The sequence below is a fragment of the Garra rufa genome, chromosome 6 (genome assembly GCF_049309525.1).
Source record: "Garra rufa chromosome 6, GarRuf1.0, whole genome shotgun sequence".
Lineage (NCBI taxonomy): Eukaryota > Metazoa > Chordata > Actinopteri > Cypriniformes > Cyprinidae > Garra > Garra rufa.
In genome coordinates this window covers 16064940-16209118 of record NC_133366.1, presented here as the reverse complement: position 1 = coordinate 16209118, position 144179 = coordinate 16064940, and the positions used below count along the sequence as shown (strand labels likewise).

At 35.8% G+C, this 144179-nt stretch overlaps 2 protein-coding genes across 3 annotated transcripts; one reads left to right on the top strand and one right to left on the bottom strand.

Annotated features, from left to right (window-relative positions):
- Positions 1-8074: 8074 nt before the first annotated feature.
- rnf24 (ring finger protein 24) lies at positions 8075-51767 on the top strand. 2 transcript variants are annotated; one of them, XM_073842482.1, is made up of 7 exons: positions 8075-8406; positions 12616-12669; positions 29523-29672; positions 37403-37445; positions 37644-37685; positions 48021-48100; positions 50589-51767. In XM_073842482.1, the coding sequence occupies exons 2-7, from the start codon at positions 12653-12655 to the stop codon at positions 50728-50730; spliced, it is 474 nt and encodes a 157-aa protein (XP_073698583.1). In that variant the 5' UTR covers positions 8075-8406; positions 12616-12652; the 3' UTR covers positions 50731-51767. The 2 variants fall into 2 exon arrangements, with proteins under 2 accessions (XP_073698583.1, XP_073698584.1); XM_073842483.1 differs by lacking the exon at positions 12616-12669.
- Positions 51768-60418: 8651 nt separating this feature from the next.
- Positions 60419-122877, bottom strand: fbxo41 (F-box protein 41). Its single transcript, XM_073843206.1, has 13 exons — positions 122810-122877; positions 108228-109215; positions 94163-94370; positions 88833-88906; positions 77550-77917; positions 74442-74677; positions 72177-72292; positions 71480-71632; positions 70667-70762; positions 69407-69525; positions 67187-67345; positions 66918-67033; positions 60419-64394 (listed from the first exon to the last, which is right to left on the bottom strand). The coding sequence occupies exons 2-13, from the start codon at positions 108944-108946 to the stop codon at positions 64332-64334; spliced, it is 2427 nt and encodes an 808-aa protein (XP_073699307.1). The 5' UTR covers positions 108947-109215; positions 122810-122877; the 3' UTR covers positions 60419-64331.
- Between the last annotated feature and the right edge of the window lie 21302 nt (positions 122878-144179).

Genomic DNA, 144179 nt, shown 5'->3' with positions numbered 1-144179 from the left:
CTTTGCATGCATTGCACAGGCTGTTCTCTAGCATTGCCTGGAATGATCTTTTTCAATATCTCTGACTTAGTGATGTGAAAATGACAGCTGTCACTGCACCTGTTTAACCACAACGACTAGTTCTTATTCTAATCAGTTCTTAAGAATCGCATTTTTCAGGTAGCAACATTCATTGTTTTGAAAACAAACAAACATTAATACAGATTATGTTTGAAGCATCAGAAACAAACAAAAAAAAAAAACTCCTCTACTCATTCAAACATGAAGACATCTGCTGTCTGTGATTGCCTGTGCAGCAACATGAATCTCTGTGTTTTATGCTCTACAGAAACCATGGAAACTTCATACATCATCTCTAGCTACTGAAAGGGGGAATCTGTGATTCACACATCCTCTGATGTATCATAACCATTAGTGCAACTTCAAATGAGGGGATAAAAGGACAAGCAGAGTGTGCAGTTTCTAGCGCTGTGGAGACATTAAAAGAGGTACAGTAAAACACTACCCACATATATCAAGTAATGCTTTTCATATGCTCCCATCTTGTATAAAATGCATAATCTTAATCAGGCCATGGATGCTATTTTGCTGCCACCTAGAGGATACATAGATGTAGAACAGAAAAGAGAAAATGTGTTATGGAAACACTTTTTATTGATATACTGTACAGAATCTGCAAAATGTGGATTATTTTACCATAATAAGAGGGATCATAAAGAATGAATTTATAAAAATGACCCCTTTCAAAGGTGTACATACACTTAATTTTTAATTCTGTGTTGTTACCTGAATGATCCACAGCTGTTTTGTGTGTGTGTGTGTGTGTGTGTGTGTGTGTGTGTGTGTGTGTGTGTGTGTGTGTGTGTGTGTGTGTGTGTGTGTGTGTGTGTGTGTGTGTGTGTGTGTGTGTGTGTTTTAGTGATAGTTTTTCATGAGTTTCTTGTTTGTCCTGAGCAGTTAAACTGGCCGCTGTTTTTCAGACAAATCCTTCAGGTCCCACAGATTCTTTTTTTTTTTTTTAGCATTTTTGTGTATTTGAACCCTTTCCAACAATGAGGGACTCATATGCAACTATTACAGAAGGTTAACAAACAATCACTGATGCCTCAGAGAGAAACACAATGCATTACGAGCCAGGGGTGAAAACTGAAAACTTTTAGAATTTGAAGATCAGGGTAAATTTAACTTATTTTGTCTTCTGTGAAACATGTAAGTATCTTCTGTAGCTTTTAAAGGGTAGTACTAAATGAAAAAAAAAAAGGCAAAATAAGAAAAATGTGCACATTCTCATTCCATTCAAACGTTTACACCCCTGGCTCTTAAAGCATTGTTTTTCCCGTTTTGGACCTTCTGTAATAGTTGCATGAGTCCCTCAGTTGTCCTTAGTGTGAAAAGAAGGATCTCAAAATCATACAATCATTGTTTGAAGGGCTTCAAATATAAAAAAAAATGCAGAAAAAAAAAATCTGTGAGACCTGAAGGACTTTTCTGAAGAACAGCGGGCAGTTTAACTGTTCACGACTAACAAGGAACTTATGAACAACAACAAAGAAAAAAAAAACACAGCTGTGGATCTTTCAGGTAACAACAGTATTAAGAATCAAGTGTATGTAAACTTTTGAATATAGTTATTTTTATACATTTAACTATTATTTTCTCGTGTGTGTTATGTGTTATTTTCTCTATATGCAAACATCTTTTATGTGAAATATCAGGTCAACACTAAATAAAAAATAACATGCGTTTATATGATTCTTCTTATTTTGGTTAAATAATTAACATTTTGCAGATTCTCCAAGGAGTATGTAAACTTTTGATGATTTACTGTAGGATATACAGGTCTTTTATCACAATGAAGGAGTTTATTGTACCCTAAAGGGCTACATTAATTAACTCACTTTTACTTACTTTTTAGTATTGATTTGAAATGATCAGAGTTTGGACCTCATATTGTTCTCAATCTGCAACAGATAACTCATAACTCAAGATGAACTCCTTTTAACACATTTTCTTACCACTAATATTCAAACAACACCAGGTGTGAGGATTTCTATATCCCTCTCTGATAAATCAAAGTGAATGTTGGACCCTCAAGCTTCATCTTGACATGACAGAGCTCCACTTCCTCCCAGCTATGACCTCTGTCAAGCCTGTCTTTATTTTGGTTAAAGGTCAGTTGTTGCCTACAGGTGTGTAGTAAACAACATTCCCAATAACTGTTAGAACAGCTGATGCTCCTCCAACCACATTACATAACAATAACAAACAAAAACCTTTACACTGCCCTGTAGGGTGTGTTTGTTATGCCAACTTACCCTTAGAGAATCATATGTAGCAAATAAAGAAAGTGTGCATATATACAGTAGCACACTAGATTTGCATTTATTTGCATTTTGTGCATTTCATATGATGTAAATGTATTCTCAAAAGATGACTGAAATATGATAAATGAATACTTTTGTTTAGTAAGAATGCATCAAATTGATGAAATGTGACAGTAAAGACATTTATAATGATAATATAAAATTAAAAGCAGTTCTTTAACGTCTGTTCATTAAAGAGTCATGGAAAAATGTATCACAGTTTCCACAAAAAAAAATATTAAGCAGCACAACTGTTTTCAATATGGATAATATTAAGAAATGCTACATGAGCACCAACACAACACATTAGAATTATTCTTAAAGGATCATGTGACACTGAAGACTGGAGTATTGGCTGTTGGAAATTCAGATTTACCATCACAGAATTAAATTACCCTTTAAAATATATCAAAATAGAAAAAGGGTATTACAATTGTAATTATTACAATATTAAATTGTTACATTTTACAAGCTTACAGTTTTTTTCTGTATTTGTAATTAAATAAATCTTGTCAGCATGAGATTTTTTTTCTCAAAAAATAAAAAAATAAATAAAAAAAGAAAAGAAAAGAAAAAAATCTTACTTTTGAACACTAATATGTGACCCTGGACCACAAAACCAACAATACACTGTATGAGTCAAACTTATCGATTTTTCTTTTATGCCAGAATTCATTAGGATATTAAATAAAGATCATGTTCCATTAAGACCTTTTGTAAATTTTCTACCATTAATATAGCAAATCGTAATTTTTGATTAGTAATATGCATTGCTAAGAACTTCATTTGGACAACTTTTAAGACAATTTTTTCAAATTTTTTATTTTATTTTTTATTCTTTGCAACTTCAGATTCCAGATAATCAAATAGTTGTATCTCGGCCAAATGTTGTCTTAAACATCAAACCATAAAGCAATATTTATTCAGTTTTCAGATGATGTATATATTTCATTTTTTGTTTTTTAAATTTACTTATGGTCCAGGGTCACATATATCACCAAAAAAAAAACAAAAAAAAACATCAAACCTATAGGCAGATAATACACCATTTTGTTTCTGAAGTGTGTGTGATGTGCAAAATAGCAAAGGACATTTAGCTCTAAATCTGAATGCTATAATAATAGCTGTGGCAGATATTATTTTATCTAAATCCGACCCCTTTTATAAAGTATGGAAGCCCGTTTCCACCACTGAATAAGAAATAAAAAAAAAAAATTCTCAGAACTGTGAGATATAAACGCACAATTGCGAGTTATAAAGTCAGAATTGCAGGATATAAACTCGCAATTGTGACTTTTTCTCGCAATTGCGAGTTTGTATCTCGCAATTCTGACTTTTTTTCTCAGAATTGTGAGACATAAACTCTCAATTTCGAGTTATAAAGTCCTGCTCTGAGGAGAGAAAAAAAAGACTATTATGTTCACAGAATTGTGAGTTTATATCTTGGAATTCTGACGTTATAACTCGCAATTGCGAGTTAATATCTTCTTTTTTTCAGAATTTCGAGTTTATATCTTAGAATTCTGACTTTAAATATCACGCAATTGCGGCTATCAGAATTACGAGTTTATATCTCACAATTCTGATTCCTCTCAGAATTGCGAGTTTGTATCACATAATTCTGAGGGAAGAAAAAGTCAGAATTGTGAGATGTCGCAATAACGTTTTTTTTTAATTCAGTGGCGGAAACGGGCTTCCATAAAAAAGTCAAGACAAAGTGGCTTTGATTTTTTTTTCTACTGCAATGCAAATCCCAAATGTATTAGCAATCTGCAAACACTAGAGGGCGAGAAAACCCTTCACATACGAATCAAAATAGCAAATTGCAATTGCAAAGTAGGCCTGCATTAAGATCTGAACTTTTGATTTCAGCTTTTATGGTGACCATGGAGATAGACTATGGATAGAGCTCCCCTGTTGTCTGACAATTTCCTGTCCTCTTTTTCCAGTTGTTTAAAAATGATTCATAGAACTACCTACACATCCGTTTTATAAAAAAAGTCAAGAGGAAGCCTTTATCACAGTGCTGTCTTTACATGATTCAGCTTCACATGTATATTTCACAGAAATTCAGAAGATTCACCAGGGTCAATGGATCTTCTTTCTGTAATATCTACTATTCTGTGGGCTGTATTTCATATCACAAGCTAGAAAAAAAAGAAAGTCACAGCTAAGTGCTTAGACAGTTTTTTAATTTGAATTGCATTGTGAAATCAGCACTTATGTATCTATAAGAGCATAAGCCATCTTGGCTTTATGAACTAAATGTCTGCAGTGAATATAGATGTTAATTAACAGATAAAGATTATGAAAATTCATGTATATTTTGCGTTCTTCTAGGTAGATTCAAAACAATTGAATAACCTCAGTGGAAAGATAAACACTGAGAAAAAAAATAATAGAGTTCATCACTCACTAAACCTCATACTTAAATTTGCCTCAAAGCTTTTATTAACAAAGCCTGATTTAGGCCATGTTTGCACTGATCAACATCAAAAAAAATTTGTGAATGACTAGGATCACAAAGACAGTTAAAGGAATAGTTTACACAAACATCTATTATCATTTACTCACCCTCAAGTTGTTTCAAACCTGTTTGAGTTTTTTTGTTCTGTTGAATATTTTAAAGAATGTGGGTACCTACTGACTTCCATAATATTCTCTAATGTGTACGCTAATGACATTATAGCTGTTTTGAGTACTGAATATGAGGGCAGAAAGATGTTTGTTGTGACTGACAAATGTTGAGATCGCTTTAACTGACATTCTACAAGTTTATATACAGTACAATGTATAGAGTAATACTCTATTCTACTTCATCGGATTGTACGAGGGATTATGCTTCCTGCCTCCTTGCACTCTTTATACCCCACATGTCACTTGATTCAGTGCCAGTCTAGTGCCCGGTGTGTCGGCCTCAATAGGGCTTTGTAAGCGCTGCCATCCTGGTCTCCCGATCCACCCCCAGGCAGCTATTCATGGGTTCCCATGATTCCGCCCAGTTGGCTCTGGTACAATATGTGTCTGTCAGTGGCACCTCATTGGCATGCACTGGGACACGCGCACAGGCTCTGTCTCAACCAAGTGTGCCCACTCACTGTGCTTTCCAGACACAGTTGAAACCAAAATGGTTTGCACTGGGCACCGATTCCAACTTTCTAAGACTGCCCTAGATTCAATATAGAATATGCTTATATACTGTATAAATGCAATTTTTTAAATGATATTTATAGATAAAGAAGAGTGAAAAAAACATGAAATTATTCTCCAAACCACTTATCCCATTTAAGGTGTTCAGTGTATTGTATTATATTATATTATATTATATTATAATATAATATAATATAATTCTTCAAACCACTAATCCCATGTAAGATTGCAGGTGTTTAATATATTATTTTATTTTATTTTATATTATATTATATTATATTATATTATATTATATTATATTATATTATATTATATTATATTATATTATATTATATTATATCATTCTCCAAACCACTTATCGCATATAAGGTTGCAGGTGTTATATTATATTATATTATATTATATTATATTATATTATATTATATTATATTATATTATATTATATTATATTATATTATATTATATTATATTATATTATATTATATCAGGGGTGCCCACACTTTTTTGGCTTGTGAGCTACTTATAAAATGACGAAGTCAAAGATGATCTACCTACTATAAAAATGCAAAACATATATTTATTTATGAATATATTGAGAATTCTTTATATGTTGGTGTAGCTTGCATAACTACATGAACCCATATTGCACAATACAACTACATACAAGTACATTTTTTTGTCATTACTTTACTTTACTTTACTCTGATGACTTGCACTGAATGGAATCAGCCACTTGGCGCTGCTGTATGCATGTTCATGCGCGGTGATTCGTGTCATAAAAGGACAGATGTTAGACTGGCTGCCTTGTACGTCAATCAAGTGACAAAATTGATAGTGAGGACGGATGATTGGCTGACTACATTGGCTGATCGTCTACTTTATTTGACGTCTAATTAATGCCGTGCGATCTACCCACACCACCTTTGCGATCGACCGGTAGATCGCGATCGACGTATTGGGCACCCCTGTATTATATTATATTATATCATTCTCAAAACCACTTATTACATATAAGGTTGCAGGTGTTATATTAAATAATATTATATTATATGCTTAATTGTTATATATATTATATTACATTTATTATATCCAAATCATGTTCCCTAAAGATATTTTGTAAATTTCCTACCGTAAATATATCAAAACGGAATTTTTGATTAGTAATAAGAACTTCATTTGGACAATTTTAAAGGTAATTTTCTCAATTTTTTTGCACCCTTAGATTCCAGATTTTCAAATAGTTGTATCTCAGCCAAATATTGTCATATCCTAACAATTAAATATTGTCCTATCCATACATGAATGGAAAGCTCATTTATTCAGCTTTCAGACCATGTATAAATCTCACTTTTGAAAAATTGACACTTATGACTGGTTTTGTGGTCCAGGGTCACATATTATATTATAATTCTCCAAACCACTTATCCCATTTAAGGTTGCCGGTGTTTTATTTAGTATTATATTATATTATATAAGGAGTAGTTCACTTTCAGAACAAAAATGTACAGATAATGTACATCTTGTCATCCAAGATGTTCATGTCTTTCTTTCTTCAGTCGTAGGAAATTATATTTTTTGAAGAAAACATTTCAGGATTTCTCTCCATATAATGCACTTCTATGGTGCCCCTGAGATTGAACTTCAAAAATGCAGCTTCAAAGGGCTTTAAACGATCACAGCCGAGGAAAGAAGTGTCTTATCTAGCAAAACGATTAATTATTTTCCCCAAAAAATTACAATTTATATACTTTTTAACCTCAAATGCTCGTCTTGCCTAGCTCTGTGTGTACTCTGTGTATAAATTAAAAAAGCATATAAATTGAAAATGTTTTTAAAAAATAACCGATCATTTCACTAGATAAGACCCTCTTCCTCGGCTGGGATCACTTAGAGCCCTTAGAAGCTGCATTTAAACTGCATTTTGGAAGTTCAAATTTGGGGGCACCATAGAAGTCCATTATATGGAGAGAAATCCTGAAATGTTTTCCTCAAAAAACATAATTTCTTTACTACTGAAGAAAAAAAGACATGAACATCTTGGATGACATGGGGGTGAGTACATTATCTGTACATTTTTGTTCTGAAAGTGAACTACCCCTTTAATACATGTAAATACGTTATTTTTAAAATACATACTGTATGTGTGTGTATATAATAAATATATACAGTATACACACAAATATTATGTAAACAAAAACTTTCATTTTGGATGCAATTAATCGCGATTAATCTTTTGACAGCACTATTTTCTTTAATCATTCTCCAAATCACTTTGAAATTAGAATTTCAAGTGTTACAAAATATGTACATTGCACTGGGGGGAAAGAGGTATTGTTAGATCTCAGGAGGATATAATGTCCATACAGTCTATGTAAGGAGATTCAGCAGGGGCTACGTATGATCTGCCCCTCCTTCTGTGAAAGCATCCGCATCCATTCCCTCCCCACACGCACAGACTCAACTCCCCTCTCTCTATCTCTCTCTCCCTCTCTCTCTCTCTTTCTGTGATGAAGGAGGAGGGACCTGCTCGTGTCGTGAGCTACGTGCAGAGTTCACATCTACCACCAAAAATCTCAATCGACCATCCCATGAAGACGTATATCAGGGGTGCGCACTTCTCACTACAGTCTCAAGCGATCTGGAGAGCGAATTTAGTTTCGGTTTTACGAGCATCCGTGAACTTATAGCATGAGATGCTTGTGTTTACACGATTATTGATTTGTTAATAATGCGCACGGATTTATGCATAGCTAAAGCCGTGATTGAATTATTTTTGGTCGGTTGTTAGAAGAAGGTAGAAGGTGAATTATATTGCGGAGGCGCTGAATTTGAGCTCTTTCATCTGTTTGGGTTTGTGGTCGAGCAGGAGGGAGGAGTGGCGGAGAAGCGGCTGGTAAGTCCATAATACTACACCTACACATGAGCAATAAATACATACAGTCATGTGGTTGTTGCAATATCATAAACAGACATTCTTCCTTGGACATGTTTATTTCTCGAGTGCACTATTAAAGCGCAACCCATAAACCGAAGATTAAAAGACATAAACTGATGTCTTGTAACGTTAGAGACCCCGTTAGCCCGCTGGTTAGCGTGTCCGATTCGTGAACGAATCATTAATTTGAGTCGGTTCTCTGTATGTTTCGGTTCACGAGTCGCTCCGTACAGTTCGTGATTCAATATATCATTCAACTCATTAAGCGAGAACCACTTCTTCTTCTTCTTCTTTTTTTTTTTTTTTTTTAGAATAAGTCCGATTCATAATCTTTAAAATAATTTAGATTTAACCATAGATTTCAATGATAGGACGAAAACTATAAGTTAGTCTAAAAGCCGATACATATTACATATTGGAAATATTTGACTAATTTGTTGACTGCTATATCAACAAACCTTGGCTTTAATAAATATTCATTTAATAAGAATTGTATCTAAGCGTGAGTAAACTTTTCAGATAAGAGTAGAAAAGAGTAGAATTAGTAGTTGAATGTAAATGCAAATTACATTTAAATTCTAAATAAAATCTGTGTTACTATGAAACCCTGGATTGTATTACAATAATATAGTATTATTAGTAATAATACAATGTAATATGCAGCAATATGTGCTTAAATAAGAGTACTGAAGCTACATCCATCAGCGGAATGTTGTGGGACGACGCAAGGACGTCATGACGTAAAAGAACGTTGAATCTTTTTTAAATGATTGTTCGAACGAATCGATTCGCAGAAATGAGTCGGATCTCCCTAATCTGTTTTAGATAGCAGAACGGCTACTGAGCTAATGTAAGTCTAAGTGTTTAGTGTCGCTAATATGCATATAATGTTTGTGTTATTTACAATTAGACATATTTGCTTCTGCTTTTACAAGCAGAGAGCATATTTCTCTGTATAGACGGTAGAGACACCGCCTACTATCAGCCCAATACAAATATAACCGGAGTATTGTATTCTGAAATGGTTTAACTGATTGACTGGAACTCAAACGGGGTTGCCTTTTAAGATGAACAATATTAACGCCTTTTATTTGCTGGGTCTGACTCTGCGACAGGAGTTTTTAGCTGAATGCTCGTTCATTCACGTGTGGTGTCAAACTTCTCGGCGTCAGAGTGATAATAAAACGAAGGCGAAGCGCGAAAGCAGAATGTTCGAGGCGCGTGCTGGCCTGACCCCAGCTGTTTATGTTTACCACGTGCTTCTCTTACACAAAGTAAACACAATAGTAACCTGTGCACTTCATTATGAACTAGAGCGCTGGGGAATGTTTAGTTATGGTACACGACACTTGAGATATTTGACATAATTCTTAATACTTTAATTATGTGTATCCCTTACGTTTATTAAACTTAGTTTAAGTCATGATTTTCATGGATGATTTACCTAATTTGGTGACAGTGTAAGTAAAAGATGCATTTGTGCCAAACTACAGAGTTTCACTGACTGCTTTGCTGCCCCAGTTATGCACAATTATATTATGCTATTGTTTGCATTTAACATTATTTTACTTAAAGGAGTAGTTCACGTCCAGAACAAAAATGTACAGATAATGTACTCACCCCCTTGTCATCCAAGATGTTCATGTCTTTCTTTCTTCAGTCTTAAAGAAATTATGTTTTTTGAAGGAAACATTTGAGGTTTTCTTTCCATATAATGGACTTCTATGGTGCCCCCGAGTTTGAACTTCCAAAATGCAGCTTCAAAGGGCTTTAAACCATCACAGCCAAGGAAAGAAGGGTCTTGTCTAGCAACACGATTGGTTATTTAAAAAAAAAAATACAATTTATGTACATTTTAACCTCAAATGCTTGTCTTGTCTAGCTCTGCGTGTATTCCGGTTCATGACAGTTAGGGTATATCGGAAAACTCCCGTCTCATTTTCTCCTCCAACTTCAAAATCCTCATACATCGCTGTTTTACCTTTTTTTTTTTTTGAAAAGGGTGTTTGATCTAATTTGCACATTCACTTTGTAAACACTGGGTTGGTACTTCTGCAGTGATGTAGAATGATTTTGAAGTTGGAGGAGAAAATGTGACGGGAGTTTTTCAACATACCCTAACTGTCTTAAACTGGAATACACTGAGTTCACGCAGAGCTAGGCAAGACGAGTGTTTAAGATTAAAGGGATAGTTCACCCAAAAATGAAAATTTGATGTTTATCTGCTTACCCCCAGGGCATCCAAGATGTAGGTGACTTTGTTTCCTCAGCAGAACACAAACGAAGATTTTTAACGAAAACCGGTGCAGTCTGTCAGCCAAATAATATGAGTGGGTGGGCACCAAACCTTTAAAAGTAAACAAAAACATGCACAGACAAATCCAAATTACACGCTGCGACTCGTGACGATACATTGATGTCCTAAGACATGAAAAGATCGCTTTTTGCGAGAAACTGAACAGTATTTATATAATTTTTTACCTTTGATACACAGCCACGTCCATCTGTCCTGAGCACGAGCTTGTCATCCGGATCGTTTCATGTGAACTCGCTCTGGCGGTTGGTTTTCGTTAAAAATCTTCGTTTGTGTTCTGCTGAGGACACAAAGTCACCTACATCTTGGATGCCCTGGGGGTGAGCAGATAGACATCAAATTTTCATTTTTGGATGAACTATCCCTTTAAAAAGTATAGATTATAGATTAATAACCAATCGTTTCGCTAGATAAGACCTTTCTTTTGGGATCATTTAGAGCCATTTGAAGCTGCATTTAAACTGCATTTTGGAAGTTCAAACTCGGGGGCACCACAGAAGTCCACTATATGGAGAGAAATCCTGAAATGTTTTCCTCCAAAAAACATAATTTCTTTACGACTGAAGAAAGAAAGACACAAACATCTTTGATGACAAGGGGGTGAGTACATTATCTGTACATTTTTGTTCTGAAAGTGAACTACTCCTTTAAGAATACATATCACAGGGGTGCCCAACCCTGTTCCTGGAGATCAACCTTCCTGCAGAATTCAGCTCCAAACCGGATCAAACAAAACTGAACCAAATTATTAGGATCTGAAGGAGCACTTGATAATTATATACAGGTTTGATCATGGTTTGGATTTGAACTCCATGAACATGGTTGGGCACCCCTGCCCGTGCCATTTTGGTTCTTGGTTTACCACTGATTTAGGTCAATGTACATAAAGCACATTTTTGCGTTAACTAACCAAATATTTTTGAAGTGCACATGTAAACTTAATAACATGAAGAGATCCAAACCACAGCATTCTTCTTAATTTGTCATGAGTCATGACACAAAAATTCATTTACTTTAATTGCATCTCTCACTTCATCAAGCAGGCAGGTCTGGCCTCTGGTGTAATACATAAAGCTTGTGCATGCTGTTTTTGTAGTGTAGCTGGCTGAACGTCATGTACGGCACGTAATAAGAACTAATCAGGAACTTGTTTTTGTGCACAATGTCCAGAGATGTCAGTTTGCCTTATGCCATCCTGGCTGCTTGGTATTAGACAATGAAAATAACAGCTCCCTATGGCGTTGAGGTCAACAGTGTGACCTTATGTGGTGCAGTGCTCAAAAACTATAAACATTTGCCTGCAGTTCACTGTTGAAAGCAGTTTACTCACGGGCAACTGACCATCAAATCCATCTGTTTTCAGTATGCATTCAGATACATCCACGTTTATTTTAACATGCTAAAAGTGGTCATTTATGATGTTCATGCTTTGTAATAATGCTCAAAATGCTTGTATGATGCTGTATGCTTATGATTGACCTAAATTCAGCTTTTGCTAATATTAATATATTTTTGAGGTAACATAACATGCAAATGAGCTGTTGAACCTAGCCTGTCTTTGAATTGTGCATGGCGCTTATGAATAGTCTTAAACATGCCAGATATGACTAATGGGTCATTTGTTAAGTGTAGTCAGTTCCAATTAGTCCTAATTATTTTTTTCTTTTGATAAGACCGGAAATTGTATTCTATTATTCAGGTAGAATAAATGTGGAAACACATCCTCGACGGTGAGGCGATTCGTCATCAGCTGGATTTGCATGTTTGTTCCCCTCAATACTCTTTTGTAAAAAAAGAAAAGGATTATGTAAGTTTCAAAGACACAGATGTGAATTAGTCATCATGTTTTGCAGGCTCCTGAATTCTGAATCCTGCCTAAAATCTACAAAGATGATATATCTGCCCGTGTAAGTCTTAATATAATGCTTTACAACATATTTGATAGTTGAGTTCAAGTTGTCTGCTCATTTAAAGGAATAGTGTACCAAACAATTTACTCACCCTCAGACCATCCAACATGTAGGTTTTGATGTACAATCACATCACTTGTTCACCAGCGAATCCTCTGCAGTGATTGGGTGCCGTCAGAATGAGAGTCCAAACAGCTAATTAAAAACATTACAGAAAACAACACGACTCCAGTTAATGTCTTGTGATGTGAAAAGCTGTGTGTTTGTAAGAAACCAATCCATCATTAAGATGTTTTAACTTCAAAACTGTCACTTCTGGCCAAAGTACCAATCCATAATAAGACTTCCTCCAGTGCAAATCTCGCATTCAAATCTACTGACATATTTCTTTAAAACTGGTCTCGCTTGTAAACAGTGCTTGATGTTTAATTTAAAATGATGTTATGGACAGAGGACTGCAATGGTTTGAAGTTTAAAATGTCTTGATGTGTAATAAATAAATTCACAGCTTTTAACATCACAATGTGAATTGATGGACTGGAGTTGTGTGGATTACTTGTGGATTGTTGTGATGTTTTTACCAGCTGTTTGGACTCTTATACTGACGGCACCCATTGACTGCAGAGGATGCATTGTTGAAGTAAAGTAATGCTACATTTCTCCAAATCAGTTCAGATGAGGAGAACTCATCTACATCGTGAATGGCCTTAGGGTGAGTCAGTTTAAAGCAGTTTTCTATTTTTGGATGAACTACTCCTTTAAAGTGAATTTATTAGCAAAATGCAGTTATAGACATTCTGCATATTTTGAAAGAATAAAACTGTCCCTTGTATAATTGATCATTCAGCTGAGTTTCGCTCACCTTCATAATGTCTTGCATCCACAGCTTAAAGTCTCTTTAATGAACAGTGGCTCTGGTATTTCCGGTATCCAGAGTTTTTATAGACTCATTGAAAGAAAATGACTCTGTGCTGTTTTAGAAACACTGATTCTGTGGCAAAAGATACTTGTGTAATACTAATACAGTATTAAAGAGCTATTGTGTGCTTGTCTGTGTACAGTATATACATGGCCACATGATGAACAGAAGATGAGAAATAAGACCAAAAGAAAGACAGGCAAAAAGAAACACAAAGTTGTTTATGAGGGCGCTGTGGGAAATGTCGGCTGAGAGGGTAAATTAGGGGCAACAGCTGCTGGTGTCACTTCTACAACTTGTTTGTCCCTTCTCATGTTACTGTTTAAGCTCACAAGACAGGACACTTGCCCTCTTACGTACATTTAGGATTATAAAACCACTCATAAAAGCACCAACAGATCTGTTCTCAGATCAGTATAACAAGCCAGCTTGAACTCTCAGCACAGCAGAGCGCTGGAGAGAATTATTGCAAGATAAGCTTTTTGATAGCATGCACAGTATTCATCATTATTCTGGACCTATAAATCACATCTTCTCTCTTCCAGTGCTTAGTCTGCAGTGCGTATTCCTGTTCACCTAGAAATGAAAATTCGGTCCTCGTGCTCACAAACCCATATGACATTCTTGCTCAATAGATATAAAGTCATATGGATTTGGCTCCTCTTCTCTGTCCTGTCTATTTCCTCACCTGCAGCTCTGCTTCTTCTTAAAGTGGATTAATTAGCTGTGGGAGTAACACCGTTGCCCTGGATTGAACAGTGTATTAATCTCACTGCCCACACACTGAGCCAAGACGTTTTTTATACCAATCTTTGATGATTTAGATGATGGCTGCACTGATACAAGGTTCTTTTCTTATCAGGCACAAACGTAAAATCTGAATTAATGTGGTAAAGGTTCACTTCCCATGTGTCAGAGATGCATTAGAAGATGTAGACTACAAGATTTGCATTTGCTCAGAAAAAACAAACCATCCATCAGAATTATGACCTCTAGAACCCTTGTTTTTTATATTATGATCAATATATATTCAATGAATATTAGGGCTGGGTAAAAAATATCGGTTACTCATTTTTACGAAACAATATTGATTTTTTAATCCCAAAAGTCGATTAGACTAGCCTGTTTTCAGTGAATGGAACATTGTAGGGTGCGTCCTATCCATTAAGTCATAATAAGCTTTGTGCTTTATTTTCGATATGAAAAAAAGTCTCAGATTTATTGCAGTTTTCAAACAATAAATGCTGTAGACCCTCAGTTTAAGAGAAGCGACAGTGCGAAGTTACAGAATGAAATAAACATGAACGAACGTCCAAAGGTATGTTAAAAGAAAGAATACAAGTTACTGAAATCCATACCCTGTCTCATGTAATCACTTAATCAGTGTTTTAACCGCCGAAAGACGTCAATATAACAGCTTGCAAACAATATGTGACATAACGTCACATTTACCTCAGAAAAAAACATATTTGGTGACCATAAACTCATTAGTCAGCTAGAAAAATTAACTCTAGAGAGTTAGACAGCCACCATTTCAATGTTCATATTTCAAAAAACAGATTGGAGTAGAAAAAAAGTTATTGTAAAGTATTGTAACTTTATTATTTTAATAACTCAATTCAGTGTAATTTAAGTGTTTCCACAAATCAGTTCCAACTCATTACATATCGATTTTTGGTTAGTTTTCTTTGGCGTCACTTTTTGACACACAGGGTACCCCTTTAGCATTATTTTTCAACATGCAGGGTGCTCCATTGCTTTAAATATGAAGCCTATGCCGTCAACATGTGGAAGCGAAAGGCTTTGGATATTTTTTTCGTCAGGATTAAATTATATATTGGGTAATAATATTGCCATTATTGCATATATGTTGGGATTTTTCAATTTAAACAATCACAACAGTTTTATTTATATTACACTATTTACACATTTATGAGCACGTAACCCAACCCCTGCCCCTAAACCTACCATCTGTCAATGCAACATAGAATATAACAGGCAGACACAACTACAGTCATATTTTTTCCAAAAATATTAAAATTCCAAGTCTTTCGAGGCAAAACAATTGATTTGTGAGAGGAATAGATGCGTTCACCATCTCCATCCACCATAAAGCTCATCCTGTGTGCAGTCTGTGCACAAATTCAAAAATTGCCACCAGAAGAAGCCTTACATCCGCTTTGGTTGTGAAATGCCATTGGCTCTTGTGTCTTGTGACCGATTGTGCCATTTTCAGCATTTAAAACCTTATAATTTACTCTGTTCTTCACATAAAGATCATATTAGGTCATATGGCTTCAAAAGACTTGGAATGCAACACGTCTTGTTTGTAATACTTTTTAAACAGATTTTTTTATGATCAGTTTTTGCAATAAATACCTGTGACTGTACTTTAATTTGCCTGTTATGTGTTTTATATTGTTCAGCAGTGGGTAGGTTTAGGGTGGGGATGGGGTTATGTGCTCTAATAAAAGTATACATTTATCTAAAATTATTTCTATTTTTACAAATGCATGCAAACCATTAAAATAAGGCAAACAACTGAAAGCAAAGGAGTACCCTGCACATCGAAAAAGGTTAATTTTTACCTTCAATATTATAGTAATGTAGTACCAACTGACTCTCATGTATATTTTACAGCATTCGCTGAGATTTTTTTTTCCTTGAGAAAATTTGCCATGTACTGTTGTACCTGATATATATCATAAATAGAATTGGAATCAAATTGAATTGCAAGCTTGTGATTCCAAATCAAATCAAATTGTGAAATTAGTGTCAAAACCCAGCCCTAATAAATATGGCTTTGGTTCTGTGAAAATGCATGTAACTATGCAACTATTTATTCATCAAACTCATATAACCTTGACAGATAAGATACACTACTGTTCATAGGTTTGAGTTGGTACATTTAAAAAAGAATGTTTTTGAAGTTGGCTGTTTTGAAATGGCTTTTCCTGACCAAGGTTAAGCAAAAACAGTAAAAACAGTAATATTGTCAAATATTCTTACAATTTAAATAGTTTTGTTAAAATATAATTTATTACTGTGATGGCAAAGTTGAATTTTTAGCACTATTACTCCAGTCTTCAGTTTCACATAATCCTTCATAAATCAAACTAATATGCTGATTTGGTTTTCTTTGCTGTCAGTTTGCTGATTGTGTCCTTGCTGATATAAAAGTAAAATATAAAAATAAAAGTATGTATTATATAAAGTATAATTTCCTGACTTTTGAACGGTAGTATATATACTTATATGTTGTAACTTGTTTAACAGTTTTGACATAGCTTTCTTTTACAAGCAGTGTTTACAATAATACAATTAGTAAGCTGCATATAAATTATGTGTAGTGATCTTAATTTTTGAGATTATAGCATTTCAAGGAAACTTAATCATTCATAATGTTTATTTGTGAGTGTTCAAGTGTGATTTTTAAAGCTAAAATGTGAGTTGATTAAAACTCTGCTAGCTAGAATTTTTCAAAGAAGTGGCATCCTTTAAGATTGAAAAGTAGTGAAAGAGCGGATTTACTCATCGCACTGATAAGAAAATTGTTTGTTTATGCAGATGCTGGCAGAGTCATTGTCTGATACCATCTATTCTCTCAGCTGAAAGCCTTGAAAGCAAGCTTTGTAATAACAGTTAATTTGCAGGGCATTCTATTTATTTATTTATTTATTTTTTTTGCCATAACTATATAGGACTGCTATTGCAGTTCTGCAAGACCATCAAATCTTTTTAGGTACCATATGTAAGATGAAATAATTAACTGGTGACCGCATATTCTCACTAACCTGGCACAGGCACTGTCAGGACCCACACCACTCCCCTTACAAAGCTGGAGGGCCTCTAGTTTTGTTGTAATATTAAGTTTCAAATGTGCAACTGGGATAGCAAGGGCTCAAGGCTCAGTGGAAATTTCCACTTCAGATTCAGACAGCAGCCTTTGTTCTGGTGCAGGGGCTCGACACAAGTTGCTGGAAATTGGCTTGGGACTCTGTTGCGAAATAGTGCAAACAGACAGCTTTTTCCCGACATAAAGAATAAATAGACCAAAAATGATAATGATAAAAAACGAAAGAAAAACAAAATCAACTTCTGGTAAAGCTTGTTCCTGTTTCAAACGGCTCTAGTGAATAGAAGGATATTGAGCAATTTAACCTTTTCCAGCCTTTAATGGTCAGTTGACTACTTTTTTTGTGCATTGCTTAAAAATGCTTTGCCTTCCAACATCTAGTAATCAGATATACTAATTATTCAAACTAATATAGCCCTATTGATCATGTTTGGTGTCTAACTGGCTGTTAAAAAAGAGAACAATCAACTAACAACGTTAGGTAGGGAGTAACGTTTGCTCCTCAGTAGGGGAATGTTGACAGTAAGAACATGGTTTTACAGTTGTAAGCCTTGGGATATTGAGCTCCTCCCTTGATGGTGGGGGGTAACAACTACCCTCCCTATGATGGAAGATTACCAGAAGTACCTAGCAAGGAGTCTTCTTTCAGCTTGATAGTTCCCATAGACAAATAAGAGTTTTAACTTACAGGCAAAAGTAGGTTATAGAAGCAAGTGTGTCTTCATGAGTGTGTCATGTGGGTTTTTATGGAGGCTACACACAAGTGTTGTAGGGAGGTTGAAGGGTGGTGTCAGTATGAGTAGTAGAGTTATTTTTGTCTTGTTTTGTTGAATGGACTTTACTGTCTTAGAATGAGAAGCTGGATAAACACTTTGCGTAAGGAAAAATTATATAGTTTGTCTCTGTTCCAAAACCTAGTAATCTAATGTCTGCACAATCCAGACAAGATTTTAGATCATTATAGATAAACTCTTGTTTTGACGCAAAATGAATCACAACAGGGTATTAACTTCTCAGAGATGTAATTTTGGCAAAATCTAAAAAACACTGGGTTAAAAACAACCCAATTTGGGTTGTTTTTAACCCAAGGGCTGGATAAATATTGGACAGAACACATTTTGGGGTTAATTTTACCCTGCAAATTGGGTTATTTAACCCAGCTAATGAGTTAATTCATTTTTATTATAATATAGCTTATTTTTTACTTTATACGTGACATAATGTTTACAGATGAACATAAATCATCTAAACTTTTGTCAAATACTCAACACAAATGGTTTGCATGATAAAACGTCCTTTATTTTACTTTATTTATAGTTTACAGTATTGTTTATCGTTTAAATGTATACATATTGCCTATTTAAACTCGTTTAACAAACATTAAAAGAACAAATTAAACATTAAACAGAAGTAATTCACGTGTAGTCAACCAGTCTCTGTTATTCCGTTTTGACCATGACGGCGCTGACTCTCGTGCCCGAGCTGGAGTCGTGTTTGGTGGGGAACTGCTCACGGCTAAGACCGCCGCCCTGCATTTCAATCATAGGCGAAATATACTGCGACTGCTTTCATAATCTGCTCAACAGTAAACAGTAAACGGCTGTGAGGAACTATTCTAACATCCAAAGTATTTGTATTTTGTATCTTTATGAATAAAATCATTTCTTTTATGCAGAGTATCAGGTTTTTCCATTACGCGATTAGACTGACGTTTAGTGGTTTACAACGCATGCCAGTATGTTGCTCTGCATGCAATTAAACGGTATACAGCAATTATTTTATATAAAATAAAATGTACACAAACCTGCTTTTACTGAAGAAATGCATCAATTCGATGGCACTTAGAACTGCTCTCTCGACAAAAAAAATGCTTGGTACTCCAGGATCTGAATAATACGAAAACATAACCCAAAAAATGTACCCAAAAGGAATAACCCAGCATTTGGGTTAAAAAAATAAGAGTGTAAGATTCACATTTATCCTTTCTGAAGAAAGCAATCCCAAAATGCACTGGAAAAAAATAAGATGAGTGCAAGTTGGAAAACATTTCATGAGAAATGTTGATTATTGATATACTCTTTTCTTCTTGGTTCTACAGCTGTTCAGGTTTTATGATTATGACACCATCTTTTTTTGCATTGTATTTCTGTTGTTTGGACAATGTGTTTTTGGTTCCTATCATTCACTTTCAGTTTTTATTCAGTACTATTCTTCAGTGATGCATTTATAATTGGGAAGTCTGTTGTTCTTAAAACACCAGACAGTTGGGCTGTTATGGTTACAGACACTTCTGCTAAACAGACTCCTATGATTTGTCCTTTCTGGAAGTCTGGCAAGTTATCGATTTCACTAAGTGCTTGTAACTAACCACTGCTGAACAGAATGTATACTACACTGATATACAAATGGCAGAATATAGACAATGAAAAGATAAATAAAAGATAACCGCAATTATGCGTTTACATCATTTTGTCCAACTCTTGTATATATGTGACCCTGGCTCACAAAACCAGTCTTAAGTAGCACAGGTATATTTGTAACAATAGCCACAAATACACTGTATGGATCAAAATGATAGATTTTTCTTTCATAAAAAAATTTAGGATATTAAGTAAAGATCATGTTTCATGAAGATATTTTGTAAATTTCCTATCATACATATATCACAACTTAAATTTTGATTAGTAATATGCATTGCTAAGAACTTCATTAGGACAACTTTTAAATCTTTAAACTTTCAGATTCCAGATTTTCAAATAGTTGTATCTTGGCCAAATATTGGCTATACATCAATGAAAACGTATTTATTCAGCGTGATGTATAAATCCCAATCTAAAATTAAAACTGACCCTTGTGAGTGACGCATATTGGATTCATTATTTGGATTAAGACCGGATATTTTATTCAACATTTGACCTATTATTTTTGCTAGAGTATTTGCTAATCAACATGCTGCTGTCAGACTCTATTGCTATCCATTGTGATTTCAGTGTTTCCGGTGTACTACGTGTGAAGAGCACCATTTGTGTGATTGCCAAAGTGTGTACAGTTGTTCAGTGACTGTTTGAATGCTCTCATAGAAAGGCAACTTTAATAATGTTTGCCTGTCCATTTTAATGTCATTTATATTTAATGTGTTTGGGGCCACTCAGTGGATGTGAAATATCTATGCATTAACATATGCCACTGGGTCTTTCGCTGCCAGACAACATAAGAGAGGTCATCATAAAGGTGTGTGCTGATGGTCTGCTTCACTGAGTTTCACAACATCTTTATGCAAACACTTTAGCAATCAGGATTGCACACAGAGTGTGTAATTATAGCTCTCTTTACTGCATTAAATGCTTCCTTTTGCGTCTTTACTAAGTGTCATTACTAAGACATGACTCATGAGCGAATGTGAAAGTGACATCGAATGTTAGAAAGTTGCATATCCTTAGTGTATATGGAGAATTGTTTTGGTGGCCTAAAGATAGTGAAAGAGAAAGTATCTTATTTTTGTTTTCTGGAAAAACCAGGGTGCTTTTCTTTTAACCTCAGAACAAATTTTTTGCTCTTACAGAAATAGACATTTCAAGCTTTTATAGTCAGGATGACTTTGTATAAATTGAAGACATCTCCAGAAGACAGTAATATGATTTTTTATAATCTGAAGAACCTTCTTTCACCACAAAGAACCTTTTGAGAAACAGATAGGTTCTTTGGATGTTAAAGGTTCTTGGAACCATTTAGACAAAGAAAGGTTCTTCTATGGCATCGTGAAGCACCTTTATTTTTAAGAGTGTAGACTGGTAACTAAAAAAGGCTTTAGGTTTGAAACCTGAAAATGCCTCTGAAATATGAGTATTGTAGCTTGGATAAATAATCTGGTAAATGTCGACAATGTTTGATTTCACACTTCATTGCATATTGAAATTGTGAGAAACACAATTTATAACACAACAGAAGTGTGCATTGCATCCTCAGCTTTAGTGGGTTTTATAATGGACAAAATTGTATAAATTGTGGTCAGTAAGTTTTCTTTTTTTTTTTGCAGAGCAAGTTCAAGTTTGTTACCTATTTGTTAGCTGGCTGAATAGTTGTTATTAGGTTAACTAGCTATTTAAATAATAGGCACAGACATTTAAAGTTTCCAAATTCTCCCTGTAATTTTGAAGTTTTGCACTGCCTCAGTAATGTAATATCCAGGCCTTAAAATGGCAGTTTTCTTGGTTCATCAAAAAGCTGTATGTAAATTCTAACCCTGTGCCACATTTCAAGTTGGAGGCCTCTTCAGTTCAAAGTCTGAATCGAAACTGTAGCTTAACGCTACATTTTTCCCAGTCTGCTTGTGGTTTGTTCTCCCTTGGGAAGATCATTTGGCAGTTAATCAGGCATTTCCTCTGTCTGGTATACTGTCAGTGTTTATATTGTTCATGTCAGGGCACAGTAGGTCTAGGATTGCGATTAGAGCCTAGCTAATGCATATAAATTGGAATGTGACATTGTGCCCTATAATCTTGTTATGTAATGTAATAATGTGGATATATATAGAGAGAAAGAAAGAAAGAAATGAAGAGAGGTAGGGCATATGAAAGACAAATAAATTGCAACAGTGTGCTAAGAGCAAGTCAGTTAAAAATCGGTTAGTTACTATGGGTTTCAAGGGTTACTTTTACAGCGTTTATTTGAACAGTGTTAAAATGTTAAAAATACTTTAGTATATGTAAACATTAAGTTGTATCAGTTAAAGAACTATGAATGGTCATGAATTATTTACAGACAGTTATATATTTATAAATTAATGCTCAATTCTAAACTCACCCTCAAGCCATCCTAGGTGTATATGACTTTCTTCTTTCAGACGAATACAATCAGAGTTATATGAAAAAATGTCCTGGCTCTTCCAAGCTTTATAATGGCAGTGAATGGCTGTTGAGATTTAATAGTCTAGTTAGTGGAACTCCAATAAAGTGCATCCATCCATCACAAAAAGTACTCCTCACAGCTCCGGGGGTTAATAAAGAGCATCTGAAATTAATTGATGTGGAAAAATATATTTATTATTGGAGAGTGTGGCGTTTCAGAGGATGACGTAGGCGAACATAGGGGCGAACGTGAAAGTGCAGTGGAGAGACCAAAACAAAACACGGTCACGAATTAGAAGTACAAAATGAGAATTTGTAAAGAAAAATGTGGGAGGATTTCTATATAAGCTACGAGGAGATGTAAACAAAACTTGGTTCTCACAAGACTAGCATATTCTCACCAGAGTTTATGATACACCTACATCAGTACGTAAAACATTTAGTGGGAAAAAAAAAAAAGATTATAGTTTATAAAGTTAGGATATTAGGATAAGTATGGATATTTTTCTTACAAAAACACATCAGTTGGCTTCAGATGACCTTTATTAACCCCCCACAGCTGTGTAGCGTATTTTTTATGATGGACGGATGCACTTTAATGGACTGCAAAATCTCAACATCCATTCACTGACATTGTAAAACTTTTTTAACATAACTCCAATTGTATATGTCTGAATTTGAAAGAAGAAAGTCATATATATCTAGGATGACTTGAGGTTGAGTAAATCTTGGGGTAATTTTCTTTTTTGGGTGAACTATCCCTTCAAGCCTTTCATTTATTCCAGTGCAATTTTATTTTCAAGCACCAATCATAGATTTTTACTAGAATTGTGAGTCATCTTGTAGGAATAGATTTGTATCCTTAACAAGGATTCTGTAGGTGTTTTATTATTTTTCAAGTGCACCAATTGGGCTATTGAGACTGTTTAAAGATTTCGCACTCCTTTATTTACACTGAAATTGAGAATAGGGCAGTAGAGTAGGTTTCATTGCTTTTGTTAATAAAACCAAAAAGTACTACTGCTTAAGTGCACATGGCTTGCTGTATGTGAATCATTGTGTTTAGCCAGAAGAGTTTGCTTTTTATAACCCATCTGAGCATATTATGGATTAAAAGTAGAAAATTTTGAACAAACAAGGGCCACTCCAGAGTTACTCTACACTTCCTCTCAGTACTGAGAGTGACTCATTGCGCTATTGAAAAGCATTTCCTCCTCATTGGAGGTGAAAATACCATTTGGCAGTGTCGTTATAGCAAGCCGAGCATTGCAGAATGACCTTGTCTGGTCAGTTCGGTGACATAATGGGAAGTAGGGGCGAGAAGAGACTAGATATTGCACCCTGTGGTACGGAAGATCAAAAAAAGAAGCTTAGTTTCACTTCCCTTTATTTTGGGTGGCAGCAATGGCCTGACGGACACTTAAAAACACCTTTTGTGGTTCAGGTTGTCTTCCACAGCAGGACAGCGGCTCCGTCATACATTTGGTGTCTGAGACTCTCTTGCTTAGCACAAGCTGGTGCATGAAACTGTCACTCTGGTACACAAGGAGTTTTTATTTGTGGTGTCCCTGCTGTGACCTCTTCAGGCCTTCCCTCTTCTCCATTTTGAGAAGTTGACATGTTTTCTAAAGCCTTTAGACTATCTGACCTGCACACTATTGGAGATTCCCTGTACAGGGAAGGTTTTTGAAAGTTACATAACCATCTTACAGTCCGTCGAGAATGAGACAGGAAGGAAAGATGTCTATCGCTCGTTTAAGAAACATCATTTCAGAATCACAGGATCAGATTTGGGGAAAATCCCTAACACTGCCAAGGTGGATTTTTGTTATAATGGCATGAGTAAACAAAGGATTTTTTTCTAACAGTGCCATGAAATCATAAACCGTAATCAGTTTTATCAGGCTATATATCAGCGCTGCAGTTCTTCACATTTACGATCTGTTAAATGCTTATAAAGTCAAAATTGATAGCTGCTGTTGCCTGGAAAAAAGATTTAGATTAAGTTGTATAAAGCTATGGGAGAGAGCCAGTTTTGTTTGAATGGTTCTTTTTTCCTTTGCTGGACAAGACTCATGAGCGAAATTAGACGAGGAATTTTGCGCTGAGTTGACAATGTAAGCAGAAACAAGTTTGCACAGCAATATCACTTCACTCATTGAATTGTTTTATTAATTAAAAGATAAAACATGCAATGCAAAAATATAGCTGTGTATTTGAAATAGCAGCAGTTATATTATTTGCACCTAATGGATGAATTCAGTTTAATATTAATATCCAAAATGGAATTACAGCCCAATGCTTTAACTCATTTGTTTAGTTTTACTGTGTTTATATTAGTGTCTCAGTGATGAAATCTTTCCAATGATAGACTTTCCAAGACTATCAGATCTGTATGGTACATTTGCCAGTTCCTATATTATGATAAAGTAAAACATATTTCTGTTAATTTTCTGTTTTTGACATCAGCCCAGAAGTTCCACATCAGTGCATACTTTATGATTGTGGTGGATTTTTTTTAAACTTATGAAAACCCCTTTTGTGTTCTCAGTTTGCCCTCATTATGGTTGATAAACACAAATCTCAGTTGGAATGCTATGACTGTTAAACAGAAGTAAAAGTGATGTTGTGACAAATGCATCTAGCTTTCACAATTTGTCTTTTTGTTCTAAGCAGTTAATAAGTTTTTGCTCTATTATTATTAGTAATGAATACCTTGGCTGATACCGATAATCTTAATTTTTCAACTCAGATTTTTGTCTGTTTAGATTAGATGTCTGTTTGTTTAAATGTTTAGATATTTTGAATAAGAATTTTTAGATGTTTTGATAGAAACAAGTCAAAACTACTAAGTAAGATAAGCCTTTATTGCAGTGTGGTTGCTAAAACTTTAGCTTAAAAAGTGCCAAAGCAATCAATCAACAGAAATGACATGACATGAATTATTAATATCACTGAGGAGGGTAAATACTTGCCTGCAGCCAGTGGAGCCTCTCCCGGCCTTGAACCCATTCGGTATCTACAGTCGTGGCCAAAAGTTGAGAATGACACAAATACTAGTTTTCACAAAGTTTGCTGCTCAACTGCTTTTAGATCTTTGTTTCAGTTGTTTCTGTGATGTACTGAAATATAATTACAAGCACTTCATACATTTCAAAGGCTTTTATCGACAATTACATGACATTTATGCAAAGAGTCAGTATTTGCAGTGTTGGCCCTTCTTTTTCAGGACCTCTGCAATTCGACTGGGCATGCTCTCAATAAACTTCTGGGCCAAATCCTGACTGATAGCAACCCATTCTTTCGTAATCACTTCTTGGAGTTTGTCAGAATTAGTGGGTTTTTGTTTATCCACCCACCTCTGAGGATTGACCACAAGTTCTCAATGGGATTAAGATCTGGGGAGTTTCCAGGCCATGGACCCAAATTTTCAACGTTTTGGTCCCCGAGCCACTTAGTTATCACTTTTGCCTTATGGCACGGTGCTCCATCGTGCTGGAAAATGCATTGTTCTTCACCAAACTGTTGTTGGATTGTTGGAAGAAGTTGCTGTTGGAGGGTGTTTTGATACCATTCTTTATTCATGGCTGTGTTTTTGGGCAAAATTGTGAGTGAGCCCACTCCCTTGGATGAGACGCAACCCCACACATGAATGGTCTCAGGATGCTTTAATGTTGGCATGACACAGGACTGATGGTAGCGCTCACCTTTTCTTCTCCGGACAAGCCTTTTTCCAGATGCCCCAAACAATCGGAAAGAGCCTTCACCGGAGAATATGACTTTGCCCCAGTCCTCAGCAGTCCATTCGCCATACTTTTTGTAGAAGATCAATCTGTCCCTGATGTTTTTTTGGAGAGAAGTGGCTTCTTTGCTGCCTGCTGCAATTCCTGAGCAAGCTCTGCACTGGTGGCACTCCGATCAGGCAGCTGAATCGTCTTTAGGAGACGATCCTGGCGCTTGCTGGACTTTCTTGGATGCCCTGAAGCCTTCTTAACAAGAATTGAACCTCTTTCCTTGAAGTTCTTGATGATCCTATAAATTGTTGATTTAGGTGCAATCTTAGTAGCCACAATATCTATAAAATATAAATTTTTATGCAATGCAATAATGGCTGCAGGCGTTTCTTTGCAGTTCACCATGGTTAACAATGGAAGAACAATGATTTCAAGCATCACCCTCCTCTTAACATGTCAAGTCTGCCATTCTAACCCAATCAGCCTGACATAATGATCTCCAGCCTTGTGCTCCTCAACATTCTCACCTGAGTTAACAAGACGATTACTGAAATGATCTCAGCAGGTCCTTTAATGACAGCAATGAAATGTAGTGGAAAGTTTTTTTTGGGATTAAGTTCATTTTCATGGCAAAGAAGGACTATGCAATTCATCTGATCACTCTTCATAACATTCTGGAGTATATGCAAATTGCTATTATAAAAACTTAAGCAGCAACTTTTCCAATTTCCTATATTTATGTCATTCTCAAAGCTTTTGGCCACGACTGTAGAATGACCTACATATTAAAAACATTTTTTTAATATGTAGGTCATTCTAGATACTTTTCCATGTCTTGAACTTGAGGAATTTTCCCAAGCATGCATTTTTCTGTTTGGGGCATTAAAATGTCAGTATGTATGTTTTGGCTTTGTGACAAAAACTAGGCCATAAGAGCTCAGATGATTAATGACTGTACAGCGATATAAAGAAACGATAACTGTATTTTGTCACAGAGGCTAATAGCATTGTGAACACAACAGATTCAGACCTCTGACTGCTGTTTACTAGTACATGCTGTATCGGTAAGAATGAGAGATGCTGTTATTGATATAACGGTGTCTGTGTTTAAGGGCAGCTGGTTATTGATTTTCTGTTTGGATATTTGGATATTTACCCTCATCTGTCAGAAAGCTTTGCAATGGTTAAAGCTGTACAGACGCAAACAGAGACGGAGAGGCAAAGCAAACAATCTGTTGGAGGTCAGTAGGAATCTGGGTGAAAGTGGGAGCGTTTCCGAATGTGTCAAAGGCCCTCGCATTTAGACATGTCAAGGATGTCAGATGTTTATAGGCACAGTACAAGTATGTCTGTGAGAACAAAGTATGATGGCTGACACCCAGCTCCATGTGCTGTTACGTCACATAGTTATTCTCTACCTCCCCCTTTGTTTACACACACTGCCTCATGTGTCTCTTGTCTACTAAAGGCATGTCCTGACATGCCCGTACTGGGGGGAGTAACATCCTAAAGAATGTTCAGTGAAAACTCTCACTCTCACACACAACAAAGGCCTACACACAAACACACTCATACACATTTGTTTTTAGACTGTTGTGGGGATGTTCCACTGACTCCTTTTGTTCTTAAATTAATGTTTTATTTAGAATGTTATTGTCTATGTTTTAAAGGGGGGTTGCTACTTCCAAACACATTTTTTCTATTATAGAGGACACCTATCTTTGACTTTTGTTGTTTTTACACTGATTTAAAGATATTATCTCCTAACTTTATCCCTAAACCTTACAGAAACTCTTTGCATTTTTACATTTTAAGGCCAGACAATAGACTTCACATACAGTCAAACTAAAATGTATTCAGACACCTTCAACAATTCTCACATTATCATAGTTTATTTGATATGTAGTGGTAATAAAATATGATAAGAACTCAGTTAAACTGTGTCAGGCCAAATTAATCTTGATAATGTTAGACAACTTTGATATGTAAGTGTAAATCACTGTTCAATACTTTGTTGACCAATTACTAAGAAATGCTTAATTTAGTTTAGTCTGTGATATAAAAAGGTCGCATTAGCAATTAAAGAAAACAACACTTAAGCAAAACATGGTCGGGTCAAAGTGTCTGAATAATTTTTTGGTCCCAAATTTTTATCATTTTTATTGATAGTCCATTGCAATGTATGTAGAATTTCTGGGTATAATATGTCACAGTTTATGTTATTTTGCTATCCTCACTTACATAAATGTTGACTGTAGACACTGACTGTAGATATCACCATATTTCCCCAGCATAAATTTAAACATTGTATAAAATAGGTTCAAAATTGTTTAGTTTGGTTGAAATATTCAAGTTAAAGGTTTTTACAAAGGGGATTTTTTTTTATATTTTGGATTTTGGATATCTCTTTTAATTACTCCATAAATCAGAAAATATTGTCAACAGCCAGAAAAAAAATCACCATGTTTTTATATATATCTTAGGTGAATATTAACAAACCTCCAGAATAGTGAAAATTTGTGGAAAAGAGCATGTTCGTGCGACTGATGTTGGGATTTCTGGCTCAGTGCATGAGAAACAATTAATTTAGAGAAAACAGTCTTTAAAGGTATTGAAATACAGACACAAATAGATAATGTGTAATAAACAAACACCTAAATGTGTGTTCTGGATGTTTTCATTTCAGTATTCTGAAAGAAAAGTTATAGAAGCAAAATTGCCAAAAATCGATGACTAGTGTCTGAAAAAAACAATGGTTTTGCCTGCAGTCTCTTGCCTTAAAGACATCAATTTGTGTTTGCAATTGAATTTGTGTTGTACTATCCCATTTGAAACATTTGGCTCTGACTGTGATTTACATTTTATTAGGTATTTTGTTTTCTAAAACATTGAAATTGGAACTTTAAAGTGTTCCAAATCCTTTTCGGGGTGACTGTATACTCATGGCCTTTTGAATTAAAGTTTTGTCAGGAAAACTTTTATAGCTTCATTTTGAGTAGTTTTCCAGTCAGAAATAATCTGATATAATAAATATATAAAAAACATGCTCATAAGGGACCAAGTCAAAGCTGTGCTGACTCTCAGTAGATTAGTTAACACTAATTTCCCACAGACAGACAGTGTGGGTATTGCTTAATGGCTCCTGCAGGACCAATGTTCTCAAACTCTCTCCACTAAAATATTACATGCACTGCCCAATGCACAATTTAATGCGTTAATGAGTTTATTCATTGGTCTGTTGGGTACATAAGCAGTTGTTGTGGAAACGCTCCAGAAATCAAGCCAAGCCACATATCAAATCACAGTCATACTGACAAGAACATTCGCTTATGCGTGCATCGGCAGACAGGGTGATTATTTTCCTTTGAAACTGAGCTGACACAGCATAAATGGTTTACTACACTAATGGGCATGTGGTCTGCTCTAGCATTTAGTGTTGCAATCAATAAAACACTCACTGATGTTTCTTTGTCTCTTTTCCCCTCTCATTCTAGGTTATCCATGACCTCAGATTTACAGCATTATAGTTTCAGGATGCCGAATATAGGGTTCCAGAACCTTCCCCTCAATATCTACATTGTTGTCTTTGGGACGGCCATTTTCGTCTTCATCCTCAGCCTACTCTTCTGCTGCTATCTAATTCGGTAAGACCACCTGGCTCTTCTATGTGTGCGGTAGCAGAATGTGTTTGAACAAGCCTCAAAATGCCATACATTTGCTTATTTGTTCTCTTCAGCCAGTTACAGGGTTTAAAAGTCTAATTTAATCCCTAAACATACAAACTACAAAGAGAAATTGCTGTAATTAAATGGCTAACACACGTTTAAGTGTAATTTGGATTATGATTTGTTTGGAAATTCATGAAAAAGGAAATCCACCCAATATGGACAAGTGGGTGTAGTTGGAATGTGTGGTGTAGAGTGTTGCCAACAGGACCAATGTTCGTCATTAAAGTCACAGTTACATACAAATATTCATCGAGACAACTGTTTAATGCACCACGCTCAGGTAAAATAGCAAATGGAAAGGAGTTTAAAGGACTTCTGTGAGAGGATAGAGAAAAGCTGACAGATGGTGATGGAACGGAGAAGTTCTCTTTCATCTCCACACTGAGTTCATACCATGTGAGGCAGCTTTTATCATGCTTACTTTGAAGACTGAACCAACTCTGAATTTCACAGCCATACTTTTATTATTAGTGGCTGCCCAATAAAGAAGTAGAGGTAAATCAGCCATTTTTTATTTATTTAAACTTTGGCTAAGTACAGAGAGGTTAACACAGTTTATTTATTGTTGTTTTGTTCTAATAGAGATGTTCAGTTTTAGACTTAGAATGGGTTTCCTCTGAAATTTTTGGATTTACAAGTACAACACGGTCCCTTGTTAACTTAAATTAAAGAGACTTCTCTGTCAATTACACACAGTTATACCATAATGTGTTTTTTATTTATCCAATTCTATTTTTAAAATACACATTTAAACCAGTTCCCATTAGAGCCTGTGGCAAATTGGCCTTAAAGGTTTGTCTTGATGGCATGCCTGAACAGCTCTATTGCAATGCGGCATTTTCTTAGGCATGGTGTGTTCAGCTTGTACAGCAAATGAAGTCCTAAGCTTCTAAAATTCAGAAATTCATATTAAAATTCCGAAATAATTCCTAAACACATGATGATTAGGACAACAAGGCAATTGTATGGCATTTTGAAGGAAAATCTTTTGTCCCTGAAATGGTTTTGTTACTTTTTATAGTTGTGCGTGTGTTCGATGCACTTACAAAGCTTTTCATGAAGAGTGAGAAGGTCAAACAGCACAGTTTGGAGAAGCTAAGAAAACACTGACTTGATAATCTGAATTTGAAAATAAAAAACACAATTTCCAACTGCTTGCTTACCCCTTCTTGGATTTGGTTTATAGTTCCATGTAGATGGATATAAAGCTTCTTATTTTCACAATAACTGAACCCAAAGTAGCTTAGATGCACAATCTCAAATCAATGCATTTTTGACCTTGAGGAGACCACATTGTGTCACCAACTTCCCTTATGGATTGAGTGAACTCTACAGCAGCTGTTTCATATCTTGAAGGACATTGATTGTTTTTTTTTCCAACTTCTCAAGTGAAAATGAACCTGGCAGTGACAAAAACAACCAAACATTGATGTTTTACAGCAAAGATATAGTAATGGAAATATGTGGTCCTTCGTGAAGCTTAAGAAACAGTTTTTCCTTTAGCTACTGAGCTGCTGTCATCTAGTCAGATTTGAGCTCTGCTGCCATGTGGTCATTCCTGGCAGCAGAGATACTGAAGCTTTAATGTGCTATTGTGTAGCATCTCTTACATAAGACAGTGAGAACCAGTGGCTCTCATCCAAATTCACCCTAACCAGTGGGGAAGATGGTAAGTTCTAGTTCTGTTTTATTTGACTTTGCCTCCCCCTAAATGTATTTTCCAATGTTTACCTGTATTGGTAGCCTTTTATAGTCTTACATTAGTCATACCAGTAAAAAACACTGGATTCTTGAATGAAAAACTGTCAGATTACCAAGTCATTTATAAAACGAGTTTGTATTTAGCCCAGATTCCAGACTTCTAAAGATGCAGTCTCCCTTGCATGTAATTAGCTCACAAATATTCATGACTTCCTCATTGAATTAACCAGCAAACATTTGTCATGCCCCCATGCACAAAAAGTATTTGGACACTTCAGGCGCACTTAAAAACGTCATTGCATTAATTAACAAAATGTCAAAGTAACTGGTATTTATTTTTGCTGACTGCGCAAGAAAGCTTTTGACACACAACATTTCACAAAAATATGTTAGGGGTGGGCCACTGTGCATCTAAAATCTGGCTCTGAAATATTTATACTGTACGTGGAAATGACTACAATCGCAAATTCAGCAAGTACCAAAATAGTAGGCCACCATTCTACCTAGTTGCATTTTCCACAACATTTTTAGCTTGCTATTTTTCACCTCCACGTATACCTTCTGCATCGCTGAAACAATAGGGAAGAGCGCAGAGTGCTTATTCACAGCTTTTTACATCATTTAGCAGCTGCTTTTGACAGGGTGGAGACGTCCCTACTGAGAAGACCAGCATATGTTGTGTTTTCAATGCTGGTGACCAGCATGGGATGTCAGTGTTCTTACTAGACTAGTTAACGGAAAAATGAAAATTCTGCTATATGACCATCATGTCATTCTAAACCCATATGAATTTCTTCTGTAGAACATGAAAAGTTTATTGTTGAAGAATATCATGGCTACACTTTTCAATTCGAAAGTGAATGAGGACTGGGGCCGTCAATCCAAAATGTCAAATAATCAGACATTTCAACCTTTTTTATGCCAAACCTATTGTTTCCTCAGAAAATTTCCTCAGAAGACTTGGAATATGGTGGTGTGGACCACATCTAAGTACATTTATAGTTCTTTTGCATACATCATGAAGCTTAAACTCCAGTCACCTTTGTGACCGCATGTATATTTGTAGCAATAGCCAAAAATACATTGTATGGGTCAAAATTATAGATTTTATGCCAAAAATCATTAGGATATTAAGTAAAAATCATGACCGAAAAAATATATAAAAAAAATTCAGAAATACTGTGTTACTTTTTGTGGTAAATACATTCTCATAAATATTTTTTAAAGGAATATTTAAAAAAAAAATGTTTTAATAATATTTTTATATTTATTATTAGTAGTAACACTATTACAATAAGTAATGTGTGACCCTGGACCACAAAACCAGTCTTAAGTAGCATGGGTATATTTGTATCAACAGCCAAAAATAAATTGTATGGGTCAAAATTATCGTTTTTTCTTTTATGCCAAAAATCATTAGGATATTAGGTAAAAATCATGTTTCATAAAGATATTTAGTAAAATTCCTACCGTAAATCTATCAAAATTTAGTTCTTGGTTAGTAATATGCATTGCTAAGAACTTAATTTGGACATAAAAATTTTTTGCACCCTCAGATTACAGATTTTCAAATAGTTGCCAAATATTGTACTATCCTAACAAACTATACATCAATGGAACGCTTATTTATTCAGCTTTAAATACATTTCAGAAAATTGACCCTTATGACTGTTTTTTCTGTCCAGGGTCACATTTCATTGTGAATGCTTTGAAAAACGTGGCCAGTACATTCTGTGTTCCACAGAAGAAAGAAAGTAATGTGGGTTTTACAACATGAGGGTGAGTAAATGATGACATAATTTTCCATTTTGGCAAAACCAATCCTCCTATAACTTAACTAACTAGTTATGGCTATACTGGTCAACCAGCAAGACAAGCATGAAGCTGGTCGTTTCAGCAGGGTCTTTAATGTAAAAGATGCTTTTCTGTTGAAGTCAAGATGAAATAATCTTGACCTGTTTAGTTAAACTGCTATTTCATCAGGAAAATCACAGACCGAATAAAAGGCCATCAGATTGTAGTCGTGCGACTCTGTGGACATTCACAGTGTGAAAGACAAGAGAGTCGTGAGCTCAAGTGGACCTGTGAAGGACGTCGTGATTCAGAGCAAACACACTCAGGCGCACGTAGCGTCCATGCACCAGCTTCGACACACAAATGCAAAATGCCCCTGTGACTGGCGAACACACACTTGGAGAGAAAAAAACTGGCGGGTGGGGGAGTGTTTGTCTGGCGCGATCATCCTCATGGGAGGAAAATCGAAATTCACACACACGTTTGGGATTGAGCACTCGCTGTGACATGTTAATAGCTGTACCAGTTATTTTACAATGCAGGGAAGCGGTCATAAGGTGGCTTTCTACGTGATGAACTGTAACACTATCTTAATGGTGCGTGAGCGATCATGACTGCCTGTAGTTTGTCAAACGACAGTTTATCTTGACCTAGCCGACCTCGGGAACTAGACCAAAACACATTGTACGATTTTGGCCATGGTTATGATACATGAATATCTTGTTATTTTGTGTTCCCTTCACATTATGATTGCATTTATGCTTTGAAGAATGAATGGTCCATAACTACTTTCACCTAGAAATGACTTCAGGTGTTATTTACACAAAATCCATTTTTGCATTCCACTGCACTGCTGTTTTCTGTTGTTTTCCTTTGTAAATATGTGGTAGACTGACGTGGTTGACTGTTGCACCTGCGTCTTTTGCAGTTTCTTGCACATAACATTCTAAAAGTGTGTCGCTTTAGCTAAAAAAGTTCAGTTTTTGAACAACCCAGGCTCATTGGCAATAGATGCCTCTACATACATCTCTGCAATACCGTAATGACATACCTTACTACACGCTTTGCAGCAGTTTCAGAGTGAAATGTCTAAAGAGTGGCACTAAAATACACGTTCAATATGTGATGATGGCATGTTTTTATTATGTTAGTACAGGCACATTTTACTGCGTTTTTATTGAATTGCTTGAGGTATGTATTGCGGCTGTTCAGAATTCAAATATCTTAGAGTTGCTAAAGGTTAATGCTCTATCGTGTTGGAAATATCTACTACACCAACCTTAAACCTAACCGATAGTGTTAACAAATGCAAAAAGTGATATAAAAATGCATTTGTTAATGCAGCCATGCTTTTTGAACTTTCTTGGATTTGAGCTCTTTTGTCGAACCATAGTTTCACGGCGTTCATACCAAAGCTCTTCATCCCCAAGTGCAACGCCGTATCGCGTGAGCTACTGAGCAAACCTACTGAATTAGAACCATCTTGCATATGAAGCTCTATATGTGATGACAACATTCAAAAGTTATCAGTTTTCAAATCACGCAGGATGTTAAAATTGTTTTGAAGCCATAATATAATATTCTCTAAGTAATTGTGTGAAAATTAGGCTTTATTATTCAAAGCTCTGTGTGTAAATCGTACTTTGTTTGAAAAAAGGAATTAAAGTTTGTCAGAGTTTTACTGCCTCTAGTGTTCATTTCAACTGGAAACTGCAGTGATTCATACATAAAGAGGGTTTGCACTTATGTCACAATTTGGTCAGTTACCCAGATGTGTGTCATATTGGCGGATCATACACGGATGTAAACAACAGCATGGATTGCACGGTTAATGTACTACTGAAGACATTATTCTGCTAATTTATGCTGTTTAAACCATGGAAAAAAATGTAAGGACTTAGTTTGTGAAAATATTGCACCCTTTTCTGCTTACTAAGTTAATAGGTAGTAAAGATACATACAAGTAGTATTAATGAAGATTTTAGCTTAATATTTCACCTAGCTGACTGGAAATGATTAAAACAAACACAAATGTTGTCAGGATTCTTGCCCTGGAAATCCTGGTTTAGTTTGGCCAACCATAAACGCCTTTTGTTCCACAGACAGTTTTTTTTTACTCTTATTCTTGATTTGTTATAACTTTTGGCAGTCTGTAGTATTCCAAACATTTTCCCGGTCCGACCAATAAGTACAGCCCAAAACATGACAATAATTGACCATTTTCAGGAGCAATAATCAGGAAAATATCCAAGTTTTGTTCAGTTTGGTGCCGCTTAAATGGCTGATTAATAACTCTATAGGAATGTTTTTTCTTAGTTTTACAGAAATGTATATAGATGCACGTATTTCCATTGAGCCTATGTAGATTTTAAAAGTTTTTAAACACAAAAATACATTCTTTTGAATGGCCCTATAAATATTTACATAAGTAGCAGGGCTTTTATGGGTTTGATTGTTTATGCATGCCAATGAGTATAAACCGAGAATATCACCGAAAAGGGAGTATCTGCACCTTTACCTGCTGGTCTCTTTCAGAATGTCAGTTTCTCTCCTAGACTGTGCTGCCTGTTTTACAGGTCCCTCTCACTCTGCTGCGAGAGGTTAAGCTTACTTGTAATGGAGGTAAATTTTACAATACATGTCTCCGTTTTTCTCATATCTCTCCAACTCTTTCTTCACTTGCTAAGTCTTTCCTGAATGTATTCTGTGTTATCTTTAATCAACTATGTTAATTTCTGCTATGACTGTGATTGCAAGATCACCAGTATTGTTTATGTTCATTTCCTTCGTACAGGAAGTAATATTGGTTGAAAGTCTTATATCATATCTTTCAGAGCATCTAAATGAGAGATTCAGCAAAACAAACATTCAAAAAAGGCCAAGATAAATGTCTTGGACTAATGCTAATGTTCTAACAGCTCTACAGACATTAACAGTTCAGTGTTCACAAATTAGAGCTAAACTTAGTGTGTGAGGCGTTTGCTGGATAGCTTTAAATAGCCTTTTTCTTACACTAGAGACTCTTCAATCATGCCTGATGCATTCCGGTTATTTTCCATCGGGGTTCCTCTCTCACTTTCTCTCTCTCTGTCTGTGACACACACACTTGCTCAAGATCAAAATAGTGTTAAATGTAGACTGTCCATTGCTTGGCTGCCTCCATTTCTTGAGTTCTTGCCAAGAGTATCTGTATATAGTTCTTTTAAAGGGTCTGGCTCTGGTCTTGACAGTCACACTCCGTAAAGCATTGCAGCAGTGTGTGTAGGTAGTGCCTGGGCAGTCTTGTTCAGACAGGCTAAAAAAGTGGGGTCAAGCTTGATGAGACAATACAAGACCCAAACTAATCTAGAAAGAGAGTTTTAAAATACTGGGGCAGCTCGCAGCACTGCTAGAACTGGATGCAGCCAGTGTCATGAGGAAGTGGATGTCAATGTGTTTAAAAGTTTAATTATATGATTAAGCTCAAATGTGGTGGATATAATTTATACTGCATATGATCAGGATGACTGGAGCAATGCTTTATGGGCAGTGATGACTACAATTTGTCAAATTGTGGCTGAATAATAAGATCCAGGCATGTGTTGACCATACACAGCTGGAATATATATACAGAGGTCCAGAAGCGAGTTTTTCACACCCATGAAAACCACTACCATTTAAAATGGACTGTATTTTAGTATCATGGTTTAACTTGATGATATATATATATATATATATATATATATATATATATATATATATATATTAGGGGTGGGGGAAAAACAATTCACATATGAATCGTGATTCAGCCTTGTAGCGGTTCATTCATAAATGTAAAAAAATCTATTTAATAATTGCATGATGTTGTTGGAACAAAACACTGATTTCTTCAGTCATGTGTGTGTGTTTTGTATTAAAATATTGGTGCGAATGTCCAGTGTGCACAAATAAAAAAAAAAAAATGATGAAAACTGTGTATCATGATTGAAAATCGAAAAACCGTGAATCTATTTTTTTTTAATCGAATTGTGACCCCAAAAATCTAATTGTGACGTACCGAAAGATTCCCACCCCTAATATATGTAGTTTGGTATTATTAATGTCTCTCCAGCACAGGTTTATAAAAATGTTATGTCACTCTCTGAACTAAAACAAATATTTGTTTTGTCTAGGTTACGGCACCAGGCACACAAAGAGCTCTATGCATACAAGCAGGTAAGCTGCTAATCTATTCAAACTCTTTACTGTATTATATAAATGTACATTATTTACTGTATGATTCAATTTGAGTGTGAATGGGAGTTCACAAATATCACAATTATCAGTTTGTTTCTCAATTTTGCAATTTTTCCAAATTGCAATTAGGACTTACTGTAAATGCTTTTAAACATTGATGTTGTTTATTGTTTACAGGTTATTCAAAAGGAAAAGGTCAAAGAATTAAACTTGCATGAGGTGAGTTTTCCTTCCTTCCTTCCTTCCTTCTTTCATCCAGCTGTTAATCATTTTCTGAGATGATTACATGATATACACTACCTGTCAAAAGTTTTTGAACAGTAAGATTTTTAATCTTTTTTTTAAAGAAATCTCTTCTGCCCACCAAGCTTGCATTTATTTGATCTAAATTACAGCAAAACAGTACAATTTTGAAATATTTTCACTATTTAAAATAACTGTTTTCTATTTGAATATATTTTAAAATGTATATACACTACCAGTCAAAAGTTTTTGAACAGTAAGATTTTAATCTTTTTTTAAAGAAATCTCTTCTGCTTACCAAGCTTGCATTTATTTGATCCAAAGTACAGCAAAAACAGTACAATTTTTAAATATTTTTACTATTTAAAATAACTGTTTTCTATTTGAATATTTTTTTAAATGTAATTTTTTCCTGTGATCAAAACTAAATTTTCAGCATAATTACTCCAGTCTTCAGTGTCACATAATCCTTCAGAAATCATCACTAATATGCTGATTTACTGTTCAAGAAACATTTTTTATTATTATTATTATTATCAATATTTAAAACAGATTTTTTTTTTCATTAAAACAGGACAAATTGTTATTAGAAATGTTTGATTAATATAATCAGCATTTATCTGAAAAGGTCAGCATTTATCTGAAATATAAAAAAAATAGATTTTATTCTAAAGGATGCTTTAAATTGATCAAAAGTGATAATAAAGGCATTTAAAATGTTACAAAACATTTCTATTTAAGATAAATGCTGTTCTTCTGAACTTTCTTTTCATCAAAGAAACCTGGAAAAAAAATCTACTTAGCTGTTTTCAACAGAATAATAATAATAATAATAATTATATATATATATATATATATATAATTTTTTTTTTTTTTTTTTTTTTAAGCAGCAAATTAAAAGGATTTTGGAGGGATCATGTGACTGGAGTAATGATGCTACAAATTAAAATTTAAAATCACAGTAATAAATTACATTTTAAAATATATTCAAATAGAAAATATTTATTTTAAATAGTACCAATATTTCAAAATTTTGCTGCTTTTGCTGTACTTTGGATCAAATAAATGCTTAGTGAGCAGAAGAGACTGTTCAGAAACTTTTGACTGGTAGTGTATATTGGCCAGGAAGTGCTTTTTTGGTAATAAAAATGTATTGTAGTGTGCCAGATGGAATTTAAAGGACATCTTCCAGCAAAAATCATTATTGAAAGTAAAATAATTAACAGTAGTATAAAAAATAACAACAACAAAGAAAAACTAAAACAAATCCTAGCTAAACTGATTAGCATTTGTTTGTTTGTTTGTTTGTTTCCTATTACGTGTTTAACCTTCACAAGATGGTTTGTACATGACCGTGTTAATAGGCCACTGTCCTGACTTCATATGTGAGTGCTAATGAAATGTTAGCGCCAATGTTGAGGTGTGAGGACACCAGCGCTCTTGTTGAATGCTCAAACTCTTCTGGAATTTCTCGTGTTTCGTCACTCCCTTTCTGCATCTTCAATGATGAGGAATAGTTTCTGCTTTTAGTTTCTGGCTAAAGTTGGATATTCCCTTACAAAGAGCAGGCAGCTATTTTAACCAAGCATTAATATGTCTCTGCTGTCTGCAGATGTGCATGAATACAATGTAATCTTTACACAAAAGAATGACGGCAGTGTGTTCTGAACTGAGTTATTTTTTGTTAAACTCAGCCTTGTGTGTCGCATCTGGTTTCTTTTTCATTTGCATTTGATACATCAGCACAGCAAATGCAAAATGCATGATACAAGTTTGTTCAACAGCAACATAACCGAAACAGTATATAACATTTTATCTTCGAAAGGAACACAAAGTTCTCACAGTCGCTGTATTTTTGTCTAGTACTAGAAGTGCTAGAAGTGTCATCAATATTAACAGCACTGTGAGTGATTTTATATTAGTCATATCTTTTGAAACAGCGCCTTAAAGCTGTCAGCACTGCCCCGAAGTGCCAAGCAAATGTCAGCCACACTTGTAAACTCAGTTTTCATCGTATTCCACATGTTTTGTCGGACTTTCTGCCACAGCAGTCATGACTCTCATTTGTCAGACTCAAGGTTTTTATTTGCTATTGATTTTCTTTTCCACAAATAGCTTTGGGGAAACACTTTCGTCCATGAGCCTGATACTGGCTTTCTTTCAAAAGATGTTTTATAGTATTAACACCATTTGCAGTCTTCCAGGCTAATTTGATTATGCTTTAAGCGACCAATGAGGGTTAAGTACTCTCAGCTATTTTAACTGTATTTAAATCCATTCCACCATCAAAATTACTGCATAACATGTGCAAAAACATACATTATATTATTTATTTGTAATGTAAATGTCAGCAAATTGACACATTGTTTAGAACACTTTACAATAAGATTTATTAGTTAACATTAGTTAACTGCATTAGTTAACATGAACTAACAATGAACAATACTTCTACAGCATTTATTAATCTTACTCAATGTTAATTTTAGCATTTACTAATGCATTATTAAAATCGCAAGTTGTGTTTGTTAAGTAAGGAATAATTGACGACGGGCCGTAGAATTCTTAGAAAATAATGCACACCCGAGGTGGTGATGCGGTCACGACGCGAAGCGGAGTGGCCGTTACACCTCGGGTGTGCATTATTTTCGTAGAATTCTACGGACCGAAGTCAATTATTCCGCTTATACTACAGTTACCACACCTCAAGACATCGATCAAATGATAAATTTCAAGACATTCGTCCCGTTTTTATCCTTAAAACGCTATTGTGAGTAGGATTAATTTCTTACGCAGCTCATTCAACAGCTTCGTTGCTAGTTCCAAAACGTCATTTTAGAACTAGTAACGACGCTTGGGCTGTTAATAGCCAAATAATGCCGTTAATAATGAAGTTTAGACAGACCGACAGACAAGCAGACAGACGGAAAGAGTGAGGGAGAGAAACTAAGTGTATGACTTTACCTCTCTCACGTCTGTGTCTCTCAAAGGTGACTGGCAGCATCGTCTCTACTAACAGTTCAACTTTAAGTTCACTTTCTTCAAGACCACGCCGTTGTTACCTCGCGTGTGAGAGCTGTCATGTCGTTTTTAAGTTGTTCATCGTCAGAGCAGCGCTAACAACATTAGCGCGAATGCTAACGCGAGTGCAAACTGTAAGTTATGTGTGTGCGTCTGTGAGGTGAGTGAGAGAGGGCGAGATAAATAGTTTGTGCTTTCCGTACATAATAAAACGTAATATATTGTGGAAAAAAACATGGAAATAATCTGTCGTTTTTATCCTGATGTTTACTGTATTTATTAGTTTGGCCAGTGTCATTGTGGGTTTTAGTTATTTTGCTGTTTTGGGCTGTAAGGACCTTTGAAATAACTGAAATCGTATGGCGAAGTGATATAGACATGCACTGCGGTCTAAAGCTGCCTGGAACTACGTTCGCCGTGCGTATCCCTGAATATAATGCACACCTCTAGAACGTTCGTCAGCCAATCAGATTCAAGCATTCAACGGCCCTGTAGTATAACATTAGATAATGCACTGTGAACTAACATGAACAAACAATGAATGACTGTATTTTTATTATCTAACTTAAACAAAGATAAATAAATAGTAATATAAATTTATTGTTCATTGTTTTTTCATGTTAGTTAATACATTAAATGTTAACAAATGACACCTTATTGTAAAGTTTTACCAATTTTTTAAATCTTATTTTTTTAAATACTGTTTAAGTACGTTTAAAACATTTTTACGTTTATTTTATATATAGAAATATGTAGACAATATAAACATCATAAATATAGTCATTTAAACTCTAAATGTAAATTATTAAACTTTTTTTGGACATTTATTTTAAATAAAACAAAATAAAAAAAATATATATATATTTTAAATTCAATGCATAGAGGCATTATTTTTCAGGATAATTTATATTAATTTTAACTTTTAGTTTTATAGTTTGTGTCTGTGTGTGTATGTGTGTGTGTGTGTGTGTATAACACACACAATATGTGTGATTTAGAAATGATATCTAAAATTTTACATTGAAATACGTTTGAAATTATTTAATTAAAACTAAATTAAAACATTTTTTCTTAAAAATAAATATATAGAGGCATTATTTCTCTATAAAATTTTAGTTTAAGTTTTCAGTTTTTTTATGTTATTTAATATATATATATATACTAGTGGTGGGCCGTTATCGGCGTTAACGTGCTGCGTTAATGTGAAACTCTTATCGCGCGATAAAAAAAATATCGCCGTTAATCTATTCTCAAATTTGGGTTGGGAGCTGGGTCTAAACTACGCAAGCTATGATGACTTTCACCTTGATAGTTTAACGCGGATGTATACCGAAGACTGTAGAATATGGTCGCGCGTTTAAGTCTCCTCCGCCAAAACACAGACGGGATCGCGTCGTCCTCCATACTGAAACACACGTGACGCTCCCGGTAATTTTTGGCATTTTCATCTCACATGAACAGATAAACTCAATCTCCCAAACTGCTGTGAGAGTCACCTATACCGTTTCATTTGAGAAAACTAGCATCATATCATACTGTATGACACAGAAACGTTACGGCAACCTGTCAAAATAAAAGTACGGTGTAACATGTAATGGGCTGGGTAGGTGTTGACGTTAAAAAAAACACAATCTAATAGGTAGAAAAAATAATTTCATTGTTAGTTAGTTAGTAAACACAAGTACATCTAATTGAACATAATTTATTTTCATCAACAAATTATCATAGAACAGCTTTATGAGCTTTATGATCCATTCTCAAAGACTTTAAGTCATTATTTGGGTAGCACACATATTCTGAATGCCTTCAGCAGAATTAAAATTAGCCCTTTTAATCTAGATTAATCTAGATTAATTCCAAGATTTAATCTAGATTAATCTAGATTAAAAAAATTAATCTATGCCCACCCCTAATATATACACACACACACACACACACACACACACACACACACACACACACACACACACACACACACACACACACACACACACACACACATACACACACACACACACAAACATCATATAATAATATATAAATTATTTTAAATATAAATCAAAATTATTACTTTTTTGGACATTTATTTTAAATAAAACTAAATAGTGTGTGTTTAATACTGAATCAAATACAATATTTCATTCTTAAGCTACAATAATGTCTACTTGCTACTTTCTCATTTAACACAAAAATAGCTTTAAATAATGTTTTGTGGGTATTTTCAGTCAAATTTATATTTTTCGATTATTATGTGATTAATTCGATTAATTAATCGACTCATCATGTAATTAATTATATTACAAATTTTAATCAACTGACAGCACTTATGTATAAATATATAGACACTATAAACATCATATATTATATGTATTATTTAAAATCTAAATCATTTATTTAAAACATTTATTTTAAATAAAACTAAATAAAGACATTTTTTAAATAAAATGCATAGTGTGTGTGTGTGTGTGAGTGTGTTTATAACACACATTTGAAATGATTTAATTAAAACTAAATTAAAAAAAACATTCTTAAAAAGAAAATATATAGAGGCATTATTTGTCTATAAAATTTTTGTTTCAGTTTCAGTTTTCAGATGATTTATATATATATATATATATATATATATATATATATATATATATATTACATTTTTTGTTGAACTGTCCCTTTAAAGCTGAATTGTTCTTCACTAGATCCAGGAATTAAGGAGTGTCTGAACACAGCATGTACCCTAGGCTTTTAAGTTCAAACCCCCATGAGTTGGAAAGGTGATCTGGCTATAGTTGACTTCATGAGCAGAATTATACAGCTTCATACTGTTCTATCACCCCTATCCTTGATCTTCCATATAATACAGCTTAAGACGAGGTAATATAATCCCAGCTCTCGAAACATTAAGTACCCTTCCTAAAAGGTGATTATATACACACAGACACATTGCACAGTAGAGCTGGTGCACGGATGATTGATGTGCAAACACACTGGTGCAGAAATCTAGCATATGTGCCAGACGGTTGCCAAGATATGGATCCTCAGTTGGCAACCAGTGAGAACAGCATGGACATAAATATCACCGCATCAGTGAGTAAGATTTATTGTGTGTAATTCCACTGCAGAGAAGCAGTCGGAAATAAAACTGCACGGTTTGTGTTTTATTATACTTGCGCATAGCTGCAGCTCTCTAGGTGAGAGATCAAACAGATGAGAGTGGCGGTGTGAAATGGACTGAGCAATACTTATTTCCGTTTGGTAAAAAAAGACCCCCGGGAGTCACGATTGAACTGCAGAGGTGGTCCTTTCAATTCAGAAGACCAGCAGACAGGAGAAAAAGAGGGGGATGTTAATAAAACAGAAATGCATGATGATCCTCAGTGGAATGCCGTCATTGTTCAGGCATCACTATTTTGATTGGATTCAGTGAATCAGTGCTATTTTAGTATCATTGATATACTGTTATAGTTTTTGTTAATATTTTTATTTGTATATTTTCTGGTTTTATTTTTAGTTCAAATTTGGTAATTTTGTAGTGTGCATTTATTTATTTTAAATTTTAGTGAGTTTTATTTAGTATCTTTGATATACTATTAGTTTTTGTTCATGTTTTGAATTATATATTTTTATTTGTATATTTTCTTTACTTCTAGTTCAAATTTGGTAATGTTGTGTGCTTTTATTTATTTATTTATTTATTTTATTTTAATTACATTTTAATTAAGCTTTATTCAGTATCTTTAATATACTATTACAGTTTTTGTTAATATTTTAAATTATATATATTTTTTAACTAAAATTTGGTAATTTTGTAGTGTGCATTTATTTATCTAAAATTTTAGTGAGTTTTATTTTGTATCTTTGATATACCATTAGTTTTTGTTCATGTTTTGAATTATATATATATTTATTTTTTATTTGTATATTTTCAGTCTTTATTTTTAGTTCAAGTTGTAAATGTATTTATTTATTTATAGTTGTTATTACATTTTTATAGTTTTATTTAGTACATTTTAAAAACTATCATCGTTTTTGTTAATATTTTGAGTTATATTTTATTTTCTGTTTTTATTTTTTTTAGTTAAAGTTTGGTCATTTTTTTGCATTCTTTTATTTATTTATTTGTTTGTTTGTTTATTTATTAAATATTTGTTACATTTTATTTAGTATATTTGATATACTAATATTTTGAGTTTTATTTTATTTGTATATTTTCTGCTTTTATTTTTAGTTAAAGTTTTGTAATTTTGTTGTATGCTTTTTTTAATTAATTAATTAATTTATTTATTTTATTACATTTTAGTAAGTTTTATTTAGTAACTTTTTATATACTATTATAGACTTGTTAATGGTTTGAATTATATATTTTTTTTATTTGTATATTTTCTGTTTTTTATTTTTAGTTAAAGTTTGTTAATTTTGTTGTGTTGTTTATTTATAATTTTTAGGGTTAGGTTAGGTTTTAAAATAATTTTATTTAGTATATTTGATATGCTATTATAGTTTTTGTTAAAAAATGTTGAGTTATATTTTATTTTCTGTTTTTATTATTAAAGTTAATGTTGTTGCATTCTTTTATTTATTTATTTATTTTAATTAAATACCTGTTAAAAGTTTTTTATTTAGTATATTTGATATACTATTATAGTTTTTATTAATATTTTGAGTTATATTTTATTTGTATATTTCTTTTCTTTTTATTTTTTTGTTAAAGTTTGATAATTCTGTTTTGTGCTTTTATTTGTTTGTTTGTTTATTCATTTAATATTTTATTACATTTTTATTAAGTTTTACTTCTTATCTTTAATATGCTATTATAATTTTTGGTTAATATTTTGAATTTTATTTTATTTGTATATTTTCTGCTTTTATTTTTAGTTAAAATTTGGTAATTTTGTTGTGTGCATTTATTGATTTATTTGTTTTACATTTTAGTAAGTTTTATTTAGTATTTTTGATTTACTATTACAGTTTTTGTTAACATTTTGAATTATATTCTTTGTATATTTTCTGTTTTTATTTTTGGTTAAAGTTAGGTAATTTTGTTGTGTACTTTTATTTATTTATCTACTTAAATGTGAATGTATTTAAATATATTTAGTTATTAAGTTTTAGGTTTTTAGTTTTAGTTTTTAGTTTTGGTTATTTTAGTACTTTAACCTAACCTTTATAAAAATGAATTTATTATATTTATTTGTTTGTTTTAGTTTTAGTTTTAGTTAACAATAACCCTGATGAAGATGACACTGGTTTGGCTTGATGGTTTATTTTAACCACATTGGCCTTGCTTAGAGTATATAAAAAACAATAGTGAAGTAAAGTCACTGTCTGTTTTGTGCAGAATTCATTTACATGTTTAGTGTTATGAAGAAACACACACACACGAGTGTATTCTGTCCCCTGTTGGCCCTGTTAATGCCATTCTTTTCTCACAAAACCCAACAGTGTATATTCAGCAGACAATCTCTTGCGAGACGTGTGTTTGCAGTCTCGCTTGTCACAAACAGAGAACCATTGTGTCTCGATAATTCACCATCCACCCCCTACTCACAGTCAATGACACCTAAAGCACTCAAACTGTATTCACAACTATATCTTGTTTTATGATACACAAACAGAACAGTAAATAACTGTTGTGACAGGCACATTTGTCCCAAACCAGTGTTGTTCTCTTACACTTGGTACACTTGCATTTCCCTGCCCCCTTGTTTGCTGTCAGCAAGATTAATGAAAGATGTCCTGGAAAACATGAGCTGTAGAACGCATCAGTTTAACGTTCATTTGTATTATGCATTATGACAACATGGTATTATAATAGTATTTATATTGTGAATTAAAACTTTGCAAAGGCTATATGTGACCCTGGACCACAAAACCAGTCATAAGTGTAAATTTGTCGAAATTGAGATTCTTACATCATCTGAAAGCTGAGTAAATAAGCTTGCTATTGTTATATTGTTTGTTAAAATAGGACAATGTTTGTCTGAGATACAACTATTTGAAAACCTGGAATCTGAGGGTGCAAAAAAATCTAAATATTGAGAAAATCGCCTTAAAAGTTGTCCAAATGAAGTTCTTAGCAATGCATATTACTAATCAAAAATTAAGTTTTGATTTATTTATGATATTATTTTCATGGAACATGATCTTTACTTATTATGCTAATGATTTTTGGCATAAAAGAAAAATCGATAATTTTGACCCATACAATGTATTTTTGGCTATTGCTACAAATATACCGGTGCTACTTAAGACTGGTTTTGTGGTCCAGGGTCACATATGATTAATTCTGAATATAGACTTGTAAAAAGCCAGAATCTTTACATTTGAGGTTTTACATATTTAAATTTACTGTAGAAACATTCACTGAAATAATGTTTATTTTACTTTTTATTTGATTAATTTTATACTATATAGCCAAATGTATCATATTCTTAGAAGAAGGACCTTTTTTCAGTGACAAAATTTTGTCATATTAAAATAGTCACAACATTTCTGAAAATATATTTTGGTTGTATTGTTTTCGCATTTTTATATATGTTATCTGACTAACCGTCATACAATGTTTTGAAAAATAAAAGTCATAATTTTTAGCACTGTTTGGATCTGGTTTGCAACTGTGGTGCTGATTGGCCTTTCCTCAGATAACTTTCTCAGTTTTTTAATACATTCCTCTGAAATTTTAATGACTACTTTATTAAAGGAACTAGCTGGTAGCCCTTAGCCTTATGAGGAATAGCCAGTACCTGAGTATTTTGCCTACCTTCGGATTACATCACCATTTAATTAAGTCCAAATGTTAACAAAATTCCACTCTCTGATGTGAGACAGATTGTTAGTCAAAGCGTTTGGCTTGCCTCTTGCAGCATCGGGTCTAGACATGTTAGGCAGCCATCAGAAAATGCTGGATTTCCACTAAAGTCCATGAAAGGTTTCTATTTTTTATTTCCCTTTTTTTTCATATCATCACCCCCAACTGGTACACTTCACTGCTACATTACAAAGGAAACGTCTTGAATGTGAGCTTAAGATGGAAAAGCTTTAAAAGAAATGTTCTCAGGCATATCGATCTTACGTCTATCATAAAGTTGTAGGTTAACAGCAGAAGTCTTGTCATGAATACTGCATTACAACATATCTTCCAGTCTCAGTGATCTTTGAAGGTGATACTGTCCATTTCTAGTAATAACTTGTTGAGACAAATGTATTAAATGGAACAGGTTTCTTCTTTATAAGCAGAAGTGTTTTTATTTAAACATTTTGTCTGTGTGTTCATTGGAATACATTGTTTTTTCTCCCCAGATTTGTGCGGTGTGTTTGGAGGAATTCAAGCAGAAAGACGAGTTGGGAATCTGCCCGTGTAAACATGCCTTTCACAGAAAGTGAGTACCCTGGCATTTGTTGTTGTCTAAAAGAGGAACATTTCTGCACCGCTTTTTATTTGAACAACCCAGCTGAGCCAAAAATAACATTGGGGTTTGAGGTTGGACTACCTGTATGATGAACAATCGAAGACAGATAGTGCTGGACACTTACAAAACTGATTGATAGCCATTTTGATTCTGTTAGTGGCATAGAGTATGTAAAGTACACACTTAAAATCATAAATCAAATGCACATTTGTAGTTCAGATGTGCTGGATAACTGTGATCTGCCATTGATTTAGTTGAAAGGTGTCTGACTCACCCATTTTCTCCTTTGCCACTTTGTGAAACATTTGCACTGGGCTGTATGTCAGAGTATATGCCAAAGTAAATGTCAGAGCAATGCTTGGACACTTATCAGAGGGGCGGGGAACACTTTGTTCTTTTTAAACATTTCAACATTGTAGTTTGCTTCTATGGGAATTCAACCAGTTTTTAGCTTAAATGGATCATTGAAGTGAAGTTTTACTGGGTAAACTAGTAAAATGATATTTGATTATTTAATTATTTTGATATGTATTCTTATATATTTTTGTTATTTTAGAGTCAATGCAGTATGGCCACAATATGGCACAAGAGTGCTAGCTGATGAAAAATAGGCCCCAAATAAATCACATAAAAACATAATATAGTGCGTCACAATATAGCTTGGTGCATATTATTTGAATGTCACGCTGTATGATATGAAGAATAACGTATAAAGTCGGCAACACCAAAGCAACATCAAGAAAGTTTTATTTTTAAAAAACTATTGCACAGCGTACGCTTTGGTGTTGCTGACTTTATACTTTATTCTTCTACTTGTTGCTTTTTAATCGAGCACCCATTTGAGACTGATGTGCGTGCTTTTGTTTTGCTTGTTGACGCTGTATGATATAAAAGTCTAAAGTTTACATGCATCTTGCAGAATCTGCAAAATGGTAATTATTTTAACAAAATAAGAGGGATTATACAAAACCGAACCGTTCAGGTTCAGGTCCCACAAATGTTTGGGTTTTTCAGTATTTTGTTTATTGGAACCCTTTCCAACAATGACTGTATGATTTTGAGATCCATCTTTTCACACTGAGGACAGCTGAGGGACTCAAAATTATGAATTAAACGCAAGGGGTGAAAACTTTTGAACAGAATGAAGATGTGTACGTTTGTCTTATTTTGCCTAAATATCATTATTTTTTCATTTAATACTGCCCCTCAGAAGCTACAGAAGATACATGTTTCCCAGAAAACTAAATAAATTTAAATTTATCCAGATCTTCACATTCAAAAGTTTTCACCCCCGGTTATTAATGCATTGTGTTTCCTTCTGAAGCATCAGTGAGCATTTGAACCTTTTATAATAGTTGAATTTGAGTCCCTCAGTTGTCCTCAGTGTGAAAAGATGGATCTCAAAATTATACAGTCATTGTTGGAAAGGGTTCAAATACACAGAAATTCTGAAAAACCCCAAAATTTGTGCGAACTGAAGGATTTTTCTGAAGAACAGTGGGCAGTTCAACTGTTCAGGACAAATAAGGAACTCAAGACATGAGACTACAGGCTGAGCTTAAACCCCCCAAAACACTGAAGCAAATTTTCAAATAGACATTATCTTTATTAACAAAGTCTAAACAAGTAGAAATTATACTATAATAAACTCACTATAAATTATAAATAAAAGCTATAAATGTAAAAATTATAGTTGATTTGGGCATCCACTATGATACTGTGAGAGATATCGTGAAACCGTGAAATGGCTGGAGTTACAATATCACTAGAATATCGCAATCCTCTCAGCCAATCAGATTTGAGTACCAGAAAGAACTGTTGTATAAATACAAAAAAAAATATACAACTTATAAAATAAATGTAAAAATCATTATAAATTATAAATAAGCACTATAAATGATAAAATTATAGTGTGTTTGGGCATCCGCCATGACATTCACTGTAAGAAATACCACAAGCGGAGTGATACAAAAGGTGAAACGGTTGGAGTTCTGTTATTGCTAGAATATTGCATTCCTCTCAGCCAATCAGATACAAGGAGCAGAAAGAACTGTTGTATAAAATAAATACAGTTTCTTACAAGAACCCGAAAGGCTTCTACATCCAGACTGTGTCGGTGGTTAAATGGGGACTTCTGTAACATAGATCTGTTTATGTACCTGATGGGACCAACACGGCCTAAAATAGAACTGTGCTTACAGTGAATTATTTATCAGTGCAGAGATAGCAACATCTCACTCAGACTAACACGAGATTCAGTCTCAAATTCCACATGGGCTTCCTGCGAGGAGAAGACACACAGGCAGCCCTGAGACATCGTATGAGATCACTTTAGACTTTCTATCTGTAGCATTTTTGATAGTTTGGGTTAGCGGAGTCTCTTTGTAGTGGAATACTTTGGGTAGATTATTATCGAGTTCACCTTTCATCTTCTACATTCTCTTTGTATCTCTTTCAGGTGCCTTATTAAATGGCTGGAGGTGAGGAAGGTATGCCCGCTGTGCAACATGCCAGTCTTACAGCTGGCGCAGCAGCAGAGTATGTCCGAATCTGTGCCCCCAACGCAGCAGCCTCTGCCCGGAGTGGAGAACTTGGTGTAGCCCCTCCAGTTTCCTCTAAAAATTTGACCACCACTACCTTCACACTCCCTCCTGTACAGGTACATGCTCCTATCCAAGGACAGAGCGCAGGATTTTATGCCCGGAGCCACGGTGACCTGTGCCTTGGTGGCTTTACAAAGGATTTTTTTTTCCAAATTACATGATCTTATTTGGGTTTAGCTTTTTTTCCTGTGGGATAATGAAGAAGAATTGAGTTTACATGGCCAAGCTATGTTTATAAAAGTATCCGTTCCACACCAAAGCACTTTTTTGAGGACACCTGTGAGAGGAAAATAAAAACAAGGACTAAAAACATAACATGTTAAGAAAAACAAAAACTACTTTTTTAACAAAAGCTTTTTTTTTTTTAACAAGCACTTTACATAAAACTCAAACCTAGTTGCTTGTGATAGTAGCAAGATCTTGTTTTATATTTTATGATTTCAAACTTTTTTAGAGCCACAGAGCAAACCTTTGGTTTTATTTTCATTAGCGAGGGTTACGTTTATACTGTATATTAAAGGAACAGCAGCTCTCAAGTGTGTATATGTTTGTTTGTATGAGTGTTTACGCTTTGACGGTCAGTAGAACGGCTGTATCGGTAGATACGGTTCTCAGTGACCTTTAGCTGGTGGCCAAAACAAATGTGAATACAGAGATTGTCTTATTATGGTCAGGATGTGACCCAGCAGTATTTGATCTGTGTTCTGTGGACGTCTTTACATTTGAAAGGCTTTTTAACTGAGGGCTGTGTTAAACACACACACACACACACACACACACACACACACACACACACACACACACACACACATTGGTACCTTTGGGCTCAAGGCCATATTTGGTAAGAATTTGAACATAACCTAAAAGGCTAAAGCAAAGGAAAAAACACCAGTAGTCTGATACACATTATTGTCACTCAGACTTTATCAGATATACTAAATAAATCAGATTTTCCCAGTCTAAACAGCATGACAAATATATACACCACCGTTAAAACGTTTGGGATTAGTACGATTTTTAATGTTATTTTAAAGAAGTTTGAACTGAAAATGCTGTAATATTGTGAAATATTATTTCAATGTAAAATAACACATTTCTATGTGAATATATTTTAAAATGGAATTTATTCCTGTGATGCAAAGCTGAATTTTCAGCATCATTACTAGTCTTTAGTGTCACATGATCCTTCAGAAATCATTCTAATATGCTGATTTATTATCAATGTTAAAAACAGTTGTGCTGCTTAATATTGGATTCTTTATTAAATAAAAAGTTAAAACAACAGCATTTATTTATAATATAAATATTTTGTAACAAAACAAACTATCATTTAAAAGTTGGTGATCAGTAAATTTGTATATTAATTTAAAAAAAAAAATGAATACATTTATTCACCAAGGATGTGTTGAATTGATAAAAAAAGTGATAGCAAAGATTTTTTATTTTATATTATTTAAAAAATCTATTTTAAATAAATGATGATCTTTTCAACTTTTTATTTATCAAAGAATCCTAAAAAAAAGAATTACAGGTTTTAAAAAATATTAAGCAGCACAGCTGTTTCCGACATTGATAATAAGTAATAAATCAGCATATTAAAATGATTTCCGAAGGACACTTAAGACTGGAGTAATAGCTGATGAGAATTCAGCTTTGCATCACAGAAATAAATTCTATTTTAAAATATATTAAAATAGAAAACCATTATTTTAAACTATAATAATGTTTCACAATATTCAATTTTTTTCTGTGTTTTTGATCAAGTAAATGCATGCTTGATTATTAAAAATGAATTCTTAAAAAAAAAAAAAAAAAAATCCTACTGATCCGAAAATTTTGAATGGCAGTGTATATTTATAAAATTGAAATTTTAACCTTTAATCTTTAGATATTCTAAATTTGTACATTTTAATCTGTATATAAATATATAATTCAGATTTTTCACACCCAGTCTAAATAATATAAATATTATACATTTATAAAATAAAATATAAATAATACATTTAATTTTTAGTTGTAAAACCTATATGCCGGCCCATACTTCCCCCTTCTGTTTCCACTAAGCATTCATAGTTAAAGTATTAGTCAGTTTCTGGCTTCATTTTCATTTGTTTATCATCTGCAGACTTTTGCAAATATGTTATAGAGCAAATGGAAATAGTTACAAATTAAACGAGGGTTTAAAACAAATTTAAACCGAACAAAATGTCCCCTTATACACCTCAGGTATCATTATGCCCTAGGTACTGTTGAGGTGTATAATATTTTCCCAGTTAATACATATCTCCCATAAAGCTGTAGCTCTATGCAAAGTAGCAAATGTGTGTGTGTTTGTGTGTGTTCATGCTAGCTCTCATATTGTGCTGCATAGCTTTCTGAAAATATACTTGGCATAAAGCCCCAGATATGTCTCTGACAAATATTAATAAATGAAATGCTGCTCTAGTGAGGCAAATCAAACTAGACACGCTACAGAAACAAACTCAGATTTGACCTGAAATCACATTCACAGTCTATTCTAGTATCATTCCAGCTTCATTCAGTGAATCAGTCTAGCACAACACCGAATCCAATGACCAGCAGGTGGATTCAGTCAGCAGGATGAGCGGTTCTTTATTCTCTGTAACAGAATAGAAGCTCTGGCTCTTTCCTGTGCTATTATACAGCTATTTTGCAGGGTCATCCCCACCAACCCTCTTATAGGGTTCGGATGGGTCTCTGTGCCCTCCATGTTAGGCCAGAAATATGCCTGCCAAATGTGGAGACTTCCTTTTAGAATTGTTTATTCATAATCCAAACTAAATCAGAACTAGTTTGTTTTAAAGTGCTGTCTGGTCATGGATTGAATGATGTATTGCTCATTCATTGCCAAGCAAACTGCCCACCAAGTTCTGCAATGCATTTTTGTGTTTTTGAGAGGTTAGACTCAGATTGTGAATTAAGTTAAGCTTATTTAATGAGATTTTATTTTTACTTTTTTTCTGGTACTGTCTTAGCAAAATGTAAAAACACTGATGGTTTCTTTTTGACTTGCTTTTCCTTATCATGGACAAATGTTGTTGAGTCCTAAATTAGGATCTGTCGTTCATCTCTGTGGTGTTTGTAACACAGCAGGTCTTAAAAAGTCACTCTGATCACGGATGTATGCATATAGAGAGCTGTGGTTCAACTGTGTCAATATAATGTGAAAGTAGTTGATTGTGTTTCAAATCAAGAATTACATTACTGCACTTTTTCATACTCTTCCGTTTTGGTGGTATTGGTGCCTCTAAATTGAGGCAGAACTGAAATGGGGCAAAGAAAAGAAAAAAAAAAGTTATTTATTGTGTGCTTAAGTTTAAAACCCATAACATTTCAGTAGTGCTTTCTAACAGCTCTAAGTTAGCGCTAATGCAGATTAGGAGAAGAAAGGCTTTGTGGATATTGTTAAAAGCTATTTCGAAATCCACAATTAGTTTGAAAACAAATCTAGAAAACAGGAGGTCAAATTAATGTTTATAACCGAGGGAGAGGTTACATTTCTGCTCAATATGTTTAAACTAATGTTTTCTACTGATCATTACTGAGAGTGCCATATGTGGTTGACCAATTGTATTTTGGAAAGGCAAAATAAGGATTTAAGCAACTTTGCTTTCTATTCATTCCTAACAGGCTTTTTAGACTTTATTGTGCGGGGCGAAAAAGCTGTTGGGAAGATACTGGCAGTATTTATGTAGTAAAGTAGTAGTTATTTTATAAAACATGGTCAAAGAGTCACTAAGGCACATTTATTTTTTAGTTTGTTTTAAATACATGATTACTATCAAAACTGAACTGCCAATGTATCACTATCCCAGAGTCATTGTGAACCAGCATGACAATGCGATATTCTGAGACTTAATCTTGCTCCACCCCTTATTGTTGTGACCTCACAGATGTAAACATGAGCCCCACCCCCTTTACCACAGTCTTGTTTTAACACTGCTAATGTTTGTGAATCTCACAGACATGTTTGTAAAAGTAAGAATTCTGCAGCAGAATATTTTCTGTACAGTATTTGTAAACTATATTTTTGTATATTTAATCAACATTTTGAAGAAAAAAAAAATGCAAAGATGCTTTTTTTTTTGCTAATTTTGTGTTATATTCATTAAAATATGTTGCATGTGACTGACTTGAATTGTAAATAAAGTTGCCAAGTTTTTGAAATAAAGAATGTTTGTTGTCATTCTTAAAACTGAAAAAAAGAGAAAAAGTTCAGCATTACAAATTGCTGAACGCAGGAGGATAGTAGATTCAGAATGTACATACTTTTATTAATTGGTGATTAAAGGGTTAGTTCGCTCAAAAATGAAAATTCTGTCATTAATTACCCGCCCTCATGTCGTTCCAAATCTGTCCAAATGACCTTCGTTCATCTCTGGAACACAAATTAAAATATTTTTGATGAAATATTACTTTCTGATCCTGAATAAACAGCAACAAAACTGACATTCAAAGCCCAGAAAAGTATTAATGACTGCTAAAATAGTCCATGTCACAGTGATTCAGCCATAATGTTATGAAGTTACGAGTTCTTACATATCAAAAGATTTCTTAATTCGCAGACAAACCAGTCTTACAGGTTTGAAAAGCCTCATGTAAGTAATTAATACCAGAATTTTAATTTTGGGGGAACTATTCTAATATTGCTTTGACACCAAATTAATTTGACTTGCCATGTAGGAAAATTCACTTTTGAGGTGCTAAAAAAATAAAACACAATTATGAATCATTTAAATTGTGAATCATTTTTCTCAAGGACCTACTTGAATGGTGTATTTTGGTAGCAATTTATTTCAGTGCAACACTCTCTGAGACTCTACCTTCAGAATTTCACCACACCTGGTCTCAGATCTGTCACTATAGACCAATTTTTTGAATAGCGGTCTATGGAAGCCATGGAATAAAATAATTAAAAAAAAAATAGTATATTTTAAAATTCTGACTATATTCTTTAACTTTTGATAAGAATTAAGTCATTCTCTTTTTTCCCCTTGACTCAGAATCATAAGTTTATAGCCCACACTTTGTTCCTCAGAACTGACAAACTTGCTATTGTTGAATTAAATTGGGTTATAAAATTCGAACTAGGAGATATAAACTTGCATTTGTAGAGAGAAAAACGTTAGAATTGTGAGATAAAATAGGTAACTGTTATGTAAAATGTTATAGGTTTAAACAATATTTAATGCTTTAACTGTAATAAAATGTCTCTCATGAACCGCAGATGAGACATTTTATTACAGTTAAAGCATTAAATATTATGCCACGTTCCAGACAACCCGTTACCCGTGTTTTTTCAAAAAAACAAACAAAAAAAAAACCGAAAGGCAGTCAAACCCGTGAATTCCAAACTGGAACTCGTACTAGATCGATGTACTTCCAGTTCCGAGTTCTGATGTGACATAGCCCGCGAAACAACAATGACAGCCCCATACTGGTGCGGTGTTTATGCAAGTGGCACACAGTGGAAAAATAGAGTTTAGGACAATATAACGTTACAATCAAATTATTAATAATATAAAAATAATAAATGCGCCTTGGCCGCTACAAGTCGTGAGTCGTGGTTTAAAGTCGTGATTTACAAGCTCAAAAACCTGCCTGGAACGCAGCATTATTGTAGATAAATTGTTTAAATCAAATTTATGTTTTTAAAGTAATCTTAGTGGGTTTCATCCATAGTCTGTCCATTTAAACATCTGCCTTTAGCTTTAATGGTCGTTTTTGATGACAATATTCTATAAAAATTAGTTGCATTCCAATTCTGTCATCCAAAGGCACAACGATACATTGTTCTTCTATTCCATGGACTTTACCCATTTCCCTCCACTTGTTACCAGAGTTTTTTGTTTGTTTGTTTGTTTGTTTTGCCACCACAATGTTCGTGCAGCTGCCATGATGTAACTGTTGCTGCGTTCCAGGCAGGTTTTTGAGCCCATAAATCACGACTTCAAACCACGACTCACGACTTTGTAGCGTTCCAAGCAAGTCACGCCAGACTGCCTGAGTGCATTTATTATTATTAATTTGATTGCAACGTTATATTGTCCAAAGTCTATATTTCACGTGTATTACTTGCATAAACACCAGGGGCTGACGTTGTTTCGCGGGCTATGTAACGTCAGAACTTGGAACTGGGAGTATATTTATCTTGTACAAGTTCATGGGTAAGAAGTCATGGCAGGGCTGGACTGGTAATCTCTGGCATACCGGGCAAATGCCGGTGGGCCGACACACTTGGGGGCTGGTCGATATAATATGATTTTTTTTTTTTTTAATTGGCCAACGACCGGCCCATAAAGCAGGGACAGCGGCCCATGGGTTCATTTTCCATACTGACACTGGGCTGGCCTAATCACAGTGTTTCCCCTACCATTAGTTTAGGTGGGCGGCCGCCCCTCCTAGACCGTCAAATTCATTTAATTTTCGATATAGCGCCAGATCACAATTGAAGTCATTTAAAGTTATCTTTCCTATAGAACACGTCTATACATTGTTCTTTTATTAAATAAACTAAATTGCCTTATGTTATTTATCTTATTTACACGAAGGCATGTCATTTCTGTCTCTACATGGTCGCGCGTTTGCAGTGTCTCCTCCGCGAAAACACCGACGGATCACGGACTCCATTCATAAAAACGGAATTTACTATAGCGCGAAATGCCACGGAATTCGTTGATTTTTGGATTAATAAATCAAAAGTTGGTCTGTCACTTAATTCAAATCGCGATATGGACTAGTGTCTGTAAAAACTGAAATGCAAAAAGACTTTTAATATGAATCCTGCATGTTCCGTTTGCCTCTGTATGTATGAATGGCGGATGAATTGCGTTTTTTTTTTTTACATAAAACAATATATATGATAAAAAATTAATATTACAACAAGATGAACCACTTAATTGTAGAAAAAAAATACTACAATTATTATTTAAACGTTTTAAACTGAATATAATTTTTCTTCCATGTATTCATTTTAACAGTAAACCTCTGTTTGTTTGCCAAAAATGAAAAGGGTTTATTTTTCATTTTGATTAAAAATAAATAAATGTTTATGCTTTCATTTGATTATCAGAAAAATGAAAACACAAGAATTTCTATTAAAAAAAAAAAAAAAGCAAAAGATTGTTAAGAGTTTTGGACTTATTATTTATTTGGACTTCACTGAAATAAATGTTTTCGTTATTACACAAAGTAGGCTAAAGTACCGGGAAATATGTGCAACCATCTCTCTACATTATATATTAAAGATACTTGTATGATGATAATTTTACTCATTCAGTTATCATTCTTGTCCCTCTCTCTCTCTCCCTCTCAGCATGCCCTCACTTTGTGTAGGCCCTACTCCTCTGCCAACTTTGATCACCACCAGGGAGTAAAGAGAGAGTGAGTACACTGGCCCATGGCACTTAGTTCTCAGCTTTGTAGGGGTTTTTGGGAATGGAACAGTAGATATGCATATCTACAGGGACCGCAAGGATGGTGTACTTGTTGATTGTGTCCGACTGATTGTGGTGGGCCGGTCTGAGCAAAAATGCCAGGGCCCTTTTTTTGTCCCGGTCCACCCTGAGTCACGGGTTTGACTGCCACTCCAGTGCACTTTCACCAGTAGAATGTTGGAAAAACACCGGTAATGGGTTGCCTGGAACGCAGCATGACCTTTTTCTTCAGAGTGGGCGCGGACATTTGTAAATTTAATGTGTCCGGAGTCCAGTCTCATCGGTGTCCAGCTATTTTTAATGGTACAAAACCTCATTGGCGAGTTTTACCATATTATTTGCACACTGGTTTGTAGTGCAGACAGTTTTACAATTTACTACACGTTGTTATTGTGGACCTTCCAACTTCAGTTATAAACATTCTCAGCAGCTTTGTGTTGTCTGTTTTAGCCGCTCTCTCTGCAATGCACAAATGTAACAAAAAGTCACTAGAGGATGTACATTCTGCAAACACCTGGTAATATTCTGCATATGTAAGCTTTGTAGTAGCTTATACCTGCTCATTCTCTTGTGAATTTTATGGGGCAGAAAGAAAATAATTAAATTAGATTTTTGTATTCCCGATCCCGCTTAAATAGGCCTAATCATTTCCCAAAACGTTTTTGGGGTCGACCGTCGTGCAACGTGGTCGCAAGTTTCACACAGGTAAGTACGTCACATTTTAATCTAAAAATGTAAACATCTAGTTACCAAATCGAGTTCACTCTTTTTTGTCTGAAAGACCATTAACCCTGTGTGTATTTACTCAACCTACTGACCCACGAACTAACTCTCGCTGTGTTTCGCTTGCTAGCATGCTTTTCAACCAACGCAATTCCCTGATAAGCCAACAGGGGAGAAAGAGCATGTCTGTACTATACACAAACAAATACAGCTATCCGTTTCTTTTCTAAGAGGGAATTGCCCGTGAAAACTCTTCTATTTGTATCACACACAAAACTTCCACAGACACTAAACTCTTGCCTGATATGAGTGATAAAACAATGTTTATACGTAAACAGTTATGTATATACTTGGTGTACGTGTAACTAAAACCTAAATCATTTACTAAAGCGATTCGAAAAGACTCACTGAAGGCGCACAGGCCACGTTATTTTGCACTTGCTTACTTACACGGTGCACTACTGACCTCTGGTGGACATGCAGTTTTTATTTAGTGTTCATCAAATGAATTGTAGAAAAAAAATAAAAATCAATGTAACATGAAAATTACTTGCATTTTTACAACTAAAGACGTGTAAACACAAACAATGGACACTAAAAAATGCTTAGCCCTAGGCAAAAATACTTAGTATATTCGGCTAACTCCCACATACTTACATTTTCTAATGTTCATTAGTATGTACTGTCCCTTATTAATTAAATAAATAAATAAATAAATATGGGAACATTCTGTGTTTGCTGGAACTGTGTGAAAAATCCCTCTGCTGAAAGAAAAACAATAGAAACCATCAACTTTTAACCATTAAAAATGGTTTTCTGTAGTGTGTTTTGGGACATATTCCATTAGGATTTAGTGGTCCTAACAAGCCACCAATAAAAGGCAACCAATTACCAGTAGAAACCCACAGGGTCCATTTCAGTTTCCATTACAACCAACACATAACCAGTAAAACTATTATAAATGTTGTGATGGTGCTTTTTTCAGCAGTGCCTTTTTACTTGTTTTTCCCCTGTCTATCTTAGGAGTGACTACAAAGTGTTTAAAACCTGTGACAAATTCATGCCAAAAAATAAAATTAGTTTTCTCTTAATTCCTATACACTCCTAAATAGTTTTTTATTGGCATCCATAAAGAACCTTAAACATCCATAGAACCTTGCAAATACAGAATGTTCTTTATAGTGGAAAAGGGTTCGTTAGATTTTTAAAATGTTCTTCGAAATGGTTCATTTCAGAACTGTTCAGTGGAAGGTTCTCTGGGGAACCAAAAATGGTTCTTCTATGGCATTACTGCAAAAACACCTCTTTGGAGCCTTTATTTTTAAGAGTGTATATGCCTGAAATATGTAAAGGGACGCATTTAATACAAAATGTTTTTCTATGGATTCACCGCAAAAACACCTCTTTGGAGCCTTTATTTTTAAGAGTGTCTGTAATATGTAAGCCAAGGAAAGTATGCAATACAAAGACCTCTTCACACAATGTGAGTATATGTATCAGATTTTTATTATAACTCATAGAATATGCCTGGAACAAAATGGCATGAGATTTTGGAATGTAAACGATTCCATCACACTTTTATATTCAACTTTTCGCAAACTGGGATAACCGGTCGAACAGACAATAAGGAATGTTAATAAACAGGCCACAACAATACAACGAATGAAAAAAAAAAAAAAGGTCTGCAGTTGTTCCCACGAGCAATAAAGCGTTTAATCATAAACATTTTCCAATAAATATTAACTAACTTAAGTTAGGGTGATGAATTGCCTTTTTGTGCAATGGCAGAGAATGTGCAGGGCATTCTTTAGGCTAAATAACGGCAATGCAATCTGTTGGTATAAAAAAAGCAACACGATTCCACTTATGTTGCCAGAAGATGTTTGAGGTAATGCATGAAAGCAGTTCAGACAGGTGGGCATTAAATACAATCATTCAAACGAGAGCCAGAGGTAATGACATTGACAAGTCAAGAAGTATCTTGGCTGAAGAACACGGCACAAAGCTTAACATTGGAAAGGACTAAATAAAAATAAATTAAACGGATAAATGAAAGGCATTTAGATGTAACCGTTGTTACATAATCATTCCAGGGCTGTGGAGTTGAAAATGGCTGTTTCTATCTTACACCATGGAACAAAAAGCTGATAACACTCCACTACTAATAAATCATCTCTTTGTAGATTTGTCTTTTCGACATACTTTTAATAATAGGTCTTTGATTGGATGGTTACAATTACAGCTACACATGAATTCTCACAACATCTGGTACCTAACAATAGCTAACACCACTATAACTGATTGTTTCAAGAAGTTCTGGTTAGTGGTACAAAAACAATGGTTATGCTTATGTTAAAAGTTGTATTTACCTTTCTGAGTGCTTCAGGTCTTTTACTAAAGTGATTGTTTCCTTTTCGTCCTTCTCTTCATAATCCATTCAGATGGACTCAGTTCCAGGTTTGGGTTGTTCACATACTTTTAGTCAATTTTTAGTCAAATAAAATGTAATATTCAAAGTGCTCAGTCCACACATTATTACCCGGCACGTTACTTTCATTACCACGTTACCACTCAAAGCAAATTATGTAAAAAATACAAACATGATCAAATGTTTTAACATGACCAAGCAATTATATTTATATATTAATGTCGCTATTTATTTTTATATTGCAGGTTAATGCTATGCATCAAATAAGACCACTGGGAGGGTTTTCATAAAAAGTCACTAAAACTATCAAATGGACTGATCACGTGATAAATGGAAAGCTGATAGTCTTCCGGTGCAAAGCTTAGGAAAAGAGGAATTGCACATGAATCATACGAAACCAACCATCACAGAGCACTGGAAGCGCTCTGATAAAAAAAAGTGCATTACATATGTCAGATTCTTCAAAAAGGCTTGACGTTAAACAAAATAGAACATCAACGGCTTAATACTAAACATTAGCAGTTACTTTTTTATCATAATAATGATGCAACGGTTGCTCAGTCTAAAAATGAAAGGCAGCAAGCAGTAATCCAGAGCACTCTGATCTAATAACATCTACAGCAGAACAGTTGAAAAGGCAACATGATATATATATATATATATATAATGCTTTAGCACAAACATGCCATCATCATAGACATCTCTTTTTATAGAAATAAATAGTTGAAATAAACTGTACTCTGTTTTTAAATTATTTCCATCTCTATAGGACTCTGATACACATTCAATATAAAGCATCTATCATACACAGCATACTGCAAATTCAATACCTTTGAACTTTGAAAGTCGTCCGGTCAGCACGGCCACCACACGGGAAACCACTTGCGGACGGGTATCCGTTAAACACTTCAGGTCTTTCTGTAGGTTACATGTCAAATATTTACACCGTTTGTAATTCCCTCCTATAGAAACAACATATACATACAGTTTTGTTAAAGTCTTCAGAAGACAAGAGTGCCAGCACACTCGAAAAGTCATTGTGTGGGGTTGTGGGTAAAGTAGGTTGTCCTATCCAACGATTTCTTTCTTGAAGATTCTTTCTTGCGGCTTCCATTTTGGTCCACGTTGCCTTATTTTGAATAGCCATCCTAAAGTAAACTCAGGCAGTTTGTGTGAATACTCCTCTCATGCTAATTCAAGCCCCATAACATGTTTTAAGACAGGAAGCAGAACGTCGCACCATAGAAGTGCTCGCCTTGACTAAAGCACTTAGAGAAGAGCGTTTGGACTGTGTGATTTCAGCTCAGAGACTGGCCAAGGGGAGCAGCAATGCCTGATGGGTAAGTGGTACAGCACTGAGAAAGGTCGAAACCAGTACTTGCATCAGTATTATTGCATCGGCATGTTTTTTTTTTAAAGAAACTTGATGAGAATGGCATATTCTAGTTTCTTTGTATGACTAACCTCCAGCTAAACACATTTAAGTGCTTTAGCACTCTGTTCTAAAGTAAACTTCCTAACAATTGAGTAATATTCCAACAGAAAGCAAAGTCTACTTTAAAATGCTCTGAAATGTATATAAATATCCCTTTTCAATTTGAGAACAAAAACTGACGAAATGAGGCTATAAATCTTATGATAATTAAATCTCAGCTGTGCAAAATAATTTTTAATTTTGTAGTGTGACATGGCCTAATATGGCTATTGTTTTCAACAAAGAACCAAAGGAACCAAAGCCAAAACCGAACTCACACACTTTAGAAGTGAAGTTCTTGTAGATTCTATGAATGTAATCCTAATGTAACAACTGTATGTATTTGTTTTTATCCCTTCTATTCGATTGTGCAGTTTGTACATTCAGAACTCTCCAATCAGCGGCGTCTACCGTTACAACATCTCAACAGAGAAGATGGAAAAGTGATCGATTCAGTTGCACCAGCCCGAGTTCCACATAACAGTAAATGGTGAAAGAGATGCAGACGTTGACATCTGAGGTGAAACGTTAGGCGTACATTAGACTCACAGCACCATGACCTCGTCTCAATCCCTCACTATTCGCCCTTAAATTCCCTTTAGGTAAGTGCACACCTTGCACACCTTTTAGACTAATGGCACATTGGGTATGACCAAAATTCAACCTTGAAGACAAGATGTAGGAGCTATGGATGGCACATTATGGAGAAGGCATTGCAAATCTGTCTGGAACAACAGATCCAATGATGAGAAGTAATCCCTTTGCCAGAGTGACCCTGTTCATGGGAATACGGCTAAAGGACTGGAGGGTCTGACACGGACAGCTTGCGTTTATTGGCTTCTTCATTCGGTTTGAACTTGCGCTTACAGACACAAGATAGCTGCAAGGATTAGTAATTTCTGTGGAGACATGGCTTCACCTAAATATAGGTCTTTGTAAGCCACGTCTGAAGCTGGTGATTATGTTATGTTGATATCTGTCATAGTAATATGGCTGGCCGACGCATCCAGTTCGAAGAGTACGCAATCGCGCTGATCACACAAACACACACTCCCACATGACGAACTTACCCATGTGCATTTTAAATTTGTGCTGTTTGGATTTGACGTTGACTTAATGATTCAGGTCAATCTCGAATATGAGACTGCTCCCTCCTGCAGCTCTGTGCTCTGAAGACAGACGTCAAGTTCTCTGAGATCTTATTAAAAGTTTAGTGCGTTTGGCAAGTAGGAGAAAAATCCTTAGTCTGTAATTGGGTGACTTGGAACGGCATCCATGGCAAGTAATTATGCCTTCTCGTGGAGTTTGTTACGCATTATCTTTACAGACTCCTCTATTTGGTTGCGTCATGTCAAAGCTTACAGATGCGCCCGTCTTGGTGTGGTAGACTGGTGTGCAGAGTTTCAACTGAAGCGGAAGTGTTTGATTCTTCCTTGTTTCTTTGAGTAAAGAATGACTCGATCAGGTTGAAATATTCAGTGAACCTTTATGTGGTTCTGGACTTAACACAGCAGAGTTAGCACAAGCCATCAGCCTTCACATGGAGGATTTTGGAGAAACCAGGTCTTTTTTTGAGTGCCTGAGAGGAGAAAACAGGAAGGATATGAATGAACTGGTGTTATATTTTTGGAAATACAGTTTACACACACCTTGCAGAATTCACAAAATGTTAATTATTTTACCAAAATAAGAGGGATCATACAAAATGCTTGTTGTTTTTTATTTAGTACTGACCTGAATAAGATGTTTTATATAAAAGCCGTTTACATATAGTCTACAAAAGAAAATAATAGTTGAATTTATAAAAATGACCCTGTTCAAAAGTTTACATACACTTGGTTCTGAATACTATGTTGTTACCTAAATGATCCACAGCTGTTTTTTTTTTGTCGAGTCACTTATTTGTCCTGAACAGTTACTGCCCGCTGTTCTTCAGAAAATTCCAAATTCTTTGTTTTTTCAGCATTTTTGTGTATTTGAACCCTTTCCAACGACTGTATGATTTTGAGATCCATCTTTTTTACACTGAGAACAACTGAGGGACTCATATGCAACTATTACAGAAGGTTCAAACACTCACTGATGCTCCAGAAGGAAACACTATGCATTAAGAGCTGTGGGGTGAAAATTTGAAGATCAGGGTAAATGTAACATATTTTGTCTTCTGAGAAACATGTAAGTATCTTCTGTAGCTTCTGAAGGGGAGTACTAAATGAAAAAATATGATATTTAGGCAAAATAAAAAATGTACACATCTTCATTCCATTCAAAGGTTTACATCCCTGCCTCTTAATGCATTGTTTTTCCTTCTGAAGCATCAGTGAGCGTTTGAACCTTCTGTAATAGTTGCGTATGAGTCCCTTAGTTGTCCTTAGTGTGAAATTATGGATCTCAAAATCATACAGTCATTGTTGGAAAGGGTTCAAATACACAAAAAATGTTGAAAAACCAAAGAATTTGTGGGGCCTGAAAGATTTTTCTGAAGAACAGCAGGCAGTTTAACTGTTCAGGACAAACAAGGGAATCATGAAAAAACAGAGCTGTGGATCATTCAGGAAACAACACAATATTGTTGTTTATTGTTGTTTAGAATCAAGTGTGTTTAAACCTTTAATGAAGGTTATTTTTATAAATGAAACTATTATTTTTTTCTTGTGGATTATATGTAAACGTCTTTTATGTGAAATATCTTATTTAGGTCAGTACTAAATAAAAAATAGCATGCACTTTGTATTGGTCAAATAATTAACATTTTGTAGATTCTGCAAGGTGTACTGTATGTAAACTGTTGACTTCAACTGTATATTGTATGTACAGTTATATGTTGGGTGCATGAAATAAAATTTAAATAAAATAGAAATATTAAATTCTAAACCTAAACATATTTCTTCTTGTTACCTGGGAAGGCTACATTTTCGTTTGAGTTTTTTTTTTAACGTTAATTACTATAAAACTGAAATATAAATTTTTAAATATTTTTGAAAATGTATAAAATTGACAAAAGCGCATAGCAAAATTACTCAAACAAAGTATAAAAAACATGGAAAACATAAAATAAAGGTTGATTTATAATTATGTTATATTAGAGAGACCAACATACTGTAGTATGTCTTCAAATTTAAATTCAAATTACAACTTCTGTTGCTACATCACATGGAATTCTGGAATTCATTAATTTACTGTTTCAACTATAGCTGGCGACAGAGAGACCAACATTCCACAGTGTATCTTAAAATTCAAATTCTGTTGCTGATGCTGATTCTGATGTAGAATCTGAATTGGAATTTAAGACATAAAATTTCTAATTACGAAAATGCCTGGGAAATTCGGTTGACTTTGACTTTTTGTTATTTATTTGTAAGTATCTCCAGTTACAAAAGTGAAAAATACCAGGCACTGAGGCATTAAAGTTACATAATTTCAGATTTTAAAACATGTTTGCATAATCATAATCTGCAATTGTATTTCGATGAGTTCAACTGATCCTGTGATGTGATTAAAAGGTATTTTGCTTTTTACAAAATGAAAGAACTTTCATCTGCTGAACCACACAGAGGAGCTAAATCACTAGGATGATATAGATCTGGACATTTGAGGACACAATGAATTTGTACTGCCCACGGTTTAGTAGCAAAAATACAAAATATTTTTGAGCCTCTCATGAAAATGATATATGATGAGCAATGCGCTCTGTCATCCACAGCAGCCCATTTCAGCACAGCTTGTGTAAGACATCCTGCAAGTAAGTTTAGCTTGAGTTTTCACGTGGGTGGGTGTAACCCCACTTCCACTTCCTCTCCCAGCTTATCTAGAGTCAGAACAGAGAAGAGGCAGCTTCCTGCGTCCTCAAAGAAAGCAAATGGATAGATGAATCACTTGCATTTGACTCATGGCTCCTCAACACGGCAGCTGTGAGAGGTTCTTCTGCTTTCACTTACTCATCTTTAACGCCTTCTCAGACACAGGAAACCCCATGGCCTAAGACTTAAATTACTACAGAACAGCTTTTGCTGGTAATTTTAGTCTGGCGGTGGATAAACGGATATGGACGGGTCAAATTCTTTGATGTCTCAAAAACCTCTCTATGGCAATGATTCCATACCTGCAGCTTGTTCACCATTTCATCAAAGAGCTTTCTGGCCTCAGGACTGTTAGGGTCTTCAAAGTAATCTTCTATACCGATCTGGACTACTATAGACTTCAGGTTACGACACACACCTGTGAAAAGAGAGGAGCTGGGAATGAGTAAGAGAGTGAGGGCCGAGGGTCATTTTACAGGAAGTGTGGGTGGATTTTATGTCAATCATAGATCTAAATCTAAAGATATCACCAAATCCAATGTTTAATCTGAATCAGTGGGTGTGGACTTACTGTTGAAGTGAAGCAGGGCTTTAGGAGTAACAGGAGTGGAGGTGAGCACCAGCATCTCCAGACCCTTCAGTCCTTCTCGGCACATCTCAGCAGCCACTTCCTGATTGATCTCACTGACGTGATCCAGCTCTAGCACCTGGAGCCTCATGCAGTTCCTCGCTGAAGATATATTCACACACAATTACAGTTTTTGTGGAGAAGGCAACAAAAAAGTCTATTGGCACACCGATAGATGGCTGCATTAGTCATGCATTAGTCAAAAAAACAACAACCTGGCTCCAAAAAGCTACAAAGCACTATGAAAACATTGTGGAAGTAGTTCCTACTGAATGTGCACTATATTTAGGTGAGCACAGGAAAATAACAACTAATACACAGAACAGCTGTAGTCCTATAAAGACACTGAGGACAGTAATTGAAAATGAAGTGGAACAAAATAGCTGAAAGGATTGAGAAAAACATGTTAAAAATTTCAAAAAACAATTCTGTTTATCTTTCTGATTAGGTTTACTTAAGTGTTCTATGTATGACTCAGATGATTTGTACACAGCTAACTTTAGTCTTGTGATTCAGAAAGGTCAAAACCATTATATCTAAATGAGGATGGTACAGGAAAGTCGGTTAAATAACAAGCAGAGTAGAAAATTGCTCTTCTTCCTTTAGGAAAATGTATTTATAGTTAAACTGTATACACCATAAACAGCTTTACTCACAGCAGCATGTTAAAAGTGTTATTTCCGGTGTGTCTTTGTTACAGTTTGCAATGGGAATAACAAGTTGCCTTGCAATGCTTATCTGTGAACAGCTACATGTTTAGTGTAATAATTAGATACATCATTTTTAAGGGATGCTTGTCATAAATCAGAGCAGAAAGGGTGTCAATATCCAAAGCGTAAGAACTGTTTTTGATAGAAAAATAAAGTAAAAACTGATATTGGAATAAATATTGATACAATATAAAAGAACAGCTATTTGAAAATGTAATTTCTTTACACACACGTTCAAAAGTTTGGGATCAGTAAGATTTTTATTGTTTTTTAACAATAATTCTCTTATGCTCATCAAGGCCAAAAATACAGAAAAAACAGTAATATTGTGAAATATTATTGCAATTTCTAAAATTGGTATCCTATTTTAATATACTTTAAAATATAATTTATTTCTGTGACGCAGCACTGAATTTTCATTAGCCATTACTCTAGTCTTCAGTGTCGCATGATCCAACAGAAATCATACTAATATTATTAGAGTTGAAACTGTAATAGAACCTGTAATATTTGATTTGATTTTACTTGATTCTTTGATGAATAAAAAGTTGAAAAGAACAGCGTTTATTCAAAATAGAAATATTTTCCAATATAAGTCCTTACTGTCACTTTTTATCCATTTAACACATCCTTGCTGAATTAAAAAGTATTAACAGTTTTGAATAGTAGTATAAATTGCAACACAAAATTTATATTTTGAATAAACATTCTTTTTAACTTTTTATTTATCAAAGGATTCTGAAAAGGTATCACAAATCCTAAAAAAATGAAGCCAACATTGGCTTACCAACATCTCCAACACTGATTATAAATCAGCATTTTAGAATGATTTCTGAAGGATCATGTGGCACTGGATACTGGAGTAATGATGCTGAAAATTCAGCTTTGCTTCACAGGAATAAGTTATATTTTAAAATATATTAAAATAACTGATATTTTAAATTCCAATATTTCACAAAATTATATTTTTTCTAGATTTTGGATCAAATAGATACAGGCTTGATGAGCATAAGAAACATCTTTTAAAAACATTAAAAATCATACTGACCCCAAACTTTTGAACGGCAGTGTTTTTCATGACAAAGTTGAATTTTCAGCAAACATTACTCCAGTCTTCAGTGTTACATAATCCTTCAGAAATCATTCTAATATGCTGATTTGCTGCTCAAGAAACACATTTCTTAACATTATCATTGTTGAAAACAGTTGTGCTGCTAAACAGTTAAATGTGGAAAATATGATACATTTCTTTTTTCAGGATTTGATTAATAAAAGAAAAGCAGACGTTCAAAAGAACAGAATTTATTTGAAATATACATTTCTGAGATGTGAACAGTGTGAAAGTATTTACTGTCACTTCTGAATCTTACTAATTTATATACATACAACCATATCTAGAAATATTTAATCCTGTCATTGTTAGGTCTGTTTTCTCCATGTTGAAAGCACTCACCCAAAGAAGCCAATCCCTGTATGCCACAGCCAGCTCCACCCACACCCAGCGCTCGCAGGTGAGGCCAGCATCTGCCAATGGTCTGCAGGCACCTGTTACTGAAGCGTGCTGGCTGCTGACTGCAGAAAGACAATTTACATTTTCAATTATTTACATTAATCTTTATATATATATATATTTTTTTTTTCTTTCTATCAAAGACAAATGTTCAAAACAGAAAGATGATGTTGCATTTAACTGATACACAGTTGAGGTCAAAAGTTTACATACAACTTGCAGAACTGCCAAATGTCAATTTTACTCAAATAATTATTTTTTAATGATAGGTGTCCATGAGTTCCTTGTTTGTCCTAAACAGTTAAACTGCCTGCCGTTCTTCAGAAAAATCATTCATGTCCCACAGATTCTTTGGTTTTTCAGCATTTTAGTGTATTTTAATCTTTTTCAACTATGACGATTTTGAGATCCATCTTTTCACAGTGAGGACAACTGAGGGACTCATATGTAACTATTACAGAAGGTTCAAATCCTTCAGAAGGAAACACAATGTACTAAGAACCAGGGGTGTAAACCTTTGAGCAGAATGAAGATGTGTACATTTTTCTTATTTTGACTAAATATATATATATATATATTTTTCATTTAGTACTGCCCTTCAGAAGCTACAGAACATACATGTTTCCCAGAAGACAAAATAAGTTAAATTTACCCTGATGTAATAGTTGCATATGACTCCCTCAGTTGTCCTTAATGTGACAAGATGGATTTAAAAATCCTACAGTCATAAAACCAAAGAATTTGTGGGACCTGAAGGATTTTTCTAAAGAAGCAGTTTAACTGTTCAGGAATAACACGGGAGTCATGAACAACTATCTCTTACAAACAAACAAACAAACAAACAAACAAAAAAACACACAGGAAAAGAAAACAGGATCATTGAGGTAACAACACAGTATTAAGAATCAAGTGTATATAAACTTTTAAACAGGGTTATTTTTTATAAATTTTCTCTTGTGGACTATATGTAAACATCTTTTACGTGAAATATCTTATTCAGGTCAGTACTAAATAAAAAAATAGCATGCATTTTATATGATCCCTCTTATTTAGTTAAAATAATTAACATTTTGCAGATTCTGCAAGGTGCATGTAAACTTTTGATCTCAGCTGTAATATTTAAGCTTTCAAGCCATCGATAATCACCACATTCACAGAATGTACAACTGCCTTTTGAAGCCAATAAGTGTTTTTCAATCTTACCATGGATGCAAAGGCGCCACCTGTAGTGAGATAATGTCTCTACAACCAGCTCCCAATGCCCAGATAACCTCCTGTCCAACAGGATCTGTCGCACTCCTAAGACATAATCAAAATCAACTTAGCAAACATAAAAAAAAAATAAAGCTTTCTTGCTAATATATGTATGAATATTATTATATGTATGGCAATTGCAAAAATGATGCAGGAAGGCCAAAAGAATGTTTGCATCCTTAAAGTATACATCATCCAAATTATTACATGACTGCTTAATAATAATTAATTAAATATACATGAAAATTTAATTTGAGTTGATATTATATTCATTACAGCAATTTAGCAAATTGGTTTCCCGGCACAATGGTCATTAATACAGCACTGGAATATAGTCCCCCCCACACACACCTCAAAGAAGTTGCTTGATGAAATGCAAAAGCACTGCAATGCAAAATCTAATTATTATTTTTTCTATCAGCACATCCCTATAGGGGCTTTTCGTTAAAAAAAAAAGAAAAAAAGTCGACATCTTATTAGAGAAAACTCTTAGAAGAAAAATAAAGCATACATCATCCAATTCATTACATGATTGCTTACTGACTAAATAATTAAATAGATATGAAAAATTAATTCAAGTTATTACTTTCATTAAAGACGTACTAAATTGGTTTCCTGGGGACAGTGCTCATTAATACAGTTTAGAAGTCATTACACAAAATATCTGCCTGTAAAATTCAGAGTCAAGTATACCACAAAGGTGTGTAATAAAAGGATACATGGACAAAAAAAAGACTAAATAGTGCTCCCTTGTGGACCAACCTGTATGTGACAGCCTGTAGTGCCCTGCAATAACAGCTCGCCAACCACAGAGAGCGATCAGTCAATAGATTCGGACAATGAGACACCTTCAGGATGAGCAGATTACTGCCAGTGGCTTTCAACAAAGCCTCCAGACCCTCCTCAAGACAGCCGCTAAACACAAAAGAAAGAGAATCTATTAACATCTAACTAACATGTCATTTAATACAAAATATGTTGGGACAGCCATTTTTTTTAACAATAATTAGTCTTACCTTTATAAACAAACAAATTTAATGTCTCTGACAGGATATTTTAACATTAAAAAATTATGCACTTCCAGCTTTAAATCCACCAAATACACAATTCTCTCTGTTTGTCATGCAGGAAAAACCCCTGACGAATTGTTTCATGAGGTTTTTGACTGGCACTCTGGTTGAGGTGATTTAGCAGAGCAATTAACAGGCTGCTCTTTCTGTTCCCTGCTCACGCTGGATCTCTGAACAAGCACTTCACAAGTGTCAGACTGTGTGAGCGAGTGAGTGTGTGTCTGTTTGGTGTGAAAGAGTGATGAGAGGATCAGGGAAGAGTGCAGGAGGTAATAAAACAGCGAGGAGAAGAGAAGGAGGTGCGTGGAGCTGTGGGAAGGCAGTAGCCACACAAACAGCAGGGTCAGTATGGTACAGTAAACAGCAGGCGCAGTGGGAGACCGTGTTACCGTGTGCTCTTCAGATACTCCTCCTTTGTCTCTTTTTTGCCCCTCTGCCGGGGTTTGAGGTTCTGGAGGATGAGGGAATGCGTCTGTGTGCACCACTGAGACAGAGTGCACAGGAACTAAACAAACAGAGTGAGAGACAGAGTTAGAGAGCCTTGGCCTTTTTCAGGACTATTAGCAGTTACAAGATACGTGGGCGGCAGATAATTTATGCTAGGCCGTTTCACATCTCATTCAGATCTGTTAAATGTCTCTTGGGTCATTCCTACAGCGGAGTACATTTACATGTCCCTATCGTACATATACCTCACATATATTTAATATTCAACTGACCTAATTTTTAAAGATGGAAATCAAAATTTAAAATGATTGAAATGCTGTTGTTATGATTATTATACTTTTTTATAAAATATTGCACTGTTGAATAATGATTCATTTCACTATCTCACTGTTTTTGTATGTACTACCTTAACATGACAATTTATTAATTATTATTATACCTTATATATACTTAGGTTATTTTAGATTTCTTATGTGTTGTTTATTAGCTTTTTCTAATACGTTGTAATACTTAAACTATATACACTGCCATTAGGGATCAATAAAAGTTTTAATGTTTTTTAAAGAAATCTCTTATGCTCATCAAAATTCCATTTATTTGATTAAAAATACAGAAAAAAAGTTATATTATGGAATAATATTGCAATTTAAAATAACAGTTTTCTATTTTAACATACTTTAATTTCACATTTCTGTGATGAAAAGCTGAATTTTTATCAGCTATTACTCCAGTCTTTAGTAATATGCTCATTTATTATCAATGTTGGAAACAGTTTTGCTGTTTAATATTTTATTGGAACCTGGGATACCTTTTTCAGGATTCTTTAATAAATACAATGTCAAAAAGAACAGCGTTTATTCAAAATAGAAATATTTGCTAACACTATAAATCTTTACCTTTAAACTTATAAATCACTTTTCATCAGTTTAACAGATAGTTTCTGAAAAAAAGTATTGATTTGAAGAAAGAAAGAAATACAAAAAAATGTACTGACCCCAAACTTTACACATTAGTGTATATTGTTACAAAAGATTTCTATTTTAAATTAAAGCTGTTCTTTTTAATGTTTTATTCATCAAAGAATGCTGAAAAACGTATCACAGGTTCCAAAAGGTTTCCAACATTGATAATAAATTAGCAATTAAAATGATTTCTGAAGGATCATGTGACACTGAAGACTGGAGTAATGATGCTGAAAATTCAGCTTTGCGTCACAGGAATACATTCTATTTCAAAGCATATTAAAACAGAAAACCACTATTTTAAATTGCAATAATATTTCACAAGATTAATTTTTTGTTTTTGTATTTTTCAATTAAATAAATGCAGCCTTGATGAGCAGAAAAGCCTTCTTTAAAAAACATTAAAAATCTTACTGATCCCAAACTTTTAAACAGGAGTGTTAAAATCATATTTTAACATTTTAATTTTTAGCAACATATTTTAAACTAAATATGTTTTCCTTGTGTCTCTAACATCACTTTCTATCCTATTTTCTACTTTTACGGTTAAAAAAAGGACGAAAAAGAAAAAATTGCTAGGAAGTGTAAGAATATCATTGCATACTATTTAAAATAAAATAATTAAAAACTAATATATATATATATATATATATATATATATATATATATATATATATATATTTTTTTTTTTTTTTTAATATCACAATTAACTGAAACCAAAGCATAATTTTTATTATTATTATTTAGATGATAAGTAGCTCAAAAGGTACAGCACCGTTTTAATTTTGAGTTATTTCTAGTTTAGTAAAGGCTTAATCCAAAGGCAGTTCTGCATAGATACATTTATTTTTAACAGTAATGTTTAAAATGTGCAAGACTGACCTACCATGAGATCTGTCTCTGATTTACTAATAAGAAAATACATTGAAAATGAAAACCCAGGCTGATTTGATTTCATCATTCAAGTAAAAAAAACAACAACAAATTGAATAGTTCATGCATTTATTAGCAGTTACTCATTTAAAAATGCATTCTGAATCAAACTCAGTTATAATGCTGTTATTTATAATGGTTGATTTGAGGCTCAAGGCTTAAATATATTTACTGATGAATTTTCTGAAATAATCCTGGAGAAAATAAATGAGAAATATATTCTGAAACCCTGCTGAAAAAGTAGGCGGTCGGTTCTGAAATTGAACAGGACTATTACTGTAGGAGGAGTGTTTGTGTGAATGGTGTTAACACCTTTGAAGAGATGCGAGCGTTCTCTAGCAGCACTCTGGTCCACACCGCCGGGTGACGAGCCACAAATTTCCAATCCCGGCACACCTCGGCCGCCCGCAGAAGTGTCTTCGTATCCAGGTAGGTAAATATACAGAAGAGAGCGGCACGTATCTTCAGCACCTCAGGACTGATCACCTCGTTGATTTTAGACGGGCTCTTCTCATGGCGACAAGGCTTGTATCCACCTTCAGAACGACCTGTCAACATGAAGAATAAGAGATAAAGGAAGACGTGCTTGACAGCTGTGGTCACAGTTCTCCTGCATGTAAAAGGAAAAACCTTTAGAACATTGAACTACTGTACACAATTAACTGTACTGGCTGTATTTCTATACGTGTCCATATGGTGGCGCCTCAGTCAAGTAAAACGAAAAGCTATCAATCTTTGTTTGCTTTTCTGGCTGCCTCCTACAGATTCTGAACATCCTCCAAATCATGCAATCAGCAGGCCATTTCTATCTCACAGCTCCAGTTTGACAGACTCTAGGTCTCTTGAGTCATACACGATTTGCTGAAGATCTAATGAGATTGGGACTGAAGAAACAGGTGTTGGCAGTGTTCTCAATTTATAAGATGTAATATTTTTAAGCAAAATCTGCCAAAAGCTATGACTCAAACAGGCTCTTTAAAAAGTGAGAAGTAACAGTGATGGCAGGATGGATTGTGTATGGCTAAGGTAAAGCTATGGTAAGAAAAGCTTGGCCTTCATCTGGAAATGTGTGTTACATTTTAAATGTCAGCTGGATAAACTAGCCATGACTGCTGGTCTAGGATCAGTTTCTCCTAAAATCAAACAGTAAATAACAGTGGGATGGTAAAAGCTGACTCTGGATCAGTAGATGCAGACAATATCATCCCACATTGTTTGACCATTGAGAAAATAGTCTTGTTTTCTGAAATTATTACAAAAATAAATAAATAAATGTTTAATTAGCATACTTAAAATCAATTAAAATCAAACAAAACCACCAGAATATTAATTAATTTTCATTAAACAAAAATACACAGTTTAACTTTTGGAATAAAAAGTGTTAAATGATATTAGTATTACAAAATTAGTTTTTTCATGTGTACAAATATTTTATTAAATAATCCATCAAATAATTAAAAAAAGAAATGATAAAATCAAGAAATACATTTATATCTAGTACATAAACAATAAACAAGTTTATGAATGTATGAAAATGACAATTTTAGATGTTTAAATACAAATGAAAGAATAATAAAATGTCATGATAATAATTATTTAAATAACGCTCACTAATAATTATTTTATTAATTTATGAAATAATTATTATTTATTTACTTAACATGAAGTGTATTTTGTGAAAAAGAGATTAAAGTTCATTTAAATATATAAAAAATACTAAAAATAAAAATGTATATAAAACAATAAAAATAAAAAATTATAAAAAATACGTAAAAAATACTATAAAAACATTTATTTTTTTAAGTTGCATTTCTAACTCTTAGAATTAAGTCTGCATTAGGGCTGTGTGATATTAAATAAAAATACGATACGTGATACAGCAATAAATAATGCAATATTCAACATGTGATACGATAATGCTTAAAGTGCCACATGCTCAGATTAAACAGTTTTACGCAGCTGTTACTGTTGTATGAACTTCCATAAATATCTTGTGTCATATATATATATATATATATGATTATTTATATGTATGCATGTATGTATGTATCAATAGCTCCTGTAAAACCACAACAAATTCCTTGTGTTTGCACACACTTGGCGAATTAATCTCATTCTGATTTTGATATAACTACCATACGTTTTACTTTTTGTGAGAAGAAAGCACCCCTACAACATCTTCTGAAAGTGAGCAGTACTGTTTTACTCTAGCATAACATAAAAATGTAATTTTAACATAAGTGTAATCATTTTAACATTAGTTTAGGAACTGAATAATAAATAGGAAAAACAAAACACTGCTTAGTCTTTACTCTGATTCTTATTTAAGCATCAAACTGTTATTTAGGCAAAGGCAGTGAGTGATTTTGTCTTCGTCTTTTGTTCATGGCCCCAAATATTGCAAGCTGTAGTGATGTGCATATTGCGGTATGTACATTTGCGATATTTCGATCATTTCGAAAATAGTCTGCACTGAATTGTCCGCACAATTCACAAAATACGTACCTTGATCTCTTCAATGGATTTTATGGCAACTTCCAGGTAGGAAATTTACCAAATATTTTCATGGAACATAATCTTTACTTAACATCCTAATAATTTGGGGCATAAAACAAAAATTTATAATTATGACCCATGTATTGCTTCAAATATACACATGCTACTCATGACTGGTTTTGTGGTCTAGGGTCACATATATTACACATATATATATTTGTTTCCTTTTCAATAAGATGTGTGCAGGCCTACTGCTGCACCCAACAAAGCTTGCTAATGTTTTCTGCCACATAATCTATGACAGCTGAACAAAGGAGAGGTCAGCACAAATTAATCTTAATCAATGTGAATGAAATACATACAGTAAAGACATCATGGCCTCAAGTCATACTCTGTATGGTATGATGATGTATGAGAGCATGTAGTTGTCTATTGGTTACTCATTTTGCTCTTCCCACAATGACCTGGAGTCAGCAGTTGGAAAATTGTGCTCATTGCTCATGGTTTTATGACACACGCTCTCTACTGCTCTCTGGCCTGTGATCCTAACAGCAGTTGCATTCATCTGACCTAATTTTCCTCAGCCGGCATCCTGGGCCTCTGACCTGACTATACCGTCATTATTTGGAGAGTGGGTACTGTGGCCTGGGGCCTGACAAACTGGTCGACAAACTGTTACCTCACAAACTTATATGCTGCAAAATGACTTGCAATGATTTGCAACCATAGCAGCATTTGCCCTTTTCTGCCTGCCCCAGATTGTGTTTTAAATGACTGGCAAGCCAAAAATGACATTTACATTTATGCCTTTGGATTTGTGCTCCCTGGGAAATAAACCATGTTATTCCACCAACATTTAGAAACACAAAATAAACCCCAGGACAAATTCTTCGCTCGTCCTGCCCACGCAGGTCAATGACGCACCTGTAGCTAGTCTGTATCCTCCACGGTTCCCCCCGTGCTGGCTTTCTGCTCTCCTGTCTTGCTCCCACATCTCGGCTTCGGACTCGGTGGTTCGGGATCCTACGTCAGACACGTCGCCCTCCTCTCCTTCCGTGCTGTTCCGGTACGGCCGGCGTTGCCAGTTTTGGATTGCCTGTTTGCGAAGACCCCAGCTCCGGGAAGCAGCCGCCCTATCGTATCCTCCTCCTCCTCCACCACCTCCTTCTCCAAGTCGGCACTGGACGTGGTAGTACTGGGCATCGGGGCAGTCCTCCAGAGCGTGGAGGTCCACACTGTCACTGTCGTAACCTCCTGAGCCCTGGGACACAGACTTCCCTCGTCCTGATGCGCTGTTTAGGAGGAGCACAAATTATATTGTGGTTGATTCGCAGAGTATTTTATAAAAGGAATTACCGGACATCTTAACCCTAACCAAAATAATGTCTCTTTAAAGTTCTGTCATTAATTACTCACCCTCATGTTGTTCCAAACCTGTAAGACCTTTGTTTATCTTCAAAAGACAAATCAAGATATTTTTGTTATATTTTCTGACCCTGCATATACAGTTGAGGTCAAAAGTTTGCATCTGCCTTTCAGAATCTGCTAAATGTTATTTTACCAAAATAAGAGGGATCATAGAAAATGCATGTTATTGTTTATTTATTACTGACCTAAATAAGATATTTCACATAAAAGATGTTTACATACAGTCCACAAGAGAAAATAATAGTTGAATTTATAAGAATGACACTGTTCAAAATTTTACATCCTCTTGATTCTTAATACTGTCTTTACATAAATGATCCACAGTTGTGTTTTTCTTGTTTAGTGATAGTTGTTCAGAGTCCCTTGTTTGTCCTGAACAGTTAAACTGCCTTCTGTGCTTCAGAAAAATCATTTAGGTCCCACAAATTCTTTGGGTTTCCAGCATTTTTGTGTATTTGAACCCTTTCCAACAATGACTGTTTGATTTTGTGATCCATCTTTTCACACTAACTGAAGGACTCATATGCAACTATTACAAAAGATTTAAACACTCACTGATGCTCCAGAAGGAAAAACCATGCAACTGAGCCGGGGGTGAAAACTTTTGAACAGAATGAAGATGTGTACATTTTTCTTATTTTGACTATATATCACATTTTCTTTCATTTAGTACTGCCCTTCAGAAGCTACAGAATATACTTACATGTTTCCCAAAAGACCAAATAAGTTAAACTTACCCTGATCTTCAAAATCTAAAAGTTTTCACCCCTGGCTTTTAATGCATGATTTTTCCTTCTGGAGCATCAGTGAGCTTTTAAACCTTCTGTAATAGTCACATTCAGGTCAGTACTAAATGAACAGTAGCACATTTTGGCGTGAACTATCCCTTTAAAGACGCAGGGTTTGTGTTAAAAGAAGTGTGTAAAAAGAACAGTGAGAGTTAACCAGGAAATATGATCAGATCTGTCTAGACAGACTTCCTATAATACACACAAACACACACCCACTAATTTAGAATTACAAAACTCTGCTAAATCACTTTGTTGGAAGAAAGATTGATAATTTGCAAAGATTAATCTTGCAAATATTATTTCTAAGCCTGAATGATTAATGGGTTATTTCCTTAATTGCACATACAAGAGCGGATCTTAGTTGTTTTCATTCAAAACACTTCTCTGAAGATTCTTCTTACCACTGAGCTCTGAACACTAAACCAACACTTTTAGGGATGCCATGAACTGTTTTTATACACTAGTGTCAGTCCTGACCTCAAAATGCCTTAAAGTAATAAAGTAATTATGCAATTTAATTTTCAAAGACACAAATAGTTGCATTTAAAACCTACTTGGCCTGGGCATCAGTTGAAATAAGTATGATACTTCTGAACACTTCCACTATGCAAGACCTTTTGTTAATCATTACAGGAGAAACCACTAAACTCAGGCAACAGTTAGGGCATTCGCATTGGATTATGGGTTAGGAATGTTCTCCTCCAAGGCTTAACAGTGACAGAATTTCCACTGGGGATTCCAGCCAGACATTTAGTCACTCTCCAGATGTTACAGTTCAAAAACCAACACTGAGACTTAAAAAGATACTGTGCTACTGCAGTTGCTAGTCACTGTAGGCTCTGCTGTAGGCAACTGACTACACTGATAGACTTTTCTATTTTACTGTGGGCTGAAGAGCAAACGACCCACTAGAGATGAAGCTGGGACACATTATCACTTCTTACACAGTAGGAATGTGTAATGTGTGCCTGGCGAGGCCAGAGAAATCAAAAGCCATTTCTAAGATAACATGCAAAAGCTTAAAAGAACTAGTATTTAAAATTGACAGCAAAGAATACAGACAATTTGGAAGAACTTTGAGGAAAGGTGTGATTTCTTTATAGTATTTTATAGCTTTCCTAATGTTTCAGCACACCTTACTTCATGTAAGAACTACCTATTTGTACTTTTCATTTGAAGTAAAAAATAGAGATGCTAAAAATGGAAGCAATGGCTAAAGATGTCCGTCCCCTAAGTCTACCTCACACAGATTTGCAAAATGAACTGCTGTGGACTGTAGGGCAGCTTATACAGTCAAACCTAAATTTATTCAGACACCTTCAGCATTTTACATTATCATTATTCGCTATAGTTTGAAAATGGTAATAAAATATGACAAGAACTCAGAATTAAACTGTGTGTGTCAGAACGAATTCATCTTGATAATGTCAGATAACTTTGATAGAAAGGTATGTAATGGATTACAATCAACCAAAAATTCAGACAACTGTTAATATGACAATATTTACACAACTATCAATACTTTGTTGAACAATTACCAAGCAACGTTTAATTTTGTTCACTCTGTGGTGTAAACATATCACATTAGCAATTAAAAAGAAAACACTTAAGCAAAACTTAAAAAAATTGGTCCGAATAATTTTTGGTGCCCAATTTTTTTTAAATTTACTAGTAGTCCACTGTATGAAGAATTTTTGGGGATAATATGTCACAGTTTACTTTATTTTGCTATCCTCACTTACATAAATGATCTATAGTGTCCTGCACCCACTAGTAAAAAAATATAAAAAATTATATCTGGTGTCAGAATAATTTTCAGTTGAATGCATTTAATCATATGTCTATTAGTGCTTTACTCAGCAACTTAGATATTTAATTATAATTATACAATTTATTAATCATTTTGTATTTATTAATATGTTTAAAAATTGATAAACATAATATAAAATGAGTTTGAATTATATTGATAAAAAAATTGATTTAAAAATTATTTTGTTATAATGTTTAGCTGTTCAAAGCTTTTAGGTCAGTAAGATATTTAAGTCTCTTATGTTCAATGAGGCTGTGTTTATTTAATAAATAAAGCACTATTATTATGAAATTTTATTACAATTTAAAATATCTGTGTTTTATTGTAATATACTTTAAAATGTAATTTATTCCTCTGATGCAAAGCTGAATTTTCAGCATCATTACTTCAGTCTTCAGTGTCACATGATCTAATAATAATTTTAATATCTTAATTTGCTGCTCAATAAACATTTCATCTTATTATAAATGTTCAAAACAATTTTTGTGAAAACGATCACGCATTTTGTTTCCAGAATTCTTTGATGAACAGAAAGCATTGTTAAAACAGAAATCTTTTGTAACATCATAAATGCCTCTACTGTTACTTCTGTTAAATTTAACGCATTCTTGCCAATTAAAATTACAACTTTCTTTCTGTCCACATGTCACTTGTTTAATTTAAGTCTTAATTATTGACTCAGTCTAATGATGGTGGTTGTGTCGTAATGAAGGAACAGCAGTGATCATATGCAGTCTGATATTTCAATCCTCTCTCATCTGATTCACAAGGAAGACCTGCGGAGCCTATGCTGTCAATTTAGGGACAGCAGACTCCAGGCAAACCCACGCTGCTTCTTCCTTCCCTCAGAGCACCAAATGGTTTGATACAGCCCATGCGCAGATGCACACACACAACAGATGGACAGTGATGTCTCATTCACAGATCAGAACCTTGTTAAAAGAGCAGCTGCACAAAGGTTATAGTATGTTATGGAGAAATCGCCTAAGAAGATGAAGATATAAAAATAAAAACAAGTGTAATTTGTTTGTGATGCAAATTAGTCATGCTCAATGTCAGATGGTGACTTGCTGAGACAATTTCAGTAGAATAATATTACATCTTTAAAATAGTGATGCTCACAATATGTTCAAATTGTCTACATTTATTCTATGCCCGGTTATAGCCTCATTAAAAATAGCATTTATAAAACACCAAATAAATAGGCATTATTAAGACATTATTTTGTTTTAAATTGCAGTTAAGAAAGAAACTGCTGACAGAGTTTTCATTTTAGTTTGAACCACTTCAAACTAAAATGAAAACTCTGTCAGCAGTTCAATCAAGAATTTAGGTTTTACTAAGTTTGGGCATTTGGTCTGACCTGACACACACATGCTCTCAGTACACACACACAAGAAGTGTTCACCACTATCCTTCAAGAGCCTTGGGTACTGGTTGTTTTTGGCCTTGTGCTTTTAGGCACTTTAGTTTAGTCACACACAGTGTGTTTATGTGTGTGTGTCAGTGTGCAACAAGACTCTTTCCGCATATCTTCTGCATGGCTGAGAGATTACAGACTGGTTTAACCCTGAGGCGAATTCAACAATCTAGCGATTTTCCCTAGACACGTCCACACCAGGCTGACTCCAACACAGCTACAAGATAAAAGACATAAACATGCTGCTCTGCCGTATTTGAGATACAGCTGCAAAACTTCTGGGGGCAAACTTAATGCTAAATTTAGTACTTCCAAGTTTGAAGTAAAACTATACTTTCACAGTTTTATATCTTTATCTTTTTGAGTGGGTCAATGAATCCATCATTCAACCCATTTTTTTCATAAATGTAATTACAACACATTTAATGATTATTTAAAGGATCAGTTCACTTCCAGAATAACAATGTCTTGATAATTTACTCTCCTCATGTCTAAGATGTTCATGTCTTTCTTTCTTCAGTAAAAAAATGAAGGTTTTTGAGGAAAACATTTGAGGGATTGAGGGACATTGAGTTGAAGGTCCAATTGTTTCAATGTGGCTTCAAGGCTCTACATGATCCCAGCTGAGAAATAAGGGTTTTATGTGGCAAAACGATCAGCCATTTTCCAAAAAAAAATTACAAATCACGTTGGACTTTGATTAAAAAAGGTAGGGTAGGGGTGGAAAAACTAATCTCATTTTCTCCTCCAACTTCTAAATAGTCCAACATCATTGTTTTTTTTTTTTTTTTTTTTTGTAAAGGGTGCTTTGACATTCTTTGCATGTTTGCTTTGTAAACACTGGGTCAGAATTTCCGCCAATGTCACGTGTGACTATTCCTATGTGACTATGTAATGCGTGAACTCTAAGATGAGCATTTGTGGTTAAAAAGTATATTTATTTTTATTCTTTTTTGAAAACAACTGATTATTTTGCTACATAAGATTATTCTTATTCCTTGGCTGGGATTGTGTAGAGCTCTTTGAAGCTGCATCGAAACTGCAATTTTGGACCTTCAACCCATTAAAGTCCACCACATGGAGAATAATCCTGCAGTGTTTTCCTCACAAACCTTAATTTCTTTTCAACTGAAGAAAGACAGACATACAAATCTTGGATGACATGGGAGTGAGCAAATTTTCTATTATGATTCTGGAAGTGAATCTGTTAAAAAACTTCATTCATGCAAAACAATTACACTTCTATTCAGTATTTAAATGCCCTGTAATTTGCTCTGTAACCTGAGCAAAACACTAAATGACTAGGGTTCCCTCTCAGTCGGTCTCTTCGACGTCATAGAAATGCGCACAGTTAAGGACTGCACTACCCGTCTGCTGTGTCGCAGCGACCATCTCCTCTGTGCGCTTCAGCACTGCGAGCAGCTTTCTAAAAGAGTGACACGGGTGAACGTCTTTTTAAAGACGAGGCATTCAAAAGAGCAAAATGCCGTTTCACCCGTGCATTTCTGGATGCGGTCGTTACCTGGCGCCAGGTGATGGTCACAATCGCTGTCTGACGTGCCTGGGCATTGAGCATGCTCAGGCGGTGTTCGTGGATGAGTCATGTCGTCATTGCGGCGGCATGTCCATCACGGAGCTGCGGACCAGACTCCGCTTCCTGCAAAGGGGCGGGGTGCCAGTTCCTCTGCCCAGATCTACCGTTCCCCCCGGCAATAATCCGTTGGGGGTTTCTCCTTCCACCGACACTCCGGTTCCAATGGAGCTCCCAGGAGAGTGTGCTGGACCTCCCCGTGGGGTACCGCTCATTACTTTTGGGGCTCCCCGTGAAAACCAGATGTCGATCGCGGCATCGGGGGGTGAGCCAGACTTCTCGGGGGGGGGGGGGGATGATTCTGGGCGGTCAGCGGTGCCGGATACCGACCCTGAGATGATGGCTATGCTTGCCCGGGCCGCCGAGAAGGTAGGGCTTGAATGGAACCCCCCATCACGTCCCGACCCTTCTCTGCTGGACGATTGGTATCTCGGGGTGGCCCGCGCTGGTTCTCAGCATCCCACCCCAGTGCCTTTCTTCCCGGAGGTGCATGACGACCTCACGGGGACGTGGACGGCACCTTTTACTGCCAGAAACCGCTCCAGTGGCACGTCCTCCCTCGCCACCCTTGATGGCGGACTAGCGCGGGGGTACACGGCTGTCCCGCCGATGGAGCGTGCGGTGGCGATGCAATTGTGTCCCGGCGCTGCTTCCACTTAGCGGGGCAACCCGTTGCTCCCCTCCCGGGCCTGAAGGCACTCGTCGGCTCTGATCGGCAGTGCCTATGCGGCCTGTGAGGCTGCTGGTTCCGTCCATAAGGCCAGGCACTGAAGGACCTGTACGAGGGTGGGCACGATGCAGAAGTTCTATGTGAACTTCGTATCGCGACGGACCTCGCGCTATGAGCGACGAAGGTGACTGCGCGGTCTCTGGGTCGTGCGATGTCCACGATGGTGGTCCAGGAACGCCATCTCTGGCTGTGTCTGGCCAACATGAGGGAAGCCGATAAGATCAGGTTCCTAAATGCCCCTGTGTCCAAGACCGGCCTCTTCGGCGACGCGGTGGAAAACTTTGCCCAGCAGTTTTCTGCCGCCCAGAAGCAGACTGAGGCCATTAGTCACATCCTGCCCCGGCATGCTCCTGCTGCTGCCTCCACCCAGCCGTTGGTGGCACCTCGGTCTGCTCGTCGCCGAGGGCGGCCCCCTGCTTCCGCCCCCGCTCCACAGCAGCCAGCGCAGCAGCCTTCACAACGGCGCCGTGGAGCCGGTCGCAGGGCGCCCGCCCCGCCCGTCCAGGCTCCCACAAAGACCAGTGGGAAACGCAAGAACAAGCGTCCCTGAGACGGGCGACCCAGAGATGGAGGAAGCTGCTCTTCGGGAGGTGGTGAACGCACCACTCCCTCCCCCGGAATAGGGCCGGGCGGAGAATCTTTTGTTTCTTTTTTCCCCGTCATCAGCCTCACAGCCAGTGACACCCAAATTTTCAATAAAAGAGCAATTTCCACTATCTCTAGATCCCCAGAGGGGACAGCGGGTGTTGCAAGGGTCAACCCCGGGCCTCACCCCCTCTCCCCTCTCGCCAGCAAACAGCACTGGGTGGTTGGAGAGTGCTGTAGAACGGACTACTCACGCAACAGCTGCCAGAACGCAGGTAAATGTCTCACAGACATCACACACAGACACACTGACCCTGCTTCGGACCGGCACAGAGTTCCACCTCGCTGCTCCCCCGCGGGTACGTCGATGGTTCCGCTGGTACCGCTTGTACGTTGTCTGGGAGCCTGGCTAGAGCCAGTCTGGCTCCTCCGAACCATCAGACTCAGCTATGCGATTCAGCTCGCCCGGCGTCCTCCCAGGTTGAGGGGCATCCACTTCACTACAGTGAAAGCGGCAGATGCCCGTCCTGCGCACAGAGATTGCTACCTTGATGGTGAAGGAAGCAATAGAGCCAGTCCCTCCAGCCGGTATGAGGACAGGGTTTTACAGCCCTTACTTCATAGTACCCAAGAAAGTCGGTGGGTTACGACCGATCCTGGACCTGCGCGTCTTGAATCGAGCTCTTCACAAGCTACCTTTCAAGATGCTCACGCAGAAACACATCATCTGTCCGTCCCCAGGATTGGTTTGCAGCGATCGACCTGAAGGACGCATACTTTCTTGTTTCGATCCTTCCGTGCCACAGGCCATTCCTGCGGTTTGCGTTTGAAGGCAGAGCATATCAGTACAAAGTCCTGCCCTCTCGCCCCGTGTCTTCACGAAAGTCGCGGAGGCAGCCCTTGTTCCTCTCAAAGAACAGGGCGTTCGTATCCTCAACTACCTCGACGACTGGCTGATGCTAGCACAGACTCGAGGTCAGTTATGCGAACACAGTGACCTGGTGTTGGCACACCTCGCCCGCTTTGGCCTTCGGGTCAACTGGGAAAAGAGCAAACTCTCTCCTACGCAGAGGATCTCTTTTCTCGGTGTGGAGCTGGACTCGGTCAACCAAACAGCTCGCCTCACACAAGAGCGTGCTCAGTCGGTGCTGAACTGCTTGAACACGTTCAAGAGCAGGAAAGTGGTCCCACTGAAACAATTTCAGAGGCTCCTGGGGCATATGGCAGCAGCTACGGCAGTTGTACCGCTTGGTCTGCTCCATATGAGACCACTTCAGCACTGGCTTCATGGCCGAGTCCCAAGGAGAGCGTGGCAGCGCAGCACTCTCCGGGTCAAAGTAACCTCGGCCTGTCGCCAAACCTTCACCCCGTGGTCAGACCTAGTTTTTCTTCGGGCAGGAGTACCCTTAGAACAGGTCTCCAGGCATGCTGTGGTACACACGGATGCCTCCACCACCGGTTGGGGGGTCACGTACAATGGGCAGGCAGTGTCGGGGGTTTGGACGGGCCCTCAGCTACACTGGCACATCAACTGCCTAGAGCCGCTAGCAGTACGCCTTGCCTTGAACCGTCTCAAAGGGCGCCTTCGAGGCAAACACGTGCTGGTCCATACGGACAACACTGCGACCGTTGCGTACATCAACCGACAAGGTGGTCTACACTCCCGTCGCATGTCGCAGCTCGCTGTTCTCTCCTCCTCTGGAGTCAGAAGCATCTGAGGTCGCTTCGTGCCTGTCACATTACGGGCTTGCTCAACCATGCAGCCGACGAGCTCTCACGAGCTACGCTTCCCGGAGAGTGGAGACTCTATCCCCAGTCGGTCCAGCGGATTTGGAGACGTTTCAGGGAAGCTCAGGTAGACCTGTTCGCTTCTCCGGAGACGTCCCACTGCCAGCTCTTTTATTCCCTGACCGAGGGTACTCTCGGCACGGACACCCTGGCATGCAGCTGGCCGCGGGGCCTGCGCAAATATGCGTTTCCCCCAGTGAGCCTTCTCGCACAGACACTGTGCAAAGTCAGGGAGGACGAGGAGCGGGTCCTGCTAGTGGCTCCTTAATGGCCCACTCGGACCTGGTTTCCAGAACTAATGCTCCTCGTGACAGCCCCTCCCTGGCGGATTCCTCTGAGGAAGGATCTACTGACTCAGAGACGGGGCACCCTGTGGCACCCGCGTCCAGACCTCTGGAAACTATATGTCTGGTCCCTGGACGGGACGCGGAGGTTCTAGGTGATCTACCCCAAGGAGTGGTAGACACCATCACTTCGGCGAGAGCTGTATCCACGAGACATGCTTACGCCTTGAAGTGGAACCTGTTCGTCGATTGGGCTTTCTCTAGAAATGAGGATCCCCGAAGATGCTCGATCGGAGTCATGCTCACCTTTTTGCAGCAAGGGTTGGATCGTAGGCTGTCCCCCTCCACTCTTAAGGTCTATGTAGCCGCCATCTCTGCAAACCATGACCCCATAGAAGGAAGGTCGGTGGGTAAGCACAACCTGGTCATCAGGTTTCTTAGGGGAGAGAGGAGGTTAAATCCTCCTAGGCCCCCCTCCGTACCCTCTTGGGACCTGTCTCTGGTGCTCACAGCACTACAGCGGGTCCCCTTTGAGCCTTTGCAGTCAGTCGAGCTGAAGTATCTCTCTATGAAGACTCTGCTCCTGCTTGCACTGGCCTCCATCAAGAGGGTAGGGGACCTGCAGGCGTTTTCGATCGACGATTCGTGCCTTCAGTTCGGGCCGGCAGATTCCCAGGTAACCCTGAGGCCCAGGCCTAGCTACGTGCCCAAGGTTCCCACTACTCCCTTCAGGTATCAGGTGGTGAGCCTGCAAGCGCTGCCCCCGGAGGAGGCAGACCCAGCCCTAGCTTCGCTTTGTCCCGTCCGAGCATTAAGATGCTATGTCGACCGGACCCAAAGCTTCAGGACCTCAGACCAGCTCTTCATTTGTCACGGAGGACGGCAGAAGGGGAAGGCCGTCTCCAAGCAGAGGATGGCACACTGGATAGTGGACGTCGAAGAGACCGACTGAGAGGGAACGTCTCGGTTAAGTATGTAACCCTCGTTCCCTGAAGGAGGGAACGGAGACGTCACGTCCCGTCGCCTCAGCTGCTGTACCACCACTGTGCGGCCGGACCCAAGCTCGGCTCCTCAGCGAAATCCTGTCTATGCATTGCACCTGCTGTGTATTTATGCTCACGCTGTGATCAGCGACAGCTGGATGCAATCATGCATGCCAATGTGCATTGGCTCGTTTAGTTTACACACGAAGAGGATTGGTCTCTCTAGGCGATATCCCAATTCGTCGGTCTCCGACGTGACGTCTCCGTTCCCTCCTTCAGGGAACGAGGGTTACATACGTAACCGAGACGTTCTTCTGATATTTTTTTTATAATATGCAGATCAATTAATAAATACATAAACAATACAAAAAAATATTTAAACCAATAGTTTACCCAAAAATGAAAATATGTAATAATGAAAAAATGTAAACAAGTTTCAGTTTCTTGCACAGACCAATTGTTTCTCTTTGTAAGACCATAATATATTGTCATTGCCTGAATATGCTTTTTGTAGTTCTCAAAGTGCTAGTAGCTTTTGACATGCAATTTCTCAATCATCAAGGACCATGATTTCAGCTAAAAATAAAAATAAAAATAAATTCTACTGAGATTGAGAGTGAGCAAATTAACAGCATTTTTTTAAATTGTATTAATTATTATGATTTAATTTAAAATCAATGGTATTACTTATAAACAATTAACAAATAGTTAGTTATTCAAATTTATAATAATTCTAATAAAATGTGGCTGATGCCAAAACAGTCATGCAGGCAGAATTCAGCTATTCTGAGACTTACGCAGTGCTGGGGGAGGAACGTCGATCGCACACTTGGTACATTCCCCTCGATGCCCCAGAGAGACTGGAATTTCTCTATGAGAGAAAGAGAGAAATCAGTTTAGAGTGTGTATGAGAGAGAAAGATGCTTCAAAGTTTTACTGAACACATTTGAGATACTGTAGCTCAACATCTGCAGGGAAATATACACAGAATCAAAGCAAATTGACAGGTAGGGTATAAAACTAGGACCTGTTTGAACTGTTCAGACATGATCCAGACCAAAGTAATACAGTACATGGGAGAAAATAGTCACATTTTCGTCAGAACTTTATTGATGAGATCACAACTCACGACTTACGACTGTTTTAGCGTCACTATATATGCTTCATGAGGACTAGGTTATGTCTGGGTCAACACTGACAGTAATGAGTCCAAAATAACAGCACAGCCAACAAGACAGCAGGTTGCTTTGCATCACTGATTACTCATCTTACAAATAACTAATTTGTCATTTAGCTGCTTTTATGCAAATTGGCTAACCATATACTTATTACACGGAAAATTCCCCTGGTGCAACCTGCGTTAATGTGCCTTGCTGAAAGGCACTACCAGGCCAAATAATTGGCAAAATTGCACCAAATCGACTTTGTTTCCCAACAGTCACGCTCTCTTGATCAATCGTGCCATTATAACAAATCTGATGAAAGCCTTGTAAAATAATAATGGAACATTTTATATTTAAGTTTTTAAATATGATCAAATCTACATCACTGTTATTTTAGTATAATTGATAAACTATTATAGTTTTTGGCTTTTGATAGATTTTTTATTTTATTTTATTTAAAACATTAATTTAATTGTGTTTATTTGACTTGTTTCCATTTAATTTGAAACTTTCAGTGTAATTTTAAACTATTACTACATTTTGTTAAGTTCTGCCATTTTTTTATATGTCTATAGTTTTTTATTAGTTTTATTTTATATTGGTTATTGTTTATTTTAGTTCAAGTAACAAAATGGATGGGTTTTATTTGGGCTGGTTTTAGTTAACTACAATAACTCTAATCTATGTAAATTGTATTTTAAGTACAATTGTATTTGAAAGCTTATTTTCGATTCTGAGATGCAGGGAAATATGGACATTTTAAATTTTTTTATGAAATATTTTTTCTATTGTAAGAGAAACATTGATTTCCTTGTAAATCCCAAATTTAGTACTTCAGATGGTGTTATAAAAATCAATTAAAAAAAGTATCCTTATCTTACAGAAACACCATATTGTTCAACTACTAATGACTTTATTATGTCAGACGTAAGTATTAGACTTACCAATCTCATATAGGAAACTGTGCCTTTAAATAACTGCTCTAGCCAGTTAGATGATACACCCCAGAAAACATGGGCCTAGCAAGGTGTCATAGTGCTGACAGGGCACACACACATATTCACAAACACACACTGAGCTTAGCGCCTGCAGAAATGGGGCAGAAAGAGAGGCAGCGGCATTGATCTCACTAGTGTTGCACAGTGTGAAGGACTGGCTGGGATTGTGGGAAATGCTTGAGACGACAACAATAATTTTGCAGCTCCATCTTTTTCCTTCTTGCTTAGTTTCCTGCCTGCATCTGTCTGTGCTGTAATTTAGGCCAAATGTCCTGAATCACAGCAAGTATGCTCCTGAAACACTGCCCCCTTCTTCTGACATCACTGAGTGTACTTTCATTCCAGATAGTAGGAGACTGAAAGGCTGTTTCTGGCATTTGGGAACAGGCTGTGTGTGAACTCAAACTGAGTCAACAGTGCTGTGTGCAACAAACTATATGAGTAAATGACAAATGTAGATTGCTGTTTCCATGGTGATGAAGGGGGACCCCAATGATGTCAGAGGGTGAGTTGTTAGGGTGCTGCCTGAATATGCCATTCACTGTCAACAAGAATCCTAAAACAGGCTTATACATAGAGTGTACAAAAACTTTCTCATTTCTACACTCTCTTTAATACTTCTGACAAATGGAAATGATTTTTATTAAGTTTTCCCCTCAGGAAATACCAAATAATTCCTTAGTAATCTGAATGCATTTACTGTATGCTCAGTGGAGCCAGTTATGAGACCAATTAGTAACCAAGCACAGTTTAACATCCTCTATATCTAAGAAAATGAGACTAGTGTACCGGTGCAATATTTTAACATTGTAAAAGTTCTCTGGAGGTTCACAGAAATCAAGTTAGTACTGATGAGTATTTAGTATGAAACACTTCCTGAGTGCTGCAGGTTTATTTATCTCACAGAACTTCAACCATGACTTCAACCAAGTACTTGAGGTATTTTCCACTGCCTGCCCTCAATCTGTTATATTTTTTTCTGGACGTGATGGTAAATGTTGATGTACTTATAGAACAAAGTCTTCTTTCACTACATTAACTCATATATTATAAAGCCATCTTTTCACATGTCCACACAACCAAAATATTTGTCTAGTTACATAAGTATCTTTTTCAGATTAAATCTTTCTACATATATACACTACCACTCAAAAGTTTGGGATAGGTAAGATTATTTAATATTTTGAAAATAGTATATTTTGCTCACCAAAGCTGCATTTACAGTGGCATGTGAAAGTGTGGATCCTCTTGCAGAAAATATGAATAATTTTAACAAAATAAGAGAGATCTTCCAAATGCATGTTCTTTTTTATTTCGCACTGTCCTAAGTAAGATATTTTATGTAAAAGATGTTTACATATAAGACAAAAAATGGCTAAAATGATTCAAATAACCACCTTCAAAAGTTTGGGAACCCCTGGTTCTTAAAACTGTGTGTGGTTACCTGGATGATTTACAGCTTTTTTTGTTTGTTTTTTTTTGTGATGGAAGTCCCTTATTTGTTCTAAACAGTTAAACTGAGCACGGTTCTTCTGAAAAATCCACCAGGTCCTGTAGATTCTTCAGTTTTCCAGCATCTTTGCACATTTGAACCCTTTCCAGCAGTGACTGTATGATTTTGACTTCGGGACTCAAACAACAACTATTAAAAAATGTTCAAACATTCACCGATGCTCCAGAAGGAAACACAATGCATTAACATCCGGGGGGTGAAATCTTTTTAAATTTGAAGATCAAGGTAAACTGTACTTAATTTATCTTCTGGTAAACATGCAAGTATCTTCTGTTGCTTCCAGGCTGCAATACTAAATGGAAAAAAATATATTCCAACAAAATAAAAACAATTTGCACATCTTCATCTTCAAAGTTTTCACCCCCAGCTCTTAATGCATCGTGTTTCCTTCTAGAGCATCGGTGAATGTTTGACCCCTTTTTTGTATGTTTGAGTCCCTCAATTGTCCTCAGTGTGAAAAGATGGATCTCAAAATCATACAGTCACTGCTGGAAAGGGTTTAAATATCCAAAAGATGCTGTAAAACTGAAGAATCTGCAGGACCTGGAGGATTTTTCTGAAGAACAGTGCTCAGTTTAGCTGTTCAGAACAAACAATGGACTTAAAACAAAAAAAAAAAAAAAAAAAAAAAAAACAGTTGTAGATCATCCAGGTAACCACAATGAGTATTAAGAACCATGGGTTCCCAAACTTTTAAACGGGGTTATTTTAATAATTTTAGATATTTATTTGTCTTGTGGACTATATGTAAACATCTTTTATGTAAAATATCTTACTCAGGACAGTACTAAATAAAAAATAACATGCATTTTTGTTCACATTTTCACAGATTCTGCAAGGGGTTCCCAAACTTTGACATGCCACTGTATTTGATCAGAAATGTAAAATATTAATGTAATAATGCTAACATTAAAAAATTCTGAAACAGCCATTATTTCAGTCTCCAGTGTCAAATTATCCTTCAGAAATCATTTGAATATGCTGATTTGATGCTGAAGAAACGTATTATTATAATTATCAAAAATGTGCATATATTTTATATGATATTATATAATATTTTTGTGGAAACCATGATGCATTTCAGGATTCTTTGATGAATATAACGTTTTTAATTGTTCACTTTTAATCAAATGAATGCATTCTTGCTTAATAAAAGTATTACTTTCTTAAAAAAAAAAACTTGCTGTTTTGCAGTACATACTAGAATGCAGAGTGAAAAAATGCAAAAGTATCAAATCAAATTCATACTTCTTTAAACTTGGTATTCAAACAGTAAGTAAAAGGGTCATGAACTGAGAAATCAAAATCCCCTTGATCTTTTGACATACAAGAGGCTTTTGCACTTAAAAAACATGCAAAAAAACTCAACTTTCTTGTTAGTCTAAAAACAGCTTATATTGAATCCAGTCTCTTGTTCTACAGCACTGCCTGTTTAGCCCTACTCACTGATTCATGCCTGTAGTGTAAATATGAAAGAGGTAAATGCACTGTATACTGTATACGCACAAATCAAATGATAAAGTTATGGATAAACAGTCTTTGCATTGCTTTCCTTCTGATCTCAACATTAGAATGAATGAACTTTATTTTTAATGAAGTTCCAGACCACATGAGTAAGAATTGGGCCTTTGTTCACTTCATTTTACACTGGATTAGTTCACAAGCAAAGTGAGCAACTGTTTTTAATATATGGTCACTATTCTTTGTCTGTTATTACAGATTGTTTGATATGTACTAAGCATTTATGCGTTTTTAACCTAAATCACAGCAGCGTCCATTTATGAAGGGTGTAGTTTGTCAAAAATACACAACTATCACCCAATTTTAGCTGGGGGTGTTTACTTTCGAGTCTACAATCTGTCACGCCTATTCGAACAGAGTGTTCTGATGAGGGGGGATTAAAACAGGACAGAAAATAGCCTATTACTTCTAAATTATGATGCTTGAAGTAAAAATCTTGATGACATAATAAGTGTTATTAAGTTCCCCTCAGGGAACAGTACAAAGTAATAAAAAAGGCAGTTCACAACCTTTTAAACAACTCACATTCTGTACATTTTGTAAAACATCATTTGCTAATGTGAAATGTGAATGTGAAAACCTCACAGCTATATTTTAAAGAGGATTATGACCTTGAGCTCACAAAGATAGTCGCCTACCTTTTTGGCACCTACTTTTTAATGCCTTTAAATGGTACCTTTGTAGGCAGCTCACCATTTGCAGGAACTAAGCAAACATTATACACCTATTCAGTTTTGCCTATGCATCACACTGACATACAAGACCATCAAATCCACACTTTGTAAGTGATATATCCATTATCAGAGATTTTCAGGAGAAAACTAAATGGAAATAAATTGCATATCTGACTACAAAGACAGTGAAATCTCTGATTTCTCTTCATCATTCCAGTGTCTTTTTTCTCCTTCATCTTATTCGCTCAGTCACTGTACCTGTCGTCCATTAGATTTGGATCCCTGCAGACTGCAGTGTCCCAGGCTGCCGTTGGGGGTGGTGGCACAGCTGCTGATGATCTGGAGCTGTTTCTCAGCACGGTCGGCCCGGTCCAATAGCTCTTCGATGAACTGCTGAAGACGCACTTTCGCATTGGCTTCACGCGCAGCTGTTTCCTGCAGAAACTGGTCGATCTGGGCCACCTCTCTGAGTCAAGAGGAAATGAACAAGGAAAAAGATATGAGGGTACTTGAGTGGATTGAGTAATTTCAGTGGTGATAACTTGATCAATATAATAATGAATACATTAAGAGCATGTAACTCTTAAGATATGGCGGTATGGCTTGGCATATAGATGGCCTGAATCATCCCTACCAATGGCATTTTCTTTAAAAGAAATTAAAGTCTACAGAACATGCAAATTTAAACCTGTCACACCTCGACAAATGGGAAAAGGGCATCTGATACCACTTTCTCCCTCCCATTTGTCCCTTTTCTCAAACTTGTTTATCTCCTCTAGCATTCTGCAAATCCCTGGAGTGTGCGTACAGCCAATGAAAGCACGACAACTGTTATCTCTGTGTAGGAAACGTCTCTGTACACAAACACTGGCTTGCGCCTCTGTCGACACCATCACCTCAGCTATTCTGAGCTTCTCTCACACTCATAGTAGATTCTCACACAGTTGGACTTTTCATTTTCGTACGCCAATAAAATGGTATTTTGAGATACTGACATCTTGACTATTTCAACACAGGTTGCAAATAACGTCATAAGCCATAGTGAATATGCAGCAGTTCCTGTACTCAAGGGAGAGGCTATAACTATCCACATAAATTAAAAGCAGCATTTTATAAACTAGGAAAATGAATGTGCGTAAATGTGATCTCGATGGCATTTATGTAATTGTGTAATCGCAAAAGATCCTCTAAGTAAATAACTATGATAAGGATCAGACTCTATTAAATTATCATGTACGACAGACTGTAGTCTGCACTGCTGCCTTTTCATATTACATGAATCTGGTGTATATCATGTTGGTATTGTTATTTCCAGCATGTTGCTCTTGTACAATAATTCATCATAACCAAATCAAGACTTGATCAGTTTTGAAATCATGGACAAAAAGGCTCAATGAAAAAAAACTTTTTTGTTTTGTTTTGCAGATGGTTGTATGGTTTGATTAATACAGGATCTAATGCTTTATGCAAACAATTAAACAGACCTTGTGTTGTTATTGATAAAATTAAAACTATTACAAAGCTAAAAGCTAAAAGTACTAAAAAATAATTTTTAAACTGAAATATATGTATATGGGTCAAAGGCGTTAAGATGGCCACATCAAAAGAAATTTACAAAAGTGATTTTATGTCCATAGAAAGCACAATAAATGTAAGTAAAGTGTCAAAAAAGTGTTTGGAGAATAAAATGTCAAAATTGGGTTGAAATAATGTTACATTGTCATTCAGTGTAAGAATAAGGGACCATAACACATTTTATTGTTTTAAATGAGTAAAACATTCTTACTGACAAATGGGCGAAACCTAGGATAGTGGCAAATTTTAAAAATTGGAAGAAGAAAAAAATAGAATTACAACTAATTAGTATTTGGGGGTAAAAGTAATTTGTCTTATAAATTGATTTTTGTTGTAAATATGACTGACAAGACCATTCAGTCTTCTGTAAATTAGGGAAAATGTATATTTATTTTTGCTCAGAAAAACAAAAATGCAATTAAATTATACAAAATTTTAAATATTTTTTGGAAAAACAATTTAAAGCAGTATTACACTTACTGTTTTTATGCTTAAACCCATCAAAACAAATATTAGATTTAAACCTAAATTTAAAAAAAAATGTAAATGAATATTAGAAATATTGCCTCTGCAGCTAATGGAATTAAGTATGATTTGAAGTACTAAAATTTAAATAATGCTATACAGAAATATTTATAAAAAAAATAAAAGCAACAAAAGCACAACATTTATAATATTAATAACACTCCTTTGAATACAGTTCAAGTCACGTGGACCACTTTTTATGGTGTATTTGTGTCCTTTATAAAGCATGAAAACTCTCTATTCATTGTTACTGCAAAGAACAGAACATTAAAGCAGTAGGTCCATTATTCAAAAAAATCTTTTGTGTTTCAAAGAAGTCACATTGGTTGGGAATGGCATACGAGTGAATACATTTTCTTTCTGGTCTTTTCAATTCAAAAGAGTCATACTGCAGTTTATTCAGTATCTTGTGTAATCACTTTTTGAATGACTGCTCTCTATTCACTTGACTGCAGTATTCTTACTGTAGTAAAGGTCAACAATGTTTTTGTTTACTAACAACAGAGAGAATGACAGTCAATCAACAGTGTAAACGAGACTAATTACAGGCCCAGTAATGTGGAGGCAGGGCAGATCAGCATGTGTTCACTGTGTGCTATACCACGTGCACATCCATATACATTGCGTCTGCCTCTGCCCCTCGCTGTATCTTGAACCACAGTACTGACTTTTCAGTAATTAAAGGGCTGGCACCTAATTTCGTCGGTCAGCTTGATAAATCTGTTTATCTAGCCACAATGTGTGGGGCCTCTAAAGGGAGAGTAACACTGTGATCAGTGTGTGTTTGTATTAAAGACCCCAGGAAATCAAAATTGAAGTTTTGTGGATTTAAGTCCATGTCTGTTTGCATTGAGACTGTCTCTATGTAAGTATTCACCTACACATGCAAATATATGCATTTTTACTAAAACAGTAGTCTTTCTCTCTGAAAAAAAATACACAAAGTAATGGTGACTCATGTTGTATGCAGGGGCGTATGCAAATTTGAGATAATAAATGCTAGCAGTTTTTAGCAACAAGCAATTTGATATATCCTGCCCCAAATTCCAGTTTTAATAGTTTCAACAATATGCCCAAATGCATGGTTACTTTTGGCCGTCAATGAAGAACCAAGATGTAGTTACAGCATCTACCAGCAGGGGCTAACAAAGCCATGCTAACCAGCAAATCCTTGACCTCTCAAACCCAGTAAGCCCTCTGAAGTAAACTTTGGTTTTATGTGTGCACTAGTGCTGGACGTTTTCGACCAAAAATCTAATTGCATAATACAGTTGCAGAACCACTACATTTTAATCACGATCCAAACAAACATGCTGCATTGGAGCATTTTTTGACGTAAATTAGACTGAATAATATTTAAATTTTAAAACAGAATGTTCTGACCTTAGCTTTGTGAAATTATGCTACATAAAACATATCTGCACAAAACAAAAACAGCAGACGGACTGAATGAAAACACAAATGTACTCTCTGACAGCAGGTGGCGCTTATGGAACAGCAGCGACAATGTTTTCTTGGTTACTGCTGTATGCTTATTATATGAAAGTAAGATAACAAGCAAATACTTTTCTGAAGATAGTGAGTTCCACTCAGAGATACTGTACATTTATATAACCCCCCACCCCAATACAGTACAGAATTTTCTTCCATAATTCACACATTGTGGACAGTAAGATGATGTGCCTGCTACAGTATTTTCTCCTCTTTCTGTTCATCTTCAGTGTCTCTGTGTGGAAGGCAGTTTCTGCCACTGAATTAAACGTTGTCCTATTTTTTCCTCAGAATTGCATGATACAAACTCGTAATTCTCACATTTTTTCTAAAATTGAGATATAAACTCAGAAGATATAAAATTTTGCGATTCTGACTTTTTTCTCACAATTGCAAATTTATATCTCACATTCTTTTTTCACAGAATTGTGATATAAACTCACAATTGCAAGTTATAGTCATATTTGCAATATATAAACTCACAATTTTAAGAATAAAAAGTCACAATTATGAGATATAAACTGTGAGATAAAAAGTCAGAATTGAGAGTTGTGTCTTTCTCAGAGTTTTTCTTGCAATTCTGTCTTTATAACTTGCAGTTGCGATTAAATTTCAAAAGAGTATGATTTCATTAAATAAATATGAGCTGCACATTTCAAAGGCAAATTGCAGCACAGGTGTTTTTATATCAATGTATTTCTGAAGGGAAACCAACTGCCTTCAGAGAAGTTGGTATTTTAATTTCATCTTGCCTATAATGTCTGATAAAAATGGCTTTTATGAGCACAGAGCTGCTTTGTGTAAAGGCATTACACTTTTTTCTTTTACTGCAGTTCCAAAATGCCACCTACTGGCAGAGAATGAATTTGCATTTTCATGTGTTTCTTCAATTTTCATTCGGCTCATCTGCTTTTTTTGTTCAGACCAATGTGAAACTCAACCCATATTATTGCGCAGCAGTTCTTAATGTGATCCGGTCGATTGAAAAGAAGCTAATATGACATATGTGACCCTGGACCACAAAACCAGTCTTAAGTCGCTGGGGTATATTTGTAGCAATAGCCAAAAATACATTGTATGGGTCAAAATTATTGATTTTTCTTTTATGCCAAAAATCACTAGGAAATTAAGTAAAGATCATGTTCCATGAAGATTTTTTGTAAAATTCCTTCTATAAATATATCAAAATGTACATTTTGTTTAGTAATATGCATTGTTAAGAACTTAATTTGGACAACTTTAAAGGTGATTTTCTCAGTATTTTGATTTTTTTGCACCCTCAGATTCCATATTTTCAAATAGATGTATCTCGGCCAAATATTGTCCTATCCTAACAAACCACACATCAATAGAAAGCTTATTTATTGAGCTTTCATATGGTGTATACATCTCAGTTTTGTAAAATTTAACCTTATGACTGGTTTTGTGGTCCTGGGTCACATATATGATATATAACATTATTCATAACCGTGTATTTAACTTAAATAGACTTTAAAGAAAAACATTTCAGCTGAAAAATATTGGTAAAATAATTCTTGATTTATTTTTCACTATTCTCTGGTGGTGGCATCTAATGCTCAAATCAGATCAGAAATTATGCACATGTATATGACTAATCTCCACTGGAAATTAACGATTCATGTTTAGCATTTGGAGATCAGCTTAACACTTGTTTTAGCAGATGCAGTTCCTGGGAAAAAAATTAAAAAAGTCCAAATGCTGGCCAATTTATTGGCCTGGTCAATATGTATAGATTTAAAGTAAACACAATTAAGCGGCAGAAGAAAGAAAGCATGAACAATTAAGTGGCTGAAGCAGCATGACATATTACATTGTGTCTCCTGCTGCCTGCCCTAATCAAAACTCTCCCAGTGTAGCTTACAGTCCTGGAGCTGAATGAAGCTTCTTCACAGGGGAACATGAATACAAATAGGACTGCCAGCCCAAGAAGCTGATATCTAAATTCCAATATGCTACAAGCAAAGCACGCTATAACACCCTGGCTTTCGGATTCACACTGTGGGAATTCAAACTAGGTATGATTGTGTCAGCTATTAAACTTAACCGTCTCTAATGAGCACAAATATACACATTCACAAGCACACAACCTCTTAATAACCAAGAACAAATAACATTTTAATATCTCAACTGGAGGTCATACCTCAAGGTTTGAACTGGAATGTATGACTGAACTCACTCTGGATGTAGCGGCGAGAACACAGTGTACGGAGATACAGACTGAGTGTGTGATAGTGTGCCTGCTTACTTCCACACATCCCTTATCTAAAAGCAACGGATTAAAACTTGCTCAGATATGGTGTTGCTGGTGTTCAGAAAGATACATTCCCCCCAGAAACCAGCTGTGCTTGGACTCCAAGAAGTAGCTGTTTGTAATGCCTGATCTGATCAAAAACAAATGCTGTTTTCATGATAGCTGGTTGTAGCTAATAAAAAAAATTATCTATCTTAGAGCAGGTGATGTTTTTATTAGTAGACATTAAAAGATTAGTTCACTCAAAAATTTAAATTAAAATCTATTATTAATTACTTACCCTCATGTCGTTCCAAACCTGTAAAACAGATTTTCAGAACACAACTTAAGATACTTTTGATAAAATCTGAGTAGAACGTGGTAGGCCCCTTGCTGTCTGTAAGATCAGAAAGAATATCTTATTTGTGTTCTAAAGATGAACAAAGGTCTTAGGGGTTTGGAACGACATGAGGGTGAGTATTTAATGACAGAATTTTATTTTTTTTGGGTGAACTATCCCTTTAACATGTATTATACAATAAGATAGACAAGCAGAATCATCAGGTACTAGGGTTCATAATCTAACCAGTTACATTTCTGAGCATTTATATACATTTATGCAAGGTGATTTTCTGTCATTTTTAATAAAGCACAAAATAATACACAAAACCAGACAAGTTACAGTAACTGAAACCGATTGAGGACACCCTTTGGCTTAAACCTTTTAAGTTTTAAAACCAATAAATATGAGTACTATAAACTCATCTACACTGAGTTAAGTTAGTTTAACTCAATGTAATTGAGTATATAGTACTCATATTTGTTAGTTTTTAAAACTTAAATGGTTTAAGGCAATTGGTCAAATGGTTTGAGTTACCGGAACTTGTCAGTTTTACAGTGTAGTAAAGTCTGAATTCAAGCATCTTTATTTTTGAATCCAAGTGGGCCCAAAAACCAGACAAATTTGAAAATCAGACAAAAACACAAAACTGCAAGACAGTGTATTTAACTGCTTTGATGAGGCTAAGAACTACAAACAAATGAAGCACTATGAATGACCTAATCAAATAAAAAAATGGAGAAATTAACTATTGATTTGAAATATGTTGATTATAGAGAGAAACGATATATTTTACTGCAAATATGCATATTATGCATACAAGTAGTTAAGTAGTTTGAAAGCATAGGAAAATTGATTCTGTTAATATAGACTCATATATAACAGCAGTGCTTTGTGCAATCCTCTAATTGGTGGAGATTTTTGCATAATCATGGGTTACATATTAATTAATGCTGGCTGATGGCTTCAACAAAAGCATATAACATTGATTAACAACCTCAAAGCTCAAAGTAGGTCTGTCTTCAAAGGTTTTCAAATCAATTCCTCTATGGAGAAAATGTTTACTTCAGGAACCCAACTGCTGCAATCAAATCAATTTAGGGTCTGGGGGACTGAATTCTATGATGGTGCTCAACCTTGCACAACACCGGTGCAGCTGGCATACTGAGTTCAGCCTGTATTCACACAATTCTTTCCTTTTTATTTTTTAAGAAACCTTGATCTTTCAATGACTACAGACTATTTTCCGGACTGGTTTCCATGGGAACAATTATTGGTTGGCTGTCAAATACATCTTTAAACAATAATTCTTTTTATTGCTTTAAAAAGAATGTATGAACAGTGCACCGGGAACATTTTTACTTAAATTTAATAAGCCATTTCATTCAGATCGAAAGAATGATATTCCATTCACAGAAGGTTAGATGAATAATACAAGATGTTCTGAAACATTAGTTGCACAACACAGAATGAAATAAGTACAGATGCAATTTGTGCTGCTAAAATGATATTAATAAAAATAATAATGATGAAACACCTACATGAGCTAGACATCCTCACTAATTACTTGTATACAAGAGTCATTCTATATTTCGGGTACATTTCATGTCAGTCAAAAAGTCAGAAAATTTGTATTTTCTTTGATAAATAAGCTAAGTGGTTGAATATTATATTTTCTTAATGTGCTAAATTAACGATTAAATATCGAAAGATAAAATATCAATATATGTTGGATTTTTGTATTAAATTAGTTTAAAAATGTCCCCTGATATAAAATTGATCATTGCTTGAAGTGAAAAGTTAGTAAAATTGATAATATGGACATGACATGTACCTCTAATTATAGAATGACTCACAAATAAGCTAAAACAAACCCACAAACTGACTGCATGATCAAAAATGTTCTCAGTTGAAGCAAATTCTCTAGTGCAAATTCTCTATTCTTTCAGAGTCTGCATATTCATGATTTGAAGGTGGTCTGTGAACACCTTGCGATAAGCCAATAAATGCTGATGAATCCAATGCAGGGAATCAGTCATGGACAAATGAGAAACAAAGATGTCGCCTGGAAATATGAATCGAACATCTGACATTTAACATTCCTCTGCACTAATGCAGTGACAATTATTTCAAGTGCACATAAAAATAGCAGCAGAGGGCTAATCAGCAACTCACTGTGTTCAATGATTATGTAACGCTGTAAGCAAGACGCAGTCTCCAGACAATATGAATGATAATTAGATGCAAGAAACAGAAGAAACAAGAGTGGTTAATGAGATAAAATTAGAGGAGGGTAAAAACGGGGTCTTGGAATGCTTAGAAGTATCAGAGATTATTAGCTTGACTAAATTGCTTTTGTTCACACTCCTGAGATGCACATGCTATCAGTCACTCAGCTGATCCTCATACAAGTACCAGATTTATTTATTTGCATTGGAGCTGCAAAATGATTAGTCGCGATTAATCGATTCAAAATAAAGTTTATGTTTGCATACTATATGTGTGTGTACAGTGCCTATTTATTATGTATATACATACACACTATGTTAGGGTGACCATATTCTGAGAATCCAAAAAGAGGACACCCTCCCCAGGATGCGGTGGGCAGTGGCTGCATTTAAAGTGTTGAATTAATGACAGTCAGTGAAATGAGGTAAAAAACCCGGACATTTTATGATATTTTACAAAATCCCCCTGGACATAATTTTATAGCCAAAAAGGAGGACATGTCCGGGGAAAAGAGGACGTATGGTCACCCTACACTATGTATATATTAAAAATATATATTTGTATGTATTGTAAATACATTATCTCACAAAAGTGAGTGCACCCCTCACATTTCAGCAACTATTTTAGTATATCTCCTCAAGGGACAATACTATAGAAATAATTTATTTGAACCATTATTGTCGAAATAGCTGGCAACAAAAGTGAGTACACCCTAAGTGAACTTGTCCAAAGTGTCAATATATTGTGTTAGCACCATTGTTATCTGGCACTGCCTTAATCATCCTGGGCATGAAATTGACCAGAGCTGCACAGGTTGTTGCTGGGATCCTCAAAAACTCCTATATAATGACATCACAGAGCTGCTGGACATTAGACACATGGTGCTTCTCCACCTTATGCTTGAGGATGCCCCACAGGTGCTTAATAGGGTTCAGGTCTGGAAACATACTTGGCCACCCCATCACCTTCAGCTTCCTCAGCAAGGCAGTTGCCATCTTGGTGGTGTGTTTAGGGTTGTTATCATGTGGGAAAACTGCCATTTGGCCTAGTTTCTGAAGGGAAGGCATCATGTTCTGCTTCAGAATGTACAGTACATAAAAAAATCCATGTTTCCCTCAATGAACTGCAGCTCCCCAGTACCAGCAGCACTCACGCAGCCCCAGACCACGATGCTACCACCACCATGCTTGACTGTAGGCAAGACACAATTTTTTTGGTACTCCTCACCAGAGCAACACCACACATCCTGGACATCATCTGAGCCAAACAAGTTTATCTTATAGTCTCATCAGACCACAGGACATGGTTCCAGTAATTCATGCTCTTGGACAGGTTGTCTTCAGCAAACTGTTTGCTGGCTTTTTTTTTTGAGCCAGCTTCGGAAAAGGGTTCCTTCTGGGATGACGCCTATGCAAACCAACTTGCAGTGTGCGGTGTATGGTCTGAGCACTGACAAGCTGACCTTCTACTTCTGCAACCTTTAAAGCAATGCTGGCAGCACTCACGCATCTGTTTTTTGAAGCCAGGTTCTGCACCTGACGCACAGAACAAATGCTCAGCTTCGTTGATCGACCCTTGTAAGGATTGTTTCAGGGCGTTACTGAACCTCTAATAGCCCTGGCCATCTTTGAGGAGAGCAACAATTCTAATTTTCAAATACTCAGAGAGTTTTTTTTGCCATGAGATGCCATGTTGAACATCCAGTGGTCAGTATGAGAGAATTGTACTTAAAGCACCTATTTTTAAATGCTCTTGAATGAATGAATGAAGCATTTATATAGCGCTTTAATTGTGTATTGCCGTGCACCCAAAGCGCTTTACAGTCATATGGGGGGGGGGGGTCTCTCCTTAACCACCACCAGAATGTGGCATCCACTTGGATGATGCGACGGCAGCCACAGTACAACGGCGCCAGTGCGCTCACCACACACCAGCTACAGGTGGAGAGGAGAGAGTGATATAGCCAATTCAATGAAAGGGGATTATTAGGAGGCCATGATTGACTAGGGCCAGTGGAGGGAATTTGGCCAGGACACCGGGGTTACATCCCTACTCTTTACGAGAAGTGCCATGGGATTTTTTTTGACCACAGAGAGTCAGGACCTCGTTTTAACGTCTCATCCGAAAGACGAGATATACAAGATACACAACTTTGTATGGTCCTGTCAAGCAGACAAAAACATAAACATAATGAATAGGACATGTGGCTTTGCATGGTTAAACAAAATACTGCTGTTATCACTTAGGGTGTACTCACTTTTGTTGCCAGCTATTTTGACAATAATGGCTGTATGTTGAGTTGTTTTTAGAGGACAGTAAATCTATACTGCTATACAAGCTGCACACACATATAGTATGCAAACATAAAATTTATTTTGAATCAATTAAACGACTAATCATTTTGCAGCTCTAATTTGCATGTTAGAAAATGTACAGAGATCTTTAGACTAGTGATGCACTGGAATAATATATATATAATTTTATATATAATTTTTTTACAGAAACCAAGTTTTCATTTAGATAAAAGGTTATTTAATAATCATGTAATTTATTTGTTTTATAACACGCAAATAAAAAATTAGTTACATATAAACAGAACATAGTTAAATTCCACAGAAAAGTTGTTTCATGACTGATTTATTCAAAAATACAAGGAAAAATATGGATATGTAATACAGTCCATATATTTATCAAAATGCTCCGCTAGAATTATTTTTCTAGCTAACTAGTACGTTTATGACATTGAATGGCTTTCCTAAGGTAAATGTAACATTGTATGATATTGTTTATAAGCTATTGACATCTTACCACATTCGAAACACTGATTGAGCGATCATTAAAATTAAAGAAAAAAAGTTTTCAATGCTTCATTATTCTAGGCAATTCCAACAAGCTCATGTCCTCAAACTGTGCCTGTCCTGTAAATTTCAACATCGGTATGACAGGATAGGTCACAGACGAAGACAGAGACAGCGGAAAAAGAACATTAGTAGCGATTTGTATGCAAATACAGAGATATTATTAAATGAGCCTTCTTATGAACAGAATACTGAACACACACACACACACACACACACACACACACACACACATACATATATAGTATATCAATCTGTCATTCACACTTCTGCCCTTTTCAAGATGGATACCATGGCATCACAGAGGCACTCTAATTGCAAGACAGATGAATTAATGACGATCTACAAACCCTAGGTTTGCATAACAATAGCAGCCATGGACATTGCATCTATCTATTCACATTTAAAATAGCTGAGTTGGACATTCAAGGATGGTCTTTGTTCAATTTGATGCATGAAAAAAAAGCTATGCCACAACAAGGTTCAAACGAGCTTCAAAGCTCCAGAGGATATACACACAACAGGCAAATAAAGCAAAAATCAGCAAATGTCCGAGAAGAAGCCATAGTCTGCAGAGGAGAAACAGAGATCAGATGGGATATGAGACGCTAACAAGATCGAGGTGACAGTGAGAGGGAAAAAAGAGAATGGAGGAAGGGATATTGAGGGTCACAAAGCAGAGAGGTGAGAGAGGGAAAAGAGAAATGAGGCCTCTTTCTACCTGCCAGCAGTGCGTGACCGGTTTCTCAAGAAAGCTCTAATCCACAGGCAGCTACAAATCAATCACAGTGGGTGTATATTTCAGATGAAGTCCTGCTGAGAATATCCCACAGCATATGTCTGTCTCTAAACTCAGAGCACTCCAAAAGCTCAATTGGCCCTCTTTTTTGGACTATTACTGTATATCCAGTATATGAGAAACAAAATCATTTTGGGAGAGGAGATATTTTATGAGAATGGCTTTTACCTGGGGCTTTAACAAAGGAAAATATAATTTGTTATACTTTCCTTTTCCCTATTCATTCTTAACAACTAAAACACCACTTGGAATCTTTTACACTCAATATCGTTAGAATTTTATACTTTAATATTACTATTTGAAACCTTTTGGTCAGAAAGCAAATCAGATGTTATGAAATTGAAAAGGCTTTGTAACCATAAATTGAGTTTGAAAAGGCTTAGTGAATATGCAGCCGTCTAAAATATATTATTATTTCATGTCTTCACACGGCAAAAATGTATGAGCTCATAAAATCCAATTAAATACAGTGAAATACAAGTTATCTGATGGACTCATTTTTCACTTTCTCTCAGGGTTACCACTCCATTATGGCTGTGAAATCTTACCATGATACTATGCAAATGTATCTGTGACTAAGCTGCTAAAGAGAAACACAGTTAGGAAGTTGGTGCCATTGTTATAACAATAGAGCAGACTTCTGAAAGAACAGGCAATTAGACGCATTGGCCATAGGGAGTAGAGTAGTTCATCAGCTCTTAGATAGAGGAGGTAAAAACATCTTCAGGTCAAATTCCTTTTGAACTTTGCCATTATTTACTCAACCTCATGTCTTTGCAAAACATTCAAACTCTTTTCTGCAGAACACAAAAAAAAAGATATTTTGAAGAATGTTGATCACCAAACCGTTTTAAGGAAAGGTGACGTGAGGCCAAGTATTCCCATACTAGGAATTTGTGCTCTGCATTTAACCCATTCAAGTGCACAACCACAGTGGTGAACACACACACAAACCGTGAACACACACCCGGAGCAGTGGGCAGCCATTGCTGCGGCGCCCGGGGAGCAGTTGAGGGTTCGATGCCTTGCTCAAGGGACTCACCTCAGTCAAGGTATTGAGGGTGCTGTACATTCACTCCCCTCACCTACAATCCCTGCCAGACCTGAGACTCAAACCCGCAACCTTTGGGTTACAAGTCCGACTCTCTAACCATTAGGCCACAGCTGCCCCCCAAATTTTGGTGACCAATGACTTTTCTCAAAATATTTTCCTGGGTGTTCCACAAAAGAATGTATCCTTTCTGTTTGCAAGTGTTTTCTGCATAAGAAATGTTAATTGAGTGGCAAATCAGCATATAAAAAAGATTGTGACACTGAAGACTGAGTAATGTTGCTGACATTCAGCTTTATGATCACAAGAATAAATTACATTTTAAAATATGCTCAAATCAAAATCAGTTCTTGTAAAGGAAATGTTTGACAAAAAAAATGAAAATTCTGTACTTCCCCTCATGTCGTTCCAAATCTGTAGTACTGTCGTTCATATCTTCAGAACACAAATAAAGATATTTTTGATAAAATCAGAGATCCAAAATTTTTGATCTGAAATCTTTTCTGACGCTGCATAGTCAGCAATGTACTTACCACATTCAAGGCCCAGAAATGTAGTAAGGACATTTTTAAAGGGATAGTTCACCCAAAAGAAAAAAATAATGTTTATCTCCCAATGACATGAGTAATTGGTGAGTAATGACAGAATTTTCATTTTTGTGAGAACTATCTCTTTAAATTGTATTGTTTTGTGTTATGCTGCATTTTTAATCAAATTAGCACAGCCTTGTTAAGCATAAGCAAGATGACATTTAAAATAAAAAAAGAAATCTTACCAACCTACCAACCCCAAACTACTTCCCAAAAAGTATGCTTTATGCTGTATGCTGTGTTTTTGTTCCACTTTGCTCTGCATCCAGCTAAGCTATACAAATGTACAAATGCTTTTCACGCCAACTAACCACACTAAACTGAAACAACCATGAACATGAAAAGCCTACCATAGAGCACATTAAATCTGACTGGAGACATACTACAGAGATGCTACAGTTGCTGGTTTGTTAACCGTTTTGCTCAATTGCCTTGTCTAAATGAGGCTAACCCGTGGAGCTGTCGAAAAGGAACCTAGCATTTCTTCTTCACAAAGCAACCTCTGTTGGAGAGCCCTAGAGTGAATCAAGCATTTGAGCAGTCAAGAACATTTCTCATTATTTGTTCCTTGTAAGGGGTTGGTCATGAAACAAGATGGGATGCCTGTTACTTACTGTTGTTTGTGTGAGAGCTCCTGCTCCTTGTTAACCAGATCCTGCTTAAGGCTGGCCAGCATCTCCACAGACACGTCCACTTGCCGCGAAAGCTCGGTGGCCTTATCCTCCAGGTCTTGCTTCTCCTGACCGAGCCTATCGCTCTCCAGCTTCGCCTTCTCCAGCTCCAAGCTCTTCCTCTCCAGCTCCGCCTGAAGACGTCCGACACGTGCTGCAATCTTCTGCTCCACCTCTTCCGACAACTTCTCGAGCCTCTCGTCTAGCTCGAGTCTCTCAAATGCTCGAGCTTTCAACCGAGCCAGGCCCTCCTCGTAAGCCGCCTCCACCGCACTAGCGGCCACGTTAGCAGCCACTGCCACAGCGTTGTTCCCTGTGGAGGACAAGGCGTCGCCGGAGCTCATGGCTGTCTTCACCAGGATCTCGCCCAGAGGAAACTCCACATTGGGTAAGTAGCAAGCAGTGGACGAAGGTGCAAGGCCAAGCTCTTCTCCAGAACAGGGCAGCTCGCGGTAGGGAAAACGAGATTCGGCGGCGAGGGCTCCGTCGGCCACTAGGGGGAGCAGCGCAGCGGCATCGCATACGCTGTTGGACTTGGACAGCACATACAGGGTCTCGTAGGTGTGGTTGTACTCCAGATGGGCGCGTAGAGACGACAGACTTCGAAAGCGCTTGTGTTCCCCACAGCGAGGACAACGGTACGGCAGGTCCAAAGAGGCCATTCCACGCTCCCGTGGATGCCAGGATGGAGCAATCTGCTCAAGCCACCAAGCGCTGCCAAGAGCAGGCAGGGACAGCGGCTGGGCACCACAGAAGATCACTCATCTCAGACGTGCTGGGTTTGCCACAGGCTGAGCAAGGAACAGGGGATCATCACACTTGCTCCTTCTGAGTCACAAGTTCTTGATTTAGTTCTTCAATAAGGTCTTGACTGCTGTTAGGCCTATTTCTGGCACTTAATCAGTTTTCCTCATAGTCCAAATCTTTTGTTCTAGTAAAACACAGAAAAGACACAAAAATGAACAAATATTCATACAGTACAGGTATATCTGCAAGTATCAGCACTTATGTATTTTAAAGGGGACATCGGATGCAAAATTCACTTTCACATGATGTTTGCATATAAATGTGTCTAAGCAGTGTGTGGACACAACCACCCTACAATGATAAATATCCATTCACTCCTTTTTTTAAATCCCCCCAAAAATTAAATTATCAAGCTGTTTTAGATTTCCTGAGACATATGACATCATACTGCTCAAGCCCCGCCCATGACCATTTATGGACTTTTTTCCCGCCAATTTTTTCCACACTCTAGCAGCTGTAGTGATGTCTTGTAAGTAATGCAGGTGTTTTGTAGTTGGTTGTAAAACTGAACACTTTCTCTCGACATCAGAGACACTGGATTAGTTTTGTTTTTGATGGTAACGTGCCATCGAACACACACAAAAAAAAAAATAGAAGAGAGTGGTGGAGTTAGCAGTACCTCATTATCATTTAAAGAGACATGCACCGAAATGGGTCTGTAAACAGAGCTGTTTTTGACAAGGCAAAGAGGGTGTTGTTTGACACGACCATCAAGGAATTTTAACCAAAGTATTTAGCAGACATTTCATGAAGACCCTAAAGAATCATAGCAATGTGTGGACAATGGATGCAAATGGTTTCCATGTTCAAAATCACCCTGTGAACAAATAAACTTTAGCAGGGTAAACCTCTTATAGAGCTATATAGGAAACCATAGCTGTTTTAATTTTTGCAGAACTACTTGCTCAATGGTGAAAAAAACAGGTAAAAGAAAAATGGATTATGGCATCAGAAGAGAGGAAAATGTTAAATTTACATTCACTTACTCAGCAATTGTTACTGTAAATTAACAAATATAAGACATTTTAAAACTTTTTTTTATTTGCTATTTTGTATGTATTGTATTTATGTGAGTGTATGTATTGCATTTAAAGCTGATTATATTTACAGTAATTGCAAGTTATTGCTTGAATGTGTGTTGTTTATTGCTTGAATATGTGTTGTTATAAAAAATTTTAAGGCTTTAAAGGTGTATTACCAAATTTTAGCCCAAAAAATGAATAATGTTGGTGCCATGGGTCTATTCTACTTACTGGAACAATGCATATGATATTTAAAAAGTCACATTTACTGACCAGTAAATGTACATCTCAATTTCAGTTTGATTCTGCAAAGTAATGGAATCTTCTGTTGCAAAAATGTGTCCAAAAGCTTTCTGATTCTGATGTTTGGCAAACTCATTGAACACAGGATGTTTAAAATTGCTTTACTTGCAACCTGACGAACATAAAAGCTGATATCAGCTCACTGGAGGTACACATTTATATTTGTGTGTTGCAATAAATATAAATCTCTGTTCCTGAAATCTACACTAACTGGAAATCATTTCTTTTATCCATTCTAACAACCTTACTCATTTTTTGGATAATTTCCACTAGACTGTGTGTATAGTAAATGAACAGCACATGGAAGTGTAAAACAATCACAGGACAATTTAAAGCATGAGTTGAGAAGTAAGTAATCTCTCTGAGAATGGATTTACATGGAGCTGATTTAGCTGAATATGCATTTCTGTGCACTAATGGAAAATAACATATTTTGTCCAGGCCTCTATCAAGTAAGTATATCTTTCAATATGCCACACTACGAGGTGATTACTCAATGTAATGTTTGGCAATAGTTCAAGAAACAGTCTCTTAGAAGCCTAACACCACTGCAAAGGAGGCTCCAATTGTCTAAAATTATTGGTAGTAGGTCACATGGCATTATAGTTCATCTAACTACTCCCAATAAGACACTTCATCAACGTAAAACAAGTCTTAAAGTGTACTTAATCCCCATTAGTGTTCAGCAGACTACTATACTGTTCCAATTCCCACCCTTTTCTTTCCCACAGTATTGGGAACGCTGCATATAAGAATGAGCATGAAACTGAAATGATGAGTATTTATCCTGCACACATGATCCTAGAATGAATTTCAGATGAGGCTCCAGTGAAAGAGCCAGTCGTATTCATTAAACTGGGGATTAGACGGGCACAATTCCCCAAAATTAATCCAAGATACTGAATCAAATAATCTGCTATAGTAGGTCATGCGCAGTGCATTGAACAAGCAATATTATAGAGTAAAAAACGATAATTGTCCAGCAGTCTTGGCTCCAGAAGTTTATTTCCTGTTCGTGTTCTGAACAGAATTCTGTCATTCATTATTTTTAAGCCTGGAACAAAACCAATCAAATTACAGAAGGATCACAAAATACATTTGATTCCCAGTATTTAAGAATAAAAGAACAAACAATAACTGTGCACTTATAAAGGAATAAATGAGTGGTCATTCACAATTTATGGAAACAGATCACCAATGATACAATGTAAAATGATTAAAAATAATAATAATAAAAAAATATATATATATTGTTTTTTTTTAATACATATAATACATGTACAAATATGCAATGTTTTGAATCAGAAAGCTTTAAATAAAAAAAAATCTTACTTTTAATCATTAAATTGAATTATTTAAATGAATTATTATTATTAATTAGAATTATTTCTGACAGAACATGTGACACTGAAGACTGGAGTAATGATGCTGAAAATTAAGCTTCACAGGAATAAATTACATTTTAAAATACATTAAAACAGAAACTACTATGTTAAATTGTAATAATATTTGACAATAATACTTTTTTTTGTGGGCGAAGCCTATTTGGTTGCAGAAAATGACAGTTTTTCAAGCAGCAGTCTATGGAGCCATGAAATAAAATGAAATAAAACAATGTAAATTTGAGTTTATATTTAAAAATCCTGACTTTATTCTAGAAATTCAAAGATCACAATTCACAATTCTGATTAAAAAAAAAAAACAAATAAAAAAATCGCCATTTTCTTGTTTCCCCTCGGTTCTGACTTTTCCTCCTGAGAATTGACACTCACTTTTGTTGAGTTAAATTGAGTTATAAAGTCCAAACTAAGATATATAAACTTGCATTTGTGAGAAAAAAGTGAGGTTGTCGGTGCCGATAGCCTTGTGGGTGGAGCGTTGACATAAAGCGCCGTTGCGCTTCGGGCGTCCCGTGTTCAAATCCCGACTCGAGGACCTTTTCCGATCCTGCCCCCCATCTGTCCTATCATAATAAAGGCAAAAATGCCAAAAAATAAATCTTTAAAAAAAGAATTGTGAGGTTAAATAAATAAATGTTTTGTAAAATGCTAAAAATATTATGTCATGCTGTAACTGCAGGGCTAATACAATGCATCCCCTAAGAACAGCATATGTGAATATTAGGGATGCACCGATCCGTATCGGCCGATCACTTGCGCGTTTTGTCAGTAAAGCCGGTTCTGTAATCAGCGGATAAATGCCATCAGGTGCGTGATTTCACGTTGAGCCGTATATACTACACACAGCCGTTGTTCACTGACGAGCTGTGCACATTCACACTGATAATGAACATTGATTTGCGCAGCTCGTCGGTAAACAACGGCTCTGTGTAGTATATACGGCTCAACGTGAAATCACGCACCTGATGGCATTTACCGCTGATTACAGAACCGGCTTTACTGACAAAACGCGCAAGCATGATCGGCCGATTCGTATCGGTGCATCCCTAGTGATTATTATGTGATTTATTGTTTAAATCAAATTTATGCTTTAAAAGTAGAGTAATCATAGCAGTTTTTAGTAAATCTCACAATTCTAATTAGAAAAAAACAACTCGTCATTCTCTCTTTTCCCCTCGGCTTTTTCCCCCTGAGAATTGACAAACTCACAATTGTTGAGTTAAATCGAGTTATAAAGTCTGAACTAGGAAATATAAACTTGCATTTGTGAGAAAAAAAGTCAGAATTGTGAGATAAAATCAATAAATGTTATGTAAAATGTTAATAGTAATAGTTTTAAAATAATATTATGTCATGCTGTAACTGTAGGGTTAATACAATGTCCGTTTAAACATCTGCGTTTAACTTCAAAGGGTGTCTTTGACGAAAGTATTCTACAAAAATAATTTGCATTGTTATTTTGCCATCAAAAGGCACACAAATTTTTTTCTTATTCTATGGATTTTACCCGCTTCACTCCACTTGTTACCAGTGTTTTTCTGCCACCATGCGCGCACATCTAGAAGTGACGTAACTGTGACGTCTACTATGAATTGGTCTATAGACTGCATACTTATCAAGGTTACTTATAAAATATTCCAGTGAATAAAAAGGTAGATGTGAAGGGATGTTAATTTTAATTATGAATTCACACTGGACAAATTATTTTAAATCACAAATCATTGTCTGAAATGATTTAGACTTGTCAGCTGTTCAGTTTGGGAGGCATGCTAAACCTGCTTAAACCAGGTAAGACCAGTAAACCACCTTAGGCTGGATTGCACTGATAATATTTACAGTACGTGACCAGTGCAAGAAGTACTTAGTCTGAGGTAATAAACTGAGTGTGATTTCAGAAAGAGTGACATTAACTTGGATATCTTATTGCAGAAAAACTGAAAGAAGGAAAACAAATCTGACAACATACTTAAACAATCATGTCAAAACCTAGACCACATCTGCTGTCCTTGGCTCATCAAATCACAATGGGTTTCCACAGTGGCGTTTCTCTCCCACAGGGTACAAAACATGGGCTTTTTCCCTGAGGCTGTTTGCTGATTTAAGAGCATCATCATTATATCATCTATTGTGACACATTTTAAAAAGCAGAAATACACGAGAATCTGTGCAATCAGATTCATTATGTGGATGTCTTCATATGTCATTCTGTCAGGAGTGCACATCATTATAGGCACTTGGTTTCATTCTTGGTCTATCCCTATTGTGCCACAAATGATCTCTGTCTGGGTTTGTCTCTCTCCATAACCTCCTTCCTCCTTAGCTGTGGAGACAGAGAAAACCTTTTCATTACTAATGGGGCTTGAAGACTCTCTCGTCTCAGATCTGTAATGGGATAACAAAAGACTTTTGATTAAGGCCTTCTTAGCAAGCATTAGCATTAAAAACATAACTAAAACCATTAAAGGGTTCTTTTAACAGCAGCCATTTAAGCCTAGGAAACAGCCCGGTGCTATCAGAGGTTACGAAAGAGCGGCCGCTTCGATGCTACATCACGATCAACATTCCTGCAATCAGCTCTGACCTTGATGACAGAGAGCCGTTTGAGTCTTGCAGACAAACTGCTGCTTCCAAGATGGAGGTTCATTGTTGCCACGGATACGAGCTTAGAATGCGAAGCACAGTAATAAATGGATACAAACAAGCCAGCCAGTAATGATGAATCATCAGAGAGAGGTAACAAGGAGAGGAGGATGGGGTGGAGAAGTCAAAGAATGCAGGAAGAAAGCTGGAATGGACTAAGAGGAGAGATGGGTGGATGCAAGGATGCCGAGAAAAGACGCTACTATCAATTAAAGTACAATATCATGAATAAATGAATACATATTATGACATATATATTTGTAATAAGGATATATTGGTTTCTTTTTTTAATTTATTGAAATTAATTCTATATTTTTACATTTAGCTTGCCTAATTGATTGAATGTTCACTTAAAAGATCAGTTCACCCAAAATGGGGGAAAATATTATGGAAGTCAATAGCTACTTGCAACTAGGGCTGCAAAACGATTAATCGTGATTAATTGCATTCAAAATAAAAGTTTGTTTGCATACTATATGTGTGTGTACTGTGTATATTTATTATGTAAATATAAACACACACACACACACACACACACACACACACACACACACACACACACTCACATATATATGTATATCATTTAAAAATATATATTTGTATGTATATATTTATATTGCATAAATATTTTACATTTTTTATATATAAATCTAACATTTTTCCTTAATATATATGTGTATATATGTGGGTGTATTTATATATACATAATAAATATACAAAGTACACACACATATATGACCCTGGACCACAAAACCAGTCATAAGTGTCAATTTCCATTGCTTTCTATTGATGTATGGTTGGTTAGGATAGGAAAATATTTGGACAAAACACAACTATTTGAAAATCAAAAAAAATCTAAATATTGAGAAAATCGCCTTTAAAGTTGCCAAAATGAACATCTTAGCAATGCATATCACTACTCAAAAATTAAGTTTCTATATATTTACAGTAGGAAAATTACAAAATATCTTCATGGAACATGATCTTTACTTAATATCCTAATGATTTTTGGCATAAAAGAAAAATTGATCATTTTGACCCATACAATGTATTTTTGGCTACTGCTACAAATATACCCGTGCTACTTAAGACTGGTTTTGTGGTCCAGGGTCACATATAGTATGTTAACATAAACCTTTATTTTGAATGTAATTAATCACGATTAATCATTTTGCAGCCATACCTGCAACTGTTTGTTTACCAACATTCTTCAAATGGGCTAAATTGCAACATAATTTTCATTTTTGGGTGAACTCTTCTTTTAAGTGAGCATCAGATGACGGTGAATGCAATTTAAATGTAAAATATAGAATTAAACTTAATAAATAAAAAAATAAAAATCATAATTACTACATGAAGGTGTGTAAATGATGACAGAATTTTCAATTTTGGGTGAACGATCCCTTTAAAGGTCATCTTTAAAAATGCTAAGAATTTAATTATACTATCAAATGCAATCTTTAACAATTTTTTTTATACCCTAAACTGTAATGTTTTGCAATTTTTAATGTTTAGTGTGTAGATTTTAATATACGTTATTTAGCGGTTAACATTTTAAAAAGTAATAATTCATAAAAAAAAATATATATAAAAATAAATTGACAGAAATGTGCGTTTTTTCATGTTCTAGTTTGACATTACACTTTGTCCTAACCATAACGCAACACAACCAATTAAAAGCCACGACCATTCTAAATCTCATTGGACCTCCTGCTCATTGTTAATAAACAACAAAATAATGGACTGGAAGTGACTGGTCATGAAACATGAGATATTATATGACAAATCCAACAGGATTTGTGAAAACAAGAAAAACTATTAAAAAAAAAGGAACGTCAGGGACATTGTGAAATAGTGTGTCGACTTGTCAAATTATGTTTTGTGAGAAACCACATAAATAGCAATGACTTATTTTTAGTGATCTGATTGTCACTTTAGCTTTCAACAAGGATGAAAAAAAGTTCTCATTGCATTGTTCCTGGTTAGAACACGGTGTTAACTATTTACTGAAAGATTCATACATATGCAAATCACATGTCCATGTCATTGTGCACTATTAAATCAGTTCATGGTGAGCAATGTTCTCTGTATTTCTTGCCACATCAGTGTATTACATAATTTTTTATGACATTTAAATTCTATTCATGGAATAGAAAGAGACTTTGTAAAAGCTGAATGCCGCCATTTCATCCATTGAGTTAACACAATAACATTTAGTTATATACATTTTATGTCTAGGAAAAAGAACAGTCATGTTATTCTAGGCCCACAAATGATTAGGCCAAGAATAAGATTTTGACTGATCCTTGTTACCTAAATGTATAATGCATAACACCACGCACTTCACTTTCATTTATAAAGTGAGGTCTTAAGCCAGTGAGTGACCTCTCTCAAAATGCTACATCGATTCCTAATCGCATTCATTCGCATCTTTGGAACTGGTGGTTTCTCCTCAGTGAGTAAAGCCGGATGTGCTAGCATGATCAAGCAATGTCCCTGTGATTTAAAAGTAGTAGCCATAATAGCTCAGCTCTTACAGTTCATTGTGTTGGATCACAAATCTGGTTCCAGCAAAAGAGTGACAACTAACTTAACGAAATTGTTGAATAAAGTCATTATTCTTGTTTTCTTCGGACACAAAAGGTATTCTCGTAGTTTCATAAAATTACCGTTGAGCCACTGTTTTCACATGGACTATTTTATCAATGTCCTTACTACCTTTCTGGGCCTTGATGCCTATGCAAGGTCAGAAAGCTCTCGGATTTTATGAAAAATATTATTGCTTAATTTGTTTTCCAAAGATAAATGAAGGTCTTATGGGTTTGGAACGACATGAAGTTGAGTAATTAATGACAGAATTTTCTTTTTTGGGTGAACTAGCCCATTAAGATTTTTTTTTTTTTTTTGTAAAACTGAACACATGGAAAACAGCTACAGCATTACCTCCTCACTCAAACTTCTAGTTTTAATAAGAAATAAAAAGGAATACTACTCTACATGCATTTTCATGAAGTATGCATCAGTATGCAAATGTAGTCCACAAGGTATGTGTACCTGAAAACCTAATTTACATAATACATATTTCATACTATACATTCATGGTCATACTGTGTATAATTCATTGTCGGTGCACATTATTCCAAAGGAAAAAAAAAATGACTCGTCGTCTTCTTTCATCAAAATCTAACAACTAGTTCTACCTCTGGTAAGATTTTCCCATTGACGCTGAGCTGTCTTATTTTTCTAATCAATTCGGTCAATTCCCAACTGATAAAACCAAGTTCTGCTTAATGGACTTGTCTAGATACATTTTTTTGTTACACCCAGATGCATATAACAAAACAAAAATTCTAAAGTGTCTTGACCATTTTTTACATTTCCTAATTCATTTTCCAATGTGATTAATTCTATGTATTGGTATTACAAAACTACCATTTCTTAAAAAAAAAACTTGGTTTAACCACAGCTTGGTGGTTTAGCCACCTTTGTGTCAAGGCCCAAAACAAATTTTGGTTATGCAGACATTTACGGAAACTTCAATATCATTCTAGTACAAGCTTCTTGGAACAAAAACAAACTTCTGAGCACATTTGACCTCCACTGGACCACTTGAGATAGATTAACCCAGAAGTAAAATGGGTTGTGAATGCCATTTCAAGCACAGGAAGGTAAAAGTCACCGTAGGAAAATAACATGAAGGAGCACAGCTGGCACAGTAGCAGAATCGCAAGGACAATGTTAACGCTTGTATGAAGCATGCAAAAAATCCTTGTAGCTGCTTCAGCAAAAGTGAAGACAGTGAAGGCCAAGGCTGCTCAGGATGGTTGATTCCAAAAGTTGAAGCTTCACTGGCGAAAGACTCGTCTGGCTCCTATTGATCCATGGGATTTCACTGAGCCAATTATCCCTCATTACCCACAGCTCATCACATGCCACTAGTCTGGGAAGACATCCCAATAAAACACTAAAGGCCCTCTCACACTTCCCTTTCTGTACCACTAGCTGATGCAGGCCAATCGATTTCACAATTATGTTATTTTCCATACAGGTTAGCAAACATTCACATCCACTGAGTGCACTGTTTGCTGTGGTTCAGTTGCTGGAAGCCAGGCATACTGAAATAACGTTATTATTGTGTTAAGAGATGCAATTAACAGACGTAACTACTGCATTATCTCGCCTCTGTGTGCTTTCCATTTTAATATTTGGGTTTAATCAACATCAATAGCCTGTGGTCACTCCTCTGTGCACTTTAAACACACTGCTCTCTAAAGCACATAGATTTGGTCGATTTTAAACCTTAATGCGGATTTGTGAAACACAAATCACAGCCAACAGGGAACTTTTTGGAATTACACTTTGCTAAAACAATAATTATTCAAATTTTTTTCACCAACCAAATTGATTGAACTGAGCAGAAAATGGCAAAATTAACTACTTTTATAATCCGGTTTACTAATATCCATTTTGAATTATCTGACCACACCTGATCTGGCCTAACACAGTGTAATTGGGGATTAAAATGTTTTGTGATGTGAGCAGTGAAATGCTTGTGACGACACTGCATTTGTAGTGTGAACGTTAATGCATCCCAGACAACCTGAACAATGGCCTACTTACCTGTCAAACAATCATTCCAGAACAATAATGGTGTTAAACTTTTGAATAGGGCCTACTGATAAATGTGTCACTTGTCACTTTGAAATAAGTCATCTGCCAAATCAGTAAATGTAATGTATTGCCAAAGATTTAATTATATGATATATTAAAATCAGTCTTTTTTGGACTTTTATGTTACTAGGCTTAAAGGGATAGTTCACCCAAAAAATGAAAATTACCCCATGATTTACCCTCAAACCATTCTAGAAGTATATGACTGCTTTCATTCAGACTATTACAATCAGAGTTTTATATAAAAAAAAAAATGTCCTGGCTTTTCTAAGCTTTTTAATGGCAGTAAAAAAGTGCATTTATCTATCATAAAAAATACTCCACATGGCTCTGGGGGGTTAATAAAGGCCTTCTGAAGAGAAGCGATGCATTTGTGTAATAAAAATATCTATATTTAATACTTTATAAGCCGATAATACTTTATATCTCTTGCTTCCGCTAACTGTTGTACATATGTACATGAGAAAGTGGCGTTCCAGTGGATGACATAGCCATAGCGTAAGCTCCGGTGAAAAGCTGCGAACACAGAAACGCAGAGAAGAGGGGGAAATAAAACACCAGTCATAAATTAAAAGTATAAAACGAGAATTTGTAAAGATGTCGGAGGATTTCGATATAAGCCAAGAGTAGACTGGTTTTCATTTTCTGTAAACAAAACTTGATTTTACTTTAGTTTACGATACACCAACATCATTCACTTGAATGCCGCTCTCCCATGAACATGTCTACTTTTTCAAAAAGTATTAAATATGAATATTTCTCTTACACAAACACATCGCTTTGCTACTGAAGGCCTTTATTAACACCACAGAGCCATGTGGAGTATTTTTTATGATCGATGGATATACGTTTTTGGGCTTTAAAATCTCAACTCCCATTCACTGCTATTATAAAGCTTGGAAGAGCCAGGACAAGTTTTTATTAGGGATGCACCGAAATGAAAATTCTTGGCCGAAGCCAAACGGTTTTTCGTGTTATTCCCCCATGTATTTTTTTTTTCACCATTGCATTAATTAAATAGCCAGTATTTGCATTTTACAGTTTTGTCTTGCTCTTCAAAGAAAAAAAAAAACTATTACAAAAACAACATTTTTAACATTCTAGTTTACACATTATAGCCTACCAGCAAAGCACAATTTAACTGAAAATTAATAAGTTAGTAAAATAATATTCTTTGGCCATTTTTAAAACCTCCTTTTTGAATCAGGCGTGTGTTTTTAATATACAAATAAATGCAGCCTTGCTGAGCAAAGGAGAATGTTATAATAAATGTATTAATAGAGGTGTTGTAATGATTGTTATCATTATTTTGTGTTACTTTTTTATTTTATTTTACAGAACAAGAGTAAAATTACAATACTAACATTTATGAATTTTGACTTTTATTTTATTTCCCTCGCGCTTTGGACTTTTAACCCTGGCTAACGAGCTTATGCAGCGCTGTCAGAATAAATACAATTTGTGTGTGTATTAGACAACATAATGTTCTGTAGTTTATTTGCTAATGGTTTAAGGCCATTTCGCGATTTCAGTCATCATACAGTAACCAGCAACAGCCACCCCTTTCTCTTCACATAGAAGACATGCGATGCGATAACAGTCTAGTTTTAAATGCTTCCACACTGCCAACATGTTTGCTGCATTAGTGTGCACCTCTATTTGATCACGTCACGTCATTGTTCGGTATAATTTATTCAGCCTTTTCACTTATTCGGCTGAACAATGAAAGAGCTAAAATTCGGTGTATCCCTATTTTTTATTATAACTGCGGTCATATTCATTTGAAAGAACAAAGTCATATAAACCTAGGATAGCTTGAGGGTGAGTAAATCATCAGCTAATTTTCATTTTTAGCAGAACCACCCCTTTAACGTCTTTTTAAACACATCGTGTCAACAACAACTATGAAAAGGCACTCTGAGGCCCTTGTAAAAACACATTAAAGACCTCCATAGTTTTACATATGATGAAAAGGTCTTGTAATTGTAAATATAATTCAAATAGTTTCTCATCATTTTTAGAAAGCAACTTGTTAAACATTTTCCTGACAGAACTCATGAAATCTGAGAAAACAGGACTCCACACAGGAGGTAAACACACCAGTCTCAAGCATGCTTGAGATCAATAGCAGATCAGACACAGGGGACCACCAATGTCTGAAGCAATTACGACTATCTCTTATTGTCATTTGTCATTAAATCTTATTATCATCATGCAGTGCTGAAGAAAGAACCAGCCATTGACAAGCTTGGACTTCTTTACAGTAATAAGGGAACTTACATCTACGCTGGCTGGCTCTCAATCAATTTTCTTTACAGTAAATTTAAATTGGTCACAATACGTGCAACAAATTGCTTTGACCAATAATTTAACACTATTCACTACTTTCTACTTGGTTACTGGTTCTTCAATATTGGGTCTACCAATAAAGACCTTTTAAGTCTTAAAAAAACTTTTTACAACCATGCATTCCCAGATGAGAACTGCATGTATTTTTAGCAGTTAGAAACAGCTCAAAACAAAGAAAGAGGTCAATTAGTGACAATTTAGAACAACAATTTTGCATTAATATTATTATAGATTGCAAATTATGCAAAATACAAATGAAGTTTTAACATAGCCTGTTAAATAGTTAGTTATCATTATAGATATTTTTATATGCAGAAATATAATAACAATACAAAAATCACATCTGGATATTGGTTATTGGACATTTACACAAAATAATCTGTATCATTTGTTAAACAACTAGACTTTATCAGTCAATTCATAGCTATAATTTTAGGCAAACTTTGATTTTACTTTTAAAATGTAAAGCATCAACTGAATTTAAAATGTGTTTTCAATTTTAGTGGTCTGTTGTTGTTGTTTTTTCTCAGTGTACTTATGACAATCTCAAACGATAACTATTCATAACCTGTTAGCAGCCTACTCAGTGTAATTGGGGAAATGCCTTTTATCTATGCCAGCTATCAAAACAAGTGTGTAAAACAGCAATCACCATGATTACAAAACGGATTGAAAGCCAAACTGCAAAAAGTGTTGCTAAACTGATTCAATTAGGCTACTTTAAAGGTCCACATTGCCTGGAATCGTCCAGACAAGGGCCGGCGATATCATGGCCATGTTTACGTAGGCAGCTAAAATGCAGTCTAGTTAGGCAGCTCACTAGGTTTTGAGACACAACCCATCATTTCAGAGGGGATCTCTCTCTCTAAATAATCAGGATTGTGCTCCGTGTCACTGACAGCTGATGGGCAAACATGTCATGTAAGATAAGGGTGGAGGCACTAAATAATCAGAAATGGAGCTCATGCTCACACTCTCTTGGGTCCGTGGATGTGAGAAATGATACCGCATGCGGCTGTACCGCTTTTCATACAAACCATGGAGATGACAAATAATAATAATGCCAAACGCAATTCAAGCATATCGGTCATGGGCATATATTTGGAGGTATGTTACCTCGCTGCAAAATCGTGCCCGACGGCGCAACCACGGTTCAACAGATTTTCACCATTTTTCTCCAATAACGTAGGCGAGTCGCGGTACATATCCGTCTCCTCGAGCCCCTTACATGACCGCCGCTTGCTAATATCAGCAAATCCGATGACTAGAAACACGCACTTCCCATTGTCACCATCCAAAACATGTTACATGTGTCAGAAAGTGTGCCTCTCACCTCGCAGATCTGTGCCCATTTTCCGCCCGTGCCCAGCAGCCGCTCCAGCAGGATGACGTCACGAGCGCCACTCTCTGCAGCAGAAGACGAGCGCGAACACGCGTCGCGTAGCGCAGGGAAATAAAAAAAAGGGGCGTGTGTGACGCTCACCGCAACGAGCAGAATACATGCCCTACTTGTCCTGCTTGGAGTCGGGGTTTCAACTAAGGTGACTGTGATTCAGCTTGTTTTAGCAGTGAAATGAGGATAAAAAGCATTTATTGCGGATTGGTTTCACATCAAAGTGACGACTGAAGGTACGCCACACAGTGCAGGCTACATTTGAAGTGTTTGTTACATTCAGTCGTCACGTAGATCAGAGGATTTGAAACTTTTGGATGCGAAAGAATTGCTAAAATATAAAGGCAGTTGTATAGTTTAGCCTATACTGTGTGAAGAACCCTTACGAAAATGAACCATGGTTTTATGATAGTAAAAGTGTAGTAACCATGTTTTTTGGCGCATTGATTTCAATTTGTACAACCATAGTTTTACTACAAATACCATAATTAATATGGTTAGTGTATGGCTCATTTGTGGTTACCATCATTTAACTATAGTAGGCTAATTATGTTTTTTTTTTTTTTTTTTTTTTTTTTTGCGTAAGGGAAAATATTAAATGTAATATTATAAGGACACATTTAAATATTGGCTTTTCTATTGATATTGCACTAGAACCAAAGCTAATCATGACAATTTTATCTGAAGAATATAATCTAATTTAAACAATTTCTCATGTAGGCTACATTAAAGGTATAGTTCACCCAAAAATAAAAATATCATTAATTTCCAATGTTGGGAAAAGTTACCTTTAAAAGTAATGTATTACAACATTCCGTTACTCCCTACAAAAAGTAACTATAATTACATTACTTAACTAATACTTTTAATGGAAAGTAATGCATTACATTACTTTTTTTTTAATCTAGCCAGGGCTTGCTTTATTGTTTTTAATATAAAAAGTTCTATTTTTGGCCCTAATGTAAAAGCCCTTTCACACCAAAAGAGAATGAATACACTTTAGGGTGAAGGAAAAGTAGAGTTATATCTGTACAGTAGTATGCAGGAGAAGAAAGTTAAAGTTAAACTTAAAGTAATTTTTGCCTATTAGTATGGTTGAATTAAATCATCAAAGGTCAGCAGCAAAGCCATAGGTTAACAAAATGGGATTAACTACATAATGATATTTGTGTTATTTAACATTTAATTATTGCAGGTTTGCATCATTAGTTAGCATTTAACAGTTTTTATTCATTTTGAGAAATACTGAATCTGTTTTTTGTGAGAGAGATGAATTCATGTGTTCACATTTAGTCTAGAACTACAGTAACATCATGTTTACACAGTGCACACAATGCATTTAAACTTACTCCCTTTTTCTTGCAACATGGGGACAGGAGAGTTGTCAGTCAATAAATGGGAAAACAAAGCAACTGGCGTTACTTATTTGAAAAAGTAACTAAACTATTTTCTTGTAAATGAAAAAGTAATGCATTTCTTTATTAGTTACTTGAAAGAAGTAATCTGATTACGTAACATGCGTCACTTGTGTTACAATCTGTTAATTTGCAAACAATTTGCAAATCTGTTAATTACTCACCCTCATGTTGTTCCAAAACTGTAAGACCTTTGTTCATCTTCGGAACCCAAATTAAGATATTTTTGATGAAATCCGAGAGCTTTCTGTCCCTACGTAGACTCAACGCAACTGAAATGTTCAAAGCCCAGAAAGGTAGTAAGGAGATTGTCATAGTCCATGTGACATCAGTGGTCGACATCAGCTACGAGAATACGTTTTATGCTCAAAGAAAACAAAAATAACCACTTTATTCAAGCATTTCTTGTCTTCCCTGTCAGTCTCTGCTGCGCATTCAGGAGTACCACAATTTTGTTCTACCCACTAGAGCAATGGCATATGTATATGTAAATATAAATATTTTCAATTTTAATTAAATTTATTGAAGTGGAAATATAAGCAACACATATAAAATGTGCAGCTTACTGGTGTACAGTAAGCCGCTCTGGACAAACCATTTGCCAAATTGCATCTTATGTGTAGTCAAGAAGACAATGAATATCAATCTGTCTTTCTAAACCCAGATAGAACATCATGTGTCAAACCTGTCTAATCTGTGGTGGAAATGATCATTTTACAAGTGACCTGTTGTTCAGAGGTTTGCTGTTTGACAATGTTATGTGCAACAAGCGCAGTGCAGAGATTGAGACGCAACCTTCGAGTCTGATCCCTAAAACAAGTGCAGTTTTAGAGGACACTGTTAAAGTAAGACATTAACGCCATCTTGTGGTTGTACTGTAAGCACGCAGGACGAACCGCAGTGAAAATCTTCCTACAGGAATTGGACAAAATAATGTGAACACAACCATACTAGTGGTTAATAGCCTATAATCTGTGTAGGCTACAGTGAAATTTAGTTCTAGTCTATATTCTCTAGATTGTATATCAGTGTAAGCTGTGTTCAGTTGTGTTTAGTACAAGCTGTAGGTAAAACGTGTGACTTGCCAAGACTTCTAGAAAGGACAAATAATAGAGGCCGTTTAGCAGGCCCTTCTGTAACTTAACAACCCAATTGTTTGGTGTTTTAAGAACAACAGTCTTGACTATCTATCTATCTGTCAGAACTGCAAATACTAATTTAACTAAAGCCACTGCATCTCATACCAGTAATGACTTACAACACCAGGAGTTTCATCAGACCTTCATCTGTTCCCTAACAGATAACAATGTTCAATCTTGTTATCTGCAAGGGAATATTACATAGCCGTGTGCATTCCGGTGTCCTCGAATAGCCTTTAATGAGACCAGTAATTCCTAAACACCTGCTGCAGATGAAACGCTGTCATCTTCAGCGCAGCTCAATTAAAGGAAGTGTTTCCCCCCTAACCCTTCCATACACACACATAACACATGCACACACACACATTCCCTCTACAGTCTTTTTAATTCAGACATTTCAAAAAGTGACAACCACACTATGGGCTAATTACTAGCCTGTCATCTACCTTTGTATTTTGATGGATTCCATTCATGATGTGCTGTGCTTTTCCATAGCTTTTTAGCAATAAATGCTTATTGAGGATATTATTAGCTTCTGTTTGCTTAGCAACGATAGCATGTGCCTGAAATGTGTCGTGTTTTTTTTTTGTTTTTTTCACTGTAATTTAAACACTGAGACATTGGAGACGTGCGGTATTGAAGCAAAGCAAGAAATTAGAATGAAATCTACAGCCGGACTGTACTTGGTTGCATATTTGTGCAATGGTATGTTCTGCATAATAATAATAATAAGTGCTTTTCTATTAAAGCCAAATGGAAATCAATACGCCTGCAAACAATATGCATCACTCACAACCTGTATTACAAGAGTACTATCAACAGGGGACAGCAAAAGATAGAGCTTCTCAAAGGGGGCAAACAACTGCATGCACCACAACCACAAAAGAGCTGTTGCATGTTAAATCTCTGAAATCATGACAAAATTGTTATGAATGTGCATAGAATACAACTACTTTGATATTGTGTGCTATTTAAAATAAGCAACATAACTGAATTATTAATTGTCATTTTCATATTTATTGCATGGAAAGAATTCCTTGCACTTAATAAAATATAAATGCAAAGTGTAAATATATTGTTTAAATATATTTTAGCAGCAATATTCACATCAATATTTGTCATATAAACTGATAAACTCAGACTGAGACACCTAGTTTGCCATTAAAAATCTGAAGATAAGTCAATGAAATATTTTTTAATCAGCCAGAATTCTGTTCAGATTCTCAAACACATATAGTTTGTTTTCTCTGTGAAATTTTATGGTCAAACAATGAAAAAGCATATGTGCTAATAATACGACTCAAGTGGCCATTGAACATACTGAGAGGATAAAATGAACAAACAAGACCTAAGTGAAGGGCTTGATTATAACCGGCACACAATATGCATATCAGCCTAGATTAATGCCACTAAAAAGGATTGCTGGCTTACTGAAGACTTTGTAATTGCACAGGGAGGCGATTTTTAAAACTAACACATCAAGTGAAACTTGTGTACAAAAAATCTAGTAATCTTTCTCTGTTAATGACACTGTGCAGATAAATGTGTGAAAATCACGTTCAGCAATGACAATAGTACAGACCTCTGCATTCTTAGCTTGAGCCACAGATGTTGCCATAGTAACAGAGTATATCTTATCAAGTATGGCTCTTGTGTGTGTATGTGTGTGTGTGTTTTCTGGAACTTATTTGGGCTTTCAGTGTAGGTATGACAACAGGCTGTTGAGTAGTTACACTGATTTGCATGTTAATAGATTTAACAGCTATGGTGTGTTTGTTTAACCCCTAGCAAGGGTCTGCATCAATTGCAGTCATATAGCTTGAGTTAGGATCAATATGGGCTTTTATGTAAATGGTATAAGATACTTGTAAACTAAAAACAGAGTCGCTTTCGGATGGGAGCGAATCAATTCTACATTGGGGAGGATATGGTTGCCAGTGGTATTAACTGTACATTGAGCCAGTACTTACATCTTAGAAAAATCCAGTTTCATAATGATTAAAATATTGTGCATCCTGAGGGAACTGACAATCCAAGGCAGGGATGATTGACAGGTGAAACTGTTCCAAATCCACGGCATTGACGCTCATGCAATCTGCCGTGAGCTGTAAGGCGACGTTCGTGAATTTCCCCCCTTCTTACCCCTTAATTCAACAATCTCTGCATAAAACAAGACGGGTGGCCCGTGGCCCTTGTTGCATATCCATAAAGACTAAATTGTTTGAACCTTTTAGACTTTATAGCCCCCGCTCAGCTCAGGGAATCGCCTGGCGCACATCCCATTGTCAAATATAATGAGGGTGTTTGATGTGAGGGCACTGTGGTACATAATGAGGTGTGCTGTTCTGAACACATAAAAGTACATCTGGCCTATGCTGGACCACTGCAGGGGAGAAACTTTGAGCCCTGGTGGCCTGGACAGAAGATTTGGGTCCATTTTAATGGAGATCTGTATAAACTACATGTAGTTCTGAACTTTATTTTACATTTGAAAGAAAAGCAGTCGCAGGTAGAAAAAATACATTTCTATCCTGTTTGCATTTTAATTCACTCGGTTAATTTAACGATATTTGGATACATAAATAAAATGTTAAATAATCTCAGAAGAGTTCTTGTCCATAAAATGAAAGTTAATGAGATTAAAAAGAACTGAAAAAAAGAGCAAGTTTTTGACTTTTCATTACAGGTATTTCATTTTTGTTACATAAAATAATCTAATACTTTGATTTAAAAAAAATCTAATTTAATTGGTTACTTAACAGTTGCCTTACGGATACTGTGAAAAATTCTAAATGTTTAACATCGCATGTTATTTTACTGCAAAGTATTACTAAATTGATGGTTTTTGAAAGTAAAATCTATGATTTACCATGTAATTTACAATGAAAAACTGATTCAAGCAGCTAAATACCTTTTTAATCAACAGTTTGTTCTGGTTGTCTAGTCTGATTGGTTGAGATATTGTACTGGTATTGCTACAGTAATGCCCTTTCACAATTTTGTATCACTCTGCTTGTTCTAGCCGGGTCTGTTTTTTTTTTTTTTTTTCTTCTTACAGCCAGTGTCATGGCAGATGCCCAAATCCTGTATCATTTTATAAATATTACTGTTTTTGTGTTCCAGAGTGTACTGTAGATTTAAGACCTTTTTAGCCAATAATGTACTGGTTTATAGATATGTAGTTTGTTAATAAAATAATGTCTTTTTTTAAATTTGCTTTGTCATTTTCGGACATTAGATCTCCATATCGTCAGCGGGCATTCTGCACTTATCAATCCACCCCAGAGCGTCTCTCCTCAGCCAGATCTTCTGGAACACACAGCTGGCTCTGATGTCTCTGTAGTTGCTACACATGAGATATAATTCATAATGAGTTAATCTAACGATTGTCTTTGGTATCATTAAACTATTATTTGTTCCAGAAAAGAAGACAGTTTTGGAAAATCGCATGTTTATGTAAATCCAATGCTGTATATCAGAACGCTGCCTGTGTAATTTTGACTGAATTGCCTAGCAACTTTTTTGATGGCTGTTTTTGTTGTTGTTTATTAAATATTATTATTCAATAAATACATTTTATATAAACAATATTTTATATAATGTATTTAATAATAGTGATTAGTATTGAGATGGTGATTTTAGTTACATTATTCTGCCTTTACATGGCGACAAGAGACTGTTTTTATGAGTGAGTCGGACTTTTAAACTGAAAAGTTATAGACTATTAAGCGGAAGTTATTTTTAGCTTTAACAACAGCTTAACACAGCAAATAAATGCACTGAGCAGCAAAATCATCCTTAATAGATGAAAGGATATTATTTTCTTCAGTGGACAGTCAAACTAATGTCATATCATTGTGAATATAAATAATGAATGCTCTATCAGATGCAGGTGCATAAATCACATTCACTCAGTCCATCTCTTTCTCATAATAGTCATACATAATATGGTGAAGTTTTAATGCAATAAAACAATAAGCTTATAATGAAGCAATTCAACGTTCATTCGTTACTAGTTCTAAAGTGACGCTTTGGAATTAGTAACGGAGGCTTATGCTCAGCTGATCAACTGTCAAACTTTGATTTGAATTTGTGGCTTAGGGAAGTATTTCGCACAATAGAGGGCTTTTAAAAACACCCAGTTTTTATTTTGTTTATGTATTTACACACTGATGCCTTCACACTGTTGTATAAACACAATATCACACTCGTAGACTTGAGATATGGCTGTATATCGGCACGGTGTGATTACCTGCGGCCTCGTGCCTACGGCAAATCACAGTCATGCCGAGTGTGTCGGCATCACAGTCAAGTCTACGAGTGTGATATTGCTCATATATATCTTAATCAGTGAAATGCCTGGTTTGGTTAAGTGATCAGCCCAAAATGCCATTATGAACTTGCTCAGGTGCAAGTAATCAACTTCCAGATTAAACACCAGGCTAATTGCCCCACATTACATCAATAGTAGTGATGCTGATTACTTCACAATAAAACAAGCTAGTTCTTGAAGATTGCACTGTAAGTAGTGCATGGTACAGCAAAGAATTTACCATGGTTGGGAAAGTGCTTTCAAAAGACTTCCGGGATAAAGTTGTAGAAAGGGACAAGTTAGCAGAAGGCTACAAAAACATTTCAAAGGCTTTAGCTATCCCTCGGAGTACTATTCAGAGCATCATTAAGGGTGTACTCACACTAGGCACGGTTGCCATGAACCGGGCCCGAGTACGATTGTCCCCCCTCCCCACTCCCCCACTGGCCTGCACTCACATAGGGTTTCAGCATTCGTGCCAGAGCACGCTTACGTCATTATGGTTTGACGGTTTCAGGATAAACAGGAAGAGCGGCGCTCTCGCTGAACGCAATTTAGTCCATCGCTCTTTTTAATTTGTGGATAGTAATTTTGCGTCGTTTGTTCCGCGGTGGTCCACAGCCTATTGTTAAACATGTCTATCGCCTTTCTGGCACGAAATTTTTCGCGCAATCGTGCTGTTTTTATGGGGAGGTTTGCAAGGTACCAGCTGAAGTGCAGCAAGGACTTTGCAGCTTTGATTATGGACTATAAAAACGCTGATTACCTCGCAAACACGCGACATCACGTGTCCTGTTCCGTGCTCCAGCACGGTTAGCGCTCACACTGCATGCAAACCGCGCCCGAGTCCAACTGAACCGTGCTCTGGCCCACCTCTTCCAAGCGGGCCAGGGCCGGCTAAACGAGCCGCGCCCGGGCACGGTTCGGAGCACTCACACTAGTCAAACGAACCGCGCTTTGGTGGTCAAATGCACTCGGGCACGGTTCAAACTGCCTAGTGTGAGTACACCCTAAGAAGTGGAAAGCGTATGGCACCACCAGCACATTGCCTAGATCAGGCTGTCCGTTTAAAGTGGATGACAGAGCCAGGAGGACATTGATAAGAGAAGCTACCAGGAGGCCAAAGGCAACTTTAAAGAACTTACAAGGCTTTATGGCCTGTGCATGTAACAACTATCTCCCAAGCTTTACATGAAGCTGGCCTGTATGGCAGGGTGGCACAAAAAAGCCTTTCTTGTTTGCACTATGCAAAAACACATTTGGAAGAGTCTGATACCTTCTGGCAAAAGGTGCTATGGTCTAATGAGACCAAAATTAACCTTTTTGGATCAAACTCCAAGCGCTATGTTTTGCGAAAAGCAAACACAGCACACCACCCAAAACACACCATATCTACTGTGAAGCATGGTGATGGCAGCATTATGTTGTGGGGGTGTTTCTCTTCAGCTGGGACTGAGAAATTACTCAGGATTCAAGGAAAAATGGACGCTGTCAAGTACTGCTGAAGCTGAAGATGGGCAGGTCATTCACCTTCCAACATGACATTGACCCTAAACATACTGCCAAAACAACAATGAAATGGCTTAAGGACAAGAAATTGAATGTCCTTGAGTAGCCAAGTCAGAGCCCTGACTTAAATCCAATGGAAAATCTGTGGATGGATTTAAAGAGGGCAGTCCATTGCCACTCACCACAGAATTTGACTGAAATTGAGCAATTCTGCAAGGAAGGGGCAAATATTCTTCAATCAAGGTGTGCAAAGCTAGTACAGACATATCCAAAAAGACCGATGGCTGTTATTAAAGGATAACTATTGCCAAAATGCAACCAGGGCTGTTTTTTTTTTTTTTTTTTTACTGTAAACGAGACAAACATATCTAAAAGCATACTTACGACAAACGAGCCGTTTTTGAGATTGACCGTGATTTCGTTTTGAGGTCAACGGCCGGTGAATGGGAGTACTAGGGGCATTACTTTGAGTGCATCAAAATCGATATTTTTACAACACTAAGAAGGCTCGACACACCATGAAACTTTGCTCGAAGTATCGCCTGGGTCTCTACAAATGAACTCGAGCATTGAGAACATTGTTTGTGTACACAGAGTTTACTAAAATGAAAGGTTTTGAACAACTCACTTACACTGTTTGAGTTTCCGCTCGCGGCCGTCTTGCCAGTCAAGAAGTGTCGATCTCCGAATGTGAATGAATGGACTTTATAGGACGAAATTATTAGGCTTATATGAGGCTCTTTTTACAACTAGAAGGTTAATATTGTTTTTCACTTGCGACAAAACAACGAATTAGCTGTGTATTTATATGGAAATATGCTATCCATCTTTACTCTCCTCGCATTCGGAGATCAACACCTCTTGACTGGCAAGACGGCCACGAGCGGAAACTCAAACAGTGAAAGTGAGTAAACTCTGTGTACACAAACAATGTTCTCAATGCTCGAGTTCATGTGTAGAGACCCAGGCGATACTTCGAGCAAAGTTTCATGGTGTGTCGAGCCTTCTTAATGTTGTAAAAATATCGATTTTGAACATCCCAGGTTGCATTTTGGCAATAGTTATCCTTTAAAGGAAAAAGGTGGCTCTACAAAGTATTAAATCAAGGGGCTGATGACTTTTCTAACCCTGTTATTCTATTCTTTTTTTATTATTAATTTGCAGAACAGTTTTTTTATTATTGGTTTGATGTTGTAAGACCAAAATCGTAAGTAAAGTTTTGATTTCATGCTGTATGACAAATAAAGTAACTATTTCAAAGGGGTGTGATGATTTTCTATAGGCACTGTATAGTGCTGCTTGAAAGTTTGTGATATTTCTTGCATACATGTAACTCAAACGATCATCATATTTTTACGCAAGTCCTGAAAGTTGACAAAAAAAAAAAAAAAATGAGATGAAAATAAATACTTATATTATCGGTGAGTGACAAAAGTATGTGAATCTCTAGGATTAGCTTTAAAGGTGAAATTAGAGTTCATCTGTTCAGAGGTGTTTTCAGTCTGTGGAATGACTATCAGGTGTCATTGCCTGCCCTGTTTTATTTATTTTAAAAGTCTGATTACATTTGTGGAAGTGAATCATGGCACAGATAAAGGAGATCTCTGAGGACCTCTGAGGAAAAAGAATTGCTGTTGCTCATCAGGCTGGAAAAGGTTACAAAATCATCTCTAAAGAGTTTGGACTTTACAAATCCACAGTCAGACAGACTGTGTACAAATGGAGAATATTTAAGACCATTGTCACCCTCTCCAGGAGTGGTTGACCAACAAAGATCACTCCAAAAGTAAGACATGTAATAGTCTGCAAAGTTGCAAAAGACCCCAGGATAACTTCTAAGCAACTTAAGGCCTTTCTCACATTGGCTAATGTTAATGTTCATGAGTTCACCATCAGGAGAAATCCACTGCTGTCCAAAAAGAACACTGCTACAGATCATGTGGACAAGCCAGAGGACTACTGCAGAAAGGTTTAATGGATGGATGAGACTAAAATAGAACTTCTTGGATTAAATGAAAAGTGTTACGTTTGAAGAAAGGAACACACTTTGAAACATGGTGGTGGTAGTATCATGATTTGGGCCTGTTCTGCTGCTTCTGAAACAATTAATTCTGAATTATCCCATCAAATTCTAAATTCAGTCCATGAGCTGAAACTCAAGAGAAAGAGGGTCATGCAACAAGACAGCAACCCCAAGCACAGAAGTCGTTCTACGAAAGAATGGTTAAAGAAGAATAAAGTTAATGTTTTGTAACGGCCAAGTCAAAGTCCAGACCTTATTCCAATTGAAATGTTGTGGAAGGACCTGAAGCAAGCAGCACATACACTCTTAAAAATAAAGGTGCTTTAAAAGGTTCTTTACAGCGATGCCATAGAAGAACCATTTTTGGTTCCACAAAGAACCATCCAGTCAAAGGTTCTCTATGGGTAAAGAACCATCTCTTTCTTACTTTTTTTATAATCTGAAGAACCTTCTTTCACCACAAACAAAAACAGAACGGTTCTTCAGATTTTAAAGGTTCTTTATGGAACCATTTAGATAAAAAAAAGTTTCTTCTATGGCATCATGAAGCACCTTTATTTTTCTTTCTATCTATCAAAAGTCTATCAAAGCTTGTACAACGTAGGTTAAAATGATATAAGAGCAAGCAGATTCATCACAGGCTGTTAGCAACATAAATGTAGTTATCTATCAGTGTAGAAAAAAAGATGGACGACAGACGTCATGCCTATGGAGATCTCTGACGTAGTCAATTGTTAGATCGAGCCAATAGGATGCCCATAACTTTTACCGCTGGCATCCTGATACACTGTATTTGGTTAATACTTAACCTGCACATCCTGCCACCAGCCTGTTAGGCACAAAGAAGCAAACAGGGTAGAGCAGCCCAGTGAAGGAATGGACTTCCCTCTTAAGACTAGGCTTCCCTCACTCAACTGATCGCCAATGGCAGTAGGCTGACACTTCATGAATGCATTGAGCCATCAATCCAGTCAGCTGTCAGCGCTCACCGAGAAAAGGACGAGAGAAACAGGATTGGGATCGGTCTCCTATTGACTTCTAATGGATCTGAATGGCCAACCAACTCTAAGAGGATGTAAACAGTTTCTAACAAGCTGTGAACATCAGGAGATCAAAGGTGCTCCTGCTGGTTGATGTATGGCGTCCCTTCATGTGGAATATTTTAAGAACAGAAATGCCCAAAACACTTTGATTTGTCAGCAAAATGATCTAGGTTAAAATCAAACCTGTGAAAAGAGGTGTCCTTACTGTGAGAAAATATCACATTTTCCTAGGTGAAGATTGTGTTGCGTCCAGGGAGTGACAAAGTCTTAGCCAGCTATATATATATACTAATGTAATTTCATACAGAGAACGGAGAAGCTAAATCTCTATCGGAAACACTTCCTCTCAGTAGTAAATGCTGATAATTACTGTAGAGAAGAGACTTCATGTGTCTTCCCAGTGGTTCACAAACATCTCACCTTATGCTGCCTCGTGAGTATAAGAAAACTAGGTTTTCTAAAAAGAGTGAGCCACTATTGTTTCCTGCTCTGCTTTTAAAGGTAATGCCCTATTTAATTTGCACATACACCAAATGTCCAACCTATGTCATTTCAGTAATCAACATGCTTTAGATGAAGTCAAATAATTATGCAATTTATAATGGCCTGCTAATTAAGGACATAATGACAGGTTTTTCTAAGTGCTCAAGCACTGCAGGATACTAGCGGAGGTCAGTTTCATCCTCCGTCATGGTTTTGCCTACCTACTGGTCAAGGAGAGTCCTTAAAGAGCTACTGTGTTTTCACAGCAAGGTCCCAAAAAAGACCACCTCCTACAATTCATAGCCCCCCCCTTCACTCTCAGTGACAATCCATTTTCAGTAAAAAGCCACAGTGGGAGGGAGTGTACCACAATTTGAGGGAGAGGGGGTGGGGAGATGACAAGGCTCTTACAGTTTCTGCTCAAACAGAAGGAGAAAATCTTAGTTTGTTTCACAATACCCTGCATATACTCTCAAAAGACCAATTACAAATAACACAGCTTGAAAACAAGTCCAAAATGAAGCAGATTAAACAAAGAATTTAATACTTCTGGTCATCTGTGTGCACCAGAGACTGTTAATGAGGTTGTAATGTTTTTACATTTTCCATATAATGTGTAACACATATAAGACACAGTATTTCAGTATTTATGGAACATATACATTACCATTCAAAAGTTTGAGATCAGTGGACTTGTAATGTTTTTTAAAGAGGTCTCTTATGCTCATCAAGGCTGCATTTATTTGATGAAAAATACAGACAAAAACTGTAATATTGCTAAATGCTCTTAATGGCTTTTATTTTAATATACTTTAAAATATAATTTATTCCTGTGATGCAAAGCTGAATTTTTATCAGCTGTTATTCCAGTCTTAAGTGTCACATGATCCTTCAGAAATCATTTTAATAAGCTGATTTATTAATAGAATTATCAATGTTGAAAACAGCTGTGCTGCCAAATATTTTTCTTTGATGAATAATTAAGTTAAAAAGAACAGCATTTATTCAAAATATAAATATTTTCTAACAATGTGAATCTATGCTATCTTTTTTATTATTTAACACATCCTCTGTGAATAAAAGTATTAATTTCTTTCAAAAAATAAATAATAAAAATTGACCCCAAACTTTTGAACAGTAGTGTATATTATTAGAAAACCTTTTAAATAAATGCTGTTCTTGTTTACCTTTTTTGTCAAAAAGACAACATTGTCTGATGAAAACACTGTCTGATTATAACGATGAAAACATTGTTTTACATCATAATAATATTTCACAATATTAATTTTTTTTCTGTCTTTTCAATCAAATCCACACAGCCTTGATGAGCATAAGAAACTTCTTTAAAAAACATAAAAAATCCGACTGATCCCAAGTAAATTTTTTTTTTACATGTAACAAAGTTACGTAATTTAATTGCAAAATAAACGTAACTGTAATCTTTTACAGTTACTAAGAAAAATGTGTAATTAAATTAAAGTTACTTATGGAAATGTTAACAATTACAAATAGGGTTAAATCTGAACATTTTCACACACACATACACAGATTTACCTGACTGGCCTATAATAAGGGAAACCAATGTTTCAAGAGTTTAGGACACATAATAGGACACAAGCTTGTTCAATAACTATTGGGTTTATATAAGTGCTTTTTTTTAGATTAACAGGTTTTTCCGAAGCCAATGTTTTTTAAATGTTTTTTTAGATGCCAGTGTTTCCTGTCATAGCTTTGCAAAGATTTGATTTCAAAAACATTTTCATAGCATTATTAAGCTATTTCTTTTAGTATTTAACCTCAGAAAAATCAAAAATCAAAGTAAAAAGAGATGCTAAAGTCTGATTTTGTCGTGGCTGTGCTTTAAAATGAAATTTTTAGAATAAAATCAATTTTATATACACATATATATATACACACACACACACACACACTCACACACACACACACACACACACACACAGATGCGGTCGTACTTATTAGCCCCGACTGATAAATATGAGCAACGAAAGCTGAAAATATGTATATACATCTACCAGTTCTCAGGTTGCCAGGTTGCTTTCCATTGATGTATGGTTTGTTGGGACAGGACAATATTTGGCCGAGATACAGCTTGAAAATCTAGAATCTGAAGGTGCAAAAAAATTTAAAGTTGTCCAAATAAAGTTCTTAGCAATGCATATTACTAATCAAAAATTACATTTTGATATATTTACAGTAGGAAATTTACAAAATATTGTCACGGAACGTGATCTTTAATTAATATCCTAATGATTTTTGGTAAAAAAAAAAAAAAAAAAAAAAAAAAAATCTATAATTTTGACCCATACAGTGTATTTTTGGCTATTTTTTGGCTACAAATGTACCCGTCCTACTTAAGACTGGTTTTGTGGTCCACGGTCACATATATAGTTGAACCCAGCATTTTTTCATTCATTCACTTCATTCAATGAATAAATTGTAGAATGTTAATAATTAAAATAGATTATTTCACAATCAATAGAAACCAAGAAAGTCAAGGACAGTCAGACAAACTGGACAGAAAAGCAGGTTAACATTATTAAGAGCTAGACTATACAGCAGACAGGCGACTTTATTGTGTTACACATTACTATGTCAAGGACATAAATAAATCTTACTAAAAATATTGAAAGAACACTTTTCTTTTTCAATACATGTACACATACTGTTAACATTAAAGTGATACTGCATTTATAATGCATTTATTATACTTATATGCTTATCATCATTATTATTTTAATGCTTTGAACATTTTAGCTGGAAGTCAAGTCAAACGCAGCAATGTCTAACATAGACAGCTTCTCCTGTACGTGGTAAAAGTTGTACCTAACCCTAACACAAGCATTTAAGAGTGCATAGGGGGCCACTGTCATACATACTTTTATGTGTGTATGGTATTTTATGTGCAAGTCACTTTGCAGTGTTTCTACCACAAACTTGTCAATTCTCAAGCATACACCAGTGTGAAAATGTCAGCATAAAAAGCAACATGTCTGTTCAGACACAAATGATATATGTGCATACAGCTCATGCACATATAATGGCACCATGATTCATAGGCAGTGTTGAGGAATAGTACAGCAAGTGTATGTATAGACTACTCCTGCTGAGCCCTGACAGTGTGAGTTAAGCACAGCCAACCCACTCATTTGCTAATGCCCTTTTGGAACAGGATTTCAACTATTACATTCTGATAGTGTGGGGGTGGTGGGGGTTGGGGGGTGGTATAAAAAAAAGGAAAAACATGCAAGAATCTATAGCCATATAGAAATGTAATCTACAAACAATATTAGCAAAAAATCTATTAACCCAAAACACAGAGGCCAAAATAATAGGTTATAAAATAACAAATTTGTTGGCAATGATTATAGCGGCACAGCATTGGAGCCTGTTTCTGATAGCGGGTTCCAGTGTGTTCAGATGTGGTAAACTTCATTTGAGGTAACTGTTGCCTCACTATGGCACTCAATCGTCTGACACGGCATGTGAAACCATTGGCAGCGGTGTGACTGTGACTGACCATATTGTTTTCTTTCTCACGCTTAACAATCTCAATTTCTCTCCATATCCGAATACATGTCATGCTGTTTCTTTCTTTTTATCTTAGCCAATTTCATCCTCTCTTTCTCTTTCTTTACCTCTTCCTCTCTTTCTGACACACGCTGACATGGGTGGCCCAAAGTGACATAGCCGTTGCTGGCCAAGCCTCATTACCGCGGCACAAATGTCAGCCACACCACAATCACTGTCCCGCTGAGGACAGGGTAACGGCCTCTACTCAAGCCTTTTTTTGACTTATAACTATGAATGTGTGCTATGGATGCATGGGTATTTTTGCATTTTAGCTTAATGTGTTGAGTAACCGGGGTGAATGTCTTTATGCTGGGTTTTGATACACTATGTTTAACTTGTGTATTTACAACAAACTAGAGCTGTTGTCCAGATATCAGTAAATTGATGCAGCTTATCAAGTTTGGATTTCGACTAAAAAGTTCATTCAGAAAGTTGGTTGCAGTGGTTGCCCACTTACTCCCAGATGTGTAATCTGAACATCTTTTTTTATTAAAATTTCGATTAATATGAAAATGCATAGTACTTCCTCAGCTGAAAACCTGATATCCAATCGAAAAAATAACTTTCAAACTTCTCTGTCATTGTAACAATGGCAGTCAAACTCACTGCCGGTCTACTCTTAGCACTATATCCTGCCATTTAACTCAGTAGATGTAATGCCCAGGTTCAAATAAAGGCTTAAAGAGTTAGTTCACCCACAAAAAAAAAAAAAAAAAAAATATATATATATATATATATATATATATACATATATATATATATATATATACACTACCGTTCAAAAGTTTGGGGTCAGTACATTTTTATAGTTTCTTTTTTTTTAAAGAAATTAATACTTTTATTCACCAATGATGTATTAAGTTAATAATTAAAAGTTTATTAAAAGTTAATAATAAATAATTTACATTGTTATAAAATATTTATAAACTTGTTATTCATGAAAGAATCCTGAAAAAAAAAATCACAGGTTCCAAAAAATATTTGGCAGCACAACTGTTGATATTATCCAACATTGATCATTCTAATAATAAATCAGCATTAGAATGATTTCTGAAGGATCATGTGACACTTAAGACTGGAGTAACAGCTGATAAAAATTCAGCTTTTCATCACAGGAATAAATTCTATTTTAAAGTATGTTAAAATAAAAAAACACTATTTTATATTGTAAACACATTTTGCAATATTACTGTTTTTTTCTGTATTTTTAATCAAATAAACGCAGCCTTGATGACCATAAGAGACTTCTTTAAAGACTATTACAAGTCTTACTGACCCCAAACTTTTGAACGGTAGTGTGTGTGTGTGTATGTATATATATATATATATATATATATATATATTTTTTTTTTTTTTTTTTTTTATTATCCCATTATTTACTCACCCTCCAGGCATCCTAGGTGTATATGACTTCTTTCTTTCAGACGAATCCAATTCTGGCCCTCCCAAGCTTTATCATGCCAGTGGGTGGGTGTTTCTCTTCATCTGTCCAAAACAAGTCCAAAAAGTGCATCCAGTTATAATAAAAAGTGTCTCACATGGCTCCAGGAGTGAATAAAGACCTCCTGTAGCAAATCAATGTGTTTTTGTAAGAAAAATATCCATATTTAAAATGTAACAATCACTTTAGCTTGCGCAAACTGTTGTACACATAAGCTGTTGCAGGCGGATGATGTATGACGTTGGCGTTTCGTATGCGCCGCTCAAAAGTGACAAATGTGGACGCGCAGCAGAGAGACCAAAACAAAACAATGGTCATGAATTAGAAGTACAAAACAAGGACTTGTAAAGCAATATGATTTTGATATAAGACAAAGTTTGATAAAGTAAGTAAACTTTGCTTCCTTTGCTTCTGTAAACACACGTTGGTTTTCAGGAGACTCACAGGTGCATTCGCAATGCCGACGTCCTCAGTTTGCGCAAGCTAGATTAAAGTGAATAATACGTTTTAAATATGGATATTTTTATTACATGAATGCAAACACTAAGGAGGCCTTTATTCACCCCCAAGAGCCATGTGAGACGCTTTTTATTATGAATGGATGCGCTTTATTAGACTTGTTTTGGACTGATGAAGAGAAACACCCACCCATTGCCATAATAAAGCTTGGGAGAGCCAAAACTATTTTTAATGTAACTCCGATTGGATTTGTCTGAAAGAAGGAAGTCATATACACCTAAGATGCCTGGAGGGTGAGTAAATAATAGGCTAATTTTCATTTTTGGGTGAACTAACCCTTTAAGGTTTTAAATTCAATGTTAATAACTATAGGACATTTACACCTAGCAGTGTTGTAATACTCAAGTCCAGACAAGAGTCCAAACCGAGCTCCTGAAAATATTATCTTAGACCTGGCCTTGAGAATGACTTGAGTATTACATCACTGCCTTCTAGTTACAAAAATCAATAAAGTACCTTAAATTCACTAGGTGGATAGGTTTACACTACATGCACTCATTTTTGTCAAACAGATTTCAAAAGTACTATTTGTATTTGCCCTAATATTTGCAACCTGACTGCAATATTGGCTTACATGTACATTACACATATTATGAGCAAAACTGTTGCGCATGTGCAGAGCATCTTTAGTCGCGTTCAAATGAAATTCACAAGCTCAGAGAAAGGCACTGTGAGCATGTAACCAAAGGCAATTAGCGTTTAATAATGACATATCTAAAAATATGCCAGAAAAGTTTTTCTTGTGTATTTCTAGGGACATATATTCGTTCTTCTCCGTCAGCTAGTTCTTTCCACTTTCAAAAAATGTAGTCTTTATAATAACATAAAGATTTAATGTAGAATTCCGTTCACTGGCACGCTACACACTATCAAAACTAGCACAAAACTTCTATATAACACAAAACAATATTTGATTTCTAGATAATGTAACCCACAAAACTTGTAACAGTTTGAAATGAACTGTTCTGGGGTCTAAAGGCTCTTTGCCTCTACCGCACCATCAAGGACAACTCTGAACTGTTCCACCATGTGATTGAATTGCTTTCAGGCAATTCATCTCACTCAAAATGTTCACCTCTCCATTTCGTTTTGGCGCACCATGACGCTTAACCCTTGTTGCCATAGTGATGTTTCACCGTGAATAACAGCGGTAGCCTGGACAAGACTCCTTGACCCCTTGGATTAACTTGCCATTTAGTGCGGAATAAAAACACCTCGGCAAGTTCTCGAATCCATCCACTAGTGTCTACCCTGACCAGTAATACTAATGAAGAAATTCGCTTTCGGAACAATGGTGAGAATCAAACACTTAAATGTTTGCATAACGAGCTCTTTTACCTCGCCACTTCTCCATCTTAATCATTTGCACTCTCCAAAACACCCACACCCTTCTTCAGGATCAGAGACAGGACCGTCGGGCCGGGAAGCCATCCGAAGAATTAATCCGCTAAGGCTGATTGCCATCAGTAGCTTATGATTATGCACCCTGATTACGAAGCCCACCCGAGGACCACGCTACGCCGGCTACACATCGTCAAGGTGGATATAAAATCACGCAATGATTGCACTGGGACGGATCAATCTAGCGGCCGCATCGTCTTTTAGCTTAGTCTGAAGTGCAACTATGATTAATAAGGTGTACTTGAGACCTATATAGCTAGTAACACTTAACGAGACCTCCGGCTTTTAAAAGTCGAGCCTTTACGCGTCATAAAACAAACACTTAATTTGACGGACATGGCGAAATTTCACTGACTGTGAACTGGCCACTTGCAACAGACAAAGAATCTGCCTATAGCCTAGAATTGCCTTTTTGAAATGCCCCTTCCTTAACCGGATAGGCTATATCGGTTAAGGGTACAAGCCTTTGTCTATGATATAGTTTTGTAGTCCAACCTGGAAGTTAACACAACAAATAAACACAACTTTAATGATTTTTTTGGCACCTAAATATGTGACTTTAATATCATCAACGCTAAGTTTCGGACATCTCTTTTATTTATGTATTTTTTAAAGTTTGCTGTGAAAGTGGACTGGAGTTTTCCTGCTTAGTATGATGATAATTAATGTGACCAACAACCTCTGTCCATTTAGTCACTTTGTTATTTGGCGCCTTTTTAAGACAATTGAAAACTTGTATTATTTATGTATTTTATGTTGTAGAATAAAACTTGAAAATGTCTTGAACTTATTTTAGGCATATAACCAAAAATCAATTGTAAAAAGCCCATTTACTTTGGAGCAATGAAACTGGAAGTGCAAAAATGCTAACTTTTTTCCATGTTTTGGCCTACAAAAATACACCATATGTGACCCTGGAACACAAAACCAGTCATATGTAGCACAGGTATATTTGTAGCAATAGCCAACAAAACATTCTATGGGTCAAAATTTTTCTTTTATGCCAAAAATCATTAGGAGTAAAGATCATGTTCCATGAAGATGTTTTGTAAATTTTATATCGTAAATATATTAAAACTTAATTTTTGATTAGTAGTATGCATTGCTAAGAACTTAATTTGGACAACTTTAAAGGTGATTTTCTTAATATTTAGATTTTTTTGCACCCTCAGACTCCAGATTTTCAAATAGTTGTATCTCGGCCTTTATCCTATCCTAAAAAACTATACATCAATGGAAAGCTTAATTTATTCAGCATTTTCAAAATTGACCCCTATGACTGGTTTTGTGGTCCAGGGTCACATATTACAAAGAAGATTCTGAATGATTCTGACACACCAATTATGTGGCTGTTGATATCTGCATGAGACATATGGCTGCCTAACGTAGGCTGTTGCTTTTTTAGTAATGCAGAGCCACATCAACCCAAAGAAAAACTTTTGCCAAAGTTTGATTTTTTTTTTTTTTTTTTTGTAGTTTTATTTTTAACTTAGTGAGCTTATGAGTTGAGCTAATGGAAGTGGGGTTTCATTTGGAACTCCTTTTCTTAATTGTGGATTTGTGAGACTTGGTTATATTGTGGTTTCTTGTTTAAATATACAAGCTTAAAAATTAGGGTTTACCCACTGATATCATAACAGAACCATTTGGGTTCCTGAAAGAACCTTTTTTTTTTCTCTCAGTAATGGGAACATTTAGAGTTCTTTATTGGCATCTATGGTTTCATGAAGAATCTTTAACGTCCATGGACGCTTTCTATTCCACAAAAGGTTCATTATATTAAAAAAGGTTCTTTAGATTTTTTCAAATGTTCTTCACACTGTGAAAAATGCTTCTTTTAAGAACTCTTACATTTTTGGTTCTTTAGGAACCTAAAAATGTTTTTTCCATGGTATTGCTGTAAAAACCCCAGATTTATGTTTAAGAGTTTAGTATAAAGGACATTTTGTGGAACGGAAAGTTTCCCTTTTAAAGGTTCTTCATGGAACAATGGACGCCAATAAAGAACCTTTATTTTTCAAGAGTGTAGGCTTCCATCTCTTCTCCTCCCTATTGAAAAAATGAATATCATTCATAGATAAAGTGTTGCATAGCCACTACAGTACAAAGCAGCTCTTAAACACTTATCTATGTCACAGCCTCTTCCGAAGAGGACAGTGATGGCATAAGAAGAGATCTATGATACAGTTTGATCAATGTAATGTAACGCTGTGCAGTCCATCACACGCTGATCACTGACAGTAGCTAGAGTGTCAGGAAGACAGCACAGGCTCTTACGCATTGGAGTGGGAGCCAGTGATGTACTGCCAGCGGGACTCGTCATGCGTACAGGGCAGCCTACATGCTGAGGAGTCCCTATTGCTGCTGCTTAGCACTTGGCGACAGATTGCAAGATCTCAGAGCCAGTGTAGATGTCTGCATGAGAAGGGCAGGA

What these genes read in the sequence shown, in the direction of transcription:
- rnf24 (XM_073842482.1), top strand. An exon ending in TTCTGCTGCTATCTAATTCG is followed by an intron (nt 29,673 to 37,402) that starts GTAAGACCACCT and finishes TGTTTTGTCTAG; the next exon opens with GTTACGGCACCAGGCACACA. An exon ending in AAACATGCCTTTCACAGAAA is followed by an intron (nt 48,101 to 50,588) that starts GTGAGTACCCTG and finishes TATCTCTTTCAG; the next exon opens with GTGCCTTATTAAATGGCTGG.
- fbxo41 (XM_073843206.1), bottom strand. Translation starts at nt 108,946, where the DNA reads ATGGCCTCTTTGGACCTGCCGTACCGTTGTCCTCGCTGTGGGGAACAC. An exon ending in CCAAATCTAATGGACGACAG is followed by an intron (nt 88,907 to 94,162) that starts GTACAGTGACTG and finishes TTTCTCTCATAG; the next exon opens with AGAAATTCCAGTCTCTCTGG. An exon ending in AGCCCTGCTTCACTTCAACA is followed by an intron (nt 67,034 to 67,186) that starts GTAAGTCCACAC and finishes CTCTTTTCACAG; the next exon opens with GTGTGTGTCGTAACCTGAAG.